This window comes from Myxocyprinus asiaticus, chromosome 38 (genome assembly GCF_019703515.2).
Source record: "Myxocyprinus asiaticus isolate MX2 ecotype Aquarium Trade chromosome 38, UBuf_Myxa_2, whole genome shotgun sequence".
Lineage (NCBI taxonomy): Eukaryota > Metazoa > Chordata > Actinopteri > Cypriniformes > Catostomidae > Myxocyprinus > Myxocyprinus asiaticus.
The window spans coordinates 10834136-10936573 of record NC_059381.1 but is presented as its reverse complement, the minus strand read 5'-3'; the positions used below and the strand labels follow the sequence as shown (position 1 = coordinate 10936573).

Below are 102438 nucleotides of genomic sequence, written 5' to 3'. Positions count from 1 at the left end.
ATGTGCGAGGATCTTGCATGTTTTTGCTATAGACATTGATGATGAAATCGTGTGGCTTGTTTAGAAGAGATGTGATAGTACTTTTCTAAGTGATCAGACTTAAAATTCTCTTAGCAGATGATTACACAGGTGAAAAAACACAGGTATCTAAGAGACTTGGGGTGGGTTCTTTTGACTCTGACACATACTGTATGAAATCACATACTCAAATTTGGTGATGTTACTCTTGTAAGTCTTCCATAAGAAGTTAAGCTGTGATTAAGAACACCAGATACACACTCTTTTTTCCTAACTCAATCATTAAAACAGTGCTAGTCTTGAGATATGGATTTAAAGTCATGTTTGAGGAGTCAGTGTCGAGGGGGTCATTTGATATTGAGTGGATTGGGATTTTATGGTTGGCTGAGGTTTCTTTCATATCTCCTCTTTGTGTTGTGAACTTATTTAATCAGGCGTTTTAAGGTGGGTGAAGTGATTACAGTTGATCAAGGCCTGCCAAGTTACAGTTCTGCCAAGAGCTTGGCTGCTAAAATTTGTCTTTTACTGTTATGGGTGGCATGAAGGTAAGATGGGTTAAATAGAAGAAAAAATAAATTATTTGCTTGGCTTGACTTGGTACTGTCAGAATTGTTGGAAAGACAAAGTAGAAAGATGCTACAAACGATTTTAGCCATTTTAAACGACTTTTTGTGTGAACTTGTGTTTTTTATTTTGTTTGTGTTTCAACATGAAATTAAGTAGATCAAGTTGTATGTGGTTCTGTGTCTACCGCAGTCCCCCTAATAAAATGTAACGCTAACCATATGTCCTATCAGCCCTTTAAGCGGGCCCACCGAGAGAAAAAATAATTATAAAAATATCAATTACTACAGTCTTGACCAACACAAAATAGGTATTGTTTTTCTGATTAACAATTTTTATTGATTCACATATTGAACACAGAAAAACAAAACATATATACACAGTATCAACAATTGAAAAATAAAAATAGTACAGAGCAGGTAGCGCAGCTGTAAATACCGAAAGAACTGAGGTCTGGGAATCCCAAAATGTTGAACCAAATCTTAAAAGGCTCTCAACACTCCACTCTCATATAGGTCACCGAGTGTAGTAACCCCCCTCACAATCCACTCTGACCAGCAGAAAGGGTACTTGTTAATACATAATTTGGAGTTCTGCCATAAGCTCGAGGCAACATTTAAATAAATGTCCGAATTAAACACTCTGGACACTTTTGTCCATACCGAGTGCAAATGTGAGATAACGGGGTATAATTTAACTTCTCCGGTTAGTTTGATAGAAAGGCTTTGCAATGGCGAAATAGGGACAAGAACTTCCTGTTCAATACAAAACCAAGGAGGGGCTCTCTCGGTGGAAGCGACCAATGAGCCAAATGTCTGAGATCGAATGCGTAATAATACAACTAAATCTTGGGTAGGCCTAGCCCACCTTTGTCAATCGGCCTATGCAGCTTACTGAAATGTAATCTGGGACGTTTCCCATTCCAACTGAAGGACTTCGCTATGCTATCAAATTGCTTGAAATAAGAGAGGGGGACATCTATAGGGAAAGACTGTAGCAGGTAGTTGAATTTTGGAATACAATTAATTTTAATAACATTAACCTTCCCAATCATCGATAAATGTAATGAAGCCCACCTGCCCACATCGTTCAAAAAACCTTTTTATTATAACTAAATAACTAAATCACACAAATTTGCTGGGAATAAAATGCCCAAATAATTAATGCCCTGTTTGGGCCACTGAAAGGCGCCCAGCTGAAAAACCATTATCTGGCAGTACGTTGTCAGAGCCAAAGCTTCGGATTTAGACCAATTAACTCTGTATCACGAGAACTTAGAAAAGGAATTAATAATTCTGTGGAGGCAAGGCATAGATCTAGAAGAGTCAGAGACGAATAATAAAATATCATCTGCGTAAAGCAGAAGCTTATGCGCCACACCTCCCGCCATCACCCCTGGAAAATCATCCTCCTTTCTTATCGCGGCTGCTAATGTTTCCAGGGCAAGACAGAACAATAATGGGGAAAGAGGACAACCCTGCCGGATGTCCCCATCCAGAGTAATATAATCTGAAATTAATCCATTTGTTTGTACCACCGCTACTGCATGTCTAATGTTATCAGAAGAGCTTCTGCCCCGAATAAACCCCACCTGATCTATATGTATAAGAGATGTCATAACTTTACTTAATCGGTTAGCCAAAATATTTGACAATATTTTAACGTCTAGCTGGATCAGGGAAATTGGACGGTAACTCTTACACTTGCTTGGATCTTTGCGCCAACTATATGATTTATTTTTCTCTGTATGTGGCAACATCTCTAAACTCACCAGGGCGTGATCTGAGACTAAGATGTTTCCAATTGAGCAGTCAACAACAGATGAAATGAGGGACTTCTAGAATAAATCTTATGGACTGACGAAAAGAATGTATAGTCCTTACCAGATGGGTTCAAAAGTCCAAGACCAAGATATTTACACATGCTGTGAAGCGTCAATGTTGCTCTAAGGGGCTTACACACTTTTGCTTCACTATGATCAAGGACTTTGTCCATCAATAGATTAAAGTCTCCTCCCAATATTATATCATGAGGGGTGCCAGTGGCTTGCAACATCCCTTCAAGATCTATAAAAAAGCCCTGATTATCAGCATTAGGTGCATAAATATTAGCCAAAATCAACCTTTGCCCATGAATTTCTGCTAAAACAATAATGACTCTTCCTAATTTATCTTTAATCTGTTTGAGATATTTGAATTGTAGATGTTTACTTATCAATGTAATGACTCTCCTGCTCTTATTTGAGCCAGCACTAAAGAAAACATGTCCAGCCCATATCTTCCCAAATTGTTCAGCTTCTTTCGGGGAAAGATGCATTTCTTGAAGAAAAACAATATCAAATTCCTTACGTTTAAGAAAAGAAATAACCTTCCTTTTTTTATGGGGTGCCCCAACCCATTCACATTCCACGTGGAGAGAGACAATCCACTCGTATTAAAGGAATAGTTCACCCAAAAATGAAAATTTGCTGGTAATTTAAGGCCATCCAAGATTTATCTGAGTTTCTTTCTTTATCAAAACAGAATTTAAGATTTTTAGGATTTCATTTCAGGCCTCCTCCTTTAAACAATGCAAGTGAATGTACTCCATTTTTTGACGGTCCAAACTGCATATTTAGGGTGCATCAAAATAATCCACATGAATCCAGTCGACAAATAAAGTTCTTCTGAACCCAAACGATTGATTATTTTTAGAAACAAAACAATACTTATGTACTATAACTAAATGTTCGCTTCTGTACATCTCCGTTACATGCGCTCATGAGAGGGATGACATAAGCTCATTGGTAAGGTCATGCATCATTTGGAGGAGGAGGCAGGAAGCATGTTCAGTTACATGAGTGCAGCAGATGACCTAATCCCTCCAATTGTCAGAGCTAGGATTTGAACTTGGGTCTCTGGCGCAAGAGTCTTAATTTCCACCACTGAGCCACAGAAGGGAGATGAACCCAATATTCAGACGTGTTCTTAAAAGAACTCAGAAGAGTTTAACAAAAATAGCAAGAAGGGTACAAAAAGCAATTTCTTACTGACAACCACAAAACATAAAAATCTTTAGTCCAAAAAGGATCCAAAAGGAGGGAAATAATAATCTCCAAAGAACTCAGGAAAAAGACACCAAAAAACAGCAAAAATAAACACAGGGAAAAAACAATCCAAAAGACATTCAAAGTTTAGTACTTAGAACTAGAGCAGACTTATGGCAGCAACTGGCTAGGAACATCAATAACCAAGCAAAGAAACAAAAGGAAGTGATCAGCTTAAATACACAGCCCAGAACGAGGCACATGTGAAAACAATAACAAATGAAACAATGGTGGGAAACTGAAATGAAACACAATGAGGGCTTCTAGTGGCCAAAATATAACATTAAAGCAAAAAACTCTGACATCAATGTCCTGTAAAAAATACTCCACAAAACAAAAAAATAGGTATTGTTTTAAAGCTTAGAAGCTGTACTTTACAATGCATGTATGCATCATAACCTAAGCTGAACAAGTGCTTTGAAATTTGCACAAAATTCAGAAGTGTTCTGTTTTGATAATTTATAAATAATGTTGCACTGTACATATTATTGTAATCAGTAAAAAAAATCAAACTGATCAAATAGCAATGTGTCATATGTTGTTGGAAAACTCTCAAAGAGTAAAATACAACCAGCCTATTTGTTTTACTCACAGACAAAAATTTAGTGAGTAATAGCAAATTACATGTCTTTGACATACATGTTACATGTAAAGAGTTGTTGCTTATAACATTTACATTTTACATTTACATTTATTCATTTAGTAGACACTTTTATCCAACTTACAGTGACTTACAAATGAGAACAAATAGAAGCGATTCATCCTTAAGGAGACAGTAGGAAGCAATTTTGCTTAGAGAAGTAAACAGAGTAAGAAAGATGAAAGAAAAGAGGTAGAAGAATGGATAGATTTTTTAATAAGCAGCATTTTTGCTTGTAACTTCACCAAAAACTTACTTAGAGGAGGGGATTCCTATTAAAACAAGCCCACACACAACATATTCGGATGCATAGATCATTAGATAATCCACACGAAGCACAATGTGCACACAGCACATGATGTGCTGTCTGAATAAAAACATGTTCGCTTCATCAGAAATTATGTAGTACATTGTCCAGCATCATGGAATGCTAAACCAATCGTATTAGGATTCAGATCGCTGCAACCAGAGGTGGAAGTCATCCAAACATGGGCAGAGAGGAACGTTCACTCTAATTATATATGGCCACCAGTAGAAAGCGGCAAGTACATGACACAGACTCAATTAGCACTTTACATGCACTTAAGAAAGCAGGTTATTCCAGGGTTTTTGCAGAAAGCGGCATTCAGAAACGTCATGCAAACGAGAACGCTGATTTCCTTACGCCGTTTAAGGGATTAAGAGAAAACTGTTTAACAAACCTAGGTTTCTCCTGGAGAAAGCTGCTTATATGGCCATGTAAACACATATGCGGCATTCTAACAGTTTTTGAAGAGTGCGCATGTGCGTGAACAGACCGAATAACAAATGTCATAGGATGGATCCCAACAAGTCAACAAAATATTTCTGTGAGTACAGTGGAAAAAGCACATTCACTGTAAACTATACCCATTTATAAACACCACTGTAACTTATTGACGGTCCCTCACATGCACGTATATGCACTCGTACATTGAGGGAATCCCGGAGTTTTACGTGAAGGGAAACACCACTATCTGAAGCGCAATTCTGCTGCAGGTCGTGATAGAAAGTTAAGGAAACAAACACAGAAACAACTCTGGAATATCTGGAAAACTATACCCATTTATAAACACCACTGAATACATCGATGGTCCCTCATGTTCGCGTTTATGTGCTCGTACACTGAGGGAATCCCGGAGTTTTACGTAAAGGGAAACCTCACTATTGAAGTGCAGTTCTGCTGCAGATCGTGATAGAAAGGTAAGAAAACAAACACAGCAACAACTCTGGAATATCTGGAAATAAAGTGAAGCAAAAGAGAATAAAATAGTGAAGTCTTCCTCAGATACCATGTTTGTTATTTACACAAGTGTTGCGCAGTAATTACATTGCTCTGGAGAAAGCTGCTTTCTGACTGAGCCGCATGTATACGGGAGTAAAGAGCATGCCTCTTATATAGTGCATGTAAACCGGAACAATGCTGTCTCACAATACGCCGCTTTCTCGCAATAACCTGCTTCTGGTGTCCATGTAAATGTAGTCAATGATGGCTCAAATGACACAGAATGGAACTGAATGAGATCTTGTTACTCATGCTTGCATGCTTTGGAGAGAGAGCGTACATTTATTGATTGTTGCAATTGCATGTGTAAATAGTTCTTATGAACAATTAATATGTTTAATTTGTTTGGAGGCTTTTGGACACTTGGGAGATGTTTTGGACACTAGGATACATTTTTGTAATGTTATAACTTTTGATTGCTTTGTTGTATCAACACAAACTTTTACTCAGTAACGTGACATGATTGAGAACAAAGAAAAAAGGAGTTTTTCAGAGCTACCTTTACACACTGAGACATACAGTATAATATCAAATCAGAAAAAAAGAAAAGAGTCTTATAATTTATTATAATCTATGTCATTTTTTTCTTTAAAATGATACCAAACCCTTTTTGTTTTTTTGTTTTTTTGTAGATTTATTAGCCTCTAATTTTGGGCATGCCACTGAAACAGGAAATCTTTAAAACCAGCTTCAGACCTTAAAGGGTTATGGCCTAAACCCATTATTAAACTATAGCTATGTTGTTTAAAGACAAAATGATTCACTGAATACCCCAAATAAACACAAACACATTCTGCCCTCTCTTTTTTTTTTTTCCACAACCAGACTCGCAAGGTGAATTTAAAAAATTGTGAGTCTGATTATTCACACGAGATGTGTGTTGTGACGACAAGTAAGGCCTCATTACCATTAAAGTTTTGCACTTGACTAATCTATTTTCATAAGCTTTAATGAGTTTTTAATTATGAAAATGTGCATATGCTTTTGTTGTAGAACTAGAGGCAACACATTTATATAGCCACAACATTTTTAGCAAATCATCTGTATTTGGACATGTGGGCGGATTTTCTGGTTGGCTAGCGGAAGCCGTAAACTGTTAGCTAGCATGTCATTCTGTAAGATTGTTGCTTTTAAAATGTTGTAAGATGTCTTTGACAAATTCTCGGACAATGTGTGCAGTTAATGGCTTTCCCAATAGTCGAGCAAAACAACAGTGATATGATCAGAATCCACTCGCAAAAGCACAGCGCTCCTGTCCCAGATGCTTCTCCGCCCATTGGCTACCTACAGAAGGATTGGCTTCAGAAAATCTGCTTAAAAGGCCTTGGAATAATTTGTGTGCTCTTTTCACTTTATTGACAAGAAGAAAACAACGGAGAATACTTATCCACCATTATGGCTTGGCAATAAAAATGATAGACGTCCAGAAATGGAGCGTCATGAACTACAAAGAAACGATAGCATCATTGTGCCAACAGGTGTGTATATACTCAAAGTGTATTAAAAACTTTAAGAGTGTGTTCATTTCTATACAGCATTGAACTATGTAAATGCTTCACATGTTTTGAAGTGACATTATTACTCATTATTACTTTCAGATGATTGTGGTGAAATGATCAGTGACGATGTTTCAAATGTTTCATGTTGTGCCTGAAATCCACTTTCTTTTGAGTGTCTTTGCAGGATGCCCACATCTTCCCTTTAGGGGAAAAAGTGATTCGGAAAATAATGTGGTCATTAATTTATTAGATTTTAAATTTATTTGTATAGTGCATTTCATAATACATACTTTAATGTTTCTAAGTGCTTTACAGAGTATACTGAAATTTTGTATACAATGTTTGTAATGTTTGTCCAAATAAATGTATTTATTTGTATTACATGTGGTTCTTTCTGAACATTACATGTATCCCGTTTGCTTACACAAGAATGAGAAAGTCAGTATATCAACAGGATCATTCGTTCGGTCAACACCAAAACATTTCATGTAGGTTTAGGCTAGTATTAAGATTCTCTGTATCTTATGTACAGTACTGTGCAAAAATCTTAGGCACATAAGAAGTTTCACAAAAACATTTGTCTTAAGATGCTTATTTATATCTGCTACTTTAGTGTGTCAATAAGAAATATACATTTTATACTCCTGAACATTCCTTTTGCAAATAGAATAAAATAGAATAGAATAGAAGAACAGGGAGACCTGCAACGGATGGCATGGCCCTCACAGAGCCCCCCACTGAACATCGAGTCAGTCTGGGATTATACGAAGAGACAGAATGTAATTGACAGCCAAAATAAATAAAAGAACTGTGGTGAATTCTCCAAGAAGCTTGTCTGCCAACAACCAAGAAAAACTGTGTCCAGGTGTAAGTAGGAGAATTGGTGCTGTTTTGAAGGCAAAAGTGTTCAGACCAAATACTGATTTAGTTATTTTTCTGTTTACTGGACTTTGTATGACGTTAATTGATTAATGAAAACTATTTATGTAATTTTTTTTTTTTTTTTTTAAGAAATCCTCACTTTGAAGGTTTTTCACAAGTGCCTAAAACTTTTGCACAGTACTGTATGTAGATTTTAAATTATAACATTGAAATGAGCCTACTACACAGTCATCTCATGGAGTCATCTTCTGAGCTTTTCAAGCTACTTATCTTCTCCATTGCTAGACAAAGACCCAAAAAAGTAACTAAAATGCTTCTATGTGTGAATTTGGCCACCATCCTCCCACGGGGAAGATGGGTGGGTTACAGCAGTATCACCTCTTAGTTATTACGGTTTCATTTGTTCCCAAATTTCTGTAATTTTAAATGCTGCATTAGTAAATTACATAACGATTGTTTACGCTTAAATGGAAGTTCCGCCCACCTCGCCCGCAAGGTGTCATGGGACTCAAATATATTGTGGATTGTGTATGTTACGTTACTGCAGAGTAATCTTAAATCTTAATTGCCTACATAAATGATTTCATTGTGTGTATGCCCATATTATACATTAAAATTAGATGAGAACATGTTATTTTAGTCATAACACTGTATTTCATTCTGTTTTATCACGGGGTTCTAGTGCGACCATGACGTATGTGTGGTTTGTGGTCTTACATAAGGTTGTGTTATTGTTTCATACCAGTTTAAACCCTGTCAATGCACAGATACTGTGACCGAGAGAGATGCTCGCCTCCCAGCTAGTCATGTCTGCGTCCCTGCTTTTGTTCGGTCTCTGAAGGTTAACACTGAGGGGGGAGTGGGGGGCTGCGGGTGGAAAGGGGTGCCTCAGACCAGCCTGCATGGTAAAATCCTGTAAAAACATTTACAAGAGCTTTTTACAAGGCACTAAATGGCCATGTTGGAACAATATCTGGTGTTGTCTTGCCCTTTTAATGGCCTTTTACGTGAATGGCATGACCCTAATATCACAGAAACATCAAAGAAACACTTGTTGAGGAGTGGATTTTGTTTTATCTCCAACAGTATAGTTCAGTCAGATCCATAGAGGCCACCAGACTTTGTGTTTAAGGATTTTCCTGGGTTCAATACAAGTTGATAAAAATCAACAGCATTTGTAGCATAATGTTTATAACCACAAAAAATAATTTAGACTCTTCCCTTTTCTTTAAAAAAAAGCAAATGTCAAGGTTACAGCAAGGCACTTACAATGGAAGTGAATGCGGACAATCTTTGGATGGTTTAAAGGCAGAAATGTGAAGCTTATAATTTCATAAAAGCACACACAACATTTTCAGTTAAATCTCTTTTAAATAGTTTTGTTAAATAGTTCTGTTAAAACTATTTTTTGAGTTGTAAAGTTGTTTAAATCATCGTTTTTATGGCCATTTTAGGGTTTACATCGTTGTGGCAAGTCGTAAAAATTTGACATGATTGCACATATGATGCATAATAAAATAACATAGTGATGTTTTGGAATAACATAATGTTTCTGTATCCACAGATCTTTTTTTAATTATTTACCTGAATCAGATGGTCTAGAGATGGGGTTGAACGTTTGAATAAGTCATATCCGAAAGCGTTTGGGTCTCCATGTACTCAATTGCTTGTTTTTAAATCTATAACTCTATAATTTTGTTTCTTTTCCACCAGTGGCTTTTGCCTCAAAGCTTTGTGCATGTTCACACAAATACCCCATCACCAGAGATGCTTTTCTTGGACTTTCCAATATCCAGTGGTTATCATGTATTCAAGGAAAGTTAAATGATTCTCCCATCTTCACCTTACAGATCATACTTTTTATCAAAGTTAAACATCTCAAACAGTTTTCCAAGCCTGCCTGCCAAACATCTTTTGGCAAGTATATCATGAAAACCGTAAACCGCCTGATATGTTATCGCTGAGTTACGCAACATTGTTCGTGTTAGGATCTGCACTGTTTTCCAAAAGTTTCATATAGCTGTAAACGTTAAGACACAAAAATATTCCTTAAATGGCTTTATAGGGGGAAAATGATTAGTTGGCTAATTCCCAATTAGTGGCACGGGCTTGTCCTTGTAATGATGGTTCTCCTTAAATGATTAAAAAAGTATAATTGTCAGTCTGTTTAAGTTAAACCCAATCCTATCTTGGAGTAAAAACAGGTAAAATGGGACATTTTATTGTTGTCATTGTTGTTGTTTTTAATGCAGCTACATGTATGCAGCTTTACCTTTATTCACCCTGTAGCTCACTGCTGATTTATAGGTAAAAATGCCCTAAACCTGACCATTTATTCTGGAAGATTCGTCTTTTGTGTTAAATTTAAATTACAGGACCTAAAACCAGGCCATCAAATGGATGTAATATTCATGATGTGAAAGCTGGCATTCTGTAATGTTTTCTGTGTTGTGTTTGTGCTGGCATTTTTCAGTCACTCACAGACATGCTTGATTTTCTGCTCAGCTTAACAGGCGTCTGTAGCATCAGGGGTCTGCTGCAAGCTTGTGTTCTCTGTTTTTCTCATCTGGTGCAGAACACATGTTACAAGCGGTCACATCCTGACCTGCTGATGAACGATGGATGTGCACACACACACACACACACACACACACACTGGCTGATTTCCATTTTCATGCCCAAGACTTAACCTCCAGCACATCATAAGTGGAACATCTGATCAGGCTTAGATGAGCTACTGACTAGTTAATTTTGAAAATATGTAGTTTTGCACATCCCTAACCCAAACCAAAATATTTGTGAGCTATCTTTGCACTTAAAATGCTCACTTCAGGAGCAGGTCCAAAAGGGCACGATATGGCTGTCAGAATTATAGTGGCCAGTTATGGCACTCCAATGTTATAGTAGATTGTGATTAGTAGGCATGTGCAAAACTACATATTTCACTATCAACTTGTCTGATGGCTGTCTGAACCTTTGGATGGGTAACTGACAGATATTCAGCAAATAAATAGGCTAAATTACTATAACCTTTCATTGTTCAAAACTGTCATAGTCCTCACAGAAGACACACAGATTATTATTTTCAACAGGTTTTTCCCCCTTAGAGCATGCTAACAGGGTATAGATACATATTTGTGTTTGGGATCATGTTTGTCACTATTTAGTAGGAATTTGGCATTGTGTTGTGTCTTTGAACAGTGATATGGTTGGTTGGAGTAGAGTTGTATATTCTGTGTTTTGTTGTGACAGTTGGAGAAAAGTTGGCCTGATGGCTGATGCAAGATCTAGACTTCTTTGAGGTAACAGTAGGCAATTCATTTTAACAGTTGTCATAGTGCTGACTGCAAGTACGATGGATGTTTGACAACCAGCTAACACATTCACATTTTAGACAAAGATGCCTGCCCTCATCCATAGTCCACATTTACCTTGTGATTACCTCTATTCAGGTTTGCAATAAGCCATGGAGAATTTGACCAGGAGTAATTTCAGTCGCCTCTATCCTTTTACTGTCAGTAGAAGAGATTTCACATGTCCTTTTTCGAGACTGGCATTTGTTGACTGGTTCTACATATATCCTTTTTCTGACAAAATGCAGTTTGGATTTGTGTAGTTTTGATCATTAAACTTGAAGTCAAAAAGAGGTTAAGTTATGAAAATAGTGGATATCTGTGAAACGCAGATCAAAGCCAATGTTTTTGAGCTCCCGCTGCTAAATGGTTGCACCGCGATATTGAGTTCTAGACAAAAAATTTTGCGATGGAATACTAGCCTAATCTTACTGCTTACTGCATACTATTTTAAAAACAGCATATGAAATGTTAAACATTTAAAACAGTAGCATGCTACATTGTTGTCACATGACCTCACTACAATCCATGTTTGTTTTGGCAAGTGGCGTACAGGTATCATCTCTGCAGACAAAACATTTATTTATCATTTTTAATCAGATTTTGCGTAAAAATGTCTTAACTTTGGGCAATCTAATTAAATATTGATTCAGAAAGGAGATTCTGAGAGAAGAGATATCTGCGCTCTATTTCAGATATACTGAGCTCACTATCTTTCACATTTTAGGTCAAGAAAGCTGATTGGCAGATGAACCACTAAACATCTATTACAAGCAAAGACTTTGGGCCTACAGTGGGTCTTTTGATTATTTTCGACAGAGTATTCCCTGTGGAACATCCCTTGTTCCCTGCAGAAGTACACTGCCAAGCACTGTCAATTCAAACAAATCCGAGAAGGTTAAACAGAACTGTAGACATGCCTGACTTAACTCCTAAGATTTAACAAGTCTTTTTGTGTTTTGAAAGGCTTGCCCCATAGAAATGCCATGGCCACTGATCACATATTCTTGCAATTCCTGATTTTATGACAGGAAATGTCATTTATGACAGAAAAGCTGTAAAAGTGGATACCCCCCATTAATATCCACCAGTATTGTATATGTAGATACGGTATGGTGGTTAATGGGTTTGAATCATAGAACTGAAATATTCAGTTGCATTTATGCCATCATGACATAATGTATACCATTATGACATAATTTATGCCATCAACAGTGCTGTTCCTCAAGATTCACTTAATTCAAAGGCTGCATTTTTTATTATCCTGTAATATATCCTGGTGTGTTTCTTTGTGTATTTGACTATGTTTTGCACAAAAATATATACAGTGTATAATTATACACAAAACAAATAACACAGAGATTAACTACACACACAACGACAATTTAGCAATGAACACGAAGTGGGGTAAATGTAGGCAAGAAACAAACAAGGGGCAGGTGCCGACAGCCAGCTGAAAGTTGGCATGATCAGCGTTCTCATGGAAACAATCATGGTTCCCATGAAAATGCTGATTCCGTGTGCCAGCGGCACCTGAAACAAATTAAGAGAAAGTGAACACAATAGAACAAACCAGTGGACTCATTGAGACCGTGAGAGTACCCCCCTCCCCCCTCCCCCCCTCCCCCAAGGGACGCCTTGTATTTGTTCATAGCCTCCCTATCGGGAGCAGAGAGTGAAAATAACGACCTTGTAGGGGGGAAGTACCAGGAATCAGATCAATAGCGCAATTGTACGGGCAATGAGGAGGAAGGGTCACAGCGCAGGACTGACTGAACACCACCCTCAGATCATGTTATGCCACAGGTACTCTGGATAACTCCGCCGGTTCAACCTGAAACGACACACAAGACTGGAAAGAGAGACATCAGAGTTAAGACAATGAGACAGACAATACGGACTCCAAGCAAGAACAGAATTGGTTGTCCAGTCAATGTGAGGATTGTGGATTACCAACCATGGATGCCCTAACACCACCGGTGCTGATGGAGACTGGACCAGGAGGAAGGAGAGCTATTCAGAGTGATTGTTGGATACAAGGGTAAGCGGCTTAGTGGAATGGGTGACGATAGCCAGGGGCATGCCGCTGATGGTATGAGTCATGATGGGCTCGTCCAACTTGACCACCGGAATCCACCATCTGGAAGCCGTGGCGACATCCAGGAAGTTTCCCTCCGCTCCAGAATCCACCAAAGCAGAGAAAGCATGACTGGTTGGTCTGTACTGCAGTCAGGCTAGGTAAAGAGTCCGTAGTGCGGGGGTTTTGCTCAGTGGAGTTGCGCTTGCCAAGAACCCCCTTCCTACTGACGAGCGTTGGCTTTTGCTGGGCAGTTTGCGGAGGCATGAATGGAGCCAGCACAGTAGAGGCAGAGTCCCTTGGTGATACACCGCTGCTTCTTCTCCGACAACATCCAAGTTATTCTGATCTGCATGGGTTCCGCCTCGGACTGCAGTTCCGATGGCCCGGCAGCAGGAGTGGGGTGGATGTGATGGTCAGCTGGCTTGGGATGTGGGGAATAACGTTGGCTGTGTCGAATCCTCTGGAGGAGAGTGTTTGTAGGCTTGTGTGCTTCATGGTAGTGTGGAGAGCAGATCTGCGAGGAATCCTCTGGAGGAAAGTGTGTTTGTTGGTGTGAGTGTGTCATGGTAGTGTAGAGGGATAACCGATGAGGAATCCTCAGGTGAAGAGTCGAGGCAAGCGAAGAAACCAACAGGAAGGTAACCACAATCAGGGCACTACAGCGAAGACTGGAAACCAATAGAGAAAACACGTAACAGGACTGACTAGGGCAGAGAGAGAGCGGTGAGTAACTACATACACAACAACAATCTAGCAATGAACACGAAACAGAGTGGGGTAAATATAGACAGGAAACTAAAAAGGGGTAGGTGCCGACAGCCAGCTGAAAGTTGGCATGATCAGCGTTCCCATGGAAACAATCAAGGTTCTCATGGAAACGCTGATTCCATGTGCCAGCGGCACCTGAAACAAATGGAGAGAACGTAAACACAATTGAATAAACCGGCGGACTCACCGAGACCATGACAAATACCTATACCTAATTACACCAAATATTAATTTATACTACTTCCACTCATATTAATTGTGATTCATGCATTTAAGTGCAAATGAGTCCTGGTAATACATTTTGACAGTATTACACATAATTGAAAAAAAAAAAAAAAAAAAAAAAACAGAAACCTTTTCCTAATTGTTATACCAGAATCTTCAAAACTACAACAAGAAAATATAGTAAGTGGAAGATCATATTGTTCTTTGCTGGGTCTCTTTCCTTTTCCTCTCCCTTTAGCTCCTGCTGGTACCCAGTAGACTTTTGCCCCCATTTGTCCAGGCTGTTACTTGAGGCTGGCATCTTTTATTCATTTTCCAGATGATCAGAAGAGTGGAGAAAAACAAAAGAGTTCTGCCACCCATTTCATTAAGTTCAGTTTGTAGACAGTCCTCATGAGTCTTGCAGTATCTTCATGCATCTTGTATTAAGAGAATAATTATGTGATACAGCCATAGAGCAAACTGCCACAAAAACACAAGGACACAATAACACAGTTATCAAGTAAATGGAACATCTAAAGTCATAAGAGATTAGATAATGTATTAAGCTGGTCACTTAATATGGTGAACCTGTACAATACTGCTCTGTGAAAACAGGTTTTTCGTTTCAACTTTGGAGGTCTTTAATAATATCTGGAAAGTTAGCATTTCTATTCTCAGTAGCAGTTGCTTGTCTGGTGCAGGACCCCCTGTAAAAATGCAATTTTAAATCTTTGCATTTCTGTCATTACTTGAGCCATAAATGCGATGTGACTAATTACTCTGGAGCCGCAGCAAAATGACATGACATGCTGCGAATTGCTGAGATTCCATCCAACAATTTGTATGCAAATTTTGGATTTGCGCTGAAGAAAACCTGTATGGAAATGCTTCATATGCACATAAACTCAAAATTCACTTAAAAATTTATGCACTAGGCAGAGGTGGTTTTTCTAGAATTTTGCAAAAGATTTTCTAGATTTTCGCAAAAGTCTAGAAAGTAGCTCCATGTCCATAAGGTGATGAAAGCAGCTTATTCGCAACATGATGACATGTTTTGACCATTTGTGCACATGTTTCTGCTCCTTCTCACAATAAAGCAATTCTTCAAACATAGCCCTTGACATCCAGAAGTGTTTAACTCAGAGCTGGTTGTTAAAGCTGGTCCTTGCAATCTGCCAGAACCGTTTTGAGTGTGGGCATATGGGCATTGAAGCCATTTCAGCCCTCATTATACTACTCTTATAATATCGGTCCTCCTGGTTGCATTTAATAAAAACAATGTACTATTACTCCAATATCGAAAATACAACTCTCACCGAAGCAAGGAGGTCATTCAGCTACTTCATTATGACAAGAAATGCTCCCTTGAGATAATACACAGATGTAGTGGATGGAAATATGCAACGTTTATCATTTTATTTAGTCTAATTTTTAGACATGCACTTTATAAATATAAAACATTTGGATGGAAACCTAGCAAATGCTGATTGGCTAATGGCACCACAAGAATGTTCAGTTACTTTTTTATGACCCCCCCCCGCCCCATAAAATAAAATAAAATAAATAAATAAATCGGCCACTGGTAAAGCATTTAGTATAACATAAAGAAGTATTTGTATCTACCAGCGGGGTCTAACTGGGCCATGCAAACCACCCAAAATCCTGACCCCTTTGTTTCAATGAAACCTGACCACATGTTGGGCTGTGGAAGTCTTTAATCACTTGATTATTAGTGCCTTCCAACCTGCAATCTCTTCAGGCTGCCCTACATAATTGGGGTACAGTAATTGAGCTATCCTCTGGCCCTTCCCGTGCCATTAGCGTAATGTGATCCTGAAGGGAAGACTCTGTGGCAGGCGACTCTACTTCCCCTTGATTACGGAGCTTCACAAGATCTAGACGAAATGGGCCCAGGGCGGATACATCAGCTGATAACCATGTATTACTCTTGGACATCTGCCATTTGGTTTGGATGGTAAGGGCATTTTCGCCAAGGACAGTGCCTGATATAACCTCATATAAGGTGGTTAAGGCTAAATAATCTATTACCCCAGAGTACAGGGTGGCAAAAACTTCCACGTGGAAGAGTTCTCCAGGAAATACAGGGAAAATGTAGCTGCAACTTGAGAAAAAGTCTATGCATTTGTCTTGCTACAGTAAAGCATCAGTTTCTGTTGGCTTTTTTGCAAGACTATTGTTTTTGATGCACTAACTATTTCCAGGTCCGTGCGCTCTTTTATATTGAAGCCATTTGTGCATACTATAGAAAAACAATCTGTTTTGAATGAGGTTTTGAAAATCTTGTGTAAGTCCCGCCTTTGATTAATTTATAGAAAAAATTGTACTGGAATAATTTAAGTGAATTAAACACATCAAGAAGAAGCCAATAGATTGCTTGATTTTCACTGTGGCATTGGCTTGCACAATCGAAAACATGCAGTTCCTTTCATGTTCTGCAAAATCATTTGAATGACATGAGGTTTTCATTGGCGAGTTGAATGGACAGTTATCACAATGATCAAGGGTGTGGTGTCCTGCTTGCTCAAGTGCAATGTGTTGGGTGAAATATTCTGTATTCAAGTAAAATGGACTGAAATACCCTTTAAGGCAAATGGTTTTCCCATTTGATTAAATGTGTGAAGTTGCGAGAACAGAACATTATAAAAATTTTCAACTGGCTCTTATCAATCATCATTGCATAACTTTGTTGTTTCACCTGGGATCAATATGACCTATGACCTCTCACCTGCCTCATGGGCTGCATTTCTGGTTTCTCATGTCCATATCTCCTCTGAGAGCTTTCAAGGAGTCTGTATCACAGCCCATCAATCCAGTCTTGCTGAGGCAGTTTTAACTCTTTTTCAGCCATCTGGCAGGTCCAGATGAGACCTCTCTCAGTTTCTCATTTGCACCTCAATGTCTGCTTAGATGCTTTACTTACCAGAATTTTTAATTCAGAGGAACACCAAACTAAATTTCTTCAAGAGACTGTCCATTTCCATCTCATGGGCTAGTTCTTAACAATATAATTTTTCAGGGGCCTGGGTAGCTCAATGGTAAAATACGCTGGCTACCACCCCTGGAGTTCGCTAGTTTGAATCCCAGGGCGTGCTGAGTGACTCCAGCCAGGTCTCCTAAGCAACCAAATTGGCCCGGTTGCTAGGGAGCAACCGAGGCTGTCTCAGACGTGGAGGCAACTGGGATTCGTCCTCCACCACCCGGACTGAGGCGAATCACTATGCCACCACGAGGACTAGACGAAATGGGCTCCCACGGGGAAGACACCGCGGAGACCACACCCTGCCCAGAGAGAGTGGGTGGGGGTATTTTGAGTGGAAATACGTCACATGGTCTTGCCGAGCTTTGTCGGAAGGATGTCATGTGGAGAAGTCCCATGGTAGGTCCTACCCTATGGGGGATACACCCAGCCAGCTGTCCCGGACTTACCTGCTTGTGCCTGCCACTACACGGGACAAAACCGGTTCCACACGGAGATTGTAGAACCTCACAAAGGTGTTGAGTGTTGCCCAGCCCGCTGCTCTGCAAATGTCTGTTAGAGAGGCGCCACTGGTCAAGGCCCAGGAGGCCGCCACACTCCTGGTAGAATGGGCTCGTAGCCCTGCCGGGGGTGGCACGTCCTGAGCATGATATGCCATTGCTATGGTGTCAATGAGCCAGTGGGCAATCCTCTGCTTGGAGACAGCGCTTCCTTTCCGCTGACCACCAAAGCAGACAAAGAGCTGCTCAGAGACTCTAAAGCTCTGCGTGCGATCGAAATAGATGCGTAAAGTGCGCACCGGACACAGCAACATCAGGGCTGTGTCTGCCTCCTCCTGGGGAAGCTCTTGCAGGTTCACCACCTGATCCCTAAAAGGGGTCATGGGAACCTTGGGCACATAGCCCGGTTGGGGTCTCAGGATCACGTGAGAGTAGCCCTGACCGAACTCCAGGCACGTTTCGCTGACAGAGAACGCTTGCAGGTCTCCTACCCTCTTGATGGAAGTGAGCACAGTCAGGAGGGCAGTCTTCAAAGAGAGTGCCTTAAGCTCAGCTGACTGCAGGGGCTCAAAGGGGGCTCCCTGTAGACCCTGAAGAACTACAGAGAGGTCCCATGAGGGAATGAGGTGCAGTCTGAAGGGATTCAAACTCCTGGTGCCTCTCAGGAACCTGATGATCAGGTCGTGCTTCCCTAAGGACCCAAGGGCTGCGGCGGAGCCGGTGCAGTCAACGCAGGAGGACGCCCTTGGCGACGAGCAGACAGGGTGCGGGATCTTGAGCCGCGCCGGGGCAGGATTTGCCGGATAGCTTCCATATGTTGCTTCACCGCCGAGAACTGCTGGGCAAAGTCCCCGACAGTGTCGCCAAACAGGCCAACCTGGGAAATGGGGGCACCAAAGAACCGTGCCTTGTTGGCCTCTCCCATCTCGACCAGGTTGAGCTAAAGGTGGCGCTCCTGGACCACCAAGATGGACATCGCCCGCCCGAGAGACTGCGCCGTGACCTTCGTCGCCCGGAGAGTGAGGTCGGTCGCCGAGCGCAGCTCCTGCATCAATCCCGGTGCTGAACTACCCTCGTGCAGTTCCTTTAGTGCCTTGGCTTGGTGGACTTGCAGGAGAGCCATGGCATGCAGGACGGAGGCGGCTTGTCCAGCGGCACCGTAGGCCTTGGCCATCAGGGACGACGTAAACCTACAGGCCTTGGACGGGAGCTTTGGGCGCCCGTGCCAGGTGGCGGCGCTCTGCGGGCATAGGTGCACTGTGAGCGCCTTATCCACCAGGGGGATCGCCGAATAGCCCTTGGCCGCCCCACCATCAAGGGTAATGAGGGCGGGGGAGCTGAAAGATTGGGACCGGGCAGTAAAACGCTTGCAGCTGCCCGAGAAAGTATGTCCATCATCTCCGCGTCAGCCTGTGACTGGGCGACCGTACCCGAGGGGGGGAGCCCAGCTGAGGCTTCCGCATCCAACTGGACGAGACCGCTCTCCGATGTTGCGCTCGTGAGCTCATCACCTTCGCGGGCTCCGAACAAGAGGTCGAACTTGCCGTGAGACGAGACGGCGGACTCATCCGGAAGCCCGATTGGGGCAGACGAGCGTGCTGAGGAATGGGTGGTCCGCGGTGGGATACCCAGTGGAGGTGGTCTCGTTGGGGTCCCCAAATCGCCCCCAGTGCTAGCCGCGCTGCCTCATACCCGTAGGTAGAAGGACCGGGGCGGGGAGCAACTGGGGTGGCTTGCTTTCTTACGAAGGCAAGCCGTGACCGCATCGTTGCCATGGACATGTTCTCGCAATGAGTACATGACCCATCCACAAACGCTGTCTCCGTGTGGGCAGTGCCCAGACACGAAAGACAGCGATCGTGACCGTCAGAAGGCAAGAGATAACGACCGCAACCAGGAATAACACAAATGGAAGGGCATCTTTAAAAAGACATTCCGTATGTGCCGCTCTTTTAGAGAAATATACTCTTTTAGAATATACTCTTTTATTTCTGCCGAAGCGCCCAGGGGCGTTCTCTGCAGTGCACCAGTGCAGAGGGGGGAGAAGCCGCTGAAATGCGCCTTCAGATCCAGCAGAGGTGAATGAACAGTCGTGAGAATTCAGCTCAGTGAGCATCGACCGTTCGGCTCCGAAGAGATAATCTGAATGAGTGGTTGCATACCAGCTCATTTTATACCCGTATGTTCGGGGATTTTCATTGGCCTTTAATCAAAGACCAGAGGAGTTTCGGGCTCCCAAGAGTGACCCCTAGTGTCACTACATCAACACAACGTCGAGTGAGTGACAGATAGGCAACACTCTTTTCCAATTATCTGTTGTCCAATGTCTGTGTTTCTTTGCCCATTCTAACCTTTTCTTTTTTCTGTTTCAAAAGTGGCTGTTTCTTTGCAAATCTTCCCATAAGGCCTTCACCCCTGAGTCTTCTCTTTACTGTTGTACATTAAACTGTTGTTGAGTGGGTAGAATTCAATGAAGCTGTCAGCTGAGGACATGTGAGGAATCTATTTCTCAAACTAGAGACTCTGATGTACTTATCCTCTTGTTTAGTTGTGCATCTGGCCTTCCACTTCTCTCTGTCCATGTTAGAGCCAGTTGTCCTTTGTCTTTGAAGACTGTAGTGTACACCTTTGTATGAAATCTTCATTTGTTTGGCAATTTCAAGCATTGTATAGCCTTCATTCCTCAAAACAATGAAAGCTGTTTCTTTTTTGCCATTTTTTACCTAATATTGACCTTAAGACATGCCAGTCTATTGCATACTGTGGCAACTCAAGAACAAACACAAAGACAATGTTAAGCTTCATTTAACGAACCAAATAGCTTTCAACTGTGTTTGATATAATGGCAAGTGATTTTCTAGTACCAAATTAGCAATTTAGCATGATTACTCAAGGATAAGATGTTTGAGTGATGGCTGCTGGAAATGGGGCCTGTCTAGATTTGATCAAAAATGACTTTTTTCAAATAGTGATGGTGTTGTTTTTTACATCAGTAATGTCCTGACTATACTTTGTGATTAGTTGAATGCCACTTTGGTGAATTAAAGTAACAATTTCCTTCCGAAACAGCAAAATCTGTACATTATTCAAAACTTTTGGCCGCAAATGTGTGTGTGTTTGTGTGTGTATATATATATATATATATATATATATATATATATATATATATATATATATATATATATATATATACACACTACCGGTCAAAAGTTTTGAAACACTTACTCATTCTTTATTATCATTTTTTTTTTTTTTTTTTTTACATTTTAAAATAATAGTAAAGTCATCAAAACTATGGAATTACATAAACTGAACTATGGGTATTATGTTGTGACTAAACAAAATCCAAAATAAATCAAAACTGTGTTATATTTTAGCATCTTCAAAGTAGTCACCCTTTGCCTAGAATTTGCAGACATGTACTCTTGACATTTTCTCAACCAACTTCTTGAGGTAGCACCCTGGGATGCTTTTTAAACAGTATTGAAGGAGTTCCCATCTATGTTGGGCACTTATTGGCTGCTTTTCTTTATTATTTGGTCCAAGTCATCAATTTCCCAAAAAAAAATTTTTTTATTAAATTTTTGTTTTATAATGAAATAAATTAATATAGTGGCACAATTATATTTTTGTCTACAAAACTAATTTTGTACAGATTTTGCTGTTTCGGAAGGAAATTGGTACTTTAATTCACCAAAGTGGCATTCAACTGATCACAAAGTATAGTCAGGACATTACTTATGTAAAAAACAACACCATCACTATTTGAAAAAAGTAATTTTTGATCAAATTATGTGAAACATACACCTTCAGATCAAAAGATTTTTAAGATCATGAGAAACATTTCAGTCAAGTGTTTCAAAACTTTTGACCGGTAGTGTATATATAAAATGAAGTAAAAAACAGCACCATCACTGTTTGAATTTTTTTTATTTTTTTATTTTTTCAAATAAAAATACACCTAAATGTAAATATATATATATATATATATATATATATATATATATATATATATATATATATATATATATATATACAGTATATAAATATACAGTTGCAATCAAAATTATTCAACCCCCCTGACCAGCAATACATTCTGGTGATGTGAATTAAAACACATCAACTAAAACCTCAGTAAACAGTCAAAGTAAGTTTTTGATACACATTTGAGTGATTTTGAGAACAAAGAGTTCATTTACCCAAATTTTAAAATAAAAAATAACTAATTATCTCCACAAATGTTGTCAAAAATATTCAACCCCCAAAGTCAATCATTTGTGGAGCATCCTTTATCCTTAATAACAGCAAATAAATGTTTCAGGTAAGTGTTCTCAGGCTTCGGACACCTCTCTATTAGAATTTTTACACATATCTCATGAGCAAAAGCTTCCAGCTCATTGAAATTCTTTGGTTTCTGTGCTGCCACTGCTTCCTTGAAATCCCAGCAAAGGTTTGCAATGGGATTTTAATGATGGACTGAAAGGGCCATTTAATGACAGATTTTGGACAACTTGGATGTAACCTTGGTGTTATTGTCTTGCTGGAAAGTCCAGTGATCACCAAGCTTCAATTTACACACTGCCAAAATGGCCTGATACCTGAAAGAATCCATGGTGTCAGTCACATAGTCAGGATAGCCGTTTCCTGCAGCTGCAAAACACCCCCATAACAGGACTGACCCACCTCCATGCTTGACTGTGGGGATGGTGTCGTTCTTGTTATCACCTTGTCATCTTACTCCAGACGTACTGCTGACCCATGGGTCTAAAACTCATTTTCAGTTTAGTGTCATACGTCTATAAAACCTTCCAGGACTCCACAGGTCTTTCCTAATTACTTCTTGAATATTCAGTCAACTGGAGTCAACATTTCCCTTGGTGAAGTTTTGCTTTCTTCCACACCCCAAGAAGGTTGCTGTTGTACCGTATTTAAAAAATGTATGAATGGTGGTGCCAACTTTGTCTATTGGAAATTGAAGTGCCTTGGAAATGTACTTTTAGCCATGACCTTTCTTGTGTAATGAAATAATCTCCTCTATTAGCTTTTGAGACAGCTTATTTTTATTTGCATTTTTTGCATAGAAATACATTTTTGCTTACAATGCTAAACTTACATTTTAAAACTTAAATAAGTGCCATTGCAGATTGATGACTTAATTTTGTTTTAAAACAATTAAGTGTGTAGCCTTACATATTTAAGAAACAGCTACATGCAATAGGCGCTGAATAATTATGACATGGCTGTATTTAAAAAAAATCCTGCTATTTAGAAATATTAGGTTATATATTCACACAATGACTTTGAATGTGTCACTCAATTGATATAGATGTAAAGTTTACAAATTCTGGGTCATCAGAAAAGCTTACCTTTGTAAATCCTTACTGTCTTGGGGGGGGGGGGGGTTGAGTAATTTCGATTGCAACTGTATATACTGTATGTATATATATATATATATATATATATATATATATATATATATATATATATATATATATATATATATATATATATAATATGAGTGTGTGTGTATGTTTATTTAGTTGTCTTTAAATAATATTCTTTAAAGTTACAGCGGTTGGTGTGGAGTAGTTAAAACTGAAACTGAAGTTCTTTGAAAGTCATATGTGGACTGATGGCTCAGGGGCTGTGTGCTCGTGTCATTTGATAATGTCTTTATTTGACAGTATCAGCGGGTTCGAGACCAGCTTTACTTTTGTCTGTTTGGATACATGTAGAAAGTAAACTGCATCGAGCAGATTCATAAAAAGCCATTTTGCACTGTGGTTGTTACTGACACTGTGTCCTGTAAGATCATTGTTGGTCATTTGTTCATATTATACGGAATATATATTTTACATGATATTTAACATATTTGTCGCCACAATTATGTTTTAAATGTAAAATAATTGTTGATACAGTCGCATAAGGCGGCAGCGTTCATGATTACATTATAATGTTTATTATTCAACTTAATTACATTATACAGTAGGCTACAATAGCATGAATGTAGTTCACAATAGTGTGGAACATTATTGTATGGGTTCCCTCTACATCATTTTCCGGTGTTACGGTTTAACTGGGGTTGAGTTGTGAATAAACTTACTACAATGTTGGCATCCGTGTACAGATGAAAATAAGTGGTATAATTAACTCGAACGGCAGAATGATGCAAAAAGAAAAAACTTTCTGAGGCAGGAGATTCGATCTTGTTCAAAAACAATATGATCAGCGCAACTTCATACAACCTTATCAGTTTCAGCTATTAGGCGGCAATAACAGTAGTGTGCATCTTTATGTTGAAATGAGGTTTCTTTATTCAGTGTAAAATGGTGCACATTATCAAGCAATGTTTACGCCATGTTAACTTGTGCTTCACATTCACATTATTATGTTAACTTGTGCTTCACGTTCACAATATGATGGTTTTGTCACATTATGACATTGTATGAAATCTGAACGGCTTTTTCCCATCGATACGCTGCTCCCAAATATTATACGACATTAAAAAATCAATCAGTAATTGAATGAACAACAAACTGCCAGAATTAATAAAGCCCTACTGAGTTTGTTTGTTATTAGTGCAAATATATTTTTTCAAAGTATTTTGCTAATATAATCGATTATGTTCTTGCCTGGCAACATGTGAGTCCCCACTGCACCTTTTTCAGCTCAGACAAAATATTTAAACACCTCCTCCCCCCATCGAGTTAAGGTCTGAATCGCCTAAACTCTTGGTGTTTAAAACATATGTCTGTTAAAAAAAAATTCTAGAAAATTTTTTAGAAAAAATTGTTAAAAGGTTTCTAAAGTCCTAACTAATGCACTAAACCAATTGGAACACGGATCTGTCCTGACGTCCTCTAAAATAACCATAGTATCACCATGGTATTTTGTAGTAAAATTGTAACCACAAAATTAAACATGGTTACTATATTAACACTATATTACTGTAGTAACACAATTGATAATGCCATCAAATCTATGTTTTCTGCCAAAAAATCATGGTTAATACAATATTACTATTGTAAAACTACCTTTATATGATTTTTTATTTATAAAATATGGGCTAGTCTATCTGCAAATTAAAAGAAAGAACAGGTTTAGCTACTTAACAGTTTTTGGAAGTCACAATTTTTTGAAAATTCGGTCTAATGATGCTCTCTCATAACTTCTCTGCATATGTATAAAATACTCACAAATGTTAAATATTTCTGATGAAATGTGAATGAATAAATGCAAACAAATAACTCTCCAATGCGCGGACATCTTCGTGAATGCTGAATGATGCAGTAACGTCTTTATCATGCGTCTCCATTGCAACATTTACCCAGAAAATAAATGTTGTGGTGTTTGTTGTTTTTTTATGGCAGTTGGCAAAACAAGCTTAACTTGCCCTTACCACCTCCAACTTAATGGTCGTTACGTTAGGAGAAAGAGCACTAAGGCTCTGGCCTGTTGAAATTCTATAGCTGTAGTGCCCCTTAGCAGGTTAGAGCTGCTAATGACCCATTCACGTGGTGATCGCAGTGGTAGAAAGCATACTGAATGGATACCCACTGTAATTAAGGGAAACTGCACCAGTTTTTAGTGTTTTCTTTTTCTTCTTTTACTTTTTTGGGACTTATGATAATGCAGTAATACACTGAGAGAATAATTAATGTACTGTACAGTATGTCTTTATAAAAACAGAGAGCGTCCCCTTGAAATCCAGACACAAGTGGTCAAAAGAGATGCATATTTTGACCAGGCGTAAACGCTGATGTATCTTGATTGTCCACTTGAAATTGGGTTGGCAAAACGCATCTTAATACCAGGTGTAAACAGGGCCTATGTGAGAGTGAGCAGCCCATATACACCATAACAGTGTCCACACATTTCCGTATTTTTTTAATTAGGTATGTCATAAAATTCTTCTAAAAAGATTTCTGCTGAAGGCCTTGAATCAAACCAACCAGTACCAGTATTTCAAGATGAAAATATAGCTGCAAGTCAATTATCGGCACTATGAGCAGCAAAAGAAGCTTTCTGACATGTTTTTGGTTAGAGTCCGATGAACAGTGTATGAGGAGTTAGAAAAAGTAAACTTTCAATCATAAAAAAAACAGATATATTTAAAAATTAACAAAAAATAGCTAGTTCTTAGAATTTTTGTCCAGTATGTGGCACTGTTCTGAAACTACTCAGGTAGAATCTGGGCATGATGTTTATCATGCAGGAAAGCGTTCAAGAGTTATAAGCCAAAATAGCCATTTTTCTGTCTCCTGACCAGTAGGGGGCAGCGTGCCAAAACGCTGCAGGTAACCTCAGGGCCTAAACAAGTTTCGTCCCAATCCCTCAAAACATTGCGGAGATACAGCCTCAAGTTCAATTTTGCATGTTCTTTGTCGAATTCGTTGAAGCACCATTCGAAAACGGTATGGTTTATCAAAATTCTGTGAATAACTTTTTGTCATGAGTGCCTCTAGATGATGCAGGCCAATTTTCGTGCAAATCGGACAAACAGTCTAGGAGGAGTTCGAAAAAGTAGGTTTTCAAAACATTTAAATATGGCGGACAGGAAGTTTGCTCGATCATGACATAATTGGTATCATTGTTCTTGGCATGAACCATAAAATCTATTAAGACCAGTCTCATGACAGTAGGCAAAAGGAGTCAATAGCTATTAGCATTTTTAGAAATAGCATTATAATTTTTGACCACAAGGTGGTGCTGTCCAGAAACTTTTTGAGTCCCTTCAGAGCATGGAGCCAAAGACACATACTGAGTTTCGTAATGATACACCAAGTTGTTAGTAAAATACAGCATTTTATGAGTAAAAAAATGGCCGACATCCAAAATGGCCGACATAGGAATTTTTCATATCGTTGGACTCGCTATACCCCACTGAATCTAATGAGACCAATTTGATGATTTTATGACAAGCTGTTCAGAAGTTATAAGCAAAAAATTGCTTTTTTCATATCTCGTGACCACTAGGTGGCACTGTTCTGAAACTGAGCAGGCACCCTCGAGTCATGGTGCCTATGACAAATAATACGTTTGGTATGAATATGCTAAATCGTTACGAAGATATGCACTCATGTTCATTTTGGCGTGCTCTTCATTGAATTTGTTGAAGCGCCATTCGAAAACAGTATAGTTTATCAAAATTCTGTGAATAACTTTTTGTCGTGAGTGCCTCTAGATGATGCAGGCCAATTTTCGTGCAAATCGGACAAACGGCCTAGGACGAATTCGAAAAAGTAGGTTTTTCAGAAAATTCGAAATGGCGGAACAATTTTCATGATTGACATCAAAGGGTGCAATCGAATCGTCGTGAGCCAAGGAATCAGTGGAAAAAAGAATTTAGTTTCTAGGACTCACGGACTCACAAAGGTTATTAACATAAACGTGAGTGCAAATTTGAGCAGTTGGTGGCGCTAGAGGGTTTGAGGTAGAGACGCCAAATTTGCAGTGTTAACAGATCAGACTGTCCTCTATTCGTGTGCCAAATTTCATAACTTTCCTGCAAGCGGTTCTATGGGCAGCCATAGACTCAAAAGTGGAAGAAGAAGAAGAAGAAGAAGAAGAAAACTAACGAAAACTATAGGGGTCTTTCGCCCCTTTGGGGCTTGACCCCTAATAACAACATTGCAACATTTGATTTGAAGAAAATAAAGAATAAAAGACTAGCAAATCAGTTTCTCTTTAAAGATTTTGAATGGGGACTTCCGGAGCCCTACTGTTGTGATGAATGATCTCTGAATGAATGATCTAGACCAGTGGTTCCTCACCCTGTTCCTGGAGGCCCCCAACACTGCACATTTTGTATATCTCCCTTATATGACACACCCAATTCAGGTCATGGAGTCTCTACTAACGAGCTAATGAGTTGAATCAGGTGTGTTTGATTAGGGAGATATCATAAATGTGTAGTGTTGGTGGGTCTCCAAGAACAGGGTTGGGACCACTGATCTAGACCTTTGTTCTAACATTACAGGTATGTGAATGTTCTCAGACACCGGAGTGGCTCAAGTCCTAGTTTAAGCATTCAAATGTTTTACTTTGACATTACTTTCGTGCAACACGCATGCATGCAACATGTGACATGACGTAACTTGTGGCTAATTCTGGATCTAATTTAGTGTCTGCACTGTAGTGTCTGAACACACCTCCCACGCGATGCAGACATCAACATCTGGGATAGTGTTTTGGGTTTACCCTAAAATGAAAATTCTGCTATTTTTTATTCATTGTTATGTCACAAGTTTCTATGGAACAAAACATTTACATTTTTGAAGAATATCCTTTTTCATATACAGAAAGTAAATGAGTACAGTATCATAAATTGGGCAGTACGACTCCACAAGTCTTCTGAAGCCATGCAATAGCTTTGTGTGGTGAACAGACTGAAAAAAAAAAAAAGAAAAAAAAAACGTATTATATTCACTGATAATCTGTAGTTTTGGAGCTTGACAGGCCCAGAGAAACAACGTGAGTGAGTAAATGATGGCAAAATGTTCTTTTTTTGGGTGAACTGTTCCTCCAAAAGCAGAAAAAGCTTCAAATTAATTTGTGACCAGATGCTCTTTTATAACTATGTTGGCTTCTCGTATTTGGACAGTTAAGCTAAGAAATATATATATATATATTGTGTGTATATATATATATATATATATATATATATATATATATATATTTTTTTTTTTTTTTTTTTTTTTGGTGTCTCATCTTTTGTACAAATGCATTAATGGCCTTTGTGTGTTTTTACCTTCTGGTTTTTACTCATGTGAATTTTTATGGTTGCAATGGGTTATTTATTTCACCTTCTTATGTAAAGGTTTACTGTTTTCCATCAGTCTTGTCAATCCTCCTGCTTTTAAACTTTGACTTGAGCTGTCTGTGGCTCATAAATGGCTAGCCCATCAGGGCTTTGCTTTTATGCATTAGGTCGAGTCTCCTGAGCACTTTGCCTTCATTCTAAGAAGCATCCCATCTCAAATGAGTCTCCTTCCCACACCACAAAGAATTATAGAAGTGATATGATAGAGAAGCAGTCTTTACTACCAGGGGCCAAGCAACCAGTTCTTTTGCCTTCAAATTATCTTCCATCTCATTGTCTCTGCCACATATTTTCCACTCTCTTTTGGTCTTGCTCTCTCTTGCACTCCCTCAACAAATGCTCCATCCACTTCTGTATTGGAAAAGAGCTTGCACATTTGGCCACAGATGTTTGTCTCTGGAGAGAAGCATTCCGATGGGCAGACAACGTGTGAGTGATCAGGGGGGTCTTTGCTGGAGGGCACAGGCAATGATGAATGGGGCTTCACTTGGGTTGCAGTTGTGGCTTTTGATGCATGTCTTGGAAAACAATATGGCTGCTGAAAAGCCACAGAGAAGTTATCATCAAATGCTGTAATTACTTACAGATCTTATAATCCTAAACAATCCTCATTGCAAAAGGTCTTTGATATTTGATAATTTATTACTTTTTACGTCAGTATTTTATCTCATAGAGGTGCCGACAGGGTTGTGCGGCAGTTGAAACAGTGGAATGTAAAACAGTCTATTTACTTTCAATTAATTTACTTTTAGACTATTAAAATGATCAAGATTTTCTGAAAATTTCAGTGGTGCTGCTTGTGCATAAGTTGTCGCCACAGTGTTGTGGGTTAGGGCTGGGTAAAAAAAAAGCAGATTTTTCAGATTAATTACATTGTAATTACATTACATTTCAATGATCCCAACATCGATTTTTAAAATCACAATATCGATCTTTTACTCTACTCCAAGGGTGCTCATTACGTTCATCCCGGCTAGTCGAAAGCAAGACAACTCAACCCGTTATCCACTCTGTAGCACGTCCATGTTGAAGACATGACGTGTCCTAGTGGAATGTTCTTTTTGGCGCAGTATGCTCTCCCAAACATGGCCATAGGAGTAGCTGTGATCCTATGGAAAATGCTTGAATAAGCCAGACACAGCCCTTGCCATGAGTATTCAGACAGTACGCTTTCTGTGACCCCAGGCTCAATCTCCCATGTCATAACTGCACAGCTTTGAACGGGCACCATAGTGCCCTCAGGATATGGCAGTAGTTTATGAGCACACACGTTTCGAGTAAGCTTTCAGGCGTCTGGTTTGTTTTTTGTGTTGTCATTTCTGAGTTGTCTTAAATTGAGGGAAAATGCATGAGTCATTTTGTTGAAATGAACTAGGTTAAGAGCTGTTTGACCTGAACCCTACCTGAAGGCGAGGAACATGTTCTTTCCTTGGTTTCTTTACCCGGTTTTCTTTGATCTCTCTCTGTCTCCTCTCTTTCCATTTCTGTTTTAGCATTTTCTGATAAATTATACCATTTTGCTAGGATGCTTCACAACCAGATTTCTCCAACCACCTTTCAAGATTGTAATATAAATGAGTGTAATGTCCTCGCAGAGCCAAGTTGCTTTCTTTTATTCAAATGTAATTTAGGATGACAGTGTTTTCCACATCTGGACTGAAGTCATCTTCACTTTGATGTGAATGTGATGTAATTTCCTCAGTATTTATGGACCTTTTTGTTGGTTTTTACCTGAAAATCTCTTCTTGTGTTTTTCAGACGTTCAGCCAGCAGAGTCTAATTGTTGATATATTTTTGTAAGGGCAGGAAGTAAGCCAAATGTAAATATAAGTAATATTTTACACAGGTTAATATTGTTGGCTTGCTGTTAGCTAATGGTTCAGATACAATCACCCTGTTGAACAAAAACAGATTAAAACAGATTTTTTGATGTTTTGCTGATCTTAGCTGGTCTCCTAGCCTGGTCTGTTTGCTAGTTTTAGAGGGGTTTAAGAAACTTAGGGCACAAACTATACCAGCTGGGCACCAGCTTGGGCAGGCTGGAAAACCATCCTAAACAAAGACCAGCAAACACACTTAGGCTAGTCTAAGGTTTTTTTTTTTTTTTCAGCAGGAAATTGTGGAATTTAGGCTATGTCACCAGATAGGTGCCTACCTATCTGCTTTCAAGCGTGAAACAGTGTGACCAACAGAGCTTGACTAATACCCATAAATAATGTGACAACCACTAAGGAAACGACAGCATGTTGCACTTAAGCTTGCTGTCCATCTTGAACTGTTTTACTGGAGCAGAAAGTGTATAAAAATTTTGGTAACACTTTGCAATAAGGTTCCATTAATTAACATTAGTTAATGTATTAGGTATCATGAACTAACAATGAACAATATATTTTTCACAGCATTTATTCATCTTTGTTAATGCTAGTAAATAAAAATATAATTGTTCATTGTTTGTTCATGTTAGTTCATAGTGCATTAACTAATGTTAACATAACTTTTGATTTAAAAAAAAAATATTACTATATGTTGAAATCAGCATTAACCAGGATTAATAAATGTTGTAAAAGTATTGTTCATTGTTAGTTCATGTTAGCTAATGTTAACAAAATGGAACCTTATTTTAAAGTGTTACCAAATGTTTCATTAAGAAATTGTAGAAATGTAATAAACAAGAAACCAAAAAAATCTGTTGCATGTTCGGAACGTGTTTACTTTGGCATGTGTTTACCATGAAACTAAGGGAGAGTAAGGGAAGAGGGGGAAGTGTAATCCTGTTGGAGAGATTACATGTTCCTGGAAAAAGGCTTGCGGTGCTGGAGCACTCCTTGTTACACAGTTTGTAAATCAGCTGTGTTTCATGTGCATGTTTAACCTGCCGACTGTCTTTTCTCCTTGTTAACAGTGTCAACATAGGCAGCTGTAACCACCTAATGTCAGTGTCATCTGGCTCGACAATTACTGTCGGTCCCTCTCTTTCACTAGAGATATTTTGTTCAGCATGGCATACTCTAATACTATTTTTCCTGTATTGATTAAAGGTCTGCAATATCCTGATAACTGTTTTGCGGCAAGTACTACATTTCTGAATGGTAGGCAAGAGCAGGCAGTATTCCTAAGAGTGTAGTGTTGGGAAGTCTGTGCAGTTTTTTCTTGACTCATTAAAAGTCAATACATTTTTAACTCAAAGACATTTCATGCAAAATTATATTATAAACAACTGTATTAAATAATAACATTGTAGCATACTACTGTTTGGAACGTTTATTTTTGTGCACTGTCCATTTAAACAGTTAAGTCAGTCTGAAGTAGGTGTGCATGTTTGATTCTTGGTCTGCTGAGTTTGACTAAATGAAGCCTGCACTCCAAGCCAAATCTTTCTCAGGCTTAAAGCCTGTGGTGATGCATCAGTTCTCACACAAACACACGCAGCTACATGACATGGTGCAGTGATGGTCATGCCGTCAGTGGTGAGGGCTGTAACCTCCCCAATCCTCTCTCCAATCCATCAGCCAGAAAACGTGTGTTTGAAACCTGTGAGCTTTGCCTGCAAAGTCACTCTCTCCATGTTTGATTAATGCCGTATTCTTTATTTGTCTTATTTTGCTCAATGTTGCACACTAAAACACAAGCCTGCCGCCTGGAATCATGTACACACATACTCACAGGTATGGCTGCAGAATTATTAATAACTTGTGTATATAATTAGAATTACAGCTGCCACACATAACCAATTGTGAAAGCGTAAATTATGTAATTGTGTCATTCTATCAAGGTCTATTCACGTTAGGTCAAAATTTTCAACAAAACATTTGTCGTAATTGTGCAGCACACAAGCACACAAACACATACATAAACTTGATCTAATGCACACATACAGTACACACAACATAACTGTGCCCTCTGTAAAATCAGACCCTTAGCCCCTACAGGAAATGAGCATGTTAAAGAGAACACAATGGTGGGTAGTATAGAGTATGACTGCAGTATTTAAGACCAGCTGATGTGATCTGACCCTCTAAATGTTTAATGACAGGACTGAACAGGTCTGTTTTGCTGTACAGTGAACTGATTTCCTGAGTGACTGCTCTCCCACAGCCTCACCAGAGACCTCAACAGAACAAGTGATTAATACAGTAAAAAATGCTTAACGTATAGGAGCACCTAGACAACAGAGCCTTTTGTTTACGGGCTCAGCTTTCATCTGTACCTGCTGTTTTATCCAAAACAGATGTTTCTGGGATCCATTATGCAATCTAGGTTGCACTGTAAAAAGTGGTTACATGCAATTGTTACCTTAAGAATCTTTAACTGATCTAAATCTTAAAGGCTTAATTTCAGTCAGGTTGATTCAGTCATATAAAATAAACTTTTTTACTTGTAGGCTACAGTGCGGTCACACTAGACATTGTTTTAGACCCTGCAATTAATACGGGTAACAGGATATGATGTCACACTCTAGGGCTTCTGTTTATAATAAATGATTAGATTAGATCTTCTTTTGGTTAAACAGCCTTTTGCTAGGCAAATTTTCAGGTCAAAGTTCACCAACGTACAGTACACAGCAAAAGACGAAACTTCAGCACATCATTGGGTTTCCACTCTCCTGTGTTCACATGCAATTGAATGGAAATTAATTAAACACAAAGTCTATTGTGACCACACCTTAATGGGATGGTTCACCTAAAAATAAAAATTCTCTCATTTATTCACCCTCATGTTGTTCCAAACCCATATGACTTTCTTCCTTGAAACACAAAAGGAGATGTTAGCTAGAATGTTAGCATCAGTCACCATTCACTGTCATTGCAACTTTATTTCATACAGTGGAACTAACTTTGTATTTTTTCATATTTTTAATCACTTGGCAGAAGAAACAGATGTTCTTGCTCATCTGTGGCCAGTGGCAAATCACAGCAACGCATCAGTAATTCAGGAAAGCCAAAGTTGTCCAATACTGCGAGTTGGCCAGTACTCCACCCTCTCTATACCGTTACGCAAGGTGTTTGGATACAGGTACGCATACTCACTATCTACTAACAGGATAATCCCATGCAAAACATATTTTTAACTCCCTTATTATTTGTAGAAATTTTTGTACCACTGTGGAAGCATAACTAAGCAGGCATCAAACATTAAATCACATCTCCTCATGATAATTCACATAACTCAGAATATATTGATACTATGAACACAAAAAAAAATCTCCGTTTCAGGTTTGGTGACGAGTTCAGTTTGCTGTTGCATCTGCGCAGCTCCCAGCCTGATGACCGCAGTGTGCTAACCTTCCTCTGCCCAGATGGACACATTCTACTGCAGATCCGCATCAGTGCCTACACATTCACATTCATCAGCACCCAACAACGGCACTACGAGTAAATGTCCACTCTGTTCTGTGCTGTTTTAACTGCAGATGTGCAGAATAAAGTGCTGTAAATGAGCTACAGCAAATAAATTCATAGTCACTAATAGAAAACTTTCCTGTAAATGATCAACAGCAGATAAATTCATAGAGTCACTATTAGAAAACTTTCCCCAAGCCCACATTTTTTTAGCAGTTTTTTTTTTTTTTTTTTAGTCCACTACAGTTAAGGAAGCAATTAATGTCAGAATAAACAAAATAAATAGCAAGAGGACTTGGAAATGAGAAAAGACAGCATATATTTGGTGATTTTGATTATTTTGATATTGATAATTTGCCATCTTGTCAAGAAAAAGATCTTTCAAAAGAGATCATATTATGTAAACAAAGTCTGTATATTATATTTTTGTCTTGTACATATGATCTCTCTGATTTAGTTAACTTGCCGTCCTGTTACATTATGGCAAAACCATCCTCCACTCATTTTTCATGTCATGAGAATATTAGTTTTGGCTTAGCCTAATTCTTAAACATAAGCACAGACCCCACTGTGCTGTTTTACTGGATTGAACAGCTCTTCGTTATATTCAATCTAACATTGTGTGACTAAAGCCAAGCCTTACTGTTGAAACTTACAAATGAGGCATGGTATGTAACTCATGGCCTTTCAAAACTAATATTTGGACCTGTCACCTAATTACCCACCTGCAGGACGAAATAAATGGAACTTTTACGCTGACATTTTACCTGTTTGTGATTTCCATTCATCATCAGGGTGACATTACTCTGTCATAATGTTTTTACCGTGGTCTCGTGGGTTTCTGTTTAGTTTAAGCTTGCATACCAAAAAAATATTCATTTGTCATTACATAGACGGGAAGTGTCTCTGAATGTTTTGCCAGGGAATCGTATGGGTTCTGGTTTCCATGTGTTCTCCTGACTCGGAGTGCACCTTTGATGCTTTATCGTGCATTTTTTCAAGCTCAGAAAACAAAATTAATCACATTTAAAAAAAAAAAATTTTTATCATGTGTTGTCCAGATTTATTTTCATTTGAAATAATTTAATAATAATTTAATAAATTTGTTTCTTTTCAATTTATCTTAGTTTCATTTGTTTTTTTCACACTCTTTTAATTTTAGTTGTTGGCTGGCTAATGTTATCGCTATCTAGTGGCATTTTCATGTTTAATGAATACTGGTTGTAAAGGTTCTACATTTTATAATATACTATTTATCAAAAACTGAACAAAACTACATTTGTGGTCATTTTTATTTTATGTAAGTTCCATTTGTCGTGAAACTGTATTTTAGTTACGTTTAAGTTTTTTCAATCATTTTTGTTTATTTCAGTTAATTAAAATATTTCCATTTATGTCGTTTTTTGTTTTAGTTTTCGCTAATGATATAACACTGGTGCTGTCTCTCCCAGGTTCCCTGTTGGTGTACTATCCGACGGGGGTTGGCATCGTGTCGCGGTAAGTGTCTCCACAGGCCGGTTGGCATTGTATGTGGATTGCTTCATGGTTGAGAGCGTGGACTGGGCCTACATGGATGGTCTGGGAATCTCCACCGATGGCTTGGTGATGGTGGGAGGAATCGTTGAGGGATTTGAGACCCCTTTTGAGGTGAGAATGCAAATGTACTTTTGTTTTATATGATCCAAACATACAAGGATCTAGCACCTATCCACCGCCTATGGAATGAGAACAGTCTATAATTCATTCTCTCACCAGCTCTCAACAAATGACACGTAAATACATCTCCAGAACAGTCCCCATTGGTATTTAAAACCAAAGTAAAGTTTATGGAGGATGAGGGTCTCTTAGCGTATTGGAGTTACTATACCCAAGCCTAACATATGCGTTTATACTCATCCACGATGCCAGATGGATTATACATTGTGTTGCTGTCAAGCTGATAGAGATTTTATATTGTTTTGCATATTAGTCTGTTACAACAATATCCAAATCACAGAGATAAATACTTGACCAAGAGTATGTTTTATTGGTTTTAAAAAATAGAAGTTCTGCAGCTGCATTTAGCTGTAGTGTATATGTGTCCATAGATTATAGATTGTCGCATGCAAGAACAAGAGACCCACCTCAAAGTGGGAGGGAAATGGCACTTGAGGGTATTATTTTGGCCTTTGAATTTGATTTAAAAGTTAAATTCCTTGTTCTTGCTGAAGGACAGATATTTTAATGGTGGTAGAAGTAAGGTTTAGACAGCTGCAGAAAAGTGAAATGTCCTTTTTTAGTTGTGTTAGACGAGGAAATTTAATACAGCGTGAAGTCTAGGCTGAATCTCAGAGGATGACATCATAGAGTCCCAGGATCCAATTTACATACACTGCACTCAGTCTTGAGGTGGCATTGTGAAGGTTTGCTTTAAAAACAACACTTTTTCTTACATATCTGTCTGGAATACTTGATTCTGATTGGACAATTGCAGCATTTTCCTGATGTATTTTGCATTATGTAATGGTTGCTTAATGACTTACTAATGAAAGTTGTTAATAATACTGGTCAGTGTTTGTTTAGTACATATAACGCAGTAAGAAGACTTAGAACTGTAAAATATCACTTTGTATGTGTGTCTGTGCATTAACTTTATAAGGGATAGTTTGCCAATAATAAAGCCTTGTTTTTTTCTTTCGTGGAATACAAAAGGGGATGTTAGGCAGAATATTAGTCTCAGTCACCATTCACTTTCATTGTGTGTAAAAAAAGATGCAATAAAAGTGAATGGTGACTGAGACTAACATTCTGCCTAACATCTCTTTTTGTGTTCCACAGAAGAAAGAAAGTCATATGGGTTTGGAACAATGTAAGGTTGAGTACATGATGACAGAATTTTTATTTTTGAGTGAACTATCCCTTTAATGGCTTTGATACTGGTGTCAGGTTCCCAACACTCACCTGCCCTCCTCATTACCCTCCTGATTTCCTTCCCATTATACACTATATTGCCAAAAGTATTCGCTCACCCATCCAAATAATTGAATTCAGGTGTTCCAATCACTTCTATGGCCACAGGTGTATAAAATGAAGCACCTAGGCATGCAGACTGCTTCTACAAACATTTGTGAAGGAATGGGCCGCTCTCAGGAGCTCAGTGAATTCCAGCGTGGTACTGTGATAGGATGCCACCTGTGCAACAAGTCCAGTCGTGAAATTTCCTCGCTACTAAATATTCCACAGTCAACTGTCAGTGGTATTATAACAAAGTGGAAGCGATTGGGAATGACAGCAACTCAGGCCACGTAAAATGACAGAGCGGGGTCAGCGGATGCTGAGGCACATAGTGCGCAGAGGTCGCCAACTTTCTGCAGAGTCAATCGCTACAGACCTCCAAAGTTCATGTGGCCTTCAGATTAGCTCAAGAGCAGTGCGTAGAGAGCTTCATGGAATGGGTTTCCGTGGCCGAGCAGCTGCATCCAAGCCATACATCACCAAGTGCAATGCAAAGCGTCGGATGCAGTGGTGTAAAGCACACCGCCACTGGATTCTAGAGCAGTGGAGACACGTTCTCTAGAGTGACGAATCACGCTTCTCCATCTGGCAATCTGATGGACGAGTCTGGGTTTGGCAGTTGCCAGGAGAACGGTACTTGTCTGACTGCATTGTGCTAACTGTGAAGTTTGGTGGAGGGGGGATTATGGTGTGGGGTTGTTTTTCAGGAGCTGGGCTTGGCCCCTTAGTTCCAGTGAAAGGAACTCTGAATGCTTCAGCATACCAAGAGATTTTGGACAATTCCATGCTCCCAACTTTGTGGGAGCATGGCCCCTTCCTGTTCCAACATGACTGTGCACCAGTGCACAAAGCAAGGTCCATAAAGGTCCATAAAGACATGGATGAGCGAGTTTGGTATGGAAGAACTTGACTGGCCTGCACAGAGTCCTGACCTCAACCCGATAGAGCACCTTTGGGATAAATTTGAGCGAAGACTGTGAGCCAGGCCTTCTCGTCCAACATCAGTGTCTGACCTCACAAATGCGCTTCTGGAAGAATGGTCAAAAATTTTTTAAACTTAAACCTTGTGGAAAGCCTTCCCAGAAGAGTTGAAGCTGTTATAGCTGCAAAGGGTGGGCCGACGTCATATTAAACCCTATGGATTAAGAATGGGATGTCACTTAAGTTCATATGCGTCTAAAGGCAGGTGAGCGAATACTTTTGGCAATATAGTGTATTCCCCTTGTGTGTGCTTGTCTGTGTCGGTTCATTGTCATTTCTCCTGTCTTGTCCTGTCGGTTACACGCTGTATTATTGATTCAGTTCCAGGGCTTCCTGTCCAGTTTTCTTTTCCTTGGTTTGTTTATCCAGTTTTTTGTTTTCTTTTGTTTTCCCAGCCAAGTTGGATGTAGTCTGGGCATCTTTGTGTTTTTCATTAAAGTCTTTTTGTTTGCATTCTGGTCTGCTCCTGGGTTCATCTGTTCCTGAATGTGACATCTGGTTAATTTTTATGTCTATCAAGTAGAGCTTGTGTTTTATGCAGTGCAAGTAGATGATAGCTATTTTACCTTGCATAAAATTAGCTCTATCTGTGTGTCATGCATGCATGTGTCATGTAACAATACAGGTTGTATGCATGTGTGTACATCTGTATAAGTATAATGTTGTTTCATTTGCCTCATGTCTGCAGGGTGATCTGATGCAGGTGACATTTCTAATGGGAGAACCAGATGCAGCTCGAGATCAGTGTGGTGTTTTCCAGCCTCAGTGTGGCGGGTCAGACCACAAACCTCCCCGTTCCCCTCGCATATACACTCTAGAGGTGAGCGAGCCATATTGTACTGTGCATTTCCCCTACAGTGAGGAAAGTCTTGGGATACATCAGAATGACTTTAGCACACTTGTATATTAATCAACAAAATGACTCAAAGACAATACCTAAAAGTTTATTGAATTGTATACCACTACAATAAATTAATTTTCTCTATGCATCAATATAAATCTATTCAAGACTTCTATCTATATAGAATCGAGCTCTCTTTTTTTACTTTTCTTTCTCTGTCCAGGAACTCCTGCTGTCCTCGAATGACCTGGAGGATCTATTGGAGATGGCAGAGGATAGTGACTCTATTCGTGCAAAACTGCTTGTGAGTAGCAATACTCTGCCGCTCTGCACCATTGTTGTGTTACTTCCCATATTTCTTTATGGAACAAAATACTTAAAGGAATAGTTCACCATAATATGCTCCAAACCTCCAAAAACAATATATTGCAGAATGTCCAGACAGAGTGTTGTTTTCAATACATTGAAAATAAGTGGGGACTACTGTAGGGCTGTTGAGCTTCAAAAATGAAAAAAGCACCTTAAAAGTAATCCATACAACTCTTTAGCAATTGACCTGTTTCATGTGACGTCACTGTATGACTGCTCCACCGTGTTTGTGACCAAAATTCTATATTTCTTCATTGTGCTGCGCTGTGGTATGCTGCAAAAGCCAGCAAAATTTTTGTTTCTATTTAAAAAGTTTACTTACCATATCAAAAATTAAATTTGTCTTTCAATAAAGTTTTTTTTTTTAAGTGACACTGCATCATTTTGCCAAAGTCAAGCAGCGATGAATGGGGAGAGCACAGATAAAACAATTGTGGGTCTTTGCTCATTTTCAGTTATCTGTACACATGTCAGTTATATTTATGACATCATCGATTCGGATACAGTTATACTGGAAATGCACATAGGACAATGTTGTTCATATCATCCAGTATGTCATAATTGTAACACATTGTAATAAATAAAAAAGCACTATAATGTCAATATATAATATATATATATTTAAAGTGTATATACTAATGTTAGTCAATAAACAACACGTCATAAGATCATGTAGCACAGACTTTATTCACACCACCAGACTACAATGTAAACATTCTTGTAAACATGTATTCTTCATGAGATAAATGCAGCTCTTACATTCATACAGACGGGATCATCACAGACATTTTGTAATATTGTGACCAAATCAGAGCAGATAACAACACAAACATTTGTACCTTCTGAATTAGAGATGTTTACAGTGATGTACCAGTAGGCGTGTGCACACGACTTGCTGGTGTGCGGAGATGAATCGTGGATAATATATATTTAAATGTCCACAAAAGTCAAATTTGACAATATGTGTGCTGACTTCAGACCTGTATACACCTTTCCTGGGACTTAGCATGGATCAAAAGCATTTTTTTGTGGCTTTTCTTGGTATTGTTTTACAAGTGTTTTTCCATTCACCACCATTGTTTCCTCCTGCTAATGGTCACAAATATGGCGGCTGTGGGGAAAAAGTGATGTCACCAAAACAGGTCAATATTGCATGTCTTTTGAAGCTATGCCACACCAATGTCTAAGAAAAAGATCGACATTTAAATAATTTAAATCTACCCGTCTCAAATCTCATTTGAGCTTGCATTCATTTCAAATAAATAATTAGTTCTTGTGTGCCTCATATGTATGCTATCTTGGCAGTCCATGTTTGAATTGAATGAGATAAGATCTGAAATCTTCAGAAGTGAAGATTTCAACAAATATCGACTCAAATTTTGGTATTTTCCCTCACATCAAACATCAAGGTTCAAACAATCTAAAGATACCTAAACATATTGATATTGCCCTGGGGTTTAATAAATCCATTTGATTGGGGTTTGCTCAATCCTGTCTGTGTTGTGGGCACATCATGACTTGCTCTCTTGTAACTCAAAGATATCTTGGCATGTTTAAGTGTTGATTTGCATAGTTTAAAGGGTTGTTTCTGCTGTCAATGTCAGTAATAGCGTTTTTGTCAGTGAAACAACTGGATATCATTGCCTGAAGCATCACACATGATCTATTATACTATCGCATGAAATACTGGACCCTCTTTATATTAAGTGTCTTTAACTGCTATGCACTTATGCATTTGATACACTGTACTTATTATGTACATACATGTTGTTGCATGTTATTTACATTTATAGTACATGCATTTAATTACATGCATGGTTACACTGTTAACCTTACCCCTAAACCTAACCCTACCCAAATCCTTAGCCTAAACCCTAACCCTAATCTAAACCGTAACCCTACCCCTAAACCTACATGTGCCTCAGTAGCAGCAAATTTGAATCTTGTGAGAATTTTGCAGAACAACATGTAATAACAAAATAAGTAAATTTTATTGTATGTATTTCAATTTTAGTACAAAGTAGTTAAAGACACCTAATATAAAGTGGGACCAAAATACCTTAAACCTCATAAGGAATTTAATTTGAAAGTAACTTTCACCAGGATCTTTTATAATCAGCTTGTTATTATAAAAAACCTCTCTGGTTTTGACAGTTGTTTAAGGTTTGATGTCTGCAGTCTTTGCCTGTGTACAAAACCAAAAGCATTCCCCCTGATGATTGGAAAGAAAGAAAAAAAATTAAACCAAACATAAACCTCTGAACACATACCAAGTCCATTTGAGCTTTTCAGTTCTCTGTTCAGCTGACTGGAGCTGGTATTATGAGCGTAGTCCAAGCATGGTCCTAATGAGGTGCCATGTGTGTTTGGCAGCTGTGAGCAGTTTGGTCCGTGGAATCAGGGTCATCATTGGCTTTGACCCAGCATAGAAACTGCAGCTATGAATATTGATGGACTCCATATTCCATCAGATTCAAAACCAAATGTTTCTCTCACTGACAGAGTACCATAGCATGTTTCAAACATCTAGTACCTCTTTGTGCCACAGTCAATCACCTGGAATACATTATGGTATGTCATAAAGGTGGTGGATTTTAAAGACTGAAAAGCAGCAGTATGTTTTAAAATAACCTGTTTTATTTCTGCTGGTTCTGTCTCTCTTGAAGGCATAACCTCTTGACTTAACTTTTTGTTGTGGTGTTTCATTTTGATGTCGCCATTTTTGGTTTGCCGGTTTCCTGGATGCATGCTCCCAGTGGAACGGATTAATGAGAAACTTCTGGCTTTCTTTGAACTGTTTAGCACTACAGGAGATCAAGGTCAATGATCAGGGTTTTTCCTGCATAGAGAATTATGTGGCGGCCGCCTCCATCAAATTTCGTGCCGCCTCCGAATGTCGACGAAACTCAGGCAGGCAGTCACATGCACAGATAGACCCCAAGTGGTGCTCAAGCACCCGCCCTCTTTCACTAGATAAGTGCCCTTTTTGCAAGTCATTTCTTATTTTTTAATTTATATTTTAGTTTTTATTTAAATATGGCCCTTGGCATAAATTCTCAATTAAACGTGTGACCGACAACTGCATTTAAGTTGTAATTCTGCAAGACCACATGAGCCCCTCACCCTCATTGACATTGTTTGCCACTGCTGTGAAATTAAACCACTATAAAAAAATCTACATAGAGCCAGCAGAACTTAGGCAATAGCCCTCCATTAAGCTTAACAACAAGCAAGCTAATTAGGCATTGGCTCAAAATAGTGTCGTGCAGGGTTGGAAATGCCCCCAAAATTCAATATTTGAATTGCTCCTGATTGAGTTGTTTTTTTTATATTGATAACATAACATAGTCAATACTCTGTGGTCACGGGAGGCGTGATCACCTGACTTTTTCCCTGATAACAGCAGAAAGAAATATTCCGTCATTTTTGGCCATACAGATAAGAGTAAGACATCATTCGAAATTATAAAGGGTTTACTTTTATTTGTGTACACTCACAATAACAGCAAAACGTTGTGGTTTTGTAAAATAAAGAAATCATACAGGATGCGCTTTCTGCCGTCTCGGTCTCCGTGAACTTCTGTCTGGAGCGCGTCATGAAAATGAACCGAAACTCAGCGTATACTTGCCTCGCAGACATGAGAAATATGTCTATAGAAAGCTTGAACTGTCTACTTTTTAATGAACCAATTTAAATCAAAAACAAATATTCTCTGATTGTGTAATCCGTATGAAACCAACGAGAGGTACAGTCTTTCCCGTTTGAGCTCATTATTGTTTTTGGAAGAAGACACGCTGTGAATACGGCCTTTCTAACACACAAAGTGTCTCACAAAAGTTAATTTTGTGAGCGAAAACTGGAGTCTACAAAATCTTTTATGTGTTTCATGGCCTTATTTCAGTGACTTAGAAATTACTAACCACGCATAATGCTGACTTTCTCAAAAATGCAAACATGTACATCTCATGTTTGGAGGCTCTTAAGTTACAACACTGCTGAGAAAGTGATGCAGTTTATTTATTCATTTAGATAATAATTCATGCTTGACATGATGACTACAATCATGTCAACTGTATCTGGGCAAAATTTTGTATTGATATCTCAAAGCAAGTTAAGTCATTTGGAACCAAGGTAGACCTTTTTATCAAAAGTCCAAAAAACTCTCCAAACAAGTGATCTGAGGGTTTTACTGAACCTAAGAACTACTTGCATTTGTAAATGCCACAATAAACCAGAAACATAATTACATAGAATAAGTAATAAGTAATAAGATCCAGCACTGTTTCAGTTACGCGCATGGTAAATCAAGACCTGTCAATCTAAGCGATCAGTCCAATCCAAGCTGTAAAACAGTGGCCGATTGGTCTCTACACATCGTCCCTTCCCACCATACCCACCCACATACCTGAGATCAGAGATGATCTTATTCTCGGTTTAAGAGGTTAATCAAGTTTGCTGTTTGTTAACTATAATTGAACACATTAGCTGTTATGTTGTATTTAATTAACTTAATGTTAATTAAATAGCTTTTTTAATTAAATATGCTATAAGTTGATAATTGTCATTTTCTTCAATCATCTCATTTTAGAACACCTAAAATATGTTGCTTGTAAGTGTTTGCTTCAGCCAGTGGAAGGCATGGTACAAGTGTATGTGTGCACATGATCAGGATGGTACCACCTCTGCCTCATTTTGAGCCAGGAAAAACCCTGATGTTAACTGCTTAATAAGCTCTTCTTTCATTTCCCGTGTCATGACTTTGAGGCCCAGGTAAATGAATGGTTAGTTGGATATGTGTATGTATGCACATGCATTTTTGGGGTCAGACTTTTGTTTTTTGTGTGTGTTAAATAGTTGTGTTTACTAAGGCAAGCATCACTATTATTATTGCTCATACTTTCCTTAATTTGAAAAAACCTTATCTCGAAGTACAACCTTAAGGCCTTTCCTGGGCTCTTTGAGTTGGTAAAATCAAGTCAGTTTTATTTGGATTGCTTCAAAAAAACAAAAGACACAGGGCATGAGCCAGAACCGAATAATCAAATTGAATTTTTGAGCACTATGACTCAACTTGTCTGGTGTTATAGTACATATTTGCATGACCCACTGGGCAACATGTGATTGTTAGATAATACAGTATAAGACATGTGTGCATTAGTTTGTTTATTTATGTGTATCACTGTTTATTTGTTTTGGTATGATGAGGTTGTTCTGTTCTGGCTTCACCTCAGCTGAGAAGCAGCGTAAGTTTAAAAATGGTGCGTGAGTGTGTTAAGAAATAGCATTGCTATTCCCATGGATTTAGTTTGGCAGAGGTGGGCATAAGCCTGTAATTGATTTACTCTTCACTAAAGTTAGGTTTGTATTGGACTGAGTACTCCTCTAGGGATGTGTCAGAATTACTCTGAAGAATTCAACTGCTCCAGGCATGCCTTTGAACTCGGTCCTTCTTTGAGTGTAAAGTAACAAATGTAAAATCAGGATTTCAGATCTTTGTTTAAAGGTCATTTATTTGTTCATGGGCAAGGACATGCATGAGACGTTGCCAGCTGTCCTTAAAGTAAACACCTCAGAAGTGTTGCTTACACCAGTGTTTTTAAAAGTTCCTATGCTGCTCATTTCCTCACCTCTTCTTCTTTATACAGGGGCAAATGTTGGGGATTGTTGGGTTAGCTTCGATGACAGACGCCTTAACTATAATGTTATGCTGGCAAAAACCCTCCTTTTCAATTGACGGCCATTCAAAACCAGCTGTGCATTCTAAAAAAAAATATATATATATATAGTGCAAACTACATATACACTCACTGAGCACTTTATTAGGAACACTATTGTCCTAATGAAGTGCCTGACCTGGTTGTGACGAGGAGGAGGGCATGGCTGGGCCGTGACAATGCACGGCTGGCGCTGAATCAGCTGATCAGCGGGAGAGCGAGATAAAGGGGAGCCGGAGGCACCAGTTAGAGAGAGAGACGCACGTGGCCGCGTTGCATGTGTGTCTGTGTTTGTTTATGTTTGTTTTATGCTGAGTTTCTTATTAATCTTTATGTTTACTATTCAGCCGGTTCCTGTTGCAGTTAAAAGGATGGGCAAGGAGGAGCCATCACCCCCCCAACACACACACAAAAAAAACATATTTGACAACACCATCTCACCTGACATTTATTTACAAATAACCACTGACTATAGCTAACTAAAATAAATGCATAAAAAGCATGAAAGATATTTCTCTGTCTGCTGTAAGATTTTCAAATTATGAAGTGATGGCACCGGGAAAGGATGTGCAAAACTACCCAAGGTGCTTTTCCACCATCAGGACGAACGGTTCTGAGCACGGTGAGTAACATTTCCAGTAACATTTTCACTTGAGCACGGTTTGGTACAATACGTTTACATACTGTTCCTAGCCCAGATTCCTCAGCATAGTTAGCTAACCATCTTTAGAGAAGTGGCAACTTACGATTGGGAACTTGCTCAGTCAGTCCATTTTAATCCTGATTTTGTAGCACCACATTGGAAAAATAAATCATAAGTGTCTTAACGATGCCTGGATCAGTACAGAACAGATGGTTCAGCAGCTGTAACCATTTGACTCGATGGTGGAACCTATCGACTAGTTAGTAGATTATCAAAATAACTTGTCATTTAAAAAAATCCCTGTCTAAAATTAGGCTGGTTTAGGGTCACCACCAATCAGATACATTTCTTAGAGGTATATGAGCACTTAATGCAGCCCTTCAAAGACTGATAGATGTTACTGACAGATGCAACAAATAAATAGGCTAAATACTGTACCGATATAACCTTTTATTGCACAAAATAATCATAGACCTCACAATAAAGCCTACTTATTATACATAATAATGGGAATCTTGCTCACATCAGGTAATTTGAAGTCCGACATTAATAGTTTTGAAATGTATTGTTTGCTAGACTTGTTACAAAAGCAGTACTTTAAAGGAATATTTCTGGTTCTAAACAAGTTAAGCTCAATCGACAGCATTTGTGGCATAATATTGATTACCAGAAAAATCATTTTGACTTGCCCCTCCTTTTATTAAAAAAAAAGCAAAAATCTTGGTTCCAGTGAGGCACTTAAAATGGAAGTGAATGGGGCCAATCCATAAACCTTACAATACTCACCATTTCAAAAGTATAGCCACAAGACAAATATGCGTGTTAATATGATTTTAGGGTGATAAAATCAGCTACTAACCTTTTCTGTGTAAAGATATAGCCATTTAAAACTTTGTTGCCATGACGATGTAATGTCAACAAATCCTAAAATGCCTGTAAAAAAAAAAAAAAAAAAAAAAAAAATAATTATGGCTCAAATAATACATGAGTTTTAACAGAGGAATTAATGTAATTGCTTTTATAAAATTATAAGCTTCCCATTTCTGCCTTTTAAACCCTCTAAACATTGGCCCCATTCACTTTTATTGTAAGTGCCTCACTGTAACCTCGATTTTTGCTTTTTTAAAAGAAAAGGAGGGACAAGTTGAAATTATTATTATTTCTATTTTTTTTTTTTTTTTTTTTTTGTAGTCTACTTTATGCCACAAATGCTGTCAATTGATCTTAACTTGTATTGAACCCAGAATATTCCTTTAATGGCTGTAGTGCCAGTGTATATAGCTCTGTATTCTGACAGATTTAAGTTGCATTTCTAAATTCAACCTCTCTAAAAATGTAAAGCTATAATAAAGTAATAATAATAAAAAGATCTAGATAACTCTAGTCAAAGTCACTAACTCGCTAGTCGTCTACAACTTCTGAGGTGGCTTTGCTGAAGGTTGTACCCCAAAAACAGCTGCTTAGTATTCCACCCACACAAATCTGTTTGATCCGTTTAAATTGATTCCTGCAGCATCACAAACTGAGATCATTGGCCAGTTGTTTAATACAACAAATATAAACATGTTTGTAATTAATTAAATGTCTAGTTATACGGGGCCTGTGTAGCTCAGCAAGTAAAGACGCTAACTACCACACCTGGAGTCGCAATTTCGAATCCAGGGCGTGCTGAGTGACTCCAGTCAGGCTTCCTAAGCAACCAATTGGCCCGGTTGCTAGGGTGGGTAGAGTCACACTGGGTTAGCCTCCTCATGGTCACACAGTGGGGTGCGTGGTGAGTTGTGTGTGTGGATGCCGCGGAGAATAGCACGAAGCCTCCACACGTGCTAGGTCTCCGCGGTAACGCACTCAACAAGCCACGTGATAAGATGCGCGGATTGACTGTCTCAGACGCAGAGACAACTGAGATTTGTCATCCGCCACCTGGATTGAGGCGAGTCACTACGCCACGACGAGGACCTAGAGTGCATTGGGAATTCTAGCTATACATGTGTGAAAAATATTATGTTTCCTATCATACTGTCACACTGACAATAAACAATAGCAACAACACCATGTGATTATGGGACATTCAACACTATTAAAGTTCTGCTGTGCAAACAGTTATCTAAGTTAAGGCATTTTCCCTTTTTTTGGTAAGTATGATAGTTTACTGAAAGCTCAGTAATTGCACATCATTGTGCAGGCGTCTGTATCATGCCTGCTTCCTCCTCTCTGTCTCTCTATCCTCAGGCAATCACAAACTGTTGGCTCTAATAATCAGTTTTGAGACAGTAATTTGGGACCGTCCACCCCCAAACCCACAATAAATCAAATGCAGTAAATGCAGATTGACTGTGCAGAGATACCGCCCCCAACCTCTCTCCCCCTCTCTCTCTCTCTCTCTCTCTCTCTCTCTCTCTCTCTCTCTCTCTCTCTCTCTCTCTCTCTCTCTCTCTCTCTCTCTCTCTGTCCTTTTCTTTATTTTTCTCTCTCAGTGTAGATATATAGATAGATAGTCAGTCAACTTGTCAATAAAGATAGAAAGAACTTGTCAACACTGCATTTCAAAATCTCTCAACACTCATCTGGGTCCTAAACATCCAGAACTGACTATGGAATTTTCTGGAAGCAATTTTCCCTTTTGCTTTGATAATGAGCTCTTTTGGGAGGACCCTTATGAGAGATCTCCACTGAGTGTCTTGCAGTGGACTCTGCACATTTCTGCAGAAGTGAGATCATTCTTTCTGCATCGAGAGTGGAAAGGGTGTGGATGGGCCCCTCTGACTATTCTCTTTGATTAAGTACTGATAGTGGTCTCATCTTCTCCAGTCACACATAATTCACATCAATAAGATCTCACCAAGCTGTCAAGAAATTCCAAGACATATGTGTTCTGTCAGATGATGTCAATTTAATATGTGTCTGCATGTTAAATGTGCACAGTGTTTTAATTTTCTGGTAGGTGTGCAACATTTAAAAAAATATGTAAGTGTATATACATTACTGTTCAAAAGTCTTAGGCACATAAGATGTTTCACAAAAACATTTGTCTTAAGATGGTTATTTTTATCTTCAGCTTTAGTGTGTCAATAGGAAATATACATTTTAGACTCCCAAACATTACTTTTGCAAATAGAGAAGAACAGGAAGCCCTGCAACAGATGGCATTGCCCCCCACAGTGCCCCACTGAACTTTGAGTCAGTCTGGGATTACATGAAGAGACAGAAGCAAATGAGACATCTGAAATAGATACAGTAGAAGAACTGTGGTGAATTCTCTTAAGAAGCTTGTAACATCTTATCTGCCAACAACCAAGAAAAACTGTGTACCAGGTGTTCCTAAAATAATTTTAATATATAACTGGACATTGTATGACGTTAATTGATAAATGAAAACTATTTATGGCATTATTTTTGAAGAAATCCTCACTATGCAGTATATTTACAAGTTACTAAAACTTTTGCACAGTACTGTATATTTTTTAAATCACTCTTCTTGAAGCCCCGTAGAATTAGGCTGTACTCGAGTTTACATGACAGTAATCAATCAGATGCCCATTTCTCTGGGGCCTCTAACGTAAGACATGTTCTTATGTTCAAAAAAAGGGTGTGCAACGGAAAAGAACAGAAGTCTTGAGGCAGGGGTTTAATTTTTAAACGTTGAACTAGATTTAACTTGACACAAAGTCTAAAAACTGCAACATTCATGGTGTGAAATGCTCAAAATACAGGACAAGATGCATTGCAATGGGGAAAATGTCCTCCGTCTGCATGTATGGCTGTATCAGTGGTGTTTAAAGGGGATTAATTTAAAGACGCAACTGTTCCTTTTCCTGAAACTGTCCAATATACTGTAAATACAGCACGCTTTCAGCACGTTAATTAAAGCTAAAATAAATGAACCCTTCAGTTTTGTGAAAAATTCCTAACAACCCTTCTGTTTGGGTAAAAAAAAAAAGACCCAGTAGAGTACAGTAGATATAGCACACCTTAATTTTTTTATTATAAACATGAACATTGATATAGGCATATTTTTTCCACACAGAACACAAGCTTTGTAAAGGTCCCCAGCCCACACATATTGAGGGATCAGGATATTAGAGCCTTGAGGATGATCTCTTTTGACTTGGGCCCTAGCAATGCTGTAGTAACCACCTAAAACACCCTGACATTGCATAAATGTAAACAGGTATCATAAAAATGTAATACAAAGATAAGTTTACATTTGATTAGTTTTTCACTGTTTTTAACTCTTAAACTGATCAGAAATTACCCGAACATAAGAAGAGGTTTAATAAAAATAAAAAAGTTTGGCTTTACTAATTGATTTATAAGTTGTTAGACAACACTAACATTTACAGTATAAAGAGTATTTTTCTATTAATGAATGCTCATCTACCTTGGCGAGCATGTAATTACTTGTATCTGGACACTACAAGCGTTCTGTCTTCTTTCAAAGACAGAAACAAGCACCCTCACACACACACACACACCAGCTCAATTTGCCCTGAGGCCCAGTCAAACAGGTGTCTCATTGTGTAAAGAAGATGATTTGTGTTTTTGCTTGTGTGTGGGTAGATCGAGAGTTTGTGGGTGTGTAAGTGTGTTTTGCACATATTTGGCTAGTCTTACCTTCTTTGTGAGTTTCACTGCATTTTGTTGTACAGTAGGTGATGTATGAGTGAGTGAGTGAATGTGTGTGTGCTATCATGAAGATCTGGATGTGTTTGCTGGGATGGATTTTGTTGGATTTAATGAGATTTGGAGTGCAGGGTCTAAAGAATCACATTCCAAAGGTATGGCCTCATTCTGGCAACCATTCCGAAGAGTGTTTGTTTGGGAAAATTGTTAATACAAATCCATGCATTGCTTGAAGTGTTCACTACTGTGACCTAATAATTTTATTTGGTTTGGTGCACCAGTCGAGCAAAGCATGAATATCTTATAGAGGACCACTTCAAAAAGAATTTGAGTACATATAGACAAATATTTGTATGCAGACGTATGTCATATGCATGTAATCAAGTGTTAGTTCAGTCTCTCCTGATGACTGACTGTGGTTTGGCTGCAGATGTAAGAGGTTACAGTGGTTTGGGTTTTTATGGGTGGAATAGTTTTCACTGAGCTGGTTTGACCCAGATTACCACAAACGCTGGGTTCATGTCCAGTGTCAGGATGCAGATTTTGACTATATTTGACATTTATGAGTTATGCAGTATTTTACACTATCACAGCTGATTTTTTTCACTTACAAAAATTCTCTATTTTACTTCTTCTTTTAGCATATCATAAACACTGTTCTTTATATATATATATATATATATATATATATATATATATATATATATATATATAATACATAAAGCTAAATTTAATCCCCAGCCTGACATTGTATTTAAAAACACTTAATAGCAGAAAAACAACAGCTGTGGCAGCAGTTTTATGACCAAAATAACATAATGGATGAGACAGATTAATTAATTCAGTTATTTCTGCAGCTGGGATTGGTTTTGTGTTTTCTTAATTTAGTTTTTACTCCTAACCATCTTTTACCTATTAAATTTATTTTGTTTCCATTTCATCTTTTGAAATTCTTTGTTCCAGTACTTTTGAGTCCAAGACCCGGTTGCAACAAACAGATCTTAACTAAAGGTTTTTGTTGCACCCGGCTGAAGGATATTGTTCTATCAGAGCATGAGCAGTGTTGTACGAGAAACTGTTTTTGTATCAGTAAAAGTGTAAGATAAGGCTGGTTTAAAATTGCCCATAGAAATATCTGTGTTTCCATGATAAATTTACAGAGTGTGGCTTTCTTTCAAGTCAAATCAGTCCCCTTTGTACTGACTTTTATGTGTGCGTGACTGTTCTGTGAACTAAACCTCTTTATCTAGTCTTTACACATACGTATTTGCTAAAGACCAAGACACTGGATGCAAAGCTGTACCTTGCAGAATGTAAGGTTACATATGTAACCCCGGTTCTCTGATAACAGGAGTGAGGTATCTCACTAAGGGAAACGCCCTCGTGCATGTAAACGATGGAAGCAGTTTTATAGCACCACGTCTGTCCAATGACAGAAAAGTCACAGCAGTGACCAGGAAGCCCCACCTTCCTGATATAAGCCACTGTCACCTGCCTTTATGTCATTCTCAGCACATCTCTTCCCCATGCTGTTGCAAGGAGGGAAGTGTGGTGAGATACCTCACTCCTGTTATCAGAGAACCGGGGTTACATTTACTTACGTACTTAGTAGCAGAAAAACAACAGCTGTGGCGGCAGTTTTATGACAAGACCAAAATAACATAATGGATGAGACAGATTAATTCAGTTATTTCTGCAGCTGGAATTGGTTGTGTGTTTTCTTTATTTAGTTTAGTTACTCCTAACCATCTTTTTCCTATTAAATTTATTTTGTTTCCATTTCATCTTTTGAAATTCTTTGTTCCAGTACTTTTGAAAGTCCAAGACCCGGTTGCAACAAACAGATCTTAACCAAAGGTTTTTGTTGCACCCGGCTGCAGGATATTGTTCTATCAGAGCATGAGCAGCGTTGTACGAGAAACTGTTTTTGTAAAGTAAAAGTGCAAGATACGGCTGGTTTAAAATTGTCCATAGAAATACCTGTGTCTCCATGATAGATTTACAGAGAGTGGCTTTCTTTCAAGTCAAATCAGCCCCCTTTGTACTGACTTTTATGTGTGCGTGACTGTTCTGTGAACTAAACCTCTTTATCTAGTCGTTACACATACATAGTTGCTTAAGACCAAGACACTGGATGCAAATCTGTACCTTGCAAAACGTAAGGTTACATATGTAACCCCGGTTCTCTGATAAAAGGAGTGAGGTATCTCACTATGGGAAAGGCCCTTGTGCGTGCAAACGATGGAAGCAATGTTATAGCACCACATCTGTCCAATGACAGTCAAGTCACAGCAGTGACCAGGAAGCCCCACCTTCCTGATATAAGCCACTGTCACCTGCCTTTACGTCATTCTCAGCATATTTCTTCCCCGTGCTGCTACAAGGAGGGAAGTGTGGTGAGATACATCACTCCTGTTATCAGAGAACCGGGGTAACATATGTAACCTTACATTTTCTTTCAAACATTTGTTCGGTATCTCACTATGGGATGTTGACAACTCCCGGATTGTAGATATGCTGTCCGAAGTAGACTGACTCAGAATATTGTATGAAACATATCCAAACTATATTGCCACCAGGGAATAGTTATGGAATGAGATACTTTAAACCTCTTATTAAAAACTGAGCCTGTATGTGTGTGTGCTTATACATCAGTATCAGACCTATTCACACTAAGGACCGTGTGAGCCAGCGAAGGCTCAGTAACATCCAGTCTGTAAAATCTCACAAATTCGTGAGGTGACACCCAGATCGCCGCAGCACAACTGTCCTGGACTGTAATGCCCTTGATGTGGCCATGCCTCTTGTGGAATGAACTTTCAAGCTCTCCGGAGGCTGCATACCAATGCTATTATAACTTAATATAATAGCCTCCACCACCCAATGAGACAAACGCTGGTGTGATATAGGTTTACCCTTATGAGAGTCAGCACGGGATATAAAGAGCTGATTACTCTTTCTCAGCATCCGCGTCCTTTCCACATACACACGCAGGGTGCAGTCAGTGGTTTTGAGACTGGATTTAACCTCCGCGCACCCTTCATAATCTTACACACCAGTGGGTGTTGACTCATTGTTCCGGAGTCCACTCCAATATGGCATGCCGATATCACTGCAAGATATACCTTAACAGTAGAGAATGCTCTACCTTTATCCAAAAGGTCTTGCAGAAAGCTCAGTATGTCCGCTACAGAACATAAAAAGGGAATGATATGTCTGTGTGTGCACCAGTGTTCAAACACGCCCCACTTCAAATCATAAAGCGATCGCATTGAGGCCAGTCTCGCCCTCTGAATTGTTTCGATTGCCCTCGGAGGCAACCCAGTGGCATTTAAATTCATCCTCTCACGGGCCAGGCCCAAAGAGCTACTAGGACCGTGTGAGGGTGAAAAATCTCCTCGTGCACAGGAGATTCCTGCACAATGGAAGAGGCCAAGGCTGGTCGTAAATGAACTGAATTATCTCCACCAACCAAAGTTTCCCCAGCCAGTATGTGGCAATCTGTATTACTGTGTGACCATGCTCTTTTCAAAGTCGGGCCGATCAGGCTCAGGGGGGGATGCGTATAATAGAACGTTTGGCTATGGGTGCACCAGTGCATCCACACCCATAGGTGCATCTTCGCTCACCAGAGAGAAGAACAGAGGACAATGATTGATTTTGTGTGATGCGAGGAGCCTGCCCAAATCTCTCCCACAGCTGACTCGCCACCTGTGAGTGGAGCCTCCACTCCCCGTTCAGGGGATTCCCTCTGGACAACAAATCCACCCCGTGTTCATTACGCCCGGGACATGAGTCGCCCATAATGAGACGAAGTGCACATTGCTCCACACAATCAGTTTTTGTGCAAGGCTGTGCAGCCGTTGTGATAGGGTGCCCCCTTGTCTGTTTGTGTATGCTACTGTTGTTGTGTTGACTAAGACATTATTCCTTGAAGAAGCTGTACAAAGTGTTTCAATGCTAGAAACACTGACAATAACTCCAGAAAGTTTCTGTACATTTCGTAGTGATGCGGGCCAAACCCAATTCACTATCTGCCTTCGCACACCGCGTCCCAACCTGTGAGTGACGCGTCTGTCGTCACCACTTTTCTCAAAGAGACCGCCCCTAAAGGGATTCCCTCATGAATGAAAGCGAGAATTCTCCAGTGACGGAGAGCGTGTATCCCCTGTGACGTCACTCTCACTCTTCGGTTTAGGTGACGTTGAGGACAAAAAGTATTGCGCTGCTATCCAGTGCTGAAACTCTAATTCTCAATAGTCCCAAAGGAATAATTGAAACTGTTGAGGCCATTAACCCCAACAGATGCAGACATGTACATTCTCCCCCTCTGAAAAAGGGATAGGCAACTGCAAAATAATCTGATGTGTTCCTCCGAAAGAAACACTCGATACAGATCTGAGTTAAATCTGAGACCCAGGTAATTTATTTCCTGATATTGCACCAGACAGCTCTTTGTGAGGTTTATCTCGAAACCCAAATTCTCCATATGCGACACTAACATGTTCATGTCTGTCTCTGCTTGTTGCTGTTTCGGCGCACAGAGGAGCATATCTTTACAAATGATATTATCAGCATAAAAGTTTGAGTGAAAATTTTGTGTAAAACCCGATGATGTGTACCTGTATGCTGGGTTGGAAATCTCAAGGATTAATAGTGGTGTTTTTTTAGTTTTTTATTATATCCCTTGTTGTTCCGTGAGGGAGGGCCTGGGGCGAAAACCAGCCTGTCCCCTTTCTGAGATGCTGTGAAGCTTGTGCAAGCTGGCTGAGACGGGCGTGCAATGACCTTGCAAGGGAGGCATGTCTCAAATGCTTCTCCTCCTTTCTTCCGGAGATCGCATTGCTGCCTCATGGCTGTGACTGATGCCTCAAATAAAGCTTTAGGCTCCATCTGTTGAGATGGCCAGTCAATAGACCGCTTGGCCGCCGCCCAATGGCACATCTCGATCAGTTCAAGATCTGTCCCACGGGTGTTGGGGAAGGGGAGCCTCCGCCCTGCCCACTCAACGGCCTGGACGGTTGAGGTGGAATTATCGCATACTTTTCATCCTCCTCCTCATCCTCGAAGGTGATCGTTCATATCATCATCGTCATCGTCATCCTCCTCTTCTCATCTCTCCTCGACGGAGACAGTGAAAAGAGGAGAGAGGTTCAGCAAGGCCTCCTCCATAATGTCCCCCCAACTTCTGGACTCAGGTTTGAGGGTTAATTTTCCTCCGGGAGCGGAGAAAGATATGGGTTTTCTTTCCCACAGCCGAGACTTGCACTCGCCTTTTATGAACCTTTAACGGGAATCTAATGCAGTGCGGGCAGCACTCAGGATAAGCCAAGGCTGCGCACAGTCCCGCACACATGCGAGAAATTTCCTTCTCTTTTGATCCACATCCGCGGTGGGCATGGTCCAGTGATTGTCCTCCCGACTCACCGTGACGTGTTAGTTCGAGGCAGAAAATCACTTCCTCTCTCTTATTTATCGTAACTAAATGCGAAAACACCTCGACAGTGCAGTAATACTACTATCTTTGACCGTTGGTAATGTGGAAAGAGACGATAGAGAAATTACCCACCGTAACGTGCTGCTAAAGTTTTTGAAAAATATAACCGCATTTAACGACACATCTCGATGGCCCATCCTTGAAAACAGTTAAATGGCAATAATCCCAAAAACTCTGCTGAAGGATAGCTTCCAACTCGATCTTCATGGGGAAGAGAATGAGAATGATGTAAAGACAGGTGACTGTGGCTTATATCAGGAAGGCAGGGCTTCCTGGTCACTGCTGTGACTTGACTGTCATTGGACAGACATAGTGCTATACAATTGATTCCATCATTTACATGCATGAGGGCATTTCCCATAGTAAGATAACGAACGAATGTTTGAAAGAGAACTGAAGTACAATCACAGGCAAGATTCTTTCTTTTTTTCTACATGAGTCTACATTAGCACTATGGTGGTTACCTGGCATGTAAACATGTGTAAATAATGTCTCTTATGCCTGAAGGCACATATTGTTTTTTTTTTATTTATTTTTTTTAGGGAACTCTCCTCCTCTCCCAGAGATCTGTCAGAACTGTGTTCAGTTAGGAAATATTCAGAATTGTCATGTAGTTCACCCAAAAATGAAAATTCTCTCATTATTTACTCACCCTCATGCCATCCCAGATGTGTATGACTTTCTTTCTTCTGCAGAACACAAACGAAGAATATCTCCGCTCTGTAGGTGCATTCAAGGCAAGTTAACGGCTGCAGAACTTTGAAGGTCCAAATAGCACATAAAGTCAGCATAAAAGTAATCCATATGACTCCAGTGGTTAAATCCATGTTTTCAGAAGCAATATGATAGGTGTGGGCGAGACACAGAGCAATGTTTGTTTGTGCTCTGCAGAAGAAAGAAAGTCATACACATCTGGGATGGCATGACAGTGAGTAAATTATGAGAGAATTTAAATTTTGGGGTGAACAATCCCTTTAAATTGCAGTACTGATGATTGTAAATCTTGTGCACATCACAGCTCTGGGATCATTCAATCTTAAAAGGGAGTGATGATTTATACTCAATCTGGCCCATGCGAAGGCAATCATGCACTATAGAAAGGTTTTAGTTTACGGGTTCTGTATGATTCCCCTTCTATTTAGAATAATAATTTTAAACTAGTATTTTACATTTACAAGAAAATGGGAGTGGTGCTTGTCTGTGCAAAACTGGCCGCTATGATGCCAGTGTGTTGCAGTGCGGTTGCCACAGTGTTCAGGGTGGTTGCTAGGGTAACGCTAGATGGTTGCTACAGTGTTCTGAGTTGTTTAGATGGTTCCCTACAGGTCCAAGTCAAAAGAGCCCACCCCCAAGTCATGTTCTGGTTCCTTCAATGGAAGTCTGAGACCTGCCTGTTTTGTCCGGCAGATGAAAATTGTAAATCTGATTGCTTTGAAAAGTAATCAAATATTAGTTTGTTCAAATCCCTGACCCTAAGTACAAACATACAATAGTAATACTAATGGGATGGATTATTTTAGCACTGTTGCTTGTAATAGACACCTATTTAGAATCAGACTTGGTCAAGTATGTTTTTGTATATTTTACACCTCAGTCTTTTGTTTTTTGCCCTGATCAGATACAGCCTCTCTTCTCCAAACTGGATGAACAAATGGAAAAACAACGTTTCTGTTCAATTAAGGACAATGTCTTGCAACAATGATGTTATGTGCCTGTTTGCATATTGGTCCCAGTCACAGGAAGCCCCCTGGTGGATGGATGGTTTTATAGCCTGAGCTGGAGGAAGAGCTGTTCTTCACTTATGACTGGGCACTTAATGCGACTCAGTGTGTTCAGAGCCTTTTTGGCAGGCTATTAGAGGGATATCAGGCAAACAGCGGGAAGATAAGCTGTATGACAGGCCTCCATAGCCAGGTGGAGATCAAGTGTCGCTTCATCAGGACGTGGCCACAGAAAGTGCCATTGTTAGTTGTAGTATCAGGCCAGAGGGTCTGCTTTTACCCTGGTTTCCCTCTTCCAAAGCCTCTTCCATGTCACCTTAGCAAACTACAGTCTGATGTCTACACCTAAAGAGCTGATTAACAGGCTACTTGGTAAGAGATGCAAAAAAAAAAAAAAAAACATTCAAAGATGGCTGAAATAAATTATTACAGAGGGTGAAATTAACCAACCTGGGAACACAAATAAATGCAGTATAGTACAAAATAACTTAATCCCTAACTTGTTCCCTGTTACTAAAAACCTGCCTTAGACTCAAACAAAGCAGTTTTTAAAGAGACACATGTTTCAGTTTTGTATGATGCCATGTTGATATACAGCAACTATCCTTTGACACTGTAGTGTAAGTGTTTTATCACAATGTGAGTCTGTTTTCCATTTCCCATCTCATTCAGAACCAAGCCAGATCATCTGCATCCCAGACCATGTTCCTCTTACTTATTCTTGTTTTTCGTTTTTTCTCTCTGTCTCTCCAAGATTTCTTGAGTGTGTCTCTAGATCTAGCCTACCTAGATGTCATTTCTGGCATCATAGACTTGTTAAAATGTTTGATTTAAATTGTTTGTCTTGGTATTGTTTTGTGCCTCTGTCAGTCCAGTTTACACTTTAACAACCAGTGTGATGTAGAAACATGGACGTATGCCTTGTTTTGTAGAGGTACAGATGTGTTGCCTGTGATTTAAATTTATCTTGAGTTATGTATGTACAGCTGTGCACAAAAGTTTGCATACCCTGGCAGAAATTGTGAAATTTTGGCATTGATTTGGAAAATATGACTGATCATGCAAAAAAACTGTCTTTTATTTAAGGATAGTGATCATATGAAACCATTTATTATCACATAGTTGTTTGGCTCCTTTTTAAATCATAATGATAACAGAAATCACCCAAATGGCCCTGATCAAAAGTTGACATACCCTTGAATGTTTGGCCTTGTTACAGACACACAAGGTGACACACACAGGTTTAAATGGCAATTCCCACGCCTGTGGCTTTTTAAATTGCAATTAGTGTCTGTGTATAAATAGTCAATGAGTTTGTTAGCTCTCACGTGGATGCACTGAGCAGGTTAGATACTGAGCCATGGGGAGCAGAAAAGAACTGTCAAAAGACCTGCGTAACAAGGTAATGGAACTTTATAAAGATGGAAAATGATATAAAAAGATATCCAAAGCCTTGAAAATACCAGTCAGTACTGTTCAATCACTTATTAAGAAGTGGAAAATTTGGGAATCTCTTGATACCAAGCCAAGGTCAGGTAGACCAAGAAAGATTTCAGCCACAACTGCCAGAAGAATTGTTCGGGATACAAAGAAAAACCCACAGGTAACCTCAGGAGAAATACAGGCTGCTCTGGAAAAAGACAGTGTGCTTGTTTCAAGGAGCACAATACGACGATACTTGAACAAAAATGAGCTGCATGGTCGAGTTGCCAGAAAGAAGCCTTTACTGCACCAATGCCACAAAAAAGCCCAGTTACAATATGTCTTACAACACCTTGACATGCCTCATAGCTTCTGGCACACTGTAATTTGGAGTGACGAGACCAAAATAGAGCTTTATGGTCACAAACATAAGCGCTATGTTTGGAGAGGGGTCAACACGGCCTATAGTGAAAAGAATACCATCCCCACTGTGAAGCATGGTGGTGGCTCACTGATGTTTCGGGGGTGTGTGAGCTCTAAAGTCACGGGGAATCTTGTGAAAATTGATGACAAGATGAATGCAGCATGTTATCAGAAAATACTGGCAGACAATTTGCATTCTTCTGCATGAAAGCTGCGCATGGGACGCACTTGGACTTTCCAGAACAACAATGACCCTAAGCACAAGGCCAAGTTGACCCTCCAGTGGTTACAGCAGAAAAAAAGTGAAGGTTCTGGAGTGACCATCACAGTCTCCTGACCTTAATATCATCGAGCCACTCTGGGGAGATCTCAAATGTGCGGTTCATGCAAGACAGCTAAAGACTTTGCATGACCTGGAGGCATTTTGCCCAGACGAATGGGCAGCTATACCACCTGCAAGAATTTGGGGCCTCTATTACAATAGAAAACTATTACAAAAGACTGCACGCTGTCATTGATGCTAAAGGGGGCAATACACAGTATTAAGAACTAAGGGTATGCAGACTTTTGAACAGGGGTCATTTCATGTGTTTCTTTGTTGCTATGTTTTGTTTTATGATTGTGCCATTCTGTTATAACCTACAGTTGAATATGAATCCCATAAGAAATAAAAGAAATGTGTTTTGCCTGCTCACTCATGTTTTCTTTAAAAATTCTCCAAGGGTATGCAAACTTTTGAGCACAACTGTATGTACCTCTGATCTTCACATCGTCTCAGATATGAGGTCTCAGTAGATCATTATTGATTGTTACAAGATGGTTGATAGTTGAAATAATTATTTATTATTATTATTATTATTGTGTCTGTATTTACAGTGCATCCGGAAAGTATTCACAGCGCTTCATTTTTTCCACATTTTGTTATGTTACAGCCTTATTCCAAAATGGATTAAATTCATTATTTTCCTCAAAATTCTGCAAACAATACCCCATAATGACAACGTGAAAGAAGTTTGTTTGAAATCATTGCAAATTTATTAAAAATAAAAAATGAAAAAATCACATGTACATAAGTATTCACAGCCTTTGCCATGACACTCAAAATTGAGCTCAGGTGCATCCTGTTTCCACTGATCATCCTTGAGATGTTTCTACAACTTGATTGGAGTCCACCTGTGGTAAATTCAGTTGATTGGACATAATTTGGAAAGGCACACACCTGTCTATATAAGGTCCCACAGTTAACAGTGCATGTCAGAGCACAAACCAAGCCATGAAGTCCAAGGAATTGTCTGTAGACCTCCGAGACAGGATTGTATCGAGGCACAGATCTGGGGAAGGGTACAGAAAAATGTCTGCAGCATTGAAGGTCCCAATGAGCACAGTGGCCTCCATCATCCATAAATGGAAGTTTGGAACCACCAGGACTCTTCCTAGAGCTGGCCGCCTGGACAAACTGAGCGATCGGGGGAGAAGGGCCTTAGTCAGGGAGGTGACCAAGAACCCGATGGTCACTCTGACAGAGCTCCAGCATTTCTCTGTGGAGAGAGGAGAACCTTCCAGAAGAACAACCATCTCTGCAGCACTACACCAATCAGGCCTGTATGGTAGAGTGGCCAGACGGAAGCCACTCCTCAGTAAAAGGCACAAGACAGCCCACCTGGAGTTTGCCAAAAGGCACCTGAAGGACTCTCAGACCATGAGAAACAAAGATTGAACTCTTTGGCCTGAATGGCAAGCATCACATCTGGAGGAAACCAGGCACCGCTCATCACCTGGCCAATACCATCCCTACAGTGAAGCATGGTGGTGGCAGCATCATGCTGTGGGGATGTTTTTCAGCAGCAGGAACTGGGAGACTAGTCAGGATCGAGGGAAAGATGAATGCAGCAATGTACAGAGACATCCTTGATGAAAACCTGCTCCAGAGCGATCTGGACCTCAGACTGGGGTGAAGGTTCATCTTCCAACAGGACAACGACCCTAAGCACACAGCCAAGATAACAAAGGAGTGGCTCCGGGACAGCTCTGTGAATGTCCTTGAGTGGCCCAGCCAGAGCCCAGACTTGAACCCGACTGAACATCTCTGGAGAGATCTGAAAATGGCTGTGCACCGACACTCCCCATCCAACCTGATGGAGCTTGAGAGGTCCTGCACAGAAGAATGGGAGATACTGGCCAAAAATAGGTGTGCCAAGCTTGTAGCATTATACTCAAAAAGACTTGAGGCTGTAATTGGTGCCAAAGGTGCTTCAACAAAGTATTGAGCGAAGGCTGTGAATACTTATGTACATGTGATTTTATTTAGTTTTTTATTTTTAATAAATTTGCAAAGATTTCAAACAAACTTCTTTCACGTTGTCATTATGGGGTATTGTTTGTAGAATTTTGAGGAAAATAATGAATTTAATCCATTTTGGAATAAGGCTGTAACATACCAAAATGTGGAAAAAGTGAAGCGCTGTGAATACTTTCCAGATGCACTGTATCTGAACAGATGCTAGCAGATATGGTAACTGTTATAGACATACATTTTTTTATTGATCAGAGCACCAAAAGTAATGCTTTTTTGTGATATATCAAAGCTGGCTTTTAATTTAGCAAGTAATTTCTTTGTATTCACAGGGTCTTCGCAGACGTGGCATCATCCGTGGTGATGGTACCCTGCCCACTGGATCCAAACGTCCTTTCGTTCATGGCCGTGGTGATGTGTTTGAGGTGGATGAGGACACAGACCTTGTGGACCACAACATCTTGTCCAAAAATAGTGGTAAACCTTCTAAGACTCTCCCAACTGATACCACAGGCAGCCGGGATGGAAAACCAGAATCCACATCTAAACGTCTGGATGAAAACATCACCACTGAAAAGCAAAAACCTGACAAACTTTTACCAAAGAAACCAGGGGATACAATCATCAACTTGGATGTTAGAGTATCCTTCGTATCACCACAGAAACCAACTAGAATGACTGTCCCTAGTGAAGAAATCCATCTGGAAACTACATCCAGATCTGACGATCAAGAATCCAACCTGTTAAAGGAGGACCTGGATCACGGATTCACCACACAGGCTCCTCATAGCACAACTTTTTGGAAGGGTATCTCTCAGGGCAGTGGAACTACAATTCCAGAAGTTCCAGAAGTCCCTGTAGGGTCTGGAAGAGGTTCTGAGGATCACCCATCTACTGTCTTACTTACAGGCAGGCACGGAGACCTTGTGCAAGGCTCTGATGGGATGATGTATCGTATCCAAAAGGGACCCGTTGGGCCAATGGGCCCCCCTGGTAAGCCTGTGAGTATACATTTAGTATGAATCCTGCACAAACCCAGGTCAATTGTGTTGGCCTTATGTCACATCCTATTACAATTTTGAAGAATTTAGTGAAACCAGCCTGCATTCTACAAGTATAAAGACTCAATGGCAGAAACCAATTGCTTTAGCAGATATGGCTTACATCATATAAATCAAACATCAGACAATTGTTGTGTCGTATGCAGCTTTTTAGACAATAAATAGGAATAAGAAACTTCTGGAGCAGTCTGTAAAAGCAGGAGAACCAGGTCTGGTGCAGAAAGCACGCAAAAGCACAATAGGAAAAAAAATACAGAAAATTGGATGGTCTTTCTCAGATACTCATGTATTTCCACAAAGGGAATTCATAGGGCCTTTGATGTTAATCTGCGTGTATGTATATATTTAAGCTGCACAACATACCACATATGTCAGCACGTCTTGTCGCAACCATTATCGCAATTTGTCCAGCTCTCTATAATTGGCTGTGGGCGGAACAAGACCAGTCTGCATCACCCAGTCTGCTTTTACAAGTGACTGGGCCCAACAGAAGCAAACCCAGATGTAGTGGCATCTGGAAAAATCTAGCTGAGCTCTAGGAGCATGGGCACTGTAAAAGGCCTCCATTAGTCCTTACGAAGGCCTAATTTATACCAGTTGGTTGAAAAATAAAATAAAATACTGCAATGTCTGGGAGCAAAAGGCAGTAGACTTGCATTTATTAAAGCTCCCTCATCTTCTCATTTCTACCAATATTAGTTACACTCGAACCCTGCTTTTCTATCGACATGATAAAATGTATCTTTTCCATGTTAAACATTGTTTTTGTCCAAACCACATGCACGACACACGACGAGCGACGGGGCTTTCTATTTTTGAAATGGTTTCTATTTCTACAACGTCGTCCCAGGCAGGACAGTCAACAAATGGGTCTGAAAACAGTATATTACAGCCGGCATCTCACTAGCTGGTTCAGAACAATTTGATTTTTGCTGAGGGTGTCACACACCTACCGAATGTTGTGCTTGAGGTCTCATTCTCTTCAGTTGGAGCTCTGTCACACACACACCGGTTCAGAATGGCAGAGGGGTGACATACCAGTGCCGGCTCATTCTGACTTTCTCTGAAGAAAGGAGATCTGCAAATGAACAACAGGAGTAGTGCGTGAACATAAATCATGATAACAGACTGAATTTGGAAACGATTTATAACGTAATTTTGCTCTGTGTATGTGTGTGGTTGTGTATTTACCCCCACGGAGTTTGTCGTAAAAAGCGTATCCCCATATGTAGCTTCATTGAGAAAATGAGTTGCGTTCAATAAACACACTGTTCCGTCAGCGATTTGCTCAGATTTCTACATTTTATTGTAAATTATCCTCATTTTAGTGTATGAATATCGCGGTGTTGCGTCGCATCGCGTCGCGTCTGTTGTGGACAGACAGATAGCTTGTTGCCGGAATATTTACTTAATATTTTCATAATTAACCTAGTTAGAAGGTCCCCTGTATAATTAACAGCATTAGCTGGGAGAGAATTTCTTTCATATGTCAGCAAAAGGGAATTTATAACTGAAATATACCCGTATGCATCGAATCAGAATCGAGAGTTTGTGGATCGGAATCGAATCGGGAAATCTGTATCAATACCCAGCCCTAGTTTTGATACTAAAAACGAGTCATTAGCCATTCAATGCCATTCACTGAGAATTGTGAAAATTTAGACTTTATTTATTTGCTTTTTGACTTCAACCGCTAAGGCCACTGTTATTAAGTGTCATCCAGCAGGAAGACAGTTTGTAGTTTTGTGAGCTGATATGTTGTGTTAGTTAAGAGGTAAGGCTTAAGTTTAACGAGGCGCTTGTATTACCCTGTTCAGTATGCCACTTGAGTTGGCTTATATTACAGTAGCTCGTCTGACCTTTGAATGATTCAACTGTGAATTATTGTTTTATTTGCTCAGATTAACAAATTTGGCAAAAAGCATAGTTTTCAGGGTTTAAAATCTGTCTACTTGCTATAAACCCATTTTAACTAATAAAATAAAAATTAAAAAGCTCTCCGTAACATTGAAAATGAAAGCTGTATGTTTAATTTTGTTTTCCTTGTTCATGCTAGGGATGTCCTGGGAGTCTTGGCTATCCGGGGGTCAAAGGTGATAAGGTATGGTAGTCAGTGATTAGTGTTTACTAATGAGAAATGGACTAGCTCATTTAATATGACAAAGTGCTTTGATCACTGAAGTTCATGGAAAGTTCACATGCCTGTGGTAATGGCGACTGACCCCTCATGTCCTTTTATGACCTTTTTCACATCAGACGGCATCTCTCATATGTTAACTCTCCAAACTGAATCCAAATGCCAACATAAAAGCTTGCACAGTCAGAGTTCATGTAAATCTGGCCACAGATAAATAGCTGTGAATTTTTTTCAACTTCACAAATAGTAAAAATGTGTATATTTACAGTGTTTGCAAGGCATTCTGTTTGCCTTTTCCTACTTCTCCATCTTCACAATGTTCTGCAATTTATTCAGCTTGGACTATTAAACAAACAAATACTTTTTAGATGTGATAGCTGTTTTGATTTTTATAAACTTTATACTACAACAATTAACATTAAATCTAAATATCTCCTTCAATCTCCCATTCATTGTTCATAAATGTAATGTTCAAAATCCAACGGACAGAGACAGATGTCACTGTAATATTTACATTCTGAATTGTGGTTGGTCTTTTTTCCTGAATTTATTTGCATTCATTGCATACATTTTAGAAGCTGTGATATGTTGATTTTCATTCACTGCTGAAAGAAAAATTCTTGAGTGTTATGATGGCAAATTTTAAAGGCCCTGATATACTTCCGGAGAACTTCTTATTCGTTCTTCGTTCAGGAGTAAAAATAAGTTCTTAACAGCCTAGCAACGGTTTACTAGCAACGGCGAACATTCAGACACCCGCCACACCACTGTGGGAGGCATTTAGAAGTATATTTATATATGAAGTCGCTACATTTAAAACCATAAAAATGAGTTATCAATGACTTTGTCTCATTCTATGAGGAGTCATGGCCAGTAAAAGAAGTAATACTGTATACCGGGGTCGGCAACCTTTTTGATGTGGAGTGCCATTTTTAAATTTTCCTGGTCAGTGGCTGTGTCAACGCAGAGGGGTAATCACTAGCACGCAAGCAACAGCGAGAGAAGAGCAGGCTATTTTATATGGAGTTTTTCGCACCTGAATTCCAGTCTACATCTTGATGTAATCCTTCTGCATGATCACGCAGCATAATGATAGGCTTACTTTAGGCAGATGTGTGAATGGCTTTTGCTGCAGATGGCACATGAGTGAATGGGCACTTTAGAGTATTTGATTCCTTTTGTAGACTAATTAAACAGAAAAAAATCCCATGACATGGTCTTGGAAAATGTCTCTACATGAACGATCGTACAGATGTAGGTAAATTTGCACCAGCTCGCTAATAACTCTGCATGCCGGTGTGTTCATGTTGACTGAACAACATAAACAAGATTAGCTGTCGGTGTCAAGGTAGGTGGAGCTTCAGGTCACACCTACCGATGATGTGGACCAATGGCAGCAAGAAGGTGTTTAGCAGTCTGTAAGAAGTTTTCCTAAATATCCGTCACGGCAAGCTGTTACAAACCACCGAAACGAATGCAAAAACTGCTTCTTTTTGGCCAGATTTTGTTCTAAATTATATCACACCCGTTCGATCTTTGATTTCATATGAAGTATATTGGGGCCTTAAGGCGGCGCTGATTTCACATTTTTTTATTTATGCTGAACCAAAGGCTTAAATCTAATTTCACCCACTGTAAAATTTCAACATGGTATTTCTCTCAGCAAATGCAAATCTAGATACAGTATAACTTGATAGTCAGAAGTCATGTAATAATTTATGATTCATGTAGTGATATCTAAAATATTCTGATCTATTGTGTACAGTATTGTTTTACAACATGTGTCGGTTGTCTGCTTATGTTATGCAGATGTGTTTTGGAATTCTGTTTTTCTTCCCAACTGTTGAGCTTTCATCAGTTTATTATTTGCTTAATATTGTAAGCGTATGTTTGTGCATGCAGTGGAATAGGACTGATTTGTTTCTGAGAGGTTTATCTTTGATGTAGCCCTCCTGTTATTATGATATTTCTAGGGTTCCATTGGGCCAAAGGGCCATCCAGGTCGCCGAGGATTTCCAGGACACCCTGGGCCACCAGGACTGCCCACCCTCTACCTGTGGAGAAACACACCAGAGGAATGGGCTGCTTTTCAGGTGAGTTTTCTCGTTAGTGTTTTGGTTTTCCTTTGAGGAATATTCCATAGCGCATTTTCATCCACCTAGAAACTAGTCCCACCTCAAAACAAATGTATGCTTTTAAACCCTCCAAGCCACTTGCTTGCTAGCCTTTTACTGTAGAACCATATCCTAACCAGACGCGAAGCGATAAAGGCAACAAGCTTACATGAAAAGAGTTCTTGTCCAAAACATCTGTGACCATGCTGGGTAAACACTGTGAAGTTTCATGGGTCCAAAATCCCGCTTCTCATAACTGTTTATTACAATGTTATATGTGTATATATCAAACATCTACTGATTGGCTGTGTTTGTGTAATGTCATGCAGCAGTTTTGCATTCAATATGGACAGACAAATGGCTTGTCGGTGGAAATTTGTACGGTGTAATTGTATAACTGTAAGCACATTTTTTTCATTTGTTTTTACAAATTGAGGGACAAGTTAAAAAGACTTTTCGTGGTAATCAACAGCATGCCACAAATGCTGTCAAGCTTATAAATTGGATTTAATCCAGAATAATCCTTGAACATCCTTGTCACTCTTCTCCACTTATTTTTAATTTTTTATTGTTTTCCTGCCCATCAAATGCTTTGTGTCTGTCTGTGGCCTCTATCCTTTATCCCTTTAAAGTCGCTGTCGTAGCACAGCTGTATCTTGTGTAAAAGCTCCGAGGAGCAGCACAGCAATGATTGAGTAAAGATGCCCTCAGAGAAAGAAAGAGAGAGGAAGGAATTCTCTTTTGTTGCCGTAATGGGGTATTTGTTTCCTACAGCCTTTGAACTGCCCCGCACTGTACATCCAAACACTCTTTAGCAATCCAGCTGAGGAAAAAAGATTTTTCAATGTGACTTTTGAATTGTATGAAGTCAGATGTTGTTTCTAATAATGAAGGTGGAGGATATTGCCTTTGCTCAATCCCAGAACAAGGTCACCTCAATCCAATCAATCAGTCTCGCTCCCTCATGTCAGTTTTCAGCCCTGCATCTCTGAGTGGATCTTTTCTATGATAACCAAACCCCTGTCGAGCGTGCTCTAATTGAAAGCAGCCCTTGACCTCCTAGCTCAGGATCTGTGTCCTGTGTGCAAGATGGCTTTTGTCTCCTTTGAAATGACTACTCATTGTAATGAAGAAAAAAGCAATCAAAAGTAGAACTGCTCTGTAGCTTTAGAAACAAACAGCTGTGATATTGATAATGTGATACACATGGATAGTCATGTGATGGTTCAGTTGTATAATTGTGTAATTTTTCTGTCCCACACTCAATCTCTTTTTTCTTACCTCCTCCACAGGAAACTTCGTTCTTCCAGCTTCTCAGTGCAGGCTGGCCTGTAAGTATACAGCACATCTTATGTTGTTATGAGAGTGTGTACAGTTTCTTTAGATATGGAATATCCCTGACTCTGTTCTGTTTCCTGTGAGCTTGTAGAGAGCACAGGGTCTGCCAGGGCCGGAAGGAGAGATGGGGAAACCTGGGCCACAGGTGAAGCAGATTATGTCTATGTAACACCCGGTTTAATTAGACTTTGAGGTGTCACCTGTGTTACATACCTTAAAAATTTCTGAGCTCAGGTAACAACACCTGGGCTGCTAAGTCATGATCTTTCTCTATATTTACCTCCTCTTCCACTAGGGGCCACCTGGGGAACCTGGTGATTGGGGACACCCAGGACGTATGGGAGACATGGTAATGTCCTGTGTCTCAGTCTCTCTCATTGTCTGTCAACTATGTTTTTGGTACAGTATGAAATGGGATGGAGAGCATTGGCAAGAATGTCATTTGTTGACTGCTTCTCATAAATCAGACATAAATGAAAAATTGACAGAATTCCATAAAGTTGACATGCAATCCATGCAGATATCTAATTACTTTCCTAAGGGGATATTTAATCCAAAAATGAAAATTCTGTCATTTACTCACCATCATATTGTTCCAAACCTGTTTGACTTTCTTTCTTCTGTGGAACCCAAAAATAAATGTTAGGCAGAATGTTAGCCTCAGTCACCATTCACTTTCATTGTGTGGAAGAAAGATGCAATAAAAGTGAATGGGGATTGAGCCTAGATTCTGCCCAACATCTCCGAGTGTGTTCCATGCATGAAAGTCATATGGGTTTGGAACACATGAAAGTGAGTAAATGATGACATAATTTAAATTTTTGGGTGAACTATCACTTTAATAAATGTTCCTGGTGTTATTGTGCCTGATTCATCAGTGCTTGTTAGTACAAAGAGAGCAATAAAATGTTCATTTTTGTAATCTTTCATCAAAATATAATAACTTGCTCCACCTCTTAAATATTATAAAATGCCTACTTTGTACAAATTGAAACAATTTCTTAGGATAAAATCAAGTCCCAAGTTATATTTTGTTTTGTAATTGAATACACTGCTTTACTCTAAAATATTTCACATTATCAAATTAAAATGAGTTGTGAATGTCATTTCATGTTGACTGTGATGAGAAAATTGGACTTTCTACCAAATTATTCCTCTTCAAAGCACTTGTACTTTTAAATACACACCAATATTTGCTGTTTTTCTGTTTGATTTTTTTTTGTCAGTCAGGATATCATGTCATCTCAAATTAAAGGGCAATTAATTAGAAGCTGCCTTTTTATTTAATTGCTTGGGAGAGTGAAAAGTTAATAGACACCCTGCCTAGCCTGCCATTGCTGAGATTTAACCACAGATGTAAACAAAAGCCCTTGAATCTGCATTCCACTTTGTGGTTTGTGCAATTTAATCTGACAGTGACAAGTTGCATCTGTGTTTTCCAAAGACATCACATGAATCGCTGTTCAATGTTCATTTTCCCTGAGGGTGTGTTTTCTCTTGAGTGCGTTTATGGTGCATGCAAACTTTTTTTTTTTTTTTTTTTTTTGGGTCTGTCTGTTTGTGTTTAATGTTACATATCTTGGCTAATATGGTTATATTATGATGGTCCATGCCAAGATTGACTTTGAATGACTGTAAATGAATGAGCTGTGCACATCAGTTTTGACACTTATGAGCATACAGTACTTCAATTTCTGGGTTCAGTATCTTCTATGAGAAATTATGTAATGACCAATCATAGTCATCTATCTATTTATGAGAAATTACATAATGACCAATCATAGGCATCTATCTGTCCGTCCATCTGTCTGTGATGGAAGCATCTCTCCCCACATCAGTTAAATACACTTGCTTTCTCTACTCGTGTTGAACATACCTTTGGTCTTCTTCTTTCATTTCAGCTGCATAAGCACATTATATTTGTTTCTCCAAAAGCCTGCTGCAAACGCAAAAGAGGGATGTCTTTATTTCATATAATTTTAAATTATCTGCAGCAACAAGCAAACATTGCTTTAGTTATATAAACATATGTTGTACTATTTCATATAATGCTGCAATGCCTCTTACTTTAATTTCAGATTTTTTTTTTATCTGTGCTTTTGTGTAGGGTGACCCTGGCCCAAAAGGTGTGGTGGGCAGAGCAGGAGTCCATGGAAAGGATGGAGAGAATGGGCTGGATGGACCTCAGGGCCCTCCAGGGATTCCAGGACCAAAGGTCAATCCATTTTCAACATATTTGCATAATTGTTTTATACATGCTATACAAGACACCTGTGACTTGTGACTCTGTGGTCCAGTCTGCTTCATTTTGACAGAGATAGGCAATTCATCACAGTGTCTTGGCCTGAAAGTATTTTATTGTGTCATGTTTCTTGATGCTTTGGGTATGTTAACATTTTTACTCTGGAAATACAGGGTCCTCTGGGCTATAAAGGAGAATCAGGCTCACCTGGAGAGAAGGGAGAGGAGGTATGATAGTAATGGGTAGTTGTAGGTTCAAACCCCACAATGGAAACTTTCACTATCATAAACTATAACCATAATACCCCTGAGCACGACACACAAGCTATGTTCTGAGTAGAATACCAGCTTATAACTTACTGTGTATGCTGCACAATATACACCGAATATTACTATTTAATAATGGTGAAACAGTAGGCATTATGCAACAATTAAAGTTTCAAACAGTATTATGCTACACAGTCATGACCTGATTACGTATGTTTAATTATGTGAGTGGCGTCCACTTATCATTTGTGAAATAAAACCTATTGTGTACTATGAAATTTGCTTTGGCACAAAGTGTCCACTGAAAGACTAATAAGTAATTAGTTACTTAGTGAAACTTGGAAGTGAAAGGGCAGACTGAGAAACTGTTTGTTTATCTGAGGACTTACACTGTTCTCATGGCAGGGCCTTATTGGAGCAGAGGGTCCATGTGGAGATATGGGAAACACCGGGGAGAAAGTAAGCCATGATTAAACAGTCATTAAATGCAACACCCTGTGTTTATAGGGTGCATTGTTTGAGATAATTCAGCTATCGCCATCTAGCGGTCAGGCAAGGAACTTAAACATGTGGACTTGATTTACAATTTTACGCATGTATATCATCTCCATTTGCATCATGCTTGGAAACCTGCTTAATAATTGTGAGTGATTATGAAATTATGTAACCTGCGGTTCATATTTACAGGGTTCTAAAGGAGCACCTGGCCCTCCTGGTCCTGTCGGCCCTCCTGTACGTCTTACAGTTACATCTAGCTATAATCACACCATTGATAGAAGCAGTGAGCGATCAGAATAAATAATGACACTTCATAATTACATCTGGCTTTATATGTGCTTTAAATGTACATAGTTATTTTTATAATTTATCATGACAATAACAACCTAAAATTCTTTTTCAGCAACTTGTCTGATTTATTTTATTTTTCTTCAGGGACCACATGGCATCAGTGGGATTGAGGGCACTGAAGGGCCTCCAGGGCCAGATGTAAGTGAAACTATAATACTTAATAACTATAATGCACTATATACTCAACATTTATTATGGGCAAATGTGTACATAGTTACTTAGCATATATGATTAAAGGACTTTATCTGTTATTGTTAATGTTTACAGGGGGATGATGGGATGGATGGACCACCAGGTCCTCCAGGTGCTCCAGTAAGTAAAACAGAATGTAAAAAATTAGAAAATGAAGCTCTGTGTGGTTTGGAATGTAACTTGAGAGCCTGGTCAAGCAAATCTAGCATTCACTCTACAGTTTAAGCTTGCTGTGTCAATGACTTTCTTTGAATTTTACTTTTAAGTATGATTTGTTCATTATGTCTGATGTGTATTAAATATTTGCAGGGAGCTCCTGGTTGGACTGGTGTGGTTGGTGTCCAGGGCCCTAACGGGTCTCGTGTGAGTGTTAAGATTGTCTCTTTGTGCTGTCCAAGTTCTTTAAAGCATCAGTCTGTCATCACTCTAGACAATCCACTCAGATGGTTCATGACATACAAACAGTTTCTGCGTTAATTTTCAGGGGGAGTATGGACCTGCAGGAGGTGTTGGCCTTCCAGGGCCACAGGTGTGTTATTTGGGGCACCTCAAAGTTACTTATTTAAAACATGTTACTCTTGATTGTAATGTTACTAATTTGAAAAGGAAATCTGATATTATGGTGTGAATTCAAAAAGTAATACAGTATGTTACTCATTACTTCCACAAAGTATTATGATTACATAACATGTTTTACTTGAAACATGTTACCCCCAACACAGACTTCTATAAAACCTATACTATGTCATTATTAGGGTCCTCAGGGATTGGAGGGACAGATTGGACCTCCAGGGCCCAGGGGCCCACAGGTGAGTGTCTTCTTAATTAATAGAGCCTATTGTAAACAACTCAGGCTGGAGGTTGGGTTAGAATCCATTATGCAGAAGAGTTTAATAAACAAATCCAAATCAGAAGGCTCAAACGTGGTCAGTATAACAGGCAGTGGTAGATAACAGGCAAACAATCCAATCAGGCAAACAAGACAGAAAGGGTAATCCAGGAACATAAATCCAATAAACATGCAGAAGATCATAACATGAGGCAAAACGAGAATACACTGGATAAACGCTCAGTAAGGCAGGTGAACTGGCAATACTTCCCAATGTGCATATGAAAGCACATGGCTTTTAAACCTACAAACAGTAAGTAACTGTAGAAGGAACGGAGTAGAATCAATATTCGGGAGAGGGCTCCCTCTGTTGGTGGGATGAGTGAGTCTCTGGTTGTGGCCTTACAGAATCCCCCCCTCTACGAACACCTCCCAGTGTTCTTCTCCTAGGGCGTCCCCTTGGTCTAGGTGCTGGGTGATTGGGGTGCGTTAGATGGAACTCGTGGGTCATTGAGGGGTCTTAGATGTCTCTTGCGGCTACCCACGATCTCTCCTCTGGGTAGGGTTGCACCGGCTGTGCGCAAGTTCTCACATAAATTAGGATGTAAAGTTCACACTAAGGGCTTAGTAACTACTAGTTAGTTTGTAACTAAGTCAGTGCTTAATTTGGTTGCACCACCTGTTCTTAAGGCAAGACTTATCTAGTAGGTCATAAGCTCTCCGTAAAGTAATGCGTAGTCACATATTATGACGTTTACCTGTACTTATCCAATGAGCAGCCTTCAAATTTATACACAGAAGTGTTAAAAAGCCGTGAACTTCAATTTTATCTTGTTACGGTTGATGTTCATCCCTTGTTTGCTCATGTAACTGTCAGCTGTAATAAATTATATCCCCATTAAAATATGATACGCAATAAAAGTAGATTTGATAAATAGGATATTTGCCCTATCTAAAATAAATGAGGGGTGATAAATAAATACTAATACAACAGGCTGGAAAAACAGACATTTATTAATTTTAATGTCCTATATATATTTTGAATGTGTTGAAACTTGACACCGGGTGACAACTGCACCGTTAGAACGGTTTCATGCTGAAGAGCCGCTTAAAAGTACGTTTTTTTTTTTCTCTCACTCTTGTAAATGTCAACATCATAATGTATGTCAAAATGATTGATGCCTGTCATGCAAAACATGAGCTCATTGATGTCATAAAATATTAGTCTGCTTTTTTATTCCATCTGTTATGCCTGGTCGGAGGCTTCCGTAAATATTTAGTTTATGTGTAGGGTTACGTCCTACCGAAGTTTAATGGTGCAACGCTCAAATATTTAGTAGTGCGTAAATTGTGACTTAGTGCCCATCTACGCCACAACTAGGCTACGTTTGAACTTACTGGTGCAACCAGCCCCTGGTCCGTATCCCTCCCAGTCCACCAAATATTGCATCTGGCCCCCTCTCCTTGAGTCTAGGATTTCTCTGACCAGGTATGCTGGAGCTCCATCAATCTCCAAAGGCGGTGGAGGTTCCATTTCCGTGGTTTCAGGGCCAGATGCAGGGTGGACTGGTTTTAACAATGACACATGAAAGGAAGGAGAGATGCGGTAGTTAGCAGGAAGCTCCAGCTTGTAAGTCACAGGATTAATTGGTCTCAGGATACAAAATGGACCTACGTACCTGGGGCTGAGCTTCCTGCAGGGTAGCCGCAGTCAAAGATCCCTTGAAGACAACCAGACCCTCTGACCTGGTTGGTAGTTGTGGTGGTGATGTCTCCTACGGTTGGCTTGAATTCGTTGAGCCCGGATGGCACGCTGGAGCCTGACATGAGCGCTGTCCCACACCCTCTCACTTCTCCTGACCCAGTCGTCCACTGCTGGTACCGTTGAGGGTTCACCTGACCAAGGGAACATGGGTGGTTGGCAGCCCAGAACACACTGGAAGGGAGTGAGTCCTGTGGAGGAATGATTGAGGGAATTCTGGGCATACTCGGCCCATGAAAGAAAATCGCTCCATTTTTCCTGTTCACGGCTGCAGTACGATCTGAGATAGCGAACGATCTCCTGATTGAGTCTCTCCACCTGTCCATTAGCCTGTGGGTGGTAGCCTGAGGTGAGACACGTTAATGTCTAGCTGTTTGCAGAATGCCTGCCATACTCTGACAGTGGTGGCTTGGCGGTTAAGGCTCTGGGTTACTGACCAGAAGGTTGGGGGTCCAAGCCCCAACACCGCCATGATGCCACTGTTGGGCCCTTGAGCAAGGCCCTTAACCCAATCTGCTCCAGGGGCGCTGTATCATGGCTGACCCTGTGCTCTGACCCCAGCTTAGCTGGGATATATGAAAACTACTGCATTTCATTGGCTCTGTACCTGTACTCTGCACAAAGACAATAAAGTTGAATCTTAAAAAAAAAAAAGAAAGTAAACTTGACCCGGTCTGACACAATGTCTTCTTTTATTCCGTAAAAACAAGGCATTGGCGGTTTTCATGGCTGTAGGGAGACCTTTAAGACTTTGAAAATCTAAAAACTGTTAGAACTAGGGAGATCCATGACAAATCCACAGATAGATGGGACCAGGGTCTCTGAGGAATGGGGAGTGGTTCAAGTAGTCCATGTCCCATCGGATGGGGGGCGATAACGACTGAAGGTGGTAGAATTGAGTAGGGTCATACCTCCTGGAGAGGGCGTCTGCTTTGCTGTTTTTGCTGCCGGGTCAATACGTGACTGTGAACTGAAATCTTGTGAAGAATAATGACCATCGTGCTTGTCTTGGGTTCGGACGTGTCGCACTCTTAATGTATTCTAAATTCTTATTACCTAGAATAAATTCTTATTCTAAATTCGTATTACCTGGAATGGGTGAGCCACCCCCTCCAGCCAGGGGTCTACACTCTTCTAATGCTGCTTTGATGGAGAGAAGCTCCTTGTTGCCCACATCATAGTTCCGCTCTGCAGTGGTTAGCTTTCTAGAAAAGAAAGCACATGGATACATGCTGCCCGGTGTGCCGTGTCTGTGAGAGAACAGCTCCTATGGTCAGGGTTTTTGTGAATAGGGGCTGTGGTGAACTTGGTCTTGAGCATTTTGAACGCTGTTTGTGTGGAGTCAGTCCATTGTAACTTCTTGGGTTTACCTTTCAGGAGGTAAGTCAATGGGGCTGCGCTGATACTATAGTTATTAATGAACCGTCTGTAGAACCTTTGTAGTTCTTTGATAGTCGTGGGATGTGGCCATTCTTTTACTGCCTTGATCTTTGACATATCCATCTCCACCCCTTGATGACTGATATTGTATCCTAGGAAAGTAGTACTGGTGGTATGAAACTCACATTTCTCAGCTTTAACATACAATTGGTTCTCTTGCAGTCGAGTTAGTACTGTCTTCACATGTTGAATGTGCTGTGCTCTGGTTTGTGAGTAAATAAGGATGTCGTCTATGTAGGCGATGACGCACTGGTTTAGGAGGTCACAGAAAATTTAGTTTATGAATAACTGGAATACAGCTGGTGAGTTGGCAAGGCCATATGGCATGACCTGATATTCATAGTACCCCCTTGTGGTGAGAGGCCGTTTTCCACTCATCTCCTTCTTTGATTCGGATGAGGTTGTATGCGCTTTGGAGGTCTAATTTGGTAAATTCGAACCTCACGCAGTTGTTCCAGGGCAGAAGGAACTAATGGCAGTGGATATCTATACTTGATCATCACTGAATTGAGGCCGCGGAAGTCAATGCAGGGTCTGAGGCCGCCATACTTTTTCTCCACAAAGAAGAATCCTGCTGCAGCAGGGGACGTGGAAGGGCATATGAAGCCTGAAGTTAATGCCTCCTCAAACATAATTTTCCATATCCTGAGTCTCAGGAAGTGATAGTGGGTACACCTTGCTTTTAGAAGGAGCTGCATTGGGCAGGAGTGCAATGGCGCAATCCCAAGGAAGTTGGGTTGCTTTGGTTTTGTTAAAAACCTCAGCAAACTCTGCATATTCCTCCTGGAATCTTGGTTTAAACTAGAACTTCTGGGCTTTCTATGCTGGTGGAGAGACATGGCAGAGTGATTTCAGACTGAAAGCAGTTTTGCTGACAATAACTTGACCACTTGATGAGTTCACCTTGTGCTCAGGATATGTTGGGATTATGTACAGTTAACCATGGGTGGCCCAGGATGATTTGGTTCTTTGGGGAGGATATTACATAATGAAATCTTTTCAGTTTGGAATAGAACAATTTGTATAGTCAGAGGTATGGTTTGTTGTGTGATGCCCGTTCCTATAGGTTCATTGTCGACGGCTGTTATGTTGATTGATGGTGTGCATGGTAAGGTAAGTATATTGAGTTCAGTGATGAGTTCATGATGGATCAGATTTACAGCTGTCCTGGAATCCACTAACGACGAAACATAGTTAGGACTTCAATTAAAATCAGTTGTTAGTGGTAGTTTGAAGCTTTGCATAAATGGTAATGGAGAAATCCCCTTGATCACTTCTTTGCTGGAAGTCTTGGTTTTATTGGGGCATGCAGCACATTGGTGACCTGATTGTCCGCAGTAGAAACACAGCCTTTTGCACCGACGTTGTGGCGTTCTTCTGATGACACCCTGGTATATCCTATTTGCATGGATTCTGGTAGTTCTGGAGTTGAATGACTGACTGATGCGATTGGTGGTTAAGAGGCTTGAGACATTTTCGATCGGGGACTATTTTGAATTAAATTATCCATCTCGACAACCATGTTGATATATTGAGATAGGGTAGTAGTTTCATCTCTGCATGCAATTTCCGCTTGTAAATTGTGATTAAGCCCCTCACAGAAGACCGATTTCAAAGCAATATCATTCCATCCGCTTTGAACGGCTAGTGTACGGAATTGAACAGCGTATTTGGCAGCTGATTTTTTTCCCTGGCGTAAGTGTAACAGTTGTACTGAAACATCCTGTCCCCCCGCTGGATATTCAAACACTTCTTTAATCTGTTTCGAGAAATAATCTAACAAGGTCTGTACCTGATTGTCCGTGTCCCAGACAGCCAATGCCCATTCCAGTGCTTTTCCAGTGAGTAGAGTCATCATAAACGAACACTTAGTCTTTTCCAGACGAAAAACATCAGGCTGATTGGAGAAATATATCTGACATTGGCACAAAAAACCCTTGCATTTATCCGCTGAACCATCAAATTATCTGGTAGGGCAAATCTTACCAGTTCAGTTCTGGTAGGTGGAAGAGATTGAATGTAATGAGTCAGATGTTCGTTAGCGGCACGCAGACTGGCGAGTTGAGTTTGGAATCCTTATAAGACCTAGCTCTGGTAGTTAAAGGCTGCTTGAATCTGTGACACTTCCGCTGGATTCAGATCGGGCAAAGTATTCTGTAAACAACTCAGACTGGAGGTCGGGTTTGAACCAATTATGCAGAAAAGTTTAATAAACAAATCCAAATCAGAAGGCTTAAACATGGTCAGTATAACAGGCAGTGGTAGAAAACAGGCAAACAAGACAGAAAGGGTAATCCAGGAAAGCAAATCCAATAAACAGGCAGAAGATCATAACATGAGGCAAAACGAGAATACACTGGATAAATGCTCAGTAAAGCAGGTGAACTGGCAATACTTCGCAATGTGCATATGGAAGCACATGGCTTTTAAACCTACAAACAGGAAATAACTGTAGAAGCAATGGACTAGAATCAATATTCGGGAGAGGGCTCCCTCTGTTGGTGGGATGAGTGAGTCTCTGGTTGTGGCCTTACACCTATAATGATTCAGTATATCCAAGCAAATAAAATGACCTCCCAAATTACGATTTTGTCAGTGAACTCAATTTTATCAATTATGTTTTATAATATAAAATAGTCAGAGATTAGATTATTATTTGATAATATAGATGTCAGTGCATACTAAGGGACTAGACTGTTACTGTGTCAAACAATGAATTATGAATCTTGAACATGACCCATGTTTTTGTTTTTTCTGTAATTCTCCACTAGGGGCTGCCAGGCAGGGAGGGTTTACCTGGCCCAAAAGGAGAGCATGTAAGCACATGCACCCTTCCCTTAGTCTAAAATATAATTATTTTAAATTACTTTGTTCATAGCTAGTTAAAGGAATAGTTCATCCAAAAATGAAAATTCTCTCATCATTTACTCACCCTCATGCCATCCCGGATGTGTATGACTTTCTTTCTTCTGCAGAACACAAATTAAAATGTTTAGATGAATATTTCAGCTCTGTAGGTCCATACAATGCAAGTGAATGGGTGCCAAAATTTTGACAGTCCAAAAATCACATAGGTCAGCATAAAAGTAATCCATGCAACTCTAGTGTTTTAATCCATGTCTTCAGAAGTGATATGATAGGTGTGGGTGAGAAAAAGATCAATATTTAAATCCATTTTTGTTAGAAATTATTCGCCCTGCCCAGTAGGGGGAGTATGCATGAAGAATGTGAATCACCAAAAACACAAGAAGAAGAAAGTGAAAGTTGAAGTGGAGATTGACTGAGCAGGGAAGAGAATTTAAATTAAAATGTACTAAAATATTATTTTAGTAAATATTTGTGTTCTGCTGAAGAAAGTCATACACATCTGGGATGGCATAAGGGTGAGTAAATGATGAGAGAATAAAAATTTTTGGGTGAACTATTCCTTTAATGACTAACACGTCATGTTGTGAACTATCCTGCCAGTCACTGAAGCCTGTCTATCTTACTTGAACACATACCTGCTGCATACCACTTTTCATTTACACTTTACAATACCCTTTCACAGGGACCTGCAGGGCCAGTTGGCCTCCGAGGTGAACCAGGATTTGAAGGACTAACGGTAAAAGCCAAATTCAGTCTGAAATCATATGGTTCAACTGCAGTTTTTATTAGTCTAAGAGATCAGCTAACATAGGCTGATATGGCCACAACCTGGTATATGGCATGTTAGTCTTCCAGTACCCAAAATTGATAGACTCAATTTTAAGCAGTTTTATGTCTCATCAAGTACTCCATTCTGACATTATTTGTTACATATGTTGTGATTATAGTTGTTTTATTCTGTATTATTACCCTTTTATCCGAATTATTATATTTTTATAATTTAGGGTGCGTTAGGAACACAAGGTCCAAATGGTTTTACTGGTATCAAAGTAAGCTCATGACATCTCCATTTTTACTATTCTTGACTGCACATATGAGTTTTTATTTGGCTTTAATGACTTTACTTTCTTGAAAGGGTAACAGAGGACCTAATGGAGACCAGGGAGAAAGTGGACCTAAAGGAAACAAAGTAAATATTGCACATTTTGTTTATCATAAATCAGTATGATGTAATAGATTTATACCCCCTTGATAACATACAATTATTATAATCTCCTCCCAGGGTGCTAGAGGGGCCCCAGGGGTACAGGGCATTCAGGGTGAGCAGGGGCCAACAGGCTTTCTTGGTTTCCAAGGAATTAGAGGTCAGCCAGGACTACAAGGGGTACAGGTATGAGATTGATATGACATTAATATTCCTTTTTTTAAGTAATTAAAGGTGTATTACAGAATAGAGCCTATATAATGTAAGTTATATCAGAATTTTTTTCACTTGTAACTGGAAACTAATGAGAATCTTTATTTAAAGACTCCATGAAATCAATGTTGGAGTTTTGTGGCTTTTAGTCCATGTGCATTAGCTGTGCAGCCATCTATATGCTAGTGTATTCCTAAATGTTGAAAAAATTCACTTTCAGCAGACATGCATATTTAAAATTTAAAGTCTTTCTCTTCCATGAAAACAAACTAAAAATATTGATGACTCATCTTGCACTACTCAGATATTTGCCCAATCAAATGGTCTATAAAATGAGTAAAATGTTCCTCCCACTTAAACCACCTGTAACTGACTTGGAATTAGCAAATGGTTCATGGTTGTAATGTAACTAAAGACTATTGGCTATGATAAAAAGTAATGGGATGAGCAATTTGATATATATATTTGATATATCCCATCCAAACTTCCTGTTTTAATAGGAAATGCATTATAAAGTAAAGAAAACTGCACACTTCAAGTCATTTCATGGGATCTTGAAGGAGTCTAAAAATAAACAAGCACATGAAATACACACAATACTCGTTTACTTGCCTGTTCAATGTAACACTCTTTTTTAGAGTCATAACACTATTTCCTCACACACAGGGAGAAGATGGAGAGGCAGGTCCACTTGGCAAATTGGGCAAGGAGGGGTCAAAGGTCAGATTTTGCGCTATTCTACAGAGATTTAAATTGACATTGTCTCAGAATATGAAAACTTTTATGAAGATTATAATTTGAGAATGCTTTTCCAATATTCCACATCAATCATGTAAAATGTTAAATTTTACTAAAGGGCAGCAGAGGTTTTGAAGGCCTCCCTGGAATGCCTGGTCCCAGAGGGCTAAAGGTAACACACTTCTATTTGTTATATCTTGACATAATAATTATGCTGTCATGTATTACAGATAACAGCTTTATAGTATTACACACAACATTTATGTCTTATTGAGCCTTGTGATTTTGTTTTAAGAAAGTCTATATGCACATCTCATTTTCAGGGTCGAACAGGGCAGAGGGGTCACACTGGAATGCCTGGACTTCCTGTAAGTGTCCATTACTAAGAAATACAAGCATTTAGGGAGAATCCTTACCACCTCAGATTATGTAAGTGCTTTTTGTAGAATGTTGATGATGTCAGTTTTGATGGTGTTTATTGCAGGGTTTACCTGGCCCACCAGGACCTGTTGGAGCTGAAGGAAAGCCTGGTACACAGGTTCCCATTCTATATTCTAATACCATGTAACTGTAAAAACAAAATGTTTACATTTCTGCATCATGTACTGTAAATGTATGACAGAGACTATTGTGAGAGGGCATGAACATTTTACTTTATATAATTAATATTTTTATCTTATTAATTCTAATTTTCACTTTTTAACATTTATAACTCATTAATTAATAGTAAATGAAGGCCATGATCCAATTCACTCATCATTTGTTTAAAAGACTAAACTGCAAGAATAGTAGTTTTAAAATATTGTAAAATATATACAGTTTTATTATACAATTTATGTTGTAAAATACATAATAATAATAATCACAATTTATCATTTAATTTTTTTTTTTACTTATCCTGTTTTAAAAGTAAAAATTGTAAAACTAAAAATTAGGTTTAAATAGTTCTCATACAAAAAGTACTGTGATGGTATCAAATGGTAATACCATAGCACTTTAATTTACACTGGTGGCCAAAAGTTTGGAATCATGTACAGATTTTGCTCTTATGGAAAGAAATGGTACTTTTATGTACGTTACATAAAAGTGGCATTCAACTGATCACAATGTATAGTCAGGACATTAATAACGTGAAAAATTACTATTACAATTTGAAAAAAAAAAAAAATAATTCAGAACTTCTTAAACTACTTCAAAGAGTTCTCATCAAAAAATCCTCCACATGCAGCAATGACAGCTTTACAGTGTTACATAGGCAGCGCCTGCTATCTCTCCTGAACGCCACCAGAGGTCGCCATCTCCAGAGTACTAACCCTTCCTTCACGAACTACATTTCCCATAACCCTCCGCTCAGACTGATTACTCACCTACCTGTTTCACATTATCTCTGTCTATTTAAGTTCCCTGTTTACAGCATTCAGTGCAAAGTCTTCTTCTGCCTAGTCTGCAATTCTTAGTGTTATTTACCATTACTGTTTTGACTCCTGCCTGTTCATCATATTTCCCAGCCTGCTTGTGTGTTTTTGGACCTATTGCCTATTTACTGGATTACCCCTCTGTCTCTCAGATTTACTTGGTTTGCCTTTCAAAATCAAATCAAATCAAATCACTTTATTGTCACACAACCATATACACAAGTGCAATGGTGTGTGAAATTCTTGGGTGCAGTTCCGATCAACATAGCAGTCGTGACAGTGATGAGACATATACCAATTTACATTAACATCAAATTAGCACAACACAATTTAAACATCTGTTATACACATAATTACACTCAACAGTATACAAATAATAACATACACTGTACAGTATACAATACGCACTATATAGATACACATTCAATAAAAATAAAAAATAAAAATATATAAAAAAGTATATATATATATATATATATATATATATATATATATATATATATATATAGAATGTACAGTATTGTACTGTATTGACATTCAGGCTGTCGGTTGATAGTCAGTTGTTAAGAGAGAACATAATATAATAATAATATAATTTATGACAGTCCGGTGTGAGATATAAGAGTAAGGGTAATAAAGTGCAGTGCTGATGTATTTTGATCGTGGGAGATCAAGAGTTCAAAAGTCTGATTGCTTGGGGGAAGAAGCTATCATGGAGTCGGCTGGTGCGGATCCTGATGCTGCGATACCGCCTACCTGATGGTAGCAGTGAGAACAGCCCATGGCTCGGGTGGCTGGAGTCTCTGATCCTCCGAGCTTTTTTCACACACCGCCTTGTATATATTTCCTGGAGGGAGGGAAGCTCACCTCTGATGATGTGTCTGGCAGTTCGCACCACCCTTTGCAGTGCTTTGCGGTTGTGGGCGGTGCTATTGCCGTACCAGGCGGAGATACAGCCAGTCAGGATGCTCTCCACAGTGCAGGTGTAGAACCGTGTGAGGATGTGGCGGTTCATTCCAAAAAAAGCTTTTAGCAGAGGATGGTTTCGATCCATCGACCTCTGGGTTATGGGCCCAGCACGCTTCCGCTGCGCCACTCTGCTAGAGTGATTCTTGGACTGTCTTCCTGTGTACCGAACCCTTGCCTGCTTTTTGTTTACCCTTTGATTTGCTACTTTGTTGTACTCTTTATACTTTTATTAAACTGCATATGGATCTTAACATTACTGCCCCAGCATCTTTGCAACATACAGATCCATAACAGTCTTTTCCAATTATCTGTTGTCCAATGTCTGTGTTTCTTTGCCCACTCTAACCTTTTCTTTTTGTTTTTCTGTTTCAAAAGTGGCTTTTTCTTTGCAATTCTTCCCATAAGGCCTGCACCCCTGAGTCTTCTCTTTACTGTTGTATGTGAAACTGGTGTTGAGTGGGTAGAATTCAATGAAGCTGTCAGCTGAGGACATGTGAGGCATCTATTTCTCAAACTAGAGACTGATGTACTTATCCTCTTGTTTAATTGTACATCTGGCCTTCCACTGTCATCTCTCTGTCCATGTTAGAGCCAGTTGTCCTTTGTCTTTGAAGACTGTAGTGTACACCTTTGGATGAAGTCTTCAGTTTTTTGGCAATTTCAAGCATTGTATTGCCTTCATTCCTCAAAACAATGATTGACTGACAAGTTTCTAGAGAAAGCTGTTTCTTTTTTGCCATTCTTGACCTAATATTGACCTTAAGACATGCCAGATTATTGCATACTGTGGCAACTCAGACTGGAGGTCGGGTTAGAATCAGTTATGCTGAAAAACACAAAGACAATGTTAAGCTTCATTTAACGAACCAAATAGCTTTCAACTGTGTTTGATATAATGGCAAGTGATTTTCTAGTACCAAATTAGCAATTTAGCATGATTACTCAAGGATAAGGTGTTGGAGTGATGGCTGCTGGAAAAGGGGCCTGTCTAAATTTGATCAAAAATAATTTTTTCAAATAGTGATGGTGCTGTTTTTTACATCAGTATGTCCTGACTATACATTTTGATCAGTTGAATGCCACTTTGGTGAATTAAAATACCAATTTCCTTCCGAAACAGCAAAAGCTGTACATTATTCCAAACTTTTGGCCACCAGTGTAAATGTAAATATTATTTATACATTACCATATTCATATACTATGGTATTTACATGTCATTAAATGTACTTCAAAGAATTTCCAAAAAACCTATACCATAGTACTTCTTGTTAGTGTTTTTAAAATGTTAAAATCTGTAAAAAAGTCCAAAATTCTCATTGTTTTTTCTTGTGCTCCAGGGACTCCAAGGCCTTCTCGGTAATGCAGGAAGTAAAGGACCAATGGTGGGTTTAGCACTCATTGCAGAGCAGCTTACCAACTAATGGTTTTAAATTGTATATTGTTTTTATATAGTTCGTAGTGTAGTCTTTTGCTACTGGGCTTAAACTATTTAGACATCATTGTTACACTTTTATATAGAACACCTCTAACACAATTTTTTAACAGACTATTTACCATTTAAAGAGTAGTTTTTGACAGTGAAATGAGCTTGATACCACAGAGTGTTCTCATGAATCCAGCAGACTGAACTCCTGATGCAGAACAAATAAAAACCCATGATCAAATTTTATAGAGGATGGGCTATGCCTTTTATGAATCATAAAGAGGTTATACAAATAAAGACTGGAATTTAGTGGGCAGCAGTGTTTCGTGCTGCTTGTCAAAGTTTCATTTGCACCCCACCAGCCATAAATGACTCCAGTAAAACACAGTTGGCAGTGAAGAATAATGGTCAGTGGTGGCAGCAGAAAGATATACTTCACACTCTCAATCTTGTTTGGTTTCTCAAACCTTAGGGACTGCAAGGTATTCCTGGAGAACCTGGTCAGGAAGGACCACCAGGATCTATGGTGAGTTTTCTTCTCTATTCACTGTCAATGCCACACGCATGTCTTAAAAATCCCTTCAGAGTTAACTAGCTGTGCCTAAATAGCTTATTCAGAAATGCACAAATAATGACTTGGAAAACAAATGGATTCTTCCAAATAATAGAAAAAAAAGGCTGCCTGCCAGAGGACACTGCCACCTAAAAGCAAAGCATTACTGTATGTACTGTATTTTCAGTAATAATTTGTGTTCACTTACACCTCAGAACTCATCTTTTATACACTCAAATAAATGTATGCACACAGATATATGCATGAATACACGCACAACACACATTGCACTCTCGCACACAAATGGCGATCAAAGCATATTTAGGTCTATGAATCACCCATTGTTTGTGTAACTTGCCTTGCAACTAGACTTTTGACCTTGTACTATGTTTTAGCAGGCTTGTATTCTCAAAATAAATGGTCAGCTGAAGAAACAGTACAGACTGCAAAGCATATTTACAAACATAGATCTGCTCAGCAGCTACTGTTGTGTCTGAGCTTTTTAACAACTCAACTTTTGACCCTGTGTTATGGTACTTTTGTACCTTTTGTACTTTTTCAGTCACTCAAAATAATTGGGTTTGATCTGCATCTGTTTATGTATCTGAGAATCAGAGAATGTACACAAAAGAAACAAAGACATATAAAGTGCAACTAACAAGTAGCACTATCATTTGACAACCATATAGCATGTTTGTTTACATATATGCATTGAGGGTGCTTTCACTCTAACATTTTTGGTGCGCACCCAGGTTCGAATGACGTCATAGTTCGGTTCGTTTGGATGATGTGAACTCTGTTTTACGAACTCAGGTACACACCTGCAAACCGCACCCGAGTCCACATGAAAATGTGTTCTGGGGTACAGTTCATGTGAACTCCGGTACGGGTCACTGCTGATATTAAAGCAATTGTACCAAACTGCGGAAGTGAACCGCTATTGATGACGTGCAATTTGCGTCTTTTCAGGCTCCCGATCACAATTGTTGTGGTATAATGCACTCGTCTCCAAATAAATCCTAATCAGAGAGCAGCTCACATTCTTCACATCTCTTGCAACACATCCGCGGGCTCGCGGCAGACAAACGCTAACATTCTTCACATCATTGCACATTCAATGCATCCGTGGCAGACAAATGTAAGTGTTGTTCTGTGCATGTAAAGTTTTGGTGCTAAATCCCAAGAGGCAAACTTTAATACTTAACACACTGAAACTGACGTTGTCTTGAGTTGTTACCTAGTTACATTGGTAAACAGCTGCCTCTTGTACTCACATTGATGATGCAATCGGACTGTGGTTCGAACCAAAATAATGTGATGTGAACAGAGACCAGTGGGGGCAGGGGGAGGAAATGAAACCGGGTTCGGACCAAGCAATCGAACCATGTGTGAAAGCACCCTATGTTTCAAACTTGTACATTGGATGTGGCTTATGTGCTGTATGGCAACTGTGAAAGGTTTAGACTTACATCTAAAAATTTCTTTTTAATTAGTTTTTACCCACTTTAGAGTCACTATGTCATTCCAATAAATACGATCAAAACAGATATTGGTCAAAAAATGGCTAAACGTTACACTCCATTTGCTTGGTTTTAATCTTCAATTGCATGTCTGTGTGATTCACTTTGTCTATTCAGTAAGTTTTTCATGAGCAGAGAGAAGTTTATTAAGAAATGTAAATAGGCTAACACATTAGCTTCATTGAGCACGTTTACATGCACTTTCTTACACGGATTATGCATAATAAGCCAACAACACGTGGGTTAAATAAACGTAATAAACCGTTTCCTTTATCGGTGTAAAGGCAATAACCGGCTTATCAATAACCCAATATACACGGGTACATTTTTGCCCTTTACACCGATTTCAAGTGTCATGTAAACACGCATGCTTCTTCATGGTTTGACGTCAAAAGTAGAGAATATCACAATTATTTCAAATGTCATGTAAATGCAGATTTCTTGCCTTGTCAGATTTTGTAAATAAGCTGCTTTTAGAGAGTAATAAGCGTATTGGTGTGCATGTAAACGGGCTCACTGATTCAATACAAGGAAAAAAAATTTTTTTACCTCTAATTATAAATATCTGTTTCGATGACAGGGTTCTCCTGGGCATGAGGGGTCCATGGGTAGCCCAGGACCACCAGGAGAAAGGGTATGTTTATTATTTGTTTGCTTTCATACAGTCCATGTAATTACACTGATGAATTTTCATGATGTGTTGGTGTTTACCTCTCACAGGGTTTCACTGGAAAGACAGGAGCTGAGGGACCACAGGGCCCTGTTGGCATGTATGTAAGTAACCCTTATGCAGGGCTCTAATAGAGAGGAAGGGGAGAATGATGCATGAGCTTCAAATTTTGATATGTCCAACTCACTCTGTAGTTATTCTTTCAAGGGTTTCCCAGGAAGCATGGGTATGAGAGGAAGACCAGGCCACACTGGAGAGAGAGTAAAGACAAATCCTTTTCTTTAACTGTAACCATAACACAAACTAGAATGTTTTTCTACTCTTGTCAGCTAAAAGATTATCATGAGTAGTAACTTCAGGTAAATGAGGAAATGTTCTTTCTTTTAGGGAGAGCTAGGTCACAGAGGGCTTCCTGGACCTATTGGCAAACCTGGAACCCCAGTAAGTATGTAAGGGATCTGGTACAACCACAGGGATATAAAATCAAGCAGATCATAGTCTTATATTTCAGGAACCTTGTTTAGGAAAAATGTAGTTCAGGTTCCACTGATACTGTGTCATTTGTGTGTTGTGATGACTAATATTTGAAACCTTTATGTGTGTTATTTAGGGTCCCCCTGGTCTAATAGGAGAAAAAGGCCTGCCTGGACCGCAGGTTTATACCACTACTCAAATAAAAAGAAAATATAAGATGTCATAAAAGAGGAACTTGTTGTGACCTTTCTGGTTCGGTGGAGTTGATTTCTCATAAAGAAGTGCTAAAATCTAAAGTGCTTTATTTATTCCATTAAACTGTCAACAATGTATTACATCTTTGCAGGGCCGTCAGGGAAATCCCGGGCCTCAGGGAACAGATGGACCATGTGTGAGTACACAATCAGCTCTTTCATTTAAATGATATCTTTATTTCACAGTAAATTTTCAATGATGAATTTTAATACTGATTTGATATGATTGATTGTCTACTATAGGGTCCTCCAGGACTTCAGGGAGTCAATGGGGTCATTGGAAAACCAGGACCCCATGGAAATAAAGGACCCCCAGGGCATACTGGACCAACTGGGCCACTGGGTATTCCAGTAAGTGATAATTCTCCCTTCCGTTCATGATGATGGATTTTAAGAGCTTCACTACATGAAGGACATTGAAAGACATGAGATTAAAATTGCTCCATTTCTTTCTTCAGGGTCCTCAGGGGGAAGATGGAGTGCCAGGTGCAGCTGGGGAGAAAGGAGAGAAGGTGATTTGAATAATTAGAGATTGAGACTTTTAGAGAATCATGCTTGCATAAAAGCTTCCTTATGAAATGACTAAAATTTTCAATAAATGCACAGGGAATTATGGGCTTCCCTGGAGAGGATGGGCCTCTTGGATTGGAAGGGCCACAGGTTAGATTGGCATGGATAAACTTACCATTATATCCTTAGAATAACATTTATCAAATGCTCTCTAGAATAGGAATATCCCACCACCTAATACCATACCCTTTGATATGTCTTGCCCCAACTTCTTTTATTATTAGGAAATATAGCAACACAGAAAGAAAACTGCACTTGTCAAGCCATTTCATTTGGTCTTTAATTACATTTGGTAATGTGGTTTCTTAAGTCAATTAATGTTATTTTTTATTTATATATTTATTTATTTTTATTCAATTTCAGGGTCCATTTGGTCCAGCAGGTGTGGAGGGACCTTCTGGAAGGAAAGGTGATAAGGTCAGTTGACATGATATTATTTAATAGTTGAGAATAAATCAATCACTACACTGTTATCAATAATGGTTGCTTGAAAAAATGTACATTTATTTTTTGCCTTACCTTTCAATAAATGTTATATTACTCCTGTGTTATTTTTGGGCTGACAGGGGGACAAAGGTCCCACAGGAAAGCTTTGTCCTCAGGGACAAAAAGGAGACACTGGCCCTTTTGGTGCTAAAGGTCTAATGGGTCCACCCGGCCCAGCAGGCAGTGAGGTGAGGAAATTCATATTTGTATTTAATGTCTGCGCAGTTTGCCTAAATAAAGTCCATTTGTCTCATATTGTGTGCTGTTTTATAAAAGAGTTGGTGTTCTGCTTTTGATTAAGGGTGATGCTGGTCCAGTTGGCATTGCTGGTGACCCCGGCCCTAAAGGAGAAAAGGTCATTCACCTTTTACACCTATAAACTGAATTCATGCAGCATGAATTTTTGGTACAAATTATTGGTAGTTTTTTTTTTTTTTTTTTTTCAGGGTGATATTGGGCCACTGGGCTTTACTGGTTTAGAGGGGCCATGGGGAGATGTGGGGAAACAGGGAGAAAAGGGGCTCAAGGGAGCCAAGGGCCAGATTGGACTGCAGGTGAGTGCAGATCAGCATTTCATCATATAATTTTTCTCAATGCAATATTTCATCCACCCATGGCTGAAATAAAGAATCTGAAATAAAAGTTTTTATACTGCAGTAGAAATGTTTTGATCACTGATTATTCTAGAATGTGGAAAACAGTAATAATAAAGAATTAGTCAGTGTGTCCAAACTTTTGACTGGCAGTGTATCCATCCATTCAGTATCTATTGAATTTAAATAATGTTTAAGATGGTTTAGGTATTTGTATATGTTTGCTGAATGTGAATGTGTACACCACTTAAATGTGTTTTTTACACTGTAATTTATGTTGCAATTTTTATTTATTGTGTGTGGCTGTTTTTATATTAGGGTGATCCAGGGGTCATGGGTTGGGTTGGACATGCTGGTCTGAAGGGTGTAGAGGTGAGTGATATCCTCAGTTTTCTTGTACTAGTGTTGACCATCATACTCAAAGATCTGAGCAACATATGAGTTTTTCACATGATAATGATTAAATAGTGTAATGATAAACTGTCCATTTAATTGTATTCCAGGGTGGACCAGGTCATCCTGGACTGGTGGGGCCAGATGGACCTCCTGGAAGCAAGGTAGCATGTTAGATTGCTCTCATCAAATAATTTGGGAAATTATTTTTATTTTTTACCTAGTCTAACACTCAGCTACTCTTTTAGGGAGAAGTTGGGCCCAATGGTTTAACTGGCGAGCCAGGAGATGCTGGACCAGAGGTACCTATCCACACGTTTATACATGTTTATACACTCACTTAGCACTTTATTAGGAACACTATGGTCCAGATGTGGTCTCCTGTTTTTGTAGCCCATCCACCTCAAGGTTCAACATGTTGTGCATTCTGAGATGCGATTCTGCTCACCTCAGTTGTACAGAGTGGATATCTGAGTTACCGTAATTTTTCCCCATTCTGTTGGGAGATGTGATCATTAACTGAAGCTCCTGAACTGTATCTGCATGAATTTATGCATTGCACTGCTGCCACATGATTGGCTGATTAGATAATTGCATGAATATTTAGCATTTCTTATGAAGTGCTCAGTGAGTGTTTATTCTTTAAAAGCACATAACAAGGAACTTCTTAGTTATATTGGAATACATTTCTTTGGATGTCTGTGCTTATGAATAGGTTGTGAACATTTTGCTTATCTTCACTCTATGTTTGTGTTCTAAATTAGGGAATTGCAGGTCCCAAAGGTGTGAGAGGCGACACAGGCAAAGGTGGGACACAGGTAAAGCTCATCTGTATTTATCTTCCACCCTTAGCTCAGCTTTACATATACTGCCCTAATTATTTAACTCTTTACAGTTAAATGTAATGCCATTCTGTACTTTGAGCCAAATATAATGATAAAATAATATGTTCTCCTTTAACATTGTAGTGGTGTCCGTCAGAAACAACAGGAACAATGGGGAACAACAAATTTATTTACTGTAGCTTTTTTATTTTCTTATCTTGGCCCACAGGGTGGTGTTGGCCCATTCGGTCCAAAGGGTGCTTTGGGCCCTAAAGGTTTCCCTGGACCTGGAGAGGAGAAAGGATATCCAGGAGATAAAGGAGAACCAGGGGTGAAGGTGAATACATAATGGAATTTTCTGAGATGATCATTTAAGATGATTCCTTTTCTTTAAAAAAATTACCTTAAATCCACTACATGTTCAAAATGAAGGTATCTCTTTCTTTAGGGACCAGATGGGCTTCAAGGCATACAGGGACCACCGGGACTGCCTGGTTTAGAGGTACAGGCCATTAAAACCCAGACTATTGCTTTTAAATGTTGTTCAACCAGATGTTGTGACCTTTCAGGTTTTGCTACACATAGATACATACAGTATGTACTGTGGTACAGTTAGTATGCAGTAATTGATTAACCCTATTATATAAATTGGAATCTACTGCCGCAGGGACCACCAGGTGAGGCAGGGGCAAGGGGTTCACCAGGTCTACTAGGAGCTGAGGTCAGTGCTCAATGAAGGAATAGTTCACTTACAAATCTATTTTCTGTCATTGTTTACTCACCCTCATGTCATTCCAAACCTGTATTTTATTTTTTCCATGGAACACATTGTGTGAGGTTTGACCTTAATGTCAAACAACACTGGTTCTGTGCATCCTGTGACCGATAGTGATGTGTTTAAATGTTTCAATGATATTTGCATGAATTATATTTGAAGGCTAAAGTGGTTTTAGATTTTCGGTGAATAATGACTCAATTTCAGTCTGTTCCTCACACAAAGCTGTTGTATGGCTTCAGAAGACTTAGAATATAGTGTCAAGTCGCACGGGCCACTTTTGTGAAGGTTTGTTTTGTCTTTTCTGGAGCTCAACAGTTTAAATTACCATCCATTTTCATTGTATGCTAAAGAGCAGCTTGGCCATTCTGCAAAATAACTCTTTGTTTTCCATGGAAATAAAGAAAGTAATATGGTATAACACGAGGATGAGTGAATGATTACAGAGTTTGAATTATTGTTTGAACTATTCTTTTAAGACAAAAGTACACGTTTCCATCTTTACAACAATGAGACAGCAATGTTTCATGGTTGAATAGACACTTTCTAATTTTACTGTGCTTACCTTATTGTAATTCTGCCTTTATGTTTCAACTCTGCAATGTAGCTTGATCATCAGGACTTTTAATGAGTTTTGATTGTTACAGGGCCACATGGGTAACCCAGGACCTGAAGGACGGGAAGGCATGAAAGGAGAGAAGGTAAGATCATGATGTTTTTTTTTTTTCTTTGTCTAAATCCCTCTCTGGTTTCTAAAATAAAAATTCTCCTTCAGTCCCAGTGTCCTCACTGTCAGATATTTGAGGTAGCCGTTCAGAATACAGATTTCCTTATCTGCGCTTTACTTTTGAAAATAAATTAGCTTATTGATGTATTTTTTAGGGAGATGATGGCAAAATAGGAGCACTGGGAAAAATGGGTCACATTGGAAGGAGGGTAAGATTGTGATATGCCCTCAAGTCCTTTGTGTTTTCTCAGAGATTTGGAACCATTGTTTAAAAACATATATGGAAATTAGTGGTTATTAGGATTGATGTATTTTTTTTCTTTTTATCTAAAGGGTAAAAGAGGCAAGGCAGGGTTGAGGGGGACCAGAGGACCAAGAGGGGGAAAGGTCAGAAATTTTACAAACAGCCCTTACATTGCATTCAAACAAATGATTTGTTTAATTCTTGAATCCAATGGCCTGAAATGTATTAAGAAATTTCGGCTTGATTCTTAATAGGGAGAGAGAGGAGCTGAAGGAGAGAAAGGGCTTCCTGGATGGGGAGGAAATATGGTAAGTTTGATACATCTGTTCAGAGCATAAATGTTCAAATTGTCACTTTATAATCATGTGAACTTAATATTATGCCCTCTGCTTAACAGGGAATACAAGGGCAGAGAGGAGAGCCAGGGGACCAGGGTGTCAAAGGAGCAGAGGTAGGTTTTAGCATGTGCTCAGACAGGATTTTTTTTGTATCTTAGAAATTAAATATTAATATCAGTACTTTATCTCATAATAGGGTGCGAAAGGGGATCAGGGAACACTTGGTCCACCAGGAAAAGATGGCTTAAAGGTAAAATATTTCATTAACATGAGACCCAAAGAGTCCACAGTGGAGCAGCCCATTCAGTTTTCAGAATACTTCTTCAGTGTAAGTCACACTCAGAGTGTTTGTTCTCTTTAGGGCAGTCTAGGTCCTTTAGGCCCTCCAGGACCTCCAGGACCAAAGGGGGATCAGGTAAGAGCAAAAAACTATTAATACTAATATATATAAAAGTGACTGCAAAATTGATACATGTATACTGTACACCAGGGCTTTTCAACTTCATCGACAAGTGGGCCAGATGGAAAAAAATCTTTGATGCATGCGGATCAAGAATATTTGAACATAAAGCTTCTATCAGATTTTGTGTTATAGTAGGTCTATAATATTTGTTTACTATATAAATAAAATGTCTGTGTACATAGTTTTAACTTTTTTTTTTTTCTTTTTTTTTTTTCACAAGAACAATTTTCAAGCAGAAAATTCTGAAAAAAAACAAAACAACTAAAGTGCTTTCAAAATTGGTCCATAGCAGAGAAAGTAATTAAGACCGATAATAAAAATTGTATTAAACAACAACATTGAAGTTTGTTTTTGTTGGTGAAATTGCATCCAACGTTACCCAAATGTAAGTTTGTTATACTATACAGTATATGCAATGATTTAAACTTTTGACTTTTCAAATCGAATCTTTGCTTTTAGTTCTTTAATCTTCCCATTCCATCAACATGACGGATAATCATCATTTGTAGCGCAACCTCTGAATGAGTCTAAAAAATACGGCGCTCTTGCACAAGTCATTGTAAAAACATTGAGAAGTGGAGCAACGTGCATCTAGCTTAAGTTACATAGGAAAACAGCTAAAAAACAGCATGAACAGACACAAAACAAGTTCAGTGTGAACAGCCCCTAAGACAACTGACAACCTCAGGAAGGCCACTAAAAATTTCAAACGGGCCAGAATTGACCCGCGGGCCGCCAGTTGAATAGCCCGGCTGTACACCATTGTTACCTAAGGATCTGACCCTTAAAAATTACATCTGATTGTTTGTTGATTAAGTCATATTTAATTATATTTACACAAAAAATATTATGAATAATACATACTAGAATAAAACCAGTTAATTGAGATTTTACAACATGAAACACATTTTATAAGTTACCTGACAAAACATTTTTTACAGTATATGTACTTTTCCTTAAGGGGAATATTGGTCCTGCTGGACCCAGAGGGACACCTGGAATACCAGGACTACCGGTGAATATGTATTATTTTTCCCTCAATTTTCAGCATTCGAACTAAGAGAAAACTGTTTGTATTAACTTTAGAGTTTCACCAGCAGATGAATTTGCATGCTCTCTGTCCTTATGGCAGCATGGTTCATAATTCGTTTTGACACAAGCAATAATAGTGAAATGCTTTATCACAGCCACAGCCTGTTTTTTCTTTCTCTTTTCTTTTTTTTTTTTTTTTTTCAAATGAGCATGAAAACTATATATATATATATATATATATATATATATATATATATATATATATATATATATAATAATAATTCCTGTATTTTTTTTTATGTCCTCCACCCTGTAGGGCTTGTTTGGAGACAAGGTATGAAATGTCATTTTTAAAAGAGCGAGAAAATACTTTAGTCTACTTAAGTTACTTCAGTAAGGCTGCATGCATCAGGTTAAAAGGCAATGTAAGCAGATTAAATCACATTAAATCAAATAAAACAACATAAAAAAATGTATTAAATTATTTACATTATTTTTATATCTCCTATATCTCATGTAGGGACTTAAGGGATTTCAGGGGCCTCCTGGACACCCTGGAAGGAGGGGCTTACCAGTAAGTTAGATAAAGTAATCCACCACAGATTCTCACAGAGATTTTTGCTTTTGACCTTCTATTTGTTTGCTTGTCTGTTACAGGGCCCACCAGGGCCACCGGGGCTTCCAGGTCTTTCTGTGAACCTGACCCTGACCCAGCTCAAGGCAAGTTGCCTTGAATGCTTGTCATGGGCCTTGTCACTTGTTTGCATTGCTGATATATTGATACTCAAATTTCCTTTTATGTTTTTAGTCATTTCTGTTTTTATATACCTGATTCAAACATTTATCTAAAATATGTGCTATTTATCTTCAGCAGTTGCAGGGACAGAATGTCTCAGTGTCACAGACAGAATGCAACTCTCTCATTCTTGAACACTTAGTAAAAATGCACTGTAATTCACTTTGTCTTTTTCTTCTACAATAGGACCTGATGTATAATTTAGACAAGCCCAATTACCCTCTGATTCAGACACTGCTGGACTCTCTGTACCATGACATCCGGCTGCTGGTGGACCCTCCAGACGGCAGTAAGCAGCACCCAGCCTCCACCTGTCTGGAGCTATGGCTGTGCCATCCCAACTACACCAGCGGTTAGAGCCTCATCTTTCATCAGAGAAAGCTCAAGTGCTTATAGCCACACATTAAACATTTGTCTGTATGTTTGTTCTAGTCCATGATCCCCTTTGTGCTGTCTTGTAAAAAATGCATTATTTCAGGCAAAGCAGCTGTATTTTTGCTCTACAGTGTAAAGTGGTTGTGCTTTAGGAGTTGTTTTGGCTTTAATGTGTCCACGTGTTTGTTTTGAGGCCATCTACTGTATATGTAAGCTGTATTGTATTCCTAAGTCTTTCTCTTCTGGGAAACGATTCATCTTGCACTACACAGATTTTTGTCTAAATCAGATGCTCTCTAGAATACAAATGTCCCTCCCCTTAATACCACCCTCAACCGACTACCAAGTAGCAAATCATGGTTCATGGCAATGACGTAACTACAGCCTATTGGATATTTTAAAAGTCCTTCGAGTCCTTTTATGTGTCCAAACAATGTTAGTCCAAACTTCCTGTTGCAATAGGAAATATGTGACAGAAAACTCATGCCATTTCATGTTTTTTGCTTTTTTTTTTAAACACATACATAGACACATAAAGAAATACTTACCAAAACCACTCAAGCACCCAATGGGGGTGTCTTTGTGTAAAAGCATTTACTAAATTAATACTTATGTAACTGTTGTTGCAGGTTTCTACTACATTGATCCAAACCAAGGCAGTCCTTTAGATGCTCTTTTGGTCTACTGTAACTTCTCAGAGTCAGGAGCAGAGACCTGCCTTCACCCCAGACATGCACATGTAATGACCTACCTTATACCTCACTACTGTGTCTCATTTAACACAAGACAAAGTTATTATTTTAAAAGTTTCAAAATGTGACTCTTGTTCTTGTTTCTTTTTCCACAGTTGCCCACAAGGGCTTGGCTGAATGAGTCAGGGAATAACAGCAGGTTCTTCTGGTTAAGTTCACTGGAGGGAGGCTTTAAAGTGAGTAATTCTAATGTTCTATAGAGGTTTTTACTTCCTGCTGGGTCAAAGTTTGTCTCAGTTTTTGGTTTTGAGTGGCATCTGATCTAAGAAAGGGATATTTCACACAAAAAAATGAAACTTCAGACGACAATGTATATATTTTCTATGGCTGGAAACACGTTAATTTGTGTGTTTAAAAATTTGACTGTATTTTGGCAGTATTCTTTTTTTTTTTTTTACTTACTGAAATTTCACTAATGTTTTTCCCCACCTCCTGTGGCTAACATTGACTTAAATTACTTTCTAGGAGGTACACGCTCGACTCGACTGCACATCCTAGCACAGAAACCGAATGTTTGGAGCAGTGCGCTCTCATTCATTGTGTGCAACTCATGTCCCGTGCATAATAAAAACTGTAGCGGATTTACTGTATGGAGAATGGAGACCTCACCCGCAAGTGGTTAGCCAGGTGTTGGAGAGATATGGGCAAGCTGCCATATCAATTCGCATTGCCCAAAAATGCTCATTCACTGTCATCTGAACCAGTGTCACTAGCAAAACCGCATGAGAGAGACCTAGCATGTGTGCAATAGAGACTGAACAGCAGCCAGAGATATGTATGTATAGCCCTAATAATGCATTGGCAATGTACACTTAAGGTAATCTTGCCAATAAAGCTTGATATTAATTGAATCTGCCCAATTGATCCTATTATTAAAAAAATAAAAACTATTAAAAATGGCAGAAGGTTTTGATTAAAGCATAGAGAAGAACTTTTAAAGCATGTCAACTGATTTAATGGCATGTATACATATACATGTAAAAATGTGTCTAATTACCTTTATCTGCAAAAAAACTAAAATGTTTCAATGTTTATATTTAAATAATTAAAAGAAATGACAACTAACCAATTTCTTGCAAGTTCTTTGAGACAACACATAGTAAATATATTTATGATTATATTTTAATATACCATGATTAATTGCGATTAATCACTGAAAACTGTGCGATTTAGTTTATCAAATTTAAACGATTCACAGCTCTAATATTTTCAGTTGTTAATGTAAAGATCAGTCTGTTCCTCACACAAATCATCATAAGGCTTTTTTGGCTTTTTTTGGACCTAGACAGCCCCAGTTATACACTTTTTGTTAGGAAAAAGAATAGCCTGGACATTCTGCAAGATAACCACTTTTGTGTTTCATGTCAAATAAAAAACAATAATTCATACAGGTTTTGTGCACATCTTAGTGTCTAGGTTCATAACATGGTTCTTAATAAAATGATAACCTTCATTGTTAAATTATCATTTTTATGTAGTCCTATCATTGCACACAGTAAAGTATGTCCATGCAAACTCTTCTGTCCTTGGTCAGTTTGAGTATCCAGCCCTCAGTGTGGTGCAGCTGCGGTTTCTAAGACTCCAGAGCAACAGAGCAGAACAGAGAGTGACATACTCCTGTTACCCTGGACACAGACTGGGCCAGACACAGCGACAGGTCCAGTTCCTCACTGATGCTGTAAAGCAGAGCTATTTAGGAGCACTACTGGATTGTGTGGTATGTGGTGTCTAACAGCATAAAAAAAAAAAAAAAAATCAATTATTTTTATCAGATCAAAGTTGATGTAACAATCTGTTTTAAAATATATAGTCATAATCACAATTGAATTTAACCACCATGTTTGTGTCTGGTATATCAGTCTGCAAAGGAAGTGGATCCCAGGCCGCAGGAGTCTGTGTTTCAGTTTGAGGACATGGACCTGCTGCCTCTACATGACATTGGAATCTATGGCAACAGCACTCATGAGTTTGGGTTCACCGTCGGCCCTGTGTGCTTCAGCTAGAGACACAGTGAGCGATAAGTGTTAATCCTTAGTGTTTTAACCTTAAATACAAGCTACAAAGAGAAGAGTCAAAAAAGGACACTCTGAAGACGTATTTAGCATCTGTGGCTTGCATTAAAGAAAATGTCTTACAGAGTTTTTAAGACAGTGGCTCCACACAAGTCCCCTGTCTATCTCGGTGCTGCCAGATAAATGGACAATATCTTTTTCTTTTTTTTTTCTTTTACTGAGACTTCTGGTTTTGTAATGGATGTACTGTTTTACACATAATGTTATTTGTTTATACAACTAGCTGGTCTTGTAATGACATTGTATATGAAGCTTGGATCATATCATGTGTGATTGTGTGATTTTGCCTTAACAAACAATTTTAATGACAGGGTTCTAATGTAACCACTATGTGGTTGCATGGTCCAAGTTTCAAATATTCAACTTGCATTCAAATTATGTACAAACTTTCACAATGGATTAACCAATTTATAGGACTACAGAACATAGGCTGGCGTTGAGTGTTTAAATTAAGCCTTTTTTTTTTTTTTTTTCTCATCTAAACTTGAATTGTAGGTCCAACAAAGCGTCCTAATAAGGACACAGCTTACCTTCTCATGAGATTGCCATGAAACCTGGGACTGAATATCAGGAAATCTGTGCTACCTTTCTGTTTTGTACGACTTGTCAATCTCTGTTCAAGTAATTATTTTGATTTTCAGAAAATAGTCCTGTGGTGTTAGTCTAACATTGGTCATGTCACCTAAATATTGTTTAAATATCAGTTTTAAATGATTCAGGGGGCTATTCACAATAGAAAACACTTTTTTTTTTTTTTTTTTTTGAAACAGCAGAATAATACTAACTGTAGCAAAGGTGATTTTTCTTTTTTAGAAGGTCACACCATATTTTACAACTGTGCAATCAGTTATTTAATATGCATCATGGTTATGAGACTTTCATTCAGTATACTATAACACATACAGAACAAGCAGGAATACAAGTCACACACGAGACGTGCACTTCATATTGCACATTTACTGTATGTAGGTCTCAGGGAGCACTTATGTTAAAACAGTTTACTTTCTTGAAATGTGCTGCGATTAATCATCCTAGACCAACACAAAACCAATGAAGTGTCTTTCTCTTTAGCGTTTTTATTTTTATTTTATTTTTACATTATCATCAATATCATTCTAATCTAATTTTAAACTCCATTGAATTTAGGCACAGGTGCCATCAATTGCCTACCTTTGAAAACAATATTTTGTTCAATTACATTTTGTAATGTATATTGTGTTTTCTGTGTTATTGTGGTTACATTGGAAATCATATGCTGGTCATCTGTGTAAGTATCAGCTCTATAAAAAGTGCATTAATGATGTATTGTTTTATTCTTGTTGATCAATTTTGTACCATTGTTTGAAACATGACCATTTCCTAAAAAATGCTTTGTAAAGTTGTGTTTTTGCTTTAAATACCTCAGATTGGTAGAATACCTAAGATGTTCAGGTGCAGTATTCACAAAATATTCTTACGAATAACATTCTTCTTAACTAAGATGTCTTATTTGTAACTTACTGTAAGAAAAAAAAAGTAAAGAACACTCATAATTCATCCTAAGATTTTTATTTATTTATTAACATTTAATTAGTTTTTGCATGATATATGATTATGCAAGATCCATATGGGCTAGCAGTAAGACTACCCTTTGCCTTTAGAACAAAACAGCATGTCATTCATGTACTGAACTGTGTGGAATATTTCACCATTCTTCATGGTGGGTACTCACGTTTCCGGCTTTACTTGTAACTGTGATGAATTTATCTCAAAGTTACATTTATTGTTCATGTGGTGTCCAGCCCTCTGTATTTACCTGAAAATTTAGCCATGTAGTTTGTGTAGCATTACTTCATCCAGTCTTTCACCAATGTAATGATAACTAGCCAAAATCCCAGGCTTATACTCTAATGCACTTTGAGACTATTATATGCACTGCAATGTTGCTCATACTATATACTGTAATATTTTAGTAGGATTAAAAGTATTTTCACTTTTAAGTGTAACTAGAGACAAACTTTAAAGTTTAAAATCGTTTTAAAAGTTTGCCACTTTTACAAGTCCTGCAGTCAAAAGAATGACAGAAGGTCAGTTGGTGGCTCGCACAAACCTAACACTTACAGTGTAGTGTTAATATATTACAGTATATATTAATATATAAGTATTATAATAATATATACATATTATTTACTTTTAATATTTGTAGTATTTTAAAGATTCAAGTATTGCAAAATAATTGCAAAATTTTGCTAAATTAGCTGTAAAAATAAAGGGCATCTTGTGGAGTTCTTGCTTCTGTTTCACACATGAAAAGACTGAGCACAAGCTAAATAAATTAATCAATTACAATAATGACAATTGCGCATGTGCACAATTTTATTTTTTACTCTGTGCTTGTGCATTATGGGATTTAAATGTATCCAAGTGGCTCGAGTGTTTGACTAGTTCACCAAAATTCGTTCAGATCCATTTAATGATTCAGTAACCATTTCTGGTGATGCCAGAAGGTGGAGACAAATGAGTGATATGTATGAAATGAGTTAGTCACTGAATCAACGATCCAAAGAAAATTGTAATCCTTTAAAAATTTTTGTCTACAGACCTACAAAGAGAATTTAGTAGAGGTTTTAAGCATTATAAGAACAAAGCAAATCTATAATTTCCCTACAGTGTGTGAGCTGCTGAGAATGACTTTTATCAAAAGACAACAATAATAGTCTTATAATAATTATGAGTTTCAATAACGTCCATACGTTTTCATGTATAAAAATGTGTGTCTACATATCTATTCCCTTCGGTAAATTGCCTAAGTGTTCTAAGAACATAGCAGATCTTTTTTCCTACAGTTTGTCGAGTGCACACCAACATAGACATAAAAAACAGAAGCTGATATTAAAAATAGCTTTACATATTTAACACAGATCTAGTAATCTGCTTTAATTGGCAAAAACAACCTATCAAACTATTACCTCACAAAAATAATGTAAAAAGCATAACTTAATAAAGACTCGTGCACTGATATAAACTCCACTTACAATGTGTGCTTAAAAGTGCAGTGCATTTCACCTAATGCTGCCAGTTAAGAACGATATGCTGAAAAATAACTCTCATTTGTGTATTCCTCATCTCTAGATTGTTAATTTAGATCAACATCAATGGTGATAAAAAATCATGGATAAATGAGCATTGTTGAAAGCAACTTTGTAGAACTGATTAGATTGTCTGTCTGACCGCCTATTACGTAAGGGTTGTTTTGGCTCATGAAACTCACCTGTGATTGGCTGGATGGTTGCTCAATCAGCCCAAAGTAACAAAACGCAAAGAATACTGTATACAAATCCACCATTTGGATTCAGTATGGGTTTAGCTTGGAAAAGGGTGGGGGACAAATAAAAAAATCATGCGGGGGACATGTCTCCCACATCCCCCACGGCTGCTACACCCCTGCAGTGAGGCACTTACATTGGAAGTGAATGGGGCCAATCTTTGGTGGGTTTAAGGCAGAAATGTGAAGCTTATAATTGCATAAAAGTACTTACGTTAATTCTTCTGTTAAAATGTGTGTATTATTTGAGCTGTAAAGTTGTTTAAATCATTTGTGTGGCAAAATACTAAATTACAGGGATTACAGTGTTTACGGTGTCACGTCTTCATGGCAACTAAGTTGTTAAATTGGATATAACTTTACACAGAAAAGGTTAGTAAGCCATTTTATCACACTAAAATCATGTTACCGCATTTTTTATTTTATTTTATTTTTTTTACGTCTTGTGACTATACTTTTGAAACAGTGAGTATTTAAAGGTTTTCTGATTGGCCCCATTGACTTCAATTGTAAGTGCCTCACTGTAACCCAGATTTTTTGCTGTTTTCTTAAAGAAAAGGAGAGACATGCTGGTTATGCCACAA

The 102438-nt window shown here is 38.9% G+C and overlaps 1 protein-coding gene and 1 non-coding gene across 2 annotated transcripts; one reads left to right on the top strand and one right to left on the bottom strand.

Moving 5' to 3' along the window:
• The first annotated feature begins 35624 nt into the window (after positions 1-35624).
• On the top strand, positions 35625-99903 carry LOC127428597 (collagen alpha-1(I) chain-like). The gene is made up of 65 exons (XM_051677033.1): positions 35625-35705; positions 38722-38853; positions 39098-39178; positions 61912-62580; positions 64697-64741; positions 66751-66870; positions 68184-68222; positions 68321-68374; positions 68525-68578; positions 70337-70444; positions 70645-70698; positions 71143-71196; positions 71425-71469; positions 71671-71724; positions 71854-71898; positions 72088-72141; positions 72263-72307; positions 72534-72587; positions 78581-78625; positions 79360-79413; positions 79682-79726; positions 79813-79866; positions 79960-80067; positions 80761-80814; positions 80951-81004; positions 81156-81200; positions 81317-81370; positions 84554-84598; positions 85112-85165; positions 87293-87346; positions 87433-87486; positions 87590-87643; positions 87770-87823; positions 87993-88037; positions 88203-88247; positions 88354-88461; positions 88569-88622; positions 88717-88770; positions 89044-89097; positions 89247-89354; positions 89468-89521; positions 89613-89720; positions 90078-90131; positions 90263-90316; positions 90401-90454; positions 90917-90970; positions 91206-91313; positions 91425-91478; positions 91644-91697; positions 92399-92452; positions 92634-92687; positions 92812-92865; positions 92977-93030; positions 93120-93173; positions 93257-93310; positions 93422-93475; positions 94485-94538; positions 94872-94889; positions 95076-95129; positions 95213-95275; positions 95538-95703; positions 96356-96465; positions 96574-96654; positions 98013-98195; positions 98338-99903. Exons 1-65 carry the CDS (start codon positions 35628-35630, stop codon positions 98479-98481), a joined length of 4926 nt encoding a protein of 1641 aa, XP_051532993.1. The 5' UTR covers positions 35625-35627; the 3' UTR covers positions 98482-99903.
• Positions 83278-83349, bottom strand: trnam-cau (transfer RNA methionine (anticodon CAU)). The gene has a single exon. It is a non-coding gene; the product is annotated as a tRNA-Met (tRNA).
• Positions 99904-102438: the final 2535 nt, after the last annotated feature.

What these genes read in the sequence shown, in the direction of transcription:
- LOC127428597 (XM_051677033.1), top strand. Translation starts at nt 35,628, where the DNA reads ATGGATGGTCTGGGAATCTCCACCGATGGCTTGGTGATGGTGGGAGGA. An exon ending in TGGGGAAACCTGGGCCACAG is followed by an intron (nt 68,375 to 68,524) that starts GTGAAGCAGATT and finishes CTCTTCCACTAG; the next exon opens with GGGCCACCTGGGGAACCTGG. An exon ending in TTGGCAAACCTGGAACCCCA is followed by an intron (nt 87,824 to 87,992) that starts GTAAGTATGTAA and finishes TGTGTTATTTAG; the next exon opens with GGTCCCCCTGGTCTAATAGG.